Genomic DNA, 114,600 nt, shown 5'->3' with positions numbered 1-114,600 from the left:
CAAAATCAATCAAAATGGTAAGGTGGTAAAAAAGGGAAAAACCTTTCGATACATAAATTATATATGCCTCAGATTTAAAAGAATTAGAAGATACTTAGTTATCGTCGACTATGATTGCAGTGTAAAATTTGTCATATGAATTGTCGACGGTATAATTAGGGTCTGTTGTTATAGATGAGAGTAGCTGTTTCTTATACGAATCACTAAAGCTTTTAACATCGGGCAGATTTCGTCATTCGTAGATCTGTTGGAACATTATTCCAACATTTTGCCCCCAAGTATTGAAAGTTTTTATGTGATGTTGATCTATTAACATATAGGTGATAGGCAATATGAAATAACACATCTTACTTTAACTTTATCCCGTCACCCATGGACTTATTAATTAACGGCTGGTGGTGGTGTCATCGTTTGTCGTACTCAAAATTAAACGTTTCGCGGTTGCGAATGCCGGCCCATCGAGGAAAATCTTTTTACTTTGTATTTTAACCATTATAAAGTAACGTATGATTATCGGAGTTCAAACAGTCCCCGAAACGAAAAAGCAAACATTTGTTTTTTGTTTCGGCGACTGAATCGTTGATGGGCCGGCAAATATTTGTTGTCGAGTAGTGTTGAATACTCATATTAACATGATTATTGATTTAATTTAGGAATTGTATATAACTATCTTTGACCAAGTTTAGTTGTTAATGAGAATGCACCCCAGCACTGGGCGCGCGCGGCGGCTTTGATGTTAGCGGCTACAAGCTTGTATTGAAGCTAGGCAGCTGCAGAAAAAATGCCGCGCGCGTTCACAGTTCAGCGTACGGCTTTTCGTTTTTGATTTTACAAATGACAAAGCAAGCAACTTTTAATGATTATTAATGGAATTATTGGATATTTATAATTCAATATGTATTGATTCTTCTGTGGAAAATAAAAATTGTATTTTACTTAAACATTGTATTTTACTTGAAGTACTCTCTCTTCATAAACATCTTTCTTCTCTTTCTCATGCACAATGTATGATGTAGATTTTTATATCTAGTGGCTTTAAAGTATTTGAGTCGCAATTAGGATGAGTGACCCTGATGTCAAATAATGTTCTTTCGAAGGGTGTATACAGCTGCTAAATTAAGACGGGCTTCATCCTGGGGTTGGTTTTCCTGGAGTTGGACAATGAAGTTGGTTGGACAGACACATTTGGCTTGATAATTGAAGTGCTGTCCCAAAATTTCTAGTTGGTTGTTTACAATTTAACCGAGTTATGACCTTTTTAAAATCTTTCAGATACGTGATCTCTGCACTTATTGCTTATATTAATCAGTTGTCAGTGATTTCGTCACCCAATCAGTAATCTCATCGGGAGCTATTCAAGTGCAATAATGAGCCTCATTACGCGGTATAGTACCGAGCATCATGTTGGATGACAATCTGATCACTTTGAATTGAGTGAATACTGATAATGAGCTTTACTTAAAATCAAAGAAGTTCGTGTTACATAACTCTCCAGTTGCTGCCCTATAAGCAGTCTCGAACCAATCAGACGGTTGATTGAGTAAAGATATCAGTGATTAAGTGTCGGGATCAAGTATCCACCAGATCTTTAAATTATTATAACTCGGCTTAATTGCTGAGTTGAGACACAGTTAATAAACTGCGGAGTGACTAAAATGCTATACAACAAAACAGAAGGCTCCACCTACTGATCCTAACCACCCTAACAACTCTCCACCTCTCTTTCTTGCTATTGCATCCGCTCGAACACACATCTTTATTGAGATTATTAGTATAACTATATAAAAGATTAAATTCATAATTTAACAATTAAACATAGTCATAACACTTTTTTTTCAGCCGTGATGCGCGCGCCGCACACATTTTGTCACACACAGACGTAGCCGTGATTACTTTTAACTATATTTTGTTTTCGCGGCCGACGTATACAGTAAGCCTCATATAATGATTCCTCAAAATGGAAACATTTTCTAGATGTCTGATTTCCCCAAAATTACCGGGAAACTGGTTTATTATGTTCTTTGTCAGTTTATATATGTTGCAAGAGTGTTTAAACCAATCGAGAAGGGGTGGGGAGCAAATTTTGCCATAAAATCAAAATTTCATAAATTTGCCAGCAAGCTCAGTGTGCTATTAGAGTTATATCAAACTTTGTTATTCAAGTTTTTAGGATCTATTAGAAATAACTATCTCCATTTTCAAATTCCAATTTAAAGTTAATTGGAGCAACAAAAAAAAGGGTATTCGGAGACTGAAAATGGCCTTTTGTTAAATGGAAACATTTTTTGGAAACAACCTAATTTTGCCCAAAAAGGTTTCTGATGAGGTCTAGGGTCCTGATAGGTCAGGGAAGACATTTCCAGTTAATTGAGGCCATCACAAATACTCGGAGGCCAAAAATGGCCCAAATAAGCCTTTTGGGGTGTTTTCCAATTTGAGCCAATTAAAGCCAGATTTTCGGCTTTAATTACAGTCGGAAAGGTCCAAATTGTACCGGGTGAGTTCCAAAGCGATAGGACACATCTTATTTATCGTAGAAAACAGAGGTTCAAAGTTCAAATATAATTTGAAAAGATTTTCTTAAAAAATGGAAACATTTGAGAATCCATGGGAATTTTTTGGAAACACCCGAATTTTGCCCTGAACGGTCTCTGATTAGGTTTTTTGGTGTCTTGGTATGTCAGGGAGGACAATTCCAGTTAATATGGGCCATCAAGAAAATTTGGAGGCCGGACATGGCCCTAAAAAAGGCCTTTTGGGGTGATTTCAAATTTGAGCCAATTAAAGCCAGATTTTCGGCTTTAATTGGTCGGAACAGGTCCAAATTGTACCGGGTGAGTTGCATAGTAATAGGACACATCTTATTTATCGTAGAAAACCGGGGTTCCAAGTTCAAAAATAATTTAAAAAGATTTTGTAAAAAAATGGAAACATTTGAGAATCCATGGGAATTTTTTGGAAACATCCGAATTTTGCCCTAAACGGTCTCTGATTAGGTTTTTTGGTGTCTTGGTAGGTCAGGGAAGACAATTCCAGTTAATAGGGGCCATCAAGAAAATTTGGAGGCCGGACATGGCCCTAAAAAAGGCCTTTTGTAGTGTTTCTCAATTTGAGCCAATTAAAGCCAGATTTTTCGGCTTTAATTGGTCGGAACAGGTCGAATTGTACCGGGTGAGTTGCATAGTAATAGGACTCATCTTATTTATCGTAGAAAACCGGGGTTCCAAGTTCAAAAATAATTTAAAAGATTTTGTAAAAAAATGGAAACATTTGAGAATCCATGGGAATTTTTTGGAAACATCCGAATTTTGCCCTAAACGGTCTCTGATTAGGTTTTTTGGTGTCTTGGTAGGTCAGGGAAGACAATTCCAGTTAATAGGGGCCATCAAGAAAATTTGGAGGCCGGACATGGCCCTAAAAAAGGCCTTTTGGGGTGATTTCAAATTTGAGCCGATTAAAGCCAGATTTTCGGCTTTAATTGGTCGGAACAGGTCCAAATTGTACCGGGTGAGTTGCATAGTAATAGGACACATCTTATTTATCGTAGAAAACCGGGGTTCCAAGTTCAAAAATAATTTAAAAAGATTTTGTAAAAAAAATGGAAACATTTGAGAATCCATGGGAATTTTTGGAAACATCCTAATTTTGCCCTAAACGGTCTCTGATTAGGTTTTTTGGTGTCTTGGTAGGTCAGGGAAGACAATTCCAGTTAATAGGGGCCATCATGAAAATTTGGAGGCCGGACATGGCCCTAAAAAAGGCCTTTCGGGGTGATTTCAAATTTGAGCTGATTAAAGCCAGATTTTCGGCTTTAATTGGTCGGAACAGGTCCAAATTGTACCGGGTGAGTTGCATAGTAATAGGACACATCTTATTTATCGTAGAAAATCGCTCGCACAATACAATTACACATGAGCGCTGACCTTTGACCGGCAATAACTTTGGCTAGGAACAATATTTTTCCATGCGACCAAAAGCAGCAGATAGATATCACCCCCCTCTATCAAAAACAACTATAAAACCAATTTCGAGATAAATTTCAAAAAGACCCCATTGCCCCCTTAATTGGCTCAACTTCGAAGACACCCCAAAAAGGCCATTTTTAGGGCCATTTCCGGCCTCCGAGTTTTCATGGTGGCCCTTATTAACTGGAAACGTCCTCCCTCACCTACCAGGACACCAACAAACCTCATCGGAGACTGTTTAGGGCACAATTGGGATGTTTCCAAAAAATTCCCATGGATTATCAAATGTTTCCATTTTTTTACAAAATCTTTTCAAGTCATTTCGGACCTTGGAAACTCGATTTTCTGCAATCGACCAGATGTGTCCAACCTCTAAGCAACTCACCCAGTACAATTCCAACGATTTCCGAAAAAATTTTTAGAAAAATGTTTTGGCAAAAATTTGCCTCCCCCCCCCCCCCCCCCCCCCCCCTTTTTTTTGGCCCGATAGTGCTTATGAAAGGTTTAGGTACAATTTTATTACCTATAAAACATTTTGAAACCATATACAGCTAATTTAAGTGGATGAATGTCAATAATACGTAATTCCCTTCCAATTCCCCTCCAATTCCCATGAAATTCCCATGGAAACAATGTTTCCAAAATGTTTCCAAATATGAGGAATCATAATATCGTAAGCCTAGTTTACATTAAGACAGTAATGTTTTCTTCTCAGAATTGTAATCATGTCCCCCAGATTTAATCCAAATTATCGCAAAAAGTAGGTGCAAGCGGAAATTCACATCGATAGATAATACTGTTCGTAGAAGACTACCCGGAGAAGGCCTTGTATTGTTTATGGGTCCTAAAATAGATATAACAACATTTGATTTCAGCTGTTATATCAGGTTTGCAGGAAGCACGTATTAATTTATCAAAACAAAAATTTCCCGATTAATAAGTTTGTTTACCAAATACCATTTGACATGTCTCTGTGTGAACTAGGCCTTCTCCAGACAGTCTCTGTTAACAAAACAAGGCCTTCTTCAGACAGTATTCTCCGAACTAATTATGGAGGTGAATTTACGCACGCACCGAACTTTTTCGCTATTTCTTATCCGATTTGGAGGACACCATTTACAATTTTGAGAATAAACCTAGGGCGACATTTGGGGGACATTCTTAAAATTTCGCTTACAATTTTGCTACAACACCTCCTCACATTAAATATTTAATCTATGTGGTTTGTTCAAATGAATAAAGGTGTTTCCTTCGTATCAAACAAGCTTTTTTCCAAATTTGTTCCAGATATTGTTCTGCTGACAAATTGAACCGAAAGTTGAAAACTATCTTCTGAATAAAAACTGAAAGCATCAACATATTCAACAATATAATAACTTTAAATAACAAATATACGCAGAGGAAATGGCCATCATCTAAAGATCTAAGAAACAATAATAATTGGTCTAGAAAAAAGTACCGAAGTTAATCGTAATTCGTCACCAAAATATTCTAAATTGCCCACACGATGTGATAACCCTGTTAAAGCAACTTAACGAATCTCAACATAGGTGACATAGGCCGTAGCTTAGGTAACACCAATTCACTGAAAAGTTGAGAGAATATACTTCTTCACGAACAAGTGGTGACCGCACCATCATTTCACTTTACAATCTATATACATTGTACATTATAATTGTACATATATTATATAATTATACGTATATTAAAGACCTTTACCAAACTCCTAAAACCACGGTTACGGTAATCAGTTTACAAAATTCTGACCAAATGTCTGTATTTTCAAGATCCCATATGTAAAATTGGACCAAGTTTTGCAACAAGTGCGTTTACATCAGGATCGTTCAGCGCCTTCTTCTGGTGATACATTTCGAACTTAGCGTATTGTGCAGCAGCATGGGATTTGTCTCCGCTGTTGAACAACATTATTGCGTAGTTCAAATACCTGGGGAACAACATTATTGCGTAGTTCAAATACCTGGGGAACAACATTATTGCGTAGTTCAAATACCTTGGGAACAACATTATTGCGTAGTTCAACCACCTGGGGAACAATATTATTGCGTAGTTCAAATACCTGGGGAACAACATTATTGCGTAGTTCAACTACCTTGGGAACAACATTATTGCGTAGTTCAACTACCTGGGGAACAACATTATTGCGTAGTTCAACTACCTGGGGAACAACATTATTGCGTAGTTCAACTACCTGGGGAACAACATTATTGCGTAGTTCAAATACCTGGGGAACAACATTATTGCGTAGTTCAACTACCTGGGGAACAACATTATTGCGTAGTTCAACTACCTGGGGAACAACATTATTGCGTAGTTCAACTACCTGGGGAACAACATTATTGCGTAGTTCAACTACCTTGGGAACAACATTATTGCGTAGTTCAACTACCTGGGGAACAACATTATTGCGTAGTTCAACTACCTGGGGAACAACATTATTGCGTAGTTCAACTACCTGGGGAACAACATTATTGCGTAGTTCAACTACCTGGGGAACAACATTATTGCGTAGTTCAACTACCTGGGGAACAACATTATTGCGTAGTTCAACTACCTGGGGAGCAACATTATTGCGTAGTTCAACTACCTGGGGAACAACATTATTGCGTAGTTCAAATACCTGGGGAACAACATTATTGCGTAGTTCAACTACCTGGGGAACAACATTATTGCGTAGTTCAAATACCTGGGGAACAACATTATTGCGTAGTTCAAATACCTGGGGAACAACATTATTGCGTAGTTCAAATACCTGGGGAACAACATTATTGCGTAGTTCAACTACCTGGGGAACAACATTATTGCGTAGTTCAAATACCTGGGGAACAACATTATTGCGTAGTTCAACTACCTGGGGAACAACATTATTGCGTAGTTCAAATACCTGGGGAACAACATTATTGCGTAGTTCAACTACCTGGGGAACAACATTATTGCGTAGTTCAAATACCTGGGGAACAACATTATTGCGTAGTTCAAATACCTTGGGAACAACATTATTGCGTAGTTCAACTACCTGGGGAACAACATTATTGCGTAGTTCAAATACCTGGGGAACAACATTATTGTATAGTTCAAATACCTGGGGACTTTCTTAAGGGGATTTGAGGAGTTCAACAATTAAAACTCATATTTGATAAAGCATTTAATAACTATATTGATCCAAAACAGGACTACTGTATGAAAGTATGAATATGTTGAAATCTTCAATATATATAATATTATGTAACTGTAAAACACTAACGTCATAGAGTTGTCAGTCTCAATAGCTATGGCTTGTTCGTAAGCTTGCTTTGCATTGCTGGGGTCTTCTAAATGTGTTAGAGCAACTCCTGAAAATATAGACTCAGTCACTCGTACGTTCGTTTAAATAGTTTGTGTAACGTTTAACATCTCACCTGTTAATGTAGGGTTATATTCCACTGTCTAGGCCAACAACCCTTACAAACCACACCCATATTATCACATGTTCCTTCTCTAGTCTGCTGTCTATAACACACACACACACATGCGAGCTAGTGTTGACTTGGAAACACAGTACACTGTACACTGTCAACATTAACTGTCACACGATTAGTTACCTACCCACCCAGAAATCAGAAACCAAACTCATATAATGTCCCTGTGTTGTCAGAAATCGTGCACATCGAAGTGCACACTCAACTACTCCCTGTTACTAAAGTACCATCCAGAAATCAGAAACCATATGTCACTAAATGAGTTACAGTCGTACACTGTCAACATTAACCACTAACCACTGCAGTGGAGACACAAGACCACAATTAGTGTACTAGAAAGTCAGGGCTATAATAACCCTTGTGTCATTCTCACCATGGTTTGCTGGCCAACCCTACCCTTCAGTTACAAGTTACATTTCACACTTTAAAGTTATAATTTAACATAAAATAAAATTTAACATAAAATAAAATGTAACTTTTATTTAAATGTTGCTTTTTTGTTTAACGCTCACCCAGTAGCATGAAAAGTGGAGCAAACTTAGGTTTGAGGTTGATAGCAGCGCTAATGAAATGGAACGCACTGGCGTACTGGTGCATTGTCAAGTGCGCTAAACCTGGGAAATCAGTGTTGTTTAAGGGGGCCGGGGGGGGGGGGGGTTTTCATCAAAATTCTCTCGAAATTGATTTTATAGTTGCCCCCTTAAGAGTGTAACTAAAACTGCTGACTGATTCAGCTAGGTGGAGGACAGTTCTCATGAGAGGATACAGAATTATCACTTAATTTACCCGTTAATATCTGGTAATTTGTAATCATGCTGATACTTAATACTATATTATACTATATTAATTACTAATGGTAATCAAACGAATGAAGATAAGAGGAACCTAAGTTGTAGCAAGTTCTCCATTCAAAGGGGGACAAATAATGAGCTCTCTTCAAACAACTGATAGCAGCAACATACTTCTTCTTCCCGAAAAAACACATCCCTGTAATATTTAAACATGAACTGCCATTATATTGAAATGAAGAACACGACAAAAATTCTCTGTAAAAATTTTGAAATTATATTGTTATGCAAAGTGGTCCAGAATTATTAAATTTTATCATGTAACAGTGAAAATTAGGGTTTTTTAGTAACAGCCCTCCAAAATCTAGTGACAGTACCTACCTATGTTGTTCCACAGTGAATGTGACTCAGGAGTAACGGAGGTACCTAGACTACCTACCTATGTTGTTCCACAGTGCATGTGACTCAGGAGTAACGGAGGCAGCTACACGGTACTTGGTGAGCGCCACATCAAAGTCTCCGTGGTCCTGGATTATACTTCCAGCTCCCATTATTGCTTTAGTGTTCTGGGGGTCATACGTCATAGCGTTACCTGAAAACCACGTGTTAATCACGTGCTAAGTTGTTAGTCACGTGTTAAGTTGTTAGTCACGTGTTAAGCTGTTAGTCACGTGTTAAGCTGTTAGTCACTTGCTAAGTTGTTAGTCACGTGTTATTGATGTGTTTATAATATTGTCGTGATATCAAATTTTATCCTAGTAGATTATTTTATATAACTGCAAATCAGATAGTTGCACGGGTACGGCGAGAGACATGAGCTGCGTGATAAAAATCTGAAAATATCAAATAAATATACGAAAAGTACCCAGATGTTCGAAGGCCCGCTGTGTATCACCCATCTGTAGATACAATAAACCCAGTACCGACAAAAGCTCCGAGTTTTCTGGAAAGTTCTCCACTGCTTTCTTGTAGATTGCTAGAGCTCCGTCCTTGTCACCTGGGGGAGGCAGTGGGCTGGTAACTCGGGGGAGGCAGTGGGCTGGTAACCGGGGGGAAGCAGTGGGCTGGTAACTGGGGGGAGGCAGTGGGCTGGTAACTGGGGGGAGGCAGTGGGCTGGTAACCGGGGGGATGCAGTGGGCTGGTAACCGGGGGGAGGCAGAGGGCTGGTAACTGGGGGGAAGCAGTGGGCTGGTAACCGGGGGGAGGCAGTGGGCTGGTAACTGGGGGGAGGCAGTGGGCTGGTAACTTAGGGGAGGCAGTGGGCTGGTAACCGGGGGGAGGCAGTGGGCTGGTAACCGGGGGGAGGCAGAGGGCTGGTAACTGGGGGGAAGCAGTGGGCTGGTAACTGGGGGGAGGCAGTGGGCTGGTAACTGGGGCTCTGGGGGGAGGCAGTGGGCTGGTAAACTAAAATACACTTTCAAGAGCGAAAATACTAAATAGGTCACACTAAAATTATACTGAAATCACACACCAGTAATTTAGGCCTGCGTTGTAGTTGCGTCTTCAAAAGGCTTTGTAAGAGGTATAGTTTATTATTTATTATAGATTATTTCTGATAAGTTACAGTGTTACATCTTTAAATATAATATGGAAATGATTAAAAGTATGTTGTGATTCTCAAGTAGCCCGGTAAATTAGGATCGTTATTTGAGCATCCAAACACTGCATTCCAGGATCACACTGACAGGTGCAGCGTATATAGTGCATAATATATATTATTAGGACGCTGTGAAACTATCGGACTACGATAATTTCCACAAGAAACTCTCCGAATATGATTATTGGCTTGAACAATAGCTGCTGACCAAGCTACAAGCTGATTAAGGCTGAAGAATAATTATAAATGTTTGTAGATGCTACCAAACGTACAGTTCTTGAGATATCTTTCCACAAATAATTTTAGTGAGATACACAAGGTGTTGACGGAATATGAGAGTATTACTATTAGTGACCGTAGTTAACGTGTCAGTACAATTACTTAAATTATATGATAGTTGTTCTGTTGTGATACAATTAGTTTTCGTTGTTTCAGATTTATAGTACTTAATTGTAAACTTACTTGTACGAATTAAAGGTAAACAATCAAGTTATCCCGCTAAATGTAACCAAATAAACTTAGATGTAGTAACAAAATCTCAGCTTGTTTAAAGTTCTACCCAAATCATTTGGTCGCTACTTTGAGTAGATATATCTTTAAGAAGTTATTAAGTTATTTGGAAGTTATTCAGTTATTTAGAAGTTATTAAGTCATAATTTGAAGTGGCCGATATTTTACGAGAGGAACGTGACTTTGACTGCTTGATCCGAATAATGCACTTGTACTCATGTACTGAGTATTGACCGCTATTTTAAATGATTCTGAAAATATGTTCACTGAGTGTTTTTAGAATCAATTTATAATCTTGAGTGCAAATAGAGGGGGTGACGTTAGTAACTCTGAGAGAATATCTATTTTATGTATTGCTCCTTGCACTACTTCACTTGTGTCACTCAGTCATACATTTATTATTGATGCAATAATATGGCTTTCTGTTTTTGATCTTAGTATCATAATTGCTGTGTTGTAGATTTAATATTCGTGAAGTTGCAAATCAAATTAAATAAGATATACGATGCATGATTAGAACTACTCACTTTTTATCACCTAAATGAAAATGTTTTTACGTTTGACTTTGTAACCGACTCTAGAAAACAGGACGCACATTCTCTAGAAATTAAAGATCGAAAGTTGGAAACAAAGAGAATCGTGAAGCCTTTTATACGAAAAAAAAAGGTTAAACTTTACCGCCCAACATAATGATCATAATACGTAGAACAGTGTAAGAAAAATCACTCTAAAAACTAGTTTTTATAAAGGTTTCTGTTTCTGATAGACATGAGACATGTGCTCATATTTTGGTACATCATACTGTTTAATCTTATAACTATTTAAGCTTTTTATTTGGAATAATTCAGTAACTACAATGAAATTTTGATATTTAGTTATTTGTTTAAGGGACAGATTAGACTTAAGCGTTGTTTTTAACTATCTCTTGTTTAGAACTTTATTTAACAATTTAATTATAATTTGGTACACCATGATCATGTGTGTAACTATAGCTATAGATAGGAGATAAGAAGGCTGGTAAAGGAGGAAAGACGGCACTAACTTTACGTTGAGTAAAGTGAATATTAGATCATAGCAGAACAATAAAAGTGAGCGACAGAAAGATGATAAAAGTCACCTGATATTGTCTTAGCTTATGTTATGGTACCAGTTTTATCTTCCTTTTATATTACAAATTTCTTTATTTATTAGAAACCACGCCGAAGAACTAAATCACCACTGTAATATGAGTAGAAATGCTGTGACGTAGTAGATACGCGACACTGAAACCTGAACATTATCTGTAGCAGTGCAGTCGTGCAAGTTGTCTCAGTGATACAAAATTGCACGCTTAGGGAATTAAGGTTAAAGTTTTTTTGTTTGTTTTGAGAAGTTTATTTTTAGCAAAAATTGAGTAAATGATTTTTCTGATTTTCTGATGGTCACGACGTGACTTTCAGGGTACGGTGTCACGTGACTAGTTCACTACCAATGTGAACATAATCACGTGACACCGTGCCCTGAAATAATTAGGCCTGGTTGTCGGTCAGCGGTGACACTGGCTAGAGATAGATACAGGAGTTAGGTTTCCCTTAAGTACCCATTTTGCTAATAACACCGTATGCCATGTGTCCTCCAGCGAATTACAATTGTGATCGAATGACCAAAGTACCTACTTGACACTTTGATTTGCTAATTTGGCCACAGTTCAAGAGGTTGAGAAGAGTGATTCTGAGGTTCCTTCATCTAGCTTTATGGTTGCTGTCCTAGGACGTCCACTTAGGGGTGCTATTTTTAATCATTGCTTGAAGAATGGTGGTACTTTGAGGTGGTACTTAAGATAACCAACTTGGTGAATACCGCCCTAGAGGGGGGCGTGACACACACCCCTCCCTCCCCCCTCCTATAAGTATCGCTATTTTTATTAGGCTATCCTTCTTAGTATCACGATGTAAAATTCTAGTTACTTTTACTTCTAATCAAGTACACAACAGTCCATAAATACTCAATTGCAAGCAACTTTTAGCATTATTTATTATTATTAAGAAACTGTTTACACCATTAAAATATTCAAAACCCCTAAAAGAAATCAAGTCATCCTAAAATGGTGATCAGTATTCAGTACAGATCAAGACAGCTACAGTTAAAATTTGTTTCTCCAAGCAACTCTATCATCGGCTAATATCTTAAGCTTATTAAGATCATTCAAAGAGTTAAGTTTTAAACCTCTACAGGTCAAATCATTTACAATAATCTTGAACAAATTCTTACGATGCGCACCGACGCGCCCTTTACAGTTTGTTGTGACAGCAAACTTTAACGCTAATGCAGCGGGGGAGTCATCAGCACTACGCAAGATATGACCTAGGAGCTTCCACCTTGCTTTAGGGACACGATCTGATAGCTTTACTGAGTTACAGCTTAGGTATAAGTTTGCATTGGATATTGTTCCATGAGGCCAATAATTGCATTATTTAAAGGATCTTATTTCACAATTATTTGTTAATCCATGACCATTGGCTACCGGTGGGTCCGTGGTTAGCAACCTGTTTACTGTAATCAAAAAGGATGCTAATAACACACCTGTCTGACTAGTTCCTTAGCAGTGGACCTAGTCAGCTATTTTATTTCAGCCTATTTCTTCTTAAGTCTATTTTGTAATCGTCGTCCAGGATGTCGTGCCCCACAACTTAACGTCGTGCCCCACATTCCACAAGTTTGCGCACCAATCTCTCAGATACATTGTCCTCGTGACACAGAGCATCTGGCTCCTGTGCATTTTACCGCAAACTTTTGGGCTCCAGTAAAATTTAAGGTAATTGTTGAGGATTCAGATTGTAGGGCTAGGGATGTATGATTACCCTTAGAAAAGGACCCTTATGATTCGGACTCCTTCTTTCTTTCTTAATGGATTAAGTCAGTAACAGCTTGGTCTTTCTAGAAGGATCATTCGATTCAATTAAATACTTACCCATCGGCAAATAGGTCAAGGGGAATTTCTTACACAAATAAATGATGCCGCACACCATTTTTCCTTTTAATAAATTTTGATCGCATAAAACCTCGTTACCCTGAATATGCAAGGTACAGTGTACTAAGTAACTTTAGTGTACAAGATGCTGACCCCTTATAATTATATATTCAAAAGAGCTTACCACTTAAAGGATGTACGACGCCCAAAATTGCAATTCAATTTATAATGCAGTCCCTAATCAATCCCTCATTGATAAGTAAAAGTAAAATCCTATTGACTTCCTGGCTGTGCATGTGGGTGTCATGTTTTATTAAGAATCACACTTAGATAGTTAGATACACTGCCCGTCCCTCACTCCCTTAGTTACCGTTTGCTCATTCTCAATTTGTCTGTTTGTCTGCTTATCTGTCAGGAGTAATAAACGAATAATAAAGTTAAATAATAAATAATCAAACTGAAAATGTCAAATTGAGGCCCGAGGTACTTGTACACACGGTCGATAAGTGTAACGTTATTTTAAATTAACCTTTTACCTGTTGTCAATTTGAATTTCTTAACATTGGATGATTCCTGCAAGTTTTCACTAACAGCATAATATCTAATTATCTCAATAGGTTCAAGTCCCTGGTTCAAGTCCCTGGTTCAAGTCCCTGGTTCAAGTCCCTGGTTCAAGTCCCTGGTTCAAGTCCCTGGTTCAAGTCCCTGGTTCAAGTCCCTGGTTCAAGTCCCTGGTTCAAGTCCCTGGTTCAAGTCCCTGGTTCAAGTCCCTGGTTCAAGTCCCTGGTTCAAGTCCCTGGTTCAAGTCCCTGGTTCTAGTCCCTGGTTCTAGTCCCTGGTTCAAGTCCCTGGTTCAAGTCCCTGGTTCAAGTCCCTGGTTCAAGTCCCTGGTTCAAGTCCCTGGTTCAAGTCCCTGGTTCAAGTCCCTGGTTCAAGTCCCTGGTTCAAGTCCCTGGTTCAAGTCCTTGGTTCAAGTCCCTGGTTCAAGTCCCTGGTTCAAGTCCCTGGTTCAAGTCCCTGGTTCAAGTCTCTTGTACAAGTCCCTGGTTCAAGTCCCTGGTTCAAGTCTCTGGTTCAAGTCTCTGGTTCAAGTCTCTGGTTCAAGTCCCTGGTACAAGTCTCTGGTTCAAGTCCCTGGTTCAAGTCCCTGGTTCAAGTCCCTGCACAAGACTGCAAGAGCTCCTGCCACTAACCCAACTCCTTGGAATCTACACATCTATCTAACAAAGCATCATATTATCTTTAGTGTGACTCACCTGGGAACATGTCTGAGTTTGAAGAAACCGTGCCCGCTGCTGAGGACAGCTGGTTGTATATATTAGCGATATTGAGTGGGCTGATAGCCGCGATGGGTGTGATCAGCAATATTTTGTCACTTACTTACTTCATCACCAGACTGCCCACCAGAGATAATTCAACTGCTAGACTTTTTATGATGCTCAACATTTTCGATCTCCTGCTCTGCGTGTATTCCGCAATCATGATAATAATATGGGTACAGGTTTTGAACCTGGAAATGCCCGTGACATTTAAATTTTTTTGTATAATTTACCAAGTCGTACTGGCGAATCTTACCAGTTCTTTTACATGCTTAATTGCGGTAACAAGGATGGTAGATTTAATATGGCCTCTAAGTGTAGTAGAAAAACGACGGAGGGCAACAAATATCGCAATTGTTCTGTACAGTTTTTCTAATGTATGTCTCGCAATATTTCAGATGATCTATATTTCGAGCAAAGATCTGAGTAACACGTCACATGTGATTGTTCTCTGGACTATAGCAAGCATGATGACCAGCTTGTTCGTCATTGTTATTTTTTCTAACGTTTTATGCATATTGAAGCTGTACAAATCAAACCTACAAACAATGGCCAAAACGCGTCATGCCACAATCACAGTGGGTATCCTCTCAGTGATCTACTGCCTCTGTAACGTTGGGTTCATTGCTGATAGAATAAAATACGCAATCCACACACACCTGAGTGATAACCTGTTATCAGTTGTGTTTCACAGTATCCTTCTACCCCTCAACTCCGCATGCAACCCAGTGGTATATTTTGCAAGGAAATCTGAGATGAGATTGTACCTAAAAAACATGTGGAGAAAAACAAGGGGTGCACTAGGGTTTGACTTCGAGATGGCAGAACACTAGATATGGTGATATGTAGCATCAGATTGAATTTAATACGTTGTTTTCTTTACCAATGGATTAAGTGTACTTAACTTGATTTATGAATTTTGATTGTTATTGTGAATCTAGCGTTCGTGGACAATTGTCCGCGGACAGTTGTCCGCGGACAGTGGTCGGGCTATCTCGATACTGCCCTAATAACATAATTTAATTATTACCTCTTAATATATTCTCTTATTATATATGATCTCGTATAATATGTCATCTATACCTCTTCTTATTAAAGATAATAAGTAGTGAGAATTTTGAGTATAAGATTGATACTTAAAGTCTTCATAATTTTTCGTTATATGCTATAATCATGAAGAATATCCTCTTTCATCAATAATTGTTACAGTTCTATTTTGTGTGATTAAATATGTTCATTTCTTGTGATTCATTAATTTGACCCTTCTGCCATCAAATATGGTGGCTAAAAATTGCCCATAAAAGCACTTAAATAAAAACAATCTGTTTCATTACTCAAAGTAGTGTTTCAGACTAAATAGGTAAAATTTGGGAAGGTCTGTTAAAAAGTTAAAAGAGTTACCTCGTAAGATGTGCATTTTTCCTAGTTGAGAATAAGAGTGCTCTGTTTTCTGTACACCTAGAGCTTTCTTGAAACACCTAGAAAAGTAAAGAATGTGATGGAAGTTATGAAACTGAGCTAAAAACAATTATGTTATAAAACAAATTCAACTTCTCTCTAATGCATATTCATATCAAATTTGTAGATAAATCACTAGTTTAACAATCAACAGACAACAGTACATAGTTATTACATATTGACAGACTAGATGATATGCATGAAAGGTAAAGGTACATCTATCAACTAACTCTTCAGCCTTTGTGTAGTCATTGAGGTAAACCAGACAGACGCCCTGGTTATGGAGCAACTCTGGGTCCTGAGGTGAGAGTTTTGCTGCCTCAGCGTATATATCCAGGGCAGCTTTGTGTCTTCCTAGTAGGTACAGAGATCTTCCCACCTGTCATCATTAACAGTCGTTAAGATTTTTAGACCAATTTTCCGACTATTTTCTCAAAAAACGTAATATTGTTAGTTGAATCCAGAGTTTAGTTATCACTAAATTTGAGTGACTAATAATTATATTGATGAGATCAGGTATTTAACTCGCTGGACCTGTTTTAAATTTTCCAAGCTGTTAGGATTGAGCATGGCAGCTGCTTGGAAACTCTCCAAACTTTCCTGTATCATGGCTTCGTTTCTCTGTATCATACCCTGAACGTACAGTGCATACTCGCAGGTTCGCTCTGTCATCTCAATCTGTTCCTTGATAACCTGGTGTGAAATCATGCAAAGAGCCGCAATTTAATTTACAGGTGAATTAAAATGACATTTAAAACATTCCAAATTTATAATCAGTATTTCCACTGGTCTCCATTTGTAAGCTATACAATATACATTTCCCTGTCTGATACTTTACTTGACTATTTACATAAATTTGGTTGTTACCTGTTTACATTTCTCAAACTCTTTATTGATAAATAACATATGTATTAGCCAGTTGTTCTTCTCTATAATAGGTAACTGAAAATTTATGTGATTAAAGTATGAATATTTTAATTTGAAAACTTTTAGTACGACAGGTAGAATAACACTAAAATTTAGTGTTATTCTACCTGTCGTACTAAAAGTTTAATATAGATCAACAAACAGTTCAATTAAAGCAGATTTTCAAAAATCTTATGCTGAGAGCACAAACATCAGGAAGCTTGGCTTTGGGGAGAGGGGCAGGCTTGATTGGTTCCTGGGCTGCTACTTTAACATCCTCTTCATCGCTTTGCTCTCCGTACATGTCGTTGGTTGTTGGTTTTTCTGACATCTTTCCTAAATCACAAACATAGTGGCTGTAGTCCATATTGTATTGAAAAACCAATCACCTAGATTCCTAGTCTAATGTCTTTGTTAGATTTTATTTGAAACACCAACACAAATTGTGCTCCTAATAGGCCATATAGGCAGACGCTAGATTTCCATCAACTGCCTTTTAAAGATCAAGATATCCGATTATTCTACATCACAGCTTATTCCAAGTATTACTCAATCACAATGTGAATGCTTAGCAAAATTCGTTCGAAAATATGCATTGCCATTAATTCACAGTCCTTCTACTGATTATTTGCGTTATTCTTACCAGCTGATTAGATACGTTTCAATAAACAGACCTATCTGGCTGACTTGTCACAAACCGTGCGTTGACTTGGCAACTGTTAAATTCGAGATTGTTTTGCGTACTGTAACAATAATGAAATACTAAATTCATTGTTATTATGATCAAATGAATTTATATTTTGGAGTAATTATTGATGACAAATTAAGTTGGAAACCACACATACTATCTCTCAACAAAAAAACTAAGCAGTGCTTGTGGACGTATCTACCGTATTAAGAAATGCTTGCCAGAATCACTATATAAACAAATTTACCATTCTCTCTTTGAATCACATCTCGGGTTTGCTATTTCTGTCTGGGGAGGTATTCCTAACATCCAGTTAAAACCACTATTTATTACCCAAAAGAAATGTATAAGAATTCTATTCGGAGACCATAAAAGGTATGTAGACAAATGAAAAACATGTGCTAGAGTTAGACCATTTGGCTCCCAACGTTAGGATTACGATTTTTATGTTAAGGAGTCTACCAAACCTCTATTTGCAAAACATGAATTACTAGCTGTAGAGAACCTGTATAGACTACGTTGCCTAATGGAATTTTTAAAGATAATTAAGACAAGAGTACCAATTTCACTGTACTCTTTGTTCACCATATATCGCATAGGAAAGACAATATGTTAATCACACCTTCTCCAACTAAACAATTTATCTATAAATCAGTGTGGCTGTGGAATGAGTTTTGTAAAATTGACAATCAATTTTAAATCAAAATTTATTAAGGATCTGACTACAGACTAGCGATCAACGTTCCCCGTAGCTCACTAAGCATCTGGATGGATAATTAGCACACAAGGATAAACTGACCTTTAAACATGACCACCAGCTATACCACGTAACCATAGCTCCGAAATAAATAAATTGCTCTACATAGAAACATCTGGCCTGATCCTATCACATTGTGGTCCCCAGGGGTTCGGTAAAGCCCTTACAGGCAACTGGGTCCTTTTACCAGCCACAATAAAATTTGTCATGCCAGTACTGCCATAAACTGTAACCAACTATTTAAAAATTAGATATCTTTTGCTAAATTTTAAATTTTAAGTCATAGAGCAATCTTCTTAATTTTAAAATTTTTAAGAATAATATTTTACCCTAACTATGATGTGGTGGCATTTCATACTTAACTAAATTTCAACTTTGAAAGTAAATAGATTATTAGTGACAACAAAATTATAGTTTAAGACATCCATTCTGCATTGTGATTCCAATATTAGAATTTATGATATGTATTGATTGAATAATTGGTAATAAATTTAACTTTTGTATTAACCCTTCGGGGCTTGCGTGACCCTTATCATAGAACTGGTTTTCAGGACTGGCAGTCTGACCTATTGCCTTGCCAGCATAGGTGTACTTATATAGTTTTCATGGTTCAGTTGCATAGTAGTGTCCGAATTGCACTGATTCTAGCCCGAGTAGTGTTCGAAAGGGCGCCCTGTTTTGACATACCTCCTGAGCCGGTACTCATTTCCTCTCTGAGCTAGCTAGTGTATATCAGTTTCTTGTTGGTGTTTTGTCTGTGTTTGTTTGTCCGTAGTAGGAATTTACTGTAACTTTGGAGACTGGGCGCAGTAATGTCCCAGAGGGTTTGTAACATCATGGATGCTGACTAAGCTTACCTGATCCTCTCCAACTTGTATTAGTACACTACTTCATTCACACCAGTCATTTCACTACATTAAACTGATTGAGGTTATGCCCTTTGTACATGCTGAAGCGATATGCTATGATGAGTGGAATATGAGTTAGGATCAGTTTGGTCCGTTTCATGGCAAAAACATTTATTGATAAATTTAACTTTTGTTTTATTAAACTTTTGTTTTATCAACGGAGGGGGTAATCAGGGCACGTGTTAATGAAAAATGTACGTGTCCTTCCACAATCCCTTCTGTTGGGTCACACGTTTATTGGGGACTGAGATCGCTAGCGTGTTACTAGAAGCAGTATATGTAAAGTAACATAGGTGATAGGTGATATTTTACACAATGTTTGAATTTATGAAGCGAGCACATGTTTTCCTTTGTAACACATGACACCATACAAAAAACCTACCTAACTATTATACCCATCCTCAATTCTTACCACTTCTAAACCATCTTATACTTTTTTGAAAAAAAGGTTAAAATTAGCTTTTAAATTGTAAACAACCATAACCGTATCAATGATGAGGTTAGATGTGGCTGCTAGCCAGATGAAGCTGAATAACCATGAACCAGGCCATAACTAGTACAAGATAATGTTAACCATCCTGCACTAGATTGACTATATTGATTATGATTATGCCCACTACAGCCAAGCATTGCTGCCTACTTTGTTGTCTACTTGAAAAAAGTTAAACTTTGTTGCAACACATCAGCGGAAAATGTTATACCATTCTGTTTGAATTGATGAAAATCACAATTTAATCAATCCTTGTTAAAATTTTTTTTAATTGCCAGAAATTCTTTAGCTTACCACATTTTGTAGCGCGATGCGTGACTGTGCCGCGCCGCGCACTCAATGAGGCTTCTCTCTAGATCGGCGAGATGCGCCACTGTGCCGCGCCAAGCTGAGATGAATTGACATCGTCAATTAAACCACATGTTACACCAATACACCACGCAAACTATTATTTTTGCTTCGCATCGAAGCAACTGCACCTTTGCACCAACAACAATTTTGCACCTTCGCAGAATTTTCTTTGCTTTGCAGAGCAAAGATCTCGAAGGGTTGACATCGTCAATAAAATAATGGTATGGCTACTGCTGTTTATATCCTTGAACTACACAATATAAACTTAAGCATATTTTAGTGTATACTTTTTGTCACAACAAGACTGCGATTTATAATAGCTACTTTTAAAAGAACCCCTAATGTCTGCTAACAATTTTTCTTCTAGTCCTAATTTTATTTCCTTTGCCGCCTTCGGCGGTCGCGTCGCGCGCTACTGCAAGCGAGAGGTCTCTGGTTAGAGCAAACACCAAGTAATTAAATCTAAACTAAACCTAAGGAAGATTGATAAAGAGATCACTAAAATTTGTTTGCTCTAACCAGAGTTCTTTCGCTTGCAATAGCTTGCGACCGCCGAAGGCGGCAAAATTCTACTTGTGAAACTATTGGCGGATGTTACTCGTCTAAATTTTTCGAACTAGCGCGCGCCGCTTTCTTCTCACGATGGCAAGTGCTACGAAGTAGCGCGCGCCGGGCCGGATCATTAACAATGGTCAAGTGAAACAAGCGCGTCACGCAGTAAGCGTTTACACATGGATAAGTACTTTGTACTTGGTCAATATTGTAATTAATCGGGATTGTACTTGGTCGATATTTAAATTTATAAAAAATGCGCGCCGTTTTCAATATACACTAGGCACTTACTTGCTACATGTTATTTGTTAAGTGCAGTTTGAATATTGAATATTTAATTTAAAGCAGTGCAGTTGTATATTTCTCAATTTCACTTCAATGGTTTTAAATTTATTAATTGGGTCATGAAAAGATCTGACCATGAAGTATGCAAACTTGAAGCTTGAAGTGAATGATTTATATGAAAAGAAAGTACTTTGTCCCACTATATAGTTAAATTAGCTTTGACTGTTAGGAACCAAAACAGTTCATCATGAAACAAGTTTTAATACAACAAGAACACGTACCGACTATGCATAACTAATATGCACCTTTCACAAACAAGAACCACTCTGATCTATTTGCTGTGAGGTGTCTCAGCTACATGGGTTGGGTGTCCTTCCACCCATTTTTTGGCACAACTAAGAACCACCAGAGATGTCTCAAATGGCCATGTTTATTGTTATGTGTAGTTTTCTCACGTTTAGGAACGGTTCCGGGGTTCCCTCATGTGATCTATAAGTCGAGCAGAGAGATCATGTTTACTTTTTAATCTATTATCTACCTGTATGATCGATGGATTGGGCCTCATGACCTACAGAGATCAGAGAGAATGGATAACTTGAAGCTCACAACCTTGCTTGAACGTAGGGTCCGTGGGGATCTCATTGAGATTTTCAAGATCCAGGAAGGCTTTGTGGATTATTGGTCCGATTTTTAAATTAAATATTCAAACAATATACACATAATATAGCAATGACCCTATATAAAATCAACCCTTTAAGAATTCAAAAAATTCCCTTAACAATCAAAAATTTTTTACCCTTGGCCTTGTGGCTCCAAGTTAAGATCTAGACTGTTTATATCAACAATGTTTTTTCTCGCCCCTCTGTCTCCACGGAGAGAAATCACTGTTGTTCTGAGGATTTCAAAGCGAAGGCGCTTTCTTATGTATCCTACAGCGTCTGAGTACCTCTGGCCAGTGTGGTACTCCATCTTACTGGCCAGCTTCTTGACCAGTCTCTCAGCTTCACCACCCATTCCACCAGAAGTCGAGAACACTAAAGGTGTGAAGCTTCCTTTCTCCACTTCAAGAACTCTTGCATTGTAACATCGCTTTTTCTCATTTTCATGGGACAGGTACATTGCTGGTATCGGTTTGCTTGCATTGGAGGGGGCTGGGGCATGAAATACCCTTACATCAAAAAATGCCCTCTCTGAAGCATTCCAAATCGATCTTGCAGAAATGTCCAGCCTGGCTTGGTCTCCTTGGACTGTTCCCTTTGGTAACTGTAGACCATCAACTGGAAGAAGAACTGGCTCAGTCTGCACATCCTTGCATTTCACAGTTGGTCCGATTTATTTCATTTATTGGTCCGATTTATTTGGTTGTGCTGGTAGGACTGTCTCTGCTAGGTCGAAGCCACACAGATTTACCACAAATGAGACTGACTTTTTTTGCCCAAAGGGTCTTGCGCTATTGGAACAGTCTACCACCTCTTGTGAAAGCTAGTGAGTCGGTTACTGGTTTCAAGAGGGGATTAGATGCCTTTCGGCTTCATAGTTCATGGATATCAGGCAAATAAGCTTGGCCACTACTGGGAACTGTCATATGACATCTTTGATAGGATAGATGTGTCTGTGTCTAATAGGAATAATTATGTAAGTTATATGAAAGATAATCCATTGGTAGCTAAAAGGAAGAAGGTTAATATCAAAGGTATTTAGTTGAATCTTTAAAAAGTTTGTAATTATATGGTTTCAAACGTAAAGTGTTCATTTTCTGTGCATTTCTTTTTGAGATGCCCAGAGAGGCATTATTTATAATGTTATATAATCAAGAGGCTTACATATGAACATATTGACATGGGTGTAGAGTTGAGCCTGTATACATAACAACATACATGTTGTTATGTTATGTTATTATAGCTACCATGCTGTCACTCTATTAATGCACCACACCGCTACCTCCACTGCACTAAAAGTTATACAATAAATTCTACGATCCTAATTTTGTATCATGATGGAGACCGGTGTCCATACAAAACATTTACTAGGTTGCCGTTTGGTGTGAGCAATAGCGAACAGCACGCACACTCCTTTGCCCCGTCAACCTATATCTAATCTATTTAAAGAGTGACAACCATAATACACATCGAATTAGGATTCCTTTAAATATCAAATTGATTTATTGTAAACTTGTTTACTCTGTAATAAATGGCATAAAATTGAAATTTTTCTTTAACTGATTTCTAGGTCAATCAAATTCCATTGACGGATCAATATAATGAATAACCACTTAATCGTCAAGGATTGGATGACATGATCTGATTTCTTTCGGCGCTGAATCAGATTCATAACTCAAGGTCGGCCACCAATTTGTTGTCAAATAGTATATTATATATTATATACAGGGTGGGCCAAAAGTCAGTGGGCATACGTTGGCCTTAATAGCTCCACCATGTTTTATATTTGAAAGCTGTTGCTTTGCAGATGGCATACTGTACTTACTGGTTCGAGGATTCCGTCGTCAAAATTTGAAAATTCGAATATTTTAGACCACGCCCATTCAATATTGAAACACCTATACTGTTTTCTCTGAACATGCTGAATGCCTAATTTTTTCAGAGACATATTAAAGAATATTAAATGTTGCATATAATGATCTGAAAACATGAGGCAAAACAGATTAGAAATGACGAAGTTATCAAGCATTTTCTGTATCTCGTTAACAAAATTGACTGGGTGATTATGTGACACCGTGACACGACACCTTAATTGGGCACCCTTAACAATTCCCATAATGTTTAACGGGATGGTTAACGGGTTCACTTAATCACGTGATTAGGTAAACCAATCACCTGATCACACCTAATGAATAAACTCGTTATGCTTCATATCTCGGTCATCTGAGAAGCTACAGTTCTAATTTTTTAAGGAAAAACGTAATTCGAATGTCCAAACACAATTCAATAAAATTTAGTTCGATCAACTATCCAAACTATCAAATAAATGTAAAAATGAACCTTCATTTGAAAAAAAATTGACAAATTCCTCGAACCAGTGGTGGTAGTAAGTCATACCAGAAAGAATTATTTCAATCGGGCAATCAGTGACTGAGCTATTAAGGCCAACGTATGCCCACTGACTTTTGGCCCACCCTGTACTATTTGACAAAAAATCGGTGGCCAATTTTTTGATTTAACTATATACACAATAAGTTAAATCAAGTGATGCAATTGGCAGAGCACAATCGTAAATCCTGACCAATAAATATCATCTATCCCTCTTAGCCCTTCTCCTCAGGTATCAGGTTCAGAATAAAACAAATATTATTTTTCAGAATAAAACAAATATTATATTCAAATCTCTCTATTCAACAATATTAAATCATTATAGAACCTAATTTGTGGCTTGATCGTTATGTTAGGGCTATTCTGTTAGCTGATGCTGACAGGCACCGCATGGGGCAGAGACTTAGGACCATTACGCTGGAGGCTTACAATGACCCTTTTTGAACCCCATGGCAGTGCTAGTTTTATTATGGTAAAGATTGTAAATCGAAGTTATGAAAACGATCAAGTCACTCCTGTTTTACACTATCAACAGCTACTTAAAACAACCTAGATTGTACAACTCACTTTGAGGATTAAACTGTTAAGTGATGAGTGATTGGGCTCATTAAACATTTTAGTAGCGGAGACATGCGGATCAGCTTCTTGAGGTTCTAGTATTTCATTCAGACAAGAAGTTTTACTTTTTCAAATTTAGTTGTTCAAGCTGCCTGAGTTCAGAAAGTTTGCCAAAGGGCCCAGGTATTCTTGTCACCTTTACCCTGAGACGAGAGAATGACTTTTTTACCTTTGATTTGAATACACCATGAGTGATTTCAAGGTCGTTCAGTGCCAACATCTGACGGAATGAATTCCAGAGGCAACTAGATTTGTAAACGAAACTGTTTGAGGGCATGGTTGTTATAAGAAGAGTTTCTTTGCCGGGTCTTTTAGACAAACAGAAAAGTTCAAATAGTGCAATTGGTGTTCGATATTTAAAGACTTAAAAAAGTTCATTGCAGCAGTGATACGCGTATAAATTATGCAATGTCATGAGTGATTGACGGGCAAAAATTGGCTTGGTGTGCTCTCTCTCAAAGAATTTGCTCGTAAGTTTCTGTTCACTGATAGGTCTAGTCCTAGCACATGTCATAAATTTATCAAGGTATGCTTTTTTGTCACCAAACATGATACGAACACACTTTTTCTGGGCTACAAATAGTGGTTGAAGTTTATTATTACTTGCACCTCCCCAAACGGTAATGCCATAAGATAGGTGACTTTCAAACAGTGTGTGGTACAGGTCCTTATGGATAGATGATGGAATTTTATCCTTGATCATGTACAGCCTCCCAGAACAGGACGAGAGTTTTCTAACTAGTTTGTCTCTATAGGGATTGAAAGTTAGGCCTTCGTCGACAATTACTCCCAGGAATTTCGTTTCCTGCACCTTTGAGAGAGGTAGGCCGTTGAGGTAAAGTCTATTTTCAATTAATAAAGATTGCTCATCAAGTTTTCTTTTAGCTGTATTGAATTCTATATAGCAACTTTTCTTGGCGTTAACATGTAATTTATTAGCCGATGTGTACTTGTGGACTGATCGTAGGACCCTATTTGCATTATTGTAGGCCTCTGTTCTAGTTTTGGCAACTACAAATATCTGGTGGATTCGTGTAGTGTTTTTGAGTCTCATGATTTGATAGTTCTTTTATTCAAATTTCTGATTGTTTCTGAATAGACTCAGTGATGACAGATTCTATTTATTTCCATTAGAATCTGTCATCACTGAGTCTATTCAGAAACAATCAGAAATTTGAATAAAAGAACTACAAATATGTTAAATGTATCATCAGCAAATAAGACATAGCTAGTGTTATCGAGTTGAGAGTTTGTTAAGTCATTTATGTATATTAAAAACAGGAGAGGCCCAAGGCAGCTCCCCTGTGGAACGCCATAGAGAACAGGAAGTCTGTCTGATACTTCGCCCAGGACGGACACACACTGCTCTCTGTCCGACAAGTAACTTTCCAGTAACTTAAGTGGCACTCCTCTAATCCCATATATTTCAAGTTTCTCAAGCAAAATTGTGTGGTCTATTGTGTCAAAGGCCTTGCTTAGATCAATAAAAATTCCTAGAACATGAAGACCTTGCTTTAGGGCCTTATGGATGTGAAAAACTGAGTAGTTAAGTGCATGTGATGTTGAGTGACTCTTTCGGAATCCGAATTGACTTTCGTGAAGGATTCCTTGACTAACCAAGAAGCTGTAAAGACGTTTGTATATTATCTTTTCAAAAATTTTACCAAAAATTGGAAGTGTGGAAACAGGCCTGTAGTTCTCAATCAGTTCTTCGTTATCTTTTTTGTATATTGGGGTTATTTTACCAAGCTTCAGAACTGACGGAAATATCCCTTGAGATATTAGGCGATTAAATTGAACAACAAGAGTTGGGCTAAGAATACCCGATAGTTTTTTGATAACTCTTATGGGAAAGTCGCTGGCCTTCCCACTCTTCAAGTTGGCTATAATCTCAGAAATTTCATCTTCACTACAGTCATGGAAGTAAATTGAATCGAGAGTTTTTGGTGGCATGAATTCGAGGAAAGAGGGAAGAGGTTCTAAAAGAAGGCCATTATGAGTATTTTCATTCATTTTTGAGGCAATAGAGGCAAAGTACTCATTAAATTTGTTGGCTATCACCCGTCTTTCAACAACAAGACGGTTGAAGGAGACATTGTATATAGGGGCGGCCACTGATTTGAACAGACATCGAGCAGTTGCGAAACGTATCTGTGTGCTGCCCCCAAAAATTGTCCCCCCCAAATATTATTGGTCTTCGAACAACTTTTTTGCTGCTCCCCAACAACTTTTTGCCGCCCCTCTGGATGCAAACAAGACCGAACGTTAAATTGGACAAGATAATACAGTTGGGTGTTTTTCCTTTGAAAAATACCTGAAGTTCGGAAAATGTTGTCCCCTATAATAACGGGGGTAGTGGGGGCAGGTAGTCATTTCGCCACCGCAAACATGTGACTTATCTCAAAATCAAGTTTCACCAATTATACTCCCTCCTCCCCAAGAGCTGCACTACTTTGAGTAAAAACGTTTTTCAATCAGATTAACAGATCCGCCTTAGCATTTAGTAAGGGGCGATCTATTAATTTACATTCAGTATTTTTACTTCTATACAAAGCTGAAAGGTTAAGTCTTTTCTGAGATTCTTAGAGAACACTGATAAGCTCTTTACTACTGCCTCATAGCCGGTGAAATTCAATGATTGCAACACAGTTCAGATCTGGGTACACTACAGCTGTTGTAAAATTAAGGGTACAATATAATGAGCCCATAAGGTATAATTAATATATAGGCCACACGAGATTGGCTTGCTACATTAACATATTTTGGGTAGTTTCTTTCTTGTAGTTAATTTGATTAAATTCAGGATAATTCAGAGAAACAATTCTTCAAACCTTTCATCTTTCAAGTTTTCATGTTAACGATCTTGACTCAGTCCCAATACAAAGAAATTTAATTTGTAGATTCTATGTATAAGTCTAAATCTAACCCTATAACTAAGTAACCACCGATCATTCTTGCTTTGCTAGCACTGTTTTCAATCGTTGGTTAAAATTGCTAGCTAAAATCATCCTATTTCACTTCAAAAATTATGTTAGGGCTTCAAGTCGATCGTCAATTCTTCCTGCAAAGATGGCCAAAATCCAAGGTTAGACATCAATCTTTATTAAATGATTATAAAAATTCGTGATAATTTTGGAGATCGATCTTGAATGTGTCTTACGGTTGTTCCTTAAACACTAAAAAATTAACAAATTTCGTAAAGTAAAGTTCGAAATTAAGATGAATATCATTTTCAGGAGGAACTGTGGTGGAGTTACAAGGAGATGAAATGACCCGGTGAGAATTCCTAAACTGTGCTGTAGTATTATAGATTTGCAGTATTATAGTAGTAGTCACAGAGTGCCAGAGTAATCTCAATAACCTCTCATATTATTTTATTAAAACTGTTTTGCTACCGGTCCTACCGATTGGACATTTTCAAATTCCAGCTTTCCGTGACACAAATTTCACTGTTTTGACTGAATTTTTTTCTTGGATGACCATCTAGCAAGGTCACTGAGGATGGAACAAGACACGATTGAGGTACTGAAAGTTGGATTACTAAAGATCAAGAAAGCTTTGATCTTAACTCAAATAACAAATTCTTTATCAGGATTATTTGGGACGACATCAAGTCGAAGTTGATTCTGCCATTTGTTGACCTCGACATTAAGTACTTCGATCTTGGAATTGAGAAGAGGGACGAAACTGATGATCAAAGTAAGATTTGTTTTATTTCTTATTTTTGTATTTCTCGTTTATTTGACTGTGTTATTCACAGACATATTTGGTTCGTTATAAAGGTGTTTTACGTCTAGATTGTCCAAGTTAAAAACCCAATGATAGCTATCCTCGTTTGATAGCTTTCACTGTAGATAAATCTAGTTTCCCGCATTAACACCTTAACGGGAGAGATTTCAACTTGTTGGCAGTATCAAAGAAGCTCGACACAGTCAGTAGTACTCCATTAACTGAATGTGGTCTACGTGCTTCTTGGGTACTGCAAAATAGTTGAATCATTGATATATGGACAAGAAATCACTCCTATCAACCATAACTTTCTCCTTAATTCGTTCATTGAAGTTTGAAGATATTGGTAAATATCAGTGGCCCTATTAAATGGCACGATGAGGTAAAATTTGTCACACTATGAAACTATATAAATCCTCAATGGTTAGGATAATCGTCTCATCCTCTAGGCAAACTTTGTCAGATAACGATATTTTTATCAGATATAGATATCGTTTAAATTCGGCAGGCAGTGAGTTGTAAACTTTGTCACACTATAAAAACGTGACAGAGTTTACATGGGCCCTTAGCTGCCGTGTTTGACCAAATTTTCGAATTTCCAGTTCATAGGATAGTTCCATATGACTTTTATCTACATATTTAGCTACTTTTTTTGTTAAATGGTATCCATATATTTGTAGAATATCTCAACATGTGTGAAATTGAGCAAATATTAGTGTACCAACTTAAACAGTAAACACCTTATATTACGTACTACGGGTATATGGCCCCCAGAATATAGGTGGCCCCCAAAATATAGGTCATGTTAGTGGATACAGTTCTAACCAAGATAAGCGATACTAATGGGATCTGTTACTGCTAGGTTGGAGTAAAACATGTAACTTATGTTTCTGGATAAAAATTTTGGACATACATGAGGTATTTTGGTATATTTGGTCATGACAGCGAAAGATTTAAACGATGTTGTCATTTTCTAGAGGGGTAAATATGGCGAAAAATTGTCATGACAAAAATCTGTCCAACACATGCCATTAAGACTACTGGTATGAGTATAAGTATTATTTTAAGCTATCTTTTCATCGAGACATCTGCAAACTGACAATTTGGAAAAAAGTTATGGCCACCACAATTTTACGGGCCCCCAGAATATAGGTCTATACGACCCCCAGAATATAGGTTGGTCAAAAACCCTGAACATGCCCAAAACCATGCTTTGGGATGCTCTTCTTGTAGCTACTAGTCTCCTGAACCCACATATCAAGTTTTATCAAAATTGGATAAAAATTGGCCGAGTTATGGGATAAAAACAAAAACCATATGCCCATATTTGGGCATACGCACCAAATTTGATCGATTTTGGTCCATAAATTGGTCAAATATCAATATTTTTGAATGAAACCAACTTTATATGGAAGGTAAGCATATATTACACATTCTCTATGATTATCAGCTCAATATCTAATTAACTGTGGATTCTGTGTTCAAATAATCGCAAAAAATGAACAAAATTGCCCATATCTCAAACTGACTTCGCTCAAAACAATAGAACTCAATAGGGTTTCAATATTTTCACATGAAATTTTCAGAATCAACGTAGAATTGTCTCATGACCTTAAGTTTTGAGACAGAATTTTGAGTTAGGCCTTTAAAAAAATTTGGCGGCCAAAAATGTCTGATTTACAGTCATTGAGGTGCACATTGTATTGATACAGATAAAAACAGCCCCCCTCAATCATATCTAGGGACACTCCTTCAATCTTATTTAAGTATTTAGTTAAGATCCCTACTAAATGAGTGCATGAAAGCTTTTTAACAAGTAAAATTACGGGTATATGGCCCCCAGAATATAGGTTTTAAAAAAAAATAGCGACCAAGATTCTGCATTTTCTCTGTCACCCTGAGCATTAAGGAATGTGGGGTAGTGATGAGAAACAGTTAAAGAACATATGCTGAAGAGATGGCATCATCAAAATGTATGAAGGTGGAGTATTTGAGGACGATTTTTGCATACCTATATTCTGGGGGCCGTAGTTTTTGATTTTTTGCTATTAAGTATACTCTAAACCATTTCAATTTAGTATCTGGAGCCATTGGCATCATCAATACAGTCTCAGCAACATATTCTGACTGCATATAACTGTCTGTGACAATTTTAGAACAACTTAGGAACAGATGTTTGGACCTATATTCTGGGGGCCCTGTTAAAAAATGGTATTTTTACAGGTGAAAAAAAAGTACACTTAAAAACCTAATAATTATTTTCAACTACCCAAGAAACATTTAAAGGGTTATTATGTACATATTTACACCCCTAAACATGCTTAGAAGTAGTTTTAACACCTGTTTCTAAGTGCTCAAAAAGCGACCTATATTCTGGGGGCCATATACCCGTATGGATCAATTAACAATATTTTAACCACACACCGGTCATATTAATTATTATGTGGCAGCCATATGTTAACATCGGCAAAATTCTAACACCTGAACATGGTAAAAATATGTAAATTTCGTCGCAAACAAAATGTTATAACTTTATTTGCTCTTTGTTGGCAAAATAATTAGTTTATCGACATAGGTATGGTGATAAAGTAATATTGTATTCTAATCGAGGTATGATTCTTCAAAAATAGGGGCAAGAAATGTAAATTTCGTCACATCAGTCATTGCATAAGTTAGATAGATTTTCTTTCACATCAACAGTCCTTATTATAGTTGGAATTGATATATGCAGGAAATATAGAAACCCATGCCAATTTTTCATCACATTGAAATTATACTGTTGGGGCAGGAAAAGTGAATTTCGTCACATTTCGGTAACTTAGAAAAAATAAACTCAGCATTGTTAAACTTGAGTTCTAATTTGCTGAACAATAACCAACCAATAATTCCTGGAAGAATATTGAATTCTAATCGAGGTATGGTTCTTCAAAATAGGGTCAAGAAATGTAAATTTCGTCACATACGTCATTGCATAAGTTAGATACATTGCTTCTAAATTTAACATATTTACGATTTCGTATCATTTAGCGACAATGTTAACATCAACTGCTCTTAACTTGAATCAACTGTATCCGTGTATCGTCCTTATATAGAGTTTTCCCGCCTTTCAAACCAAAATCAGAAATAAGTGATTTCGGCAATTCACCCAAAATTTCAAATTCCATATATTAACAGAATTTACCTCATTTCCCAATAACCAAGTGCATGTATTGCTAACTTTTCAAAACAACATATTTTAGGGCTATGATTGGTAGAAGAACCATCAAATAATGACTTAATGAGTTGAAAGGTTTTGGGGACACCTCACAGTAGGAAAGAGGTATCGTATTCTGAGTGTGACAAAGTTTACGAAATATTGCCTTAAAACCGTTCGATCCCTGCCCTTTAACCAATGTATCGTATTCTGAGTGTGACAAAGTTTACGAAATATTGCCTTAAAACCGTTCGATCCCTGCCCTTTTACCAATGTTGTATAATGTTGTATCATAATTGTTAGATTGACCTAATCTACTATATTTTAGACCAAAGAATGCTAATTGGGTAGCTATGGTTAACACAGTCACAAAAATGTGACATTTAGTAAATTAGTGTAGGAAGTAAAAACTTGACTTTTATCAAATGCAAATCAATCAACAAAGTATCATTGACAGTGTTGCAGTAACTGATAAGAGCACATTCTGTCAATTATGAGCCCATTTTAAACATCTCATATTGTATTTAACCAACAGAATCTTTGGTAATTCAATATCACGCCACCTCGCCGGCAAAGAATCAGCTTACTGTGTCGTGGTAGTAGAACTTTCGGGGTTGTGTTCAGTCAGTTGCTTATCTTCCTTGGAAACGTGCTGCATAATCCTGCGATGTAGTGTCAAGTAACATTAACTTGAAAGTCTCAAGGGAAAGTTCTCGATTTGTACAAAGGTGCTTTGCATGAACAGCTAAAGTCGGTGGGCTGACTTAGTCAACGTCATTTCCGCGAACATTGAATTTGCCACACTTTCTTTGGAACGCGCGATCATGAGTTTTATAAGAAACTGCACAATGGTACACGCTGTAATTCCGGCGTTTTGAACGCGCGCGCGCGCACTGGCTGGTGCACGTTGATCGGTACGTTCGTTTATACCGGCCCATCGCATCGAAGATTTAATTAGAAGCAGGCATTGTCACCTTTACAGTCATCACGCCATCTGCGGACCACCTCTCTGTGTAGCAGGGTCGGGGGTTTATCCAGTAGAATGCCTACAAATTACCTTTGGTCCATCTTAAGGGTAGGTCAAACAGTTTGGATGTTCAATTATTTCGGGAGTGTGACAATCCTAACAGCAATTGTCAAATGGTGATTTTACCGCATCTGAAGCCTTCTATGCGAAAACTGTTAAAGGCTGGGGGCTTCGTCGCCATGAACGATATGATCCGAAGGATCACAAATACACAATCTAATTGGAGGAAGCAACAGCCGCGGTATTTGGTAGTCACATTCTCGATAAATCGGTATGTCCGGTAAATGAGGGGTTTACTGTCTTACTTATTTACTGGCTGTTCTTCAGAATGTATTTTGTTTGTTTGTTTGCTGTTCCCAGTAACTCAACTGTCTGTGAATCACGGAGTACTTCCTCAATGGTTAATAGATTAAAGAGAATACAATAAACACGAGTCTGACTAGAGCTTGCCTAGAGTCTGCCAGGAGTCTGCCAGGAGTCTGCCTAGAGTGTATCAAGGTACGTCCGTAACTACTCAATCGCCGTATTGATCTAGTTCTCAGAAGACAACTCACGGGTCTTAGTCACAAGTTTACTGGTGCAAGCTAGGAAACCAATTATTATTTGCTACAAGCTTTATTGATCTGGTTGCAATGTTTTTACTCAGATATTTTATTTTTGATTTGTTCGCTGTGACAGCTTTAGGAGGTAAGATATGTATATTTGTGATCCTAATAATGTTTGAAGCGGTGAAAAGGTCTAAAACAACGCCACTTCGATTTTACAGCGGTATTTTAACCGTTGCGTCACTGCCTGCAAAACATAACAGTAGTTTCAAAGAAAACAAACCGTTTTCAGAATCTAGTTTCCGACTGGTAGATGCCAGTGGAGACGATATAACTTGGGAGGAAGAGGGCTTGCTGCTCTACGAGGACGGCACAGTGTGTGATGACGAGTTTAACTCTAATGCCTCCATCGCCATCTGCAAGGAGCTTGGATTTGAATCTGCTAGCGGCTGGACGACGAGTTACGCTTGGCAATCTCTGCAGCAAAGCTTCGAGATTAAACTCGATAATGTCAAATGCCCAGGCCCAGAATGGTCTTCATGCACATCCACCACTTCACCCTGTATCCTCAGAGTCAGGTCCTGGTTCTTCAAGGTGCTTCTGCAAGGCTGGTATGTTCTGGAGTGACGGAGTCTGTCGCAAATGCTCACAAGATATGGTAAGTAGAGAAGGTGTCCTGCAGTGCACAGAGTGCCCATCTGGTTCCGTCAATGAGGGCACATCTTGTAGCTGTCCAACAGGATGGGGATGGATCTGGGAGGATCAAACTAGCGGGTCCTGTCAGCCTTGTCTTCCAGGCACCTACCAAAGTGCTCTCACTGGTAAGTGTGAAGTTTGTCCGGAAGGTACCTTATCCAGTGTCAGTTCGACTTTCTGTTTGTGTTCCGCCGGAACATTCTGGAACGAGAATGAATGTCAGGAGTGTGCCCAAGGATCCGTCAGCTTGAAGGGAGCACTAAAGTGTCTGCCATGTCCATCCGGTGCTACAACTGACCCAACAACATGCAGCTGTTCTGAGGGAATGTTATGGTACTGGGAAGAACAGAGAGATGGATTCTGCAGACCGTGCATGCCTGGTTCTTACAAGTACGGTTTGATGACCTCCTGTGAGTCCTGTCCGCCAGGTTCGTCATCCTCAGCAGGGTCTGTTCACTGTGATTGTGCGGTTGGAATGTTCTGGAATGGTTACAAGTGTGAGGAGTGTGATGAAGGTTACGCTAGCCGCCAAGGTTCTCTGGATTGCACGCCCTGTCCTTTAGAGTCTACCTCCGTAAGTGAAGGATCATCGTGTAGCTGCCCTGTTGGAAGTGAGTGGGACTGGGAACTAACCAATAGAGGCTCTTGTAGACCTTGTGTTCAGGGAAGTTACAAGTCTGACCAAATGTCAGTCTGTAGTTTCTGTCCTTCTGGTAGCACCTCCAATGTTGGCTCCAGCCAGTGCCTTTGCAAAGCAGGGAGGTTCTGGGACGGTTCGGTTTGTCGGAGATGTGGGGGAGGTTCTGTTAGTCGTAAAGGAGCTCTAAAGTGTCAAACATGTCCGCAGGGTTCACATGATTTATCACATTGCAAATGCCCAGCCGGTCGGGTGTGGTGGTGGGAGGAAGAGCACGGTGGTTCCTGCGTCTCTTGTGTGCCCGGGACTTATAAAACAGGTCTGAACATGCAGTTTTGTGGGATTTGTCCCGCTGGCACGACCTCGCTCGTTGGTTCTGAACACTGTGTGTGTTTAGCTGGACAGTTTTGGAACGGGATGAGCTGTGAAGACTGTCCTCAGGGATTTGTTAGTCAGGCGGGCGCTTTAGAGTGTCACACCTGTCCTCCTGGATCTAGTGCAACTGCTGGAAGTTCGGCGTGTATCTGCTTAGCGGGGGAGACATGGAATTGGGACGAGGACACGACAGGGTCTTGTAAGAATATCAACCAAAACCTCACTAAGGTTCCGAGCCTGAGTCTCTCTGAGTCTGAGGTCCTGGTTCCAGTCATTGTTGCAGGAGTCTTGGCAGTGACATGCTTCATTCTGTCCATACTACTGATCCTGATTATTGCTCGCCAAGTTAAAAAAGCTGATAAAGGTAAACAAAGTAAGGTTGTGTACGGACGAGTGGAAAGTTTCTCTCATGTCGACGAGTTAGCCATTGAGGGTGATGAAGTTGTGGTGCAGGATGATGATACGAGTATCTACCTTCAAGAAGAGGAGATGTACTGTGCGTTAGGCGATATTGGGGGTAGTAACCCTGCCTACTACGGTGAAGTTGGGGAGAGCAGCCGGCCTTACTATGCACATGATGTCTGTGATAGTTCTATTGGAAGTGGTGGGAGTAAGTGTGTGGGTAACCATGGAGCTTGTGAAGGAGTGTGTAGCGGGTCAGTGGCTGGTGAAGGAGCAGTGGAGAATGTATACGACTCACTCAATAAGGGATAACGAGACTTACAAGTCGGACAATATCTTGTGTTTACTATTGTGTTAATCCTGGTGTTTTAGCCACATCGGTATTTTTTAAATCCAGATAAAACAGTCGAATAAACGGTCTGAGAAATTAGGATAACTAGCAGGAACCCGCCTAACCCTAAAGTTGTGTCAAGACTCAAGAGACTAAAATAATTATTACCTATTTAATTTGCGTTTTTGACACCACTTGGGGGTCTAAATTTTGGGCTCTAAAACTCCTACTCCTTGGCCAATTTTTATTTTTTTCATGCTGATTCGAAGGCCATTAAAGCATTTGACCCAGTCAAAAAAGTTTCAGTTGTATATCTTTTACGGTTTTTGCGGAAATTCGCGTTAAAGTTGATCATACCGTGGTGTCAGTAAAATGGTACGGATCCATCCATATATTAAAGTCACTATTGTGACAGTACATTAGAACTAGACAGAAACAAAGTGTGAAGGGCCTGAATCATCTCGCTTTATATATAGTAAGATGACAATAGATTAACTTAACTTAAAAAATCAAGTTAGTTAATTTGTGTGATTACCTTATTCAGATCGTCTGTTTATATTTCTTCTGTTTTTAAAGATAATGTATCCAGGGGGGGGGTCCACGTTAAAAAAGTTAAATTCTAAGATCGAGATTTTGGAATTTAACATTAATTACTTTAACTTTTTTAACTTTTTTAACATAAATTAAAAATCAGATTTTGGCTGACTAATCGGTTCAAATTTTAACATAATTACCCAAATTAAACTCAATTTATGAGTGTTGACCTTTAGTACTAGTAGTACCTCGCTCTTGCAATTGTTTTCTGTAGTTGTAACTGATTTGATAACTCTACAAAAAAAACACCTTGTATCTATATATACACATAATTGTATAATTTACTAATATAATCATTCATATAATACGAAAAAAGAATATGGCTTGGCGGTGTAAGTGCGGAAGGGTCATGGAAAGTCTCACATACGACATATGTTTACGTTGCAATTTAGCGAAGGCATCAGGAGAGTCGCTCATTCGCTTGAAGGGTTCCTGTAGCTGTAATCCCTGTACCCGAACCATCTACTGAGGACACATCATCAGGTATTGATACTCCGGAGCTTCCTCCAGCTGTAATCCCTGTACCCGAACCATCTACTGAGGACGTATCAGTTGTTGTCAACACTTCAAAAAGGGCTGCTGATTCATCAAAACCTAGAACTCAATATGATTCTGAAGACGAATCATCTGCTGATGTTATCACTACTGCGATAATAACAAGCAACTCATTCAAGAGGAGAGCTGTCCCTACTTTTAGGATTCCAAAGATTAAGAAACCGACGGTGCAAAGCAAATTGACGATTATGGATAAATCTTCATCGACGGGTCTGAAGAAGAAGGAGCATTTGCGGGCTAACACTGATAATTTAACCACGAGAACTCCCACAGTAGACAATTCTAAATTCACAATTGAACGACCAATTGATGTTGATAAGATAAACAGCAGCAAGAAAGTGTTAAATTCAAAGAAGGAAACAGCACTTAACAAGTTGTCTACACGACTCATTGAAGGTGGAACTGCAATCAAGAATGAGAATCAGCAGGGAAATCGGGACAAATTGAACTCTAGAAATACTCCTCCAACAAGTTCTCTGAGTACAATTAGACTGCCAGTACACGATGGAAAAGGTGATAAGCCTGTGATTGCGAAGAAAGAGACTGTTTTAAACAAACTTTCTACAAGATTCGCCACAGAAGATGGCACTTCCACGCCGAAAAACAAACTTTGTAAGGAGAAATCCGGAAGAAAGGCGCTCGATGCCGAAACGATTAAAGATAGATGCACGGTCAGGACGAATTTTGAAATTGAATTGTGGAAGTGTAACGACATGGTACCTGGCCAGATTATCAAGGCCAAAGCAATTCAACTGGTTTTATTCAGACTTGGGTGTTCTTTAGAGGAAGCTTGCCTACAGAATATGTACAACATACGGATGATGTGGTGCAGAATACTGTGCATCAGCCATGCCCAATAGCTAGAGTGAAACCAATCTTGTCATCGGAAACTATTCAATCTATTCCAAAAATACAAGGAAAGCTGTCTACTAATTATGTCCATGCAAATGTGACAGGGAAGCATTCTTTTGCCTTTATTTCCCACATTGCGGTAATGCTAGAGTTAACTAGATCACTAGGTCCAAGCAATTTGAAAAGTTGTGACGATGAGGAACTTGTGCATAGATCGTTGAATGAAATAAAAAATAATCAGGATTCAAAGAAATATCTAAATGTAATTGATAGCGCGGAAGATATTGAAAATGAAGTCCCTGAAGTCTTAAAGCAGGTAAAGAACCTATTGGGGAGTGTGAAAGTGAAACAACCAGATCGAAGTTCTGTTTCAAAACATAGATGCTCTCATAATCTAAAGAGCCAGTTATATAATATAATAACATCTATAAACAAAAGAGCACCTAAAGAGGCTCAGCAAAGTGCTGGCCTATTTACGCTTACGAAGACTCATTCGTTCAATATGTCTCAAAGTAAATAAACTCCTCCATCCTACTCTATCTCTTGCTAAGTTCACTAAGTTGGTAAAATCATCTTCATTTTTTAAATAAATTTGTCTCTTAAATAGGTCCTTTTTCACAATAATATCATACAAATTAGTCCTGTGTCTACCCACTCGTCCCTTTAGTGTTTGACATCCTAGTGTAGCAAATAACAGAGACTGGTAGGCAGGTGTGTCGTTGTCACTGCGTAGAACATGACCTAGCATTGTCCACCGTGCCTTTTCCACTCTCTCGGAAAGGGGCCTGGTCTGGGTACGAGCGTAGAGGGCCTTGTTAGATATTGAGCTAGGCCAATAGATGTGTAGGATGCGCTTGAGTTGCTTCCTCTGAAGAACATCTACAGACTCTAGAACATGCTGAGGTACGGCCCAGCAGCAGCAGTTGTACAGGAGCACTGATACTACTAGTGAGTCGTAGAGTTTGATCTTTCTCTTCTCAGTTATCTGACTCCTCTCTGATCCCTGGCACCACAGCTTGTCAAATGACCAGAAGGCAGAGTTAGCTTTATTTATTCTATTAGTAACATCCTGCTCTGATCCAAGCTTAGTACCAAGAAGCGTCTCGTTTCTCCACTCCTCTTTTCCTCTTAGTTCATTATCCCACTCGTCACAGGCACCAACTTCTTCTAAATACACTCTGGTAAACTTTGTCTTTGTGTCATTGACAAAGAGACTCCATTCACTGAGAATATTCTTGGAGATCTGAAAGATATCCTGTAACTCCTCCATATCTTCACCAATCTCCTCTAAATCGTCTGAATAGCCGGACTCAAGAGGCATGTGGTTATCGGCTATCGGAGGGTTGGGTCTTGAGGGGAGGACTGCTCTTATGTGCACTACAGGTCCAGCTAGATTGAGGGTAAACAATTTACCAGCTGTGCTGTCTCCTTGGGAGGCTCCTATGTTGAAAGAGAACATCTCTGATTCAGTAGAACACACTCTGACTACTAGAGTGGTGTTAGCCATGAGGTATTGTACAAGCCTCAGGTCGTCTCTGGAGCATCCTGCAGCTTCTAGTAGTCTGATTGTTGTACCTCGGCGGATGGTATTGAAGGCAGCTGACATGTCGATACTCACTTTGTTCCATTCAAACTCCTTCTTCATTATTACAGATATGAGCATGCTTTGTGCCCAAACTAGGTCGGCACAGCTCCTGCCAGCTTTGTAGGCAGCTTGGAACGGTCCGGTGAAGTTGTCCACAGCTCTCTCTATTCTGTTTAGCACTATCAGTGACAGGATCTTTCTAGAAACATTCAGCAGGGTCAATGGTCGTATCGACTTAACTGGGCCACGAGTTTTACCAGGCTTAGCCAGTGGTGTGAGGATGCCTGCTCCTATTGCTTCAATGTGAATGTTTTTCTCGAAAGACTCGTTGAACACATTAGCCAGCTCTTCATGAAGGAGGGGGTTGTTCAGGGCTTTCATGACCTCGCCAGGAACTTTATCAATACCCACTGCTTTACCAGACTTGAGTTTACTGATGGCTCTCTCTATCTCTGCAACGGTGATGGGACTGTTAAGGCTAGATGGGGGGTCAAGGAAGGCAGGAAGGGTAGGCTCATCAGCGTCGTTGAACTCAGCTTCAAAGTACTCCTTAATAATCCTCGCTTTCTCCTCATTAGTACCTGCGATATTCCCAGCAGGGTTGTGGACGGTTAGAGCTGGTCTAACATATCCTTTGGCGAGTATCTTAGAGGCTCCAAAGTATCTCCGGGCGTCGTCTGTGTTGTTTACCTCTTCGACGAGTGTGTCAGCACTGCGGTTGTTGATATCTCTGAGTCTCTTTGTAATCTTACGTCTTAGCTGGTTGATGTTGGTCTTGACATGCTTCCTGTTGGTCGGGAATTTGTTCTGCATATTCGCAATCATCAGCTGCTTGCGTTCAAGTGACAGTTCAGCGATCTCAGGATCAGTACTGAACGATTTGTGCTTGTTGTTTGGCCATAAGAGGTAGCCTCCCTAGTCTTGGGACACCAGGAATGTCCGAGGAAGAGATTATTGAGGAACATCTATTTTCATTACTGAAAAATGATGTATGTCGTGATATAATGAAGATTCCTCAACCGTATGATGTTAATCGTATTACAAGTGAAGTTCTAAAATATATGAACGACGATAAGGACTCGGCTGCACTATAGTGAAAATTATTTTAATGATAGACTTTTATATTCAGGTTAAATGATATAAGTAACTTCAAATTAGAACCTCAAGTTCTTTTATTTACGTTATTACAGTAACACCTGTAAAATTTTTACTTCATTGACACTGTTTTTTAATTTTGTAATATAATATATTGACAAATTGTTTGAGCGATAACTTTTACATTGAAACATCATTAGACGTGACTCTTTTTAACTTTGTAATATATTATCGTGACAAATTGACTCATTGTTTCAGCGATAACTTTTATGAAATATCATTAGACACTATTTTAAATTTTGTAATATAATATCGTGACACAGTGACTCTTTGTTTAAGCGATAACTTTTATGAAACATCATTAGAATTTTATTCAGTTATTAATTCATTACGATTAGTATCACTAGATTTAATGATATAGATTATCATAGCCCTATTTTCAGTGTTGACACTGTGAATGGAATCTGTTGTTTTAAAAAAATTATTTATGAATCAGCTGTTTATATTTCTATGAATTATAATTTATTATTGTAATGATCAAATGTATCAATTATTTATCGGTTGTACCTATGTTATATGACTGTTTTACTCTTGTCATGGGCATTCCTATATTCCTACATGTAATGACTAATGAACAAAAATACCAACGCATGACCTAAAAGTAAACTAGTCTAGAATATTCACTCCATTGCAATTTCAACCCAAATTTGAATTTATGTTAAAAAAGTTAAACTTTCTAAGCCTGAATTTTGAAATTTAACATTAATTAGTTTAACTTTTTTAACTTTTTTTAACGTGGACCCCCCCTATCCAAATCTTCTTACTTTCGAGCTAATGAATCAAACAAAAATATTACCGGGTGACTTTTATTCTTTTGGCTTCATTGCTACTCGAGTTTAATTTTCGAATCAAAGCTGAATTTACGAAATGTTTTAAGTTCTTAAATTAAAAAATCAAGTTAGTTAATTTGTGTGATTACTTTATTCAGATCGCCTGTTTTTATTTCTTCTGTTTTTAAAGATATAATGTATCCAAATCTTCTTACTTTCGAGCTAGTGAATCAAACAAAAATATTACCGGGTGACTTTTATTCTTTTGGCCTCATTGCTACTCGACTTTAATTTTCGAATCAAAGCTGAATTTACGAAATGTTTTAAGTTCTTAAGAATAATGAATATTCACTTTAGACTGTAATTTGATGTTTTTTTGGTCGATAACCTTAAAACAGCGATAATAGGTCTATCTCAGGACTTAAAGTATAAGTAGAAGTACTTTAATGGATAATATAAGCAATAGTGAATAAAATGTAAATTTAACATGAATCAGTTGACAAACGCATTAATATTGGGCAAGTTTCCATAAACGATATTTTATTATCGGCGCCAATAATCGCTTATTGGGCGCTTTCTCGGCGCTTTTTTTTTTAAAAACCGTTTACAATCGCTTTTTTTACGATTATAAACGGTTCAAAAAAAATCGCTTATAATCGACTATAATTGATGTCATAATTCAAAAAAGCGCTTTTTTTAATTTAAAAGCGCTTACAAGCGCTTTTAAGCGCTTACTAGCGTCGCTGAGCGATTTGAAAGCGGTTTTCCAGTAGGATTGGGGCCAAAAACGGGTGGATAAGCGGTTGGCCGGATAAGCGATTCGTAGGCGCTTTTTTGAACCATTTATAAGCGATTATAAGCGCTTATAATTGGGGTGCAATTTAGCTGTTTGTAAAGTGCAAATAAAGCGCTTATAAGCGCTTTTAAAATTGAGTCAGGAAAACGCTATATTACATCTTATAACCGCTTATAATCGATTATAAGCGTTTTTTTAGAAATCGCTTATTACGGCTAATTCATCGCTATTTTACTGCTTTTACCGCTTTTCCTATCATCCATGGCCAGGTGAGCAGGAATTAAAAAGCGCTTATAAGCGCTTTTTCGATGCTGCCCCTAACCTGGTCGGAACGGGGTGGTGCCCGGAATTAAAAAGCGCTTATAAGCGCTTTTTCAATGCTGCCCCTTACCTGGTCGGAACGGGGGAGTGCCCGGAATTAAAAAGCGCTTATAAGCGCTTACTTAATTCCCCTCAACCTGGTCGGAACTGGAGAGTGCCCACTCGTATGTGTTTTTCTGAGCAACCTGGGGTGCACCGGCAAAGTCAGGATTTAAAAGCGCTTATAGGCGCTTATGATCGTTTATCTACCGCTTTTCCCATCACCCATGGGCTGGTTGGCAGGAATTAGAAAGCGCTTATAAGCGCTTTTTCAATGCTGCCCCTAACCTAGTCGGAACGGGGGAGTACCCGAAATTATAAAGCGCTTATAAGGGAGAGTGCCAGGAATTAGAAAGCGCTTGTAAGCTTAACGGGCGATACTCGTAAAATATTTGTTTCAAATATTACGTTGAGTCAAACTCGGCGCGCGTCCTGGTAAGTTATAAACTTACAATTATAAGCACAGATCTGAACATCCGTTCACCTGGGGTGCACGGAATTTAAATGCGCTTATAAGCGCTTTTCTCGATGCCCCTAAACCTGTCATTCACTGGCGGGAGTCAGGATTTGGAAAGCGGTTATAAGCGATTACAATCACTTTTTATTACTGGTTTTTACCGCTTTATCTATCATTTATCAACATGGATTTAAACATAGTTGTTTGACTCAGACTGGCGATCTAGAAGCCAAGCAAGAAGGCTAAGTGCACGGTGCAGCAAAGTTCTCCGACAATAATTGTCAGAAATTATAAAGCGCTTGCAAGTGTTTATTTATATGTTGTTAATGGTGGCGGTCGTCTTGGTGGCGGTCGATGCGCGCTGCGTCATCAGTCGTACACACTTCACATTCAGAACTTGCAAAAGAAAAGTATAGTATATGAAATTAAATTATTGCGCTGGGCCACGCTCAGCCTGTCAACGAGTATGACAGGCCTGTTCATGTCATTCCACGGAATCTCTAGTCGGGCTGAGCGAATCACGACGTCTGAAAAAGTGCGGTGCTCATTGAAAGTTAGTGTGTGCATGACAAGCATTCACGTACTTGTTCATAATCGATCGTGGACATAAAAAACACGTGCACGCTGAGTACCAATAGGAAAAAAAGTGATGTATACGCTAGAAAAGCCGCGCGCGTGCTGAGTGCTGAGATAGCTTGCAAAATCTGGTTATTAGATAGTAAAACTGCAACAAATAAACCGCGCCAGCTTGCGCGTTTGAGTCGCTCCTACGAAATCGCTCGCTCGCCCAAATTTTAAGAAAATTCTTGTGAAAAGGCCCTTTGGGTATGATATTGATCTGAATCGGTGTATTTTTGGACGCTGATCCCGAATCACTTGATACATGTTTCTTATCCCAATATCAGAGATAATATGATAATATATTTTTCCGCCTTGCGAAAAGTGGCATGCAACGTATGTCAAGTTCAACGAATCACCCGCCATGATGTAGGGTAAAAATACTTCCCTGGAGAGTTAAATGGGCAAAAACCGTTTTAGTCACGTGACAGGCTAGTAAAACATGATTTCGATTGTTTAGGTAGGTAGTGCGCCATCGACAGTGAGCCGCGCGTGCCGACTGTAGGATGGTTTTTTAGCGCTAATTTCGGCCAGCACAATTTTCTTCAAACAAATAGATATTAAGTATCCTTCCCGACCTCCGATTACAACAAAAATTGGTAAGCTTACTCATAGACTTACAAGGAAAGTGTCCGAAAAGTTTTGGAGGACTTCGCTGCTTCGACGCGAACTAGCATTCTTGCTTCGCATCGAACGATCGTCGACGATCGTTGCTCTGCTTCGCATCGAACGATCTCGACGGATTGACATCGTCAATCAAGAAAAGTTTAAAGCATATCCAACCATCAGACATTATGTTACAGCTAAAAGCAGCGTATTTTGCCCCATTTTGATCACTATATCAACTCTGATATCCACCAAATTTTTCGGACAGTTGTGAAAGCCCTATTGGAAGGTCGTCGCCAATTTTCAGAATGATCTCATTCAAGGAACTGAAGATAAATCCAAATAATACGACAAAAATCAACGAATTTGGTCAAATTAGGTCAAATTACGCGACTTTTACAGCTAATTTTGCTCCAAAAGCCGCGCACCATCAAATATGGCACCTCGGCGAAACTCACTGATCTTTCCAAAAATGTATGACAAATTTGGTATTGTGAAAATTCTCACAGTCTCTAGAAAACAATGGTACAAAAATTTTTAAAATCCGAGCAAGTTTATTTTTATGGTGCACCCCCTAGTTTAGGACTCATGTTAGGGTTAGGGTTGTGGTACGCGGGTTATGGATAGCTTCGGGGTAATGGTAAGGGTTAGGGTTGCGACCGCAAAACCATAAAAACCAAGGTCACGTGAAATTTTTGGGCGAGCGAATTAGCAAGAGCCAGTTTTTATATAAAAATAAGCGTACCGGTACACATGATAATGATATACAATGCAATAAAGCAAAGAGTTTCTGCATGTTCGATTATTTTGCACCTAACCATGTGCCTTCGTGCTGCCGTTGCTCTATCCCATATCCAGATAGGTAGTGCGCCATCGACAGTGAGCCGCGCGTGCCGACTGGTATAGTAGGATGGTTTTTTAGCGCTAATTTCGGCCAGCACAATTTTCTTCAAACAAATAGATATTGAGTATCCTTCCCGACCTCCGATTGCAACAAAAATTGATGAGCTTACTCATAGACTTACAAGGAAAGTGTCCGACTCTGCCGGTGACCTCAGGTTGCACAGAAAAGCACTTATAAGCGGGCACTCTGATTTCCAGTTACGACCAGGTTAAGGAGAATTGAGAAATCGCTTATAAGCGCTTTTTAATTCTGGGCACTCCCCCGTTCCGACCAGGTTAGGTGCAGCATTAAAAAAGCGCTTATATAAGCGCTTTCTAATTCCTGCCAACCAGGCCATGGGTGATAGGAAAAGCGGTAGAAAAGCGATCATAAGCGCTTTTAAATCCTGACTCTGCCGGTGCACCCCAGGTTGCACAGAAAAGCACTTATAAGCGCGAGCGGGCACTCTGATTTCCAGTTCCGACCAGGTTAAGGATAATTGAGAAATCGCTTATAAGCGCTTTTTAATTCCGGGCACTCCCCTGTTCCGACCAGGTTAGGTGCAGCATTGAAAAAGTGCTTATAAGCGCTTTCTAATTCCTGCCAACCAGGCCATGGGTGATAGGAAAAGGGGTAGAAAAACGATCACAAGCGCCTATAAGCGCTTTTAAATCCTGACTCTGCCGGTGCATCCCAGGTTGCACAGAAAAGCACTTATAAGCGGGCACTCTGATTTCCAGTTCCGACCAGGTAATGGGGAATTGAGAAATCGCTTATAAGCGCTTTTTAATTCCGGGCACCACCCCGTTCCGACCAGGTTAGGGGCAGCATCGAAAAATCGCTTATAAGCGCTTTTTAATTCCTGCTCAGTGCTCACCTGGCCATGGATGATAGGAAAAGCGGTAAAAGCGGTAAAATAGCGATGAATTAGCCGTAATAAGCGATTTCTAAAAAAACGCTTATAATCGATCATAAGCGGTTATAAGATGTAATATAGCGTTTTCCTGACTCAATTTTAAAAGCGCTTATAAGCGCTTTATTTGCGCTTTACAGACAGCTAAATTGCACCCCAATTATAAGCGCTTATAATCGCTTATAAATGGTTCAAAAAAGCGCCTACGAATCGCTTATCCGGCCAACCGCTTATCCACCCGTTTTTGGCGCCAATCCTACTGGAAAACCGCTTTAAAATCGCTCAGCGACGCTAGTAAGCGCTTAAAAGCGCTTATAAGCGCTTTTAAATTAAAAAAAGCGCTTTTTTGAATTATGACATCAATTATAGTCGATTATAAGCGATTTTTTTTGAACCGTTTATAATCGTAAAAAAAGCGATTGTAAACGGGTTTTTTTTAAAAAAGCGCCGAGAAAGCGCCCAATGAGCGATTATTGGCGCCGATAATAAAATATCGTTTATGGAAACTTGCCTAATATTGTATCATAATCAAGCGATAATCATAATTTCACAAAATTTAAAATAAGTTTCAAATCTTGGACTCAATTTAGTTTCTAAACAACATCCTTTTCTCCTCGCTTATGCTGAAGTTGACACTCGTAGGCTTGAAAAGACAAACACAAAAAGAATCTCAATCGTCCTCACATCTACTGCCATGCGGCCGATCAGTAAAATCTAGAATCTAGCCTATAATTTAGATCCTACAAATGAAACGTCTATACTACACATAACGTAAATTATTGATGGGTCTAAAGTCTATTTAACTTCTCACCTTTACAATAACATCTCTTCTACTTCTACTTCTACTAGATATAGTATATATATATATATATATATATTATATACTTCTACTTCTTGCTCGGAATATTATAGATATTGTCACTCGCCCCAGAAAACGAGCTTTCAGATACACCACAGTCTTCCTCACCAGGCCGACTAGTTATCTGATGATCTTCTTCAGGGAACGGAAAGTCCTCATCATCTCCAGCAATATATGCTACATTTGTTACTCCTGAGAATGACATACCACTTGCACTCAGCCGATGACACGTAGTTTCCACGCCATCTTCAGCAACGTACGCTTTATTTTCCTTTCCTGAGAATGGCATGCCACTCTGCTGATTACATGAAATTTTCACATCACCCTGAACAACGTACGCTACATTTGTTGTGCTCCTCACATCCTTGACCCTCCTTTGTTTCTGGGATAATAAGACCACAGCCAGGACTATGCCAAGAGTTAGTGACATCAAGCCTAGCACCCCCAACACGCAGATCAGGACAAGACCAGTTATGAGGCTAAGCGAAACCAGGTTGCAGGTACCCTCTCCACCATCATTCCAACTCCAAGACTTCCCAAAGGGGCACAAGCAGATAGTTTTATCTGTATTAGGACTGGAGTCGGGAGGACAAATCAGGCAGTTGAGAACACCGGGAGGACTTACAGAACCTTTGGCACAACCATCACATCTAGTGTTGTTCCAGAACTTACCAGCATTGCACAGACAGTGATCGGAACCAGCATATGAAGTAGAATCTAGTGGGCAGACTTGGCAAGATACCATGGGGTCATTATTGAATGCTCCAGGCTGACATGGTTTACAGGAACCATTAAAATTCGCATCCCAATCCCACATCTCACCATTTTGACAAGAACAAGCCGATCCTCCAGTCAAAGCGACTGATCCATTGGGACATGACAGGCAATCAAGAGCTCCCTCGTAGCTCACCATTCCGTCGGAGCAGTTGTGACAGCTTGTTTTGTTCCAGAACATTCCAGCAAGGCAAGAACAATAGCTGGAATCTAAAGTAGAGGTAGTGTCGAGTGGGCAGCTAGAGCAAGATGTCATGTTGTCACTCTTATAGGTTCCTATCTGACAAAGTTCACATGACCCTACACCAATCTCATTCCACGCCCAGGTCATGCCTTCAGGACAGGCACAAGATGTTGCTTCTAACGACTTTGATCCGCTAGGACATGATGAACATTGAGATGCCCCACTTTGGCTGATAGTTCCATTCGCACAATCTTGACAAATTGTTTCATTCCAGAATGTCCCTGCTGGGCATAAACAGTGGTCATAACCAGCATATGAAGTAGAATCTAGTGGGCAGACTTGGCAAGATGCCATCGGGTCGTTATTGAATGTTCCAGGCTGACATAGTTTACAAGAACCATTACGATTTTCATCCCAATCCCACATCTCACCATTTTGACAAGAACAAGCCGATCCTCCAAACAAGGCAACTGATCCATTGGGACATGACAGGCAATCAAGAGCTCCATCGTAGGTCACCATTCCGTCGGAGCAGTTGTGACAGCTTGTTTCGTTCCAGAACATTCCAGCAAGGCAAGAACAGTGGTCGGAACCTAAAGTGGAAGTAGTGTCGAGTGGGCAGCCAGAACAAGATGTCATGTTGTTACTCCTATAGGTTCCTATCTGACAGAGTTCACAAGATCCTTCACCAATCTCATTCCACGTCCAGGTCATGCCTTCAGGACAGGCACAAGATGTTGCTTCTAACGACTTTGATCCGCTAGGACATGATAAACATTGAGATGCCCCACTTTGGCTGACAGTTCCATCAGCACAATCCTGACAGGTGTTTACATTCCAGAATGTTCCTGCTGGGCATATGCAATGATCAGACCCCACTTGTGAAGATGTTCCTGAAGGACAAACAGTACAGGATGGTGTGTTGGTGTTTTTATATGTACCTTGTAAACACGATTTACACGAGCCTTGCAACTGATCAGTCCAACTCCAAGCCATACCATCTGGACAACTGCACGAGGTTCCTTGGTCAATGACACTTGAGCCCGAGGGACACGCCAAGCACTGAAGAGAACCTTCTTGACTTACAGAACCATAATATGCACAGCTCTCACACTGTAATCTTGCCTGGCTCCAAAACATGCCCGCATCACAGGAGCAATAACTTGAGCCCGGTTGCGATCTGCTTGTCCCTGGGCAGGGGGTACAGGCAGTTTGAGTACCTGTAGTGGACTTGTAACTATCTGAGGGGCAGTAGTAACACGTGCAAACACTTTGGTATTTTCCAGGAGGGCACGTGTAGGAACAGCCACATGTTAAGAACACATCCTCTGTGTGCGCGCAGTTCGGTGTAAGGATGTAAGTACAAGAAGGCCAACTTGGAGAAGGACATTGAACGTCATCTAGAGAGGTGAACAAACGGTTTTGAAGATTTGGCCAGTTCATACCAAAACTCCAGCCCTTCGCGTAATTAAATCCCAGTTCTATACAGATAGCATTAGCTGCGATGTCATTAAAGAAATCATCACAAACTGTCCCGCTGATATAGAGCAGTAGTCCCACGTCTTGTCCAATAACAGGGTTATTCATTGCGTCCACCAACTGGAACCCAGAACCTGAAAATACAATTTCATCATCCTTAGTTGATAACGATATGATCGAGTGGAGATTGATAATTGCAGATCAATATTAACAGTGTATTTAAATAAAAACGTTACCTGCGGCTTCAGCGCCAAGGATTAAAAAGGAAGCAAGCAGAACAATCCGCGTCTTCATAATTGAGCTCCTCAGTGAACAAAACCCAAAAATAATATCACCTGTTTAGTTCCAAGTCAGAAAAGTGACGTGAATATTGTCACCATAACAACACAAGATAGAAATTGTAAAGTGACGTGAATCAAGATAGAAGTTGTATCGAATTGTTCTGATAATGATATTGACTGTGGACGTGTTTCAAGCCGAAGTCAGGTGCTTATCTTTTCAAATTTTAGGCAAAAAGAAAATTTAATCATCTGATTGACTAATTCAAACCCACTCAAATTTTGGCAGCCCTTTTTTGTAGTTTGTGCAGATATGATGCAGCACTAGGCTACAAATTAGGTTTCAGCAAATATCACATGATGTTTTATTGATAAATATTTTCATATTTTGGGAATATCTGGAGGTAATTCAAATATAGGACACGTACCGTTCCAGGATATTATTTGTATTGTATTTCTTTTGCATATTTAATCTATCATACATATAACGCATTTAGTATCAATAAGGATTTCTACCGCAAAATATACTGAACAAATCAACTTGAAACACAAGGAAATATTTCTTAAAATAATTAATGTACTATTCTGACCACTAATTCTGCACAGTTATATGATGATATACCGCTCCCTCTTCTGATTGCCAGTGAGGATAGAGCTTGACCGGAATCACTATATCTGATTAACTGTCCATCAAAACGATCAATTAAAGAATGTTAGTTGCTAATGTGAACGACTAAGCACTAGAAAGATCACTAGAGTTCCATTATGTGCAAGCTAGCTCTTCTTTGTCTATAACGCACTTCGCCATAATATGGCCTGTAGTCTTATTACCTACCCTTTACTTGATACCTTTGATACCTTATTATAGCAATTTCTATGCGTCTGAACTTTTTTGGTTCTTGTTTGATTTCATGTATTACTAAATTTCATCTTTGTAGGTGCTCATAAGTTAAACTTGTTTCAGTTACGGTGGATGCAGCCAACGCCATCAAGAAGTACAATGTTGGAATAAAGTGCGCGACCATCACTCCTGATGAGAAACGAGTTGAGGGTATGTTCATCTAATATACATTATACATTATACATTATACATTATACATTATACATTATACATTATACATTATACATTATACATAGTTGAGGGTATGTTCATCTAATATCAACACGTTTCTTATCTAATTTATTGGATAATTAAAGTTAAAGAATATGGTATTCATACATTATACATTATACATTATACATTATATAGAGGGTATAGAGTTGAGGGTATGTTCATACTTCATCTAATATCAACACGTTTCTTATCTAATTTCTTGGATAATTAAAGTTAAAGAATATGGTATTCATACATTATACATTCTACATTATACATTATACATTATATATTATACATTATACATTATACATTATACAACCTATCCATTATATCTCGGTATGGCGAAGAATTGATGTTGATAAACTCAATACCTCCATTTCATCCCAAATGTTTATTTATTATTTTCCGTTAAAAGATAAAGTTTAATATTCTCTCTCAACACGATCATCAACCCAGAGTTCGGTCTAAAGAAGATGTGGAGATCTCCGAACGGAACAATCCGTAACATCCTGGGCGGAACCGTCTTCAGAGAGGCTATCATCTGTAAGAACGTACCTAGACTAGTTCCCGGCTGGATCAAACCTATTGTTATTGGTAGACATGCTTACGGAGATCAGGTACGTGTGACTTCATACTTACATTGTACATTGTACATCATATATCGTGTACAAAGTACATTGCGTAAACTTGTATAAGTGCGTGGCATGGGCAAGCTAATTAATCAGAAAAATCAAATAAGAACTGTACATTTTGAATGACTGTTACTCGAATGTAACTGCTTAATTAAGAACCCCTCCGCAGTACAAAGCGGTAGATATCAAGACACCAGGACCAGGTACACTGCAACTCATTTACACTCCCGAGGGAGGGGAACCTCAGGTATGTGCTGCTTTTTTAACCACACGTTTTCAGGTATGTACTGCTTTTTTAACCACGTGTTTTCGGATTCTTTGTTGGTTGTTTGTGTATCATGTTTTAATGCAATTGGGAATAATAGGGGATAAGTAAATAAATAGGTGATAGTTTGAAAGGGGTTAGTTCTTAAATCTTAGGATAGTTTTTGAGGAATGTAAAGAATGAAAACAGTTGTTTTATCGATGATTTTGAAACGTAACAGTATAAAATCAAAACATCCATTAAGCTTTTTCCCGAAATTTGCAATATGAAATTCGTTTTCTCCCAACTTCAAAATAAACTACAAACATCAACGATAAAAAAGGACACTCCTCAAGATTTTAAAACTTATCATCTAAAATATCATCAATTGGGAGCATTATATCACCCTTGTCAAATTCAGTCTAGCATTGTTGGTCACGGTCTCTTTCTCAACTCTCATCGCTAATTCTTAGGAAGTTTCACTCTCGAATAAAAAACATACAGAAGCAAAACGTGCCTCAGCTAAAAGTAAAACAACGTTTCTTCATTTTGATAACTCATTTCGAAACGCGACCTTTCATATTTCATCCGGGATCTCAAACTCAACATGGACATAAGACTTGGATGTCTGGGTGCTGATGTGACGTACAAAAGGAGTGAAGGATATCCTGGTGTGGTCATGTCCCGCCACCCCGTTAAACTGCACTATTGGGTCCTTGTCCTGGGGATTACGACGTATTGCCACTGCTAGAACTGGAGTTATGTGGTTGTCGTATTGATCTGATCGCGTGGTATTGTCACGTGGTGTCATGTTATATTCTCGCGATACTGATACTGGTTTGGTTTTGATGATTTCGTCGTCTGGTTGTTTGGGTTCTGCACGTGAAGCTGCGCGGTGGTTGCACGTGCAGGGAGGTCTTAAAGGGTTAGGTGGTCCACGTTGTGCGCATGATAACATCTTTGTTAGTGTTGGGTCCGCTCTTGATCGGGATCTTCGGATTCTGGTGATAATTCTAAATTATAATAGAAATAACATTATAGAAACACGTTGGCACCATATAACATTCAGCGACGATGGAAATTTGTCTATGAACGAATCGCGTAAATTCACTGTAGTTTAAATTCTCACAATGCCCGGAAAGTATTCCGTACTTAGGTTTGGTGTCTATGATGGAAAGTATTCCGTACTTAGGTTTGGTGTCTATGATGGTGGGAAGGTAGACTCGGAGGTGTTGTCTCTGTTGAGCTGTCTGCATGGTAGGCACTGTCCGCCTCACATTCTCCTTGAAGTTGTGGAACGCACGATCAAACTCGTAGGATAACTCGTTAGTTGGTGTCTGGGTATGCACTGTGTTAGATCGCTGGTCAGGGTTCCTCCCTCGTGATCTGAAGGGCGGAGGTTTACTTTTCTATTTGTAACTTTGTAAGATCGGTATAAAACTATCTGCTTGATACGTTTCATACTGACCAGGATGAAAATGGAAACGAATATTGAAAATTTAAGGGCGCTCTTCCTACTTCATTGATGACAGAAAAAAAACCTTGTGGTCGATAAGTGATTCCCTGGAACCTTACGAACATTATTAAGGCTTATTTCTTCAACAACAAAAAACGGCTCACAAGAAAATGAGATGATTATCACCCGAGTCCAACCAATGCTTGTCGACTTGATCAACTATGATAAGATCACCTAAAATTTGACCATCACCATAATCACCACCATTCTCCAGCAATGTGGTGTCTAATGGTCCTTTGTCCCACAGATCCTTGGTTCCTCCACCCCAAATGTTATCATACCCAGACAGATAGCTATCACGTGGTGTCTAGCTCTATAAGTTTCTACAAGATGTTTGCTTGATACCTTGGGTAGCGTGTTTGCTTGTTCGTGTGTAACCATGCTGGCTTGCTTGCTACCTTGGGTAGCGTGTTTGCTTGTTCGTGTGCAACTGTAACCTTGCTGGCTTGCTTGCTACCTTGGGTAGCGTGTTTGCTTGTTCGTGTGCAACTGTAACCTTGCTGGCAAGTGTGCGGTACCTGCAGCTGCCTAACTGGCTATAGCTATGATGAGTATGATGCAGTGTGACATGCTCGTGATTGTGCGACTAATTGTACCACAAGCTGATCGTCGGCATAAGCTACAAATTACTTATATGACTTGCAATCATGCGTTTCTATGCAACTGGTGATAGAGCAATGTGGGCATCGCTTTTTAGTACAGTTATATGCCATTGGACTTTACCAAAAATGGGCCTATGATGTTCACAATATGAAGTAGAAAAAGCTGATCCTTCAGGCGGGCAGTTCGCCAAAAGCACGGAATGAAACAAAACAAGGCAGTTTAAAAGATGCTTGTGATCTAGTTTGTGAGAATAGTTTGGACATTACCTGAGAGGTATTCTGTTGGTGGGTGGTTTAGTGTAGATCACGTGACGGTCCTCATGTGTTTTACTGCACACCATCTGATCTCTCCCGCCAGGGCGCTGCTGCTCCAGGGTCCTCGTGATGTTCACCATGGTTACTGTGGGACTTCGGTTACCATGGTTACTTTAGAGTGTAGACTTGGGGTTGTGAGTGCAGTTTACAAAATACTGTCTTATCATGTCCAATGAAATATTATTATTTTTTAGTTTTACCGTTGTAAAAAGAGAACAATTCAGCGATATTAAATGAATAGTGTGGGGAGAGTGGAACGTAAATACAAACATTAGACAAACTTCACTACTCTTCTAAATAACCTGATCACGTGAAATTATATTTATGTTTTATATCTTGGTGGTTTCTGGTTGTTTAAAAGCGTAGCCTACATCAAACAGCAGTCAAAACAGCCGGAAAACATCGCTATTATCTCACCAGGATATATTTCCTTGTTTCCAATTACGCAACTCACAAGAAGCCCTGAACAATAAGCTTTCCAACGCTAACAAGAAAGAAAAGAGCCTCAACGTTATAAAAGATCAAACACCAAGATCACGCTAAGCAAGCAAGTGTTAAATCTATAACGAGCTGAAAGAGAGAGAGAGAGAGAGAGCTGAAAGTATATCACCGGCTCCCGCTGACTCATCACACTCCGCGACCTCTCAGACCACTGATCAGGCGACTGTTAAAGAAATGTAGCAAGCGATGTTTTTTGCGAGGTGTGGCGAGATGGCCAACTCCGCAAGCGTTCCACCCGGACGGACACTGTCTGGATTGAGTTATCTCAAAGAAAAAATAGCTTTTGATTGTAAAGGAGATTGCAATCAAAGGGAGGTTGATAGATGTAGAGCATTTGATGTCCAGCTTGCGGCGGAGGATTGCTTGCGGAGTTGTTTTGCTTTTTTCGCTGACTACCCATGATGCTTGCTGTTAACAAAACAGTCATCATGCCGGCACTCTCTCTTGTTATTTGTGATATATACTGTAATATCATGGACGGCACACTTTAAACGACTTTCATGTTTTTATGGATCGGGAAGTTTAAAACTGCTCGCAACGCCGTGCTCTTAATGAAAGGCAGTGTTAAAAAGAGGATGACCTTCATGCTGACCTCATCTCATGTGACCATGTTGAGCCATTGTGATGGGAGTTTTATAATTAGAGCGGTCACCAAGATATATGCGAACATGTGTCTGCACTCAATGTTATCACTTTATCATGAATTGAAAGCAATTGTGCATTCTATTTCTATCGCCGAAAGTATTCAATTAGAATCGTAACAAAACGCATCAGCCAGCTTTTTGAATTGGACTGCAATCATTATTGAAACTTTAGTAAAAATGTATGATCCTGTGATGTAATTTATCTTAAAGACCACTAGTTCATGTTCTAACAATTATTTTAGTGAGCGAAAGTAATTTCAGGTCCACTAGATCATGACTCTGATAACTTAGTCCCGATGCCCTGCAACTTTTACTGTACGATCAAGTTGCAATGAAAAGCATGAGAAATCTTGTTAATCCCCCTCCGCAGTACCATATGGCACTGTAATCTTCTGAAATGATGTCCATTCTAAGGAAATAATTTGCGAGATTCTGATCTTGAAGTCAAAAAAAACCTGTAGCGAAGTCTTCAAATGGCCATTCTTAGATTCATTGACTAATGATCGTTATAGAAACTAGAGACAAGTTGATGGTGGTCACTGGTTGTCAAATATTAAGATGCAATATGGGCGGCACTAGGCATATGTGTCGAAAATGAAAATTGCCTTTTGTAATTGCGGGTATTACAATATAATTACCCTCGGTATTAGTCCAGATTTCGCAATTCGTTTCTTTACAACATCGTTTCATAACGAAGTCCGCTCCTTATTTTCGCCTATAAATTTCGTTCCAACTCTTCCAGCACCTCACTCCTCACCATCCATCCTCCAACCATGTTCAAAGCTACCAGCCTCCTGGTAACCCTGCTCACTTTCTACCTCACCTGCTCGAGTGTGGTGAGTGATAGTGTGTTTGTTAACGTCCCTTTCCCCGAGCTGAGCCCCACTCAAAGTGTGTGCAGGAGGACCTGCTTTGGTCAGACTCTACCTGGATCTCAGTGGCATGTTCTAGGATACAAGCAGGACAGAGCTCACATGATGTTTCTGGGAGTTGTGGACCTGACAGAGTGCGACTTTATTACTGCTCCAGTGGTTTCTGTATCTCTTGCTGCTAACAATCCAAATCAGAGGTGAGGTTATTAAGTTTCTTTCATCCTTCAGATGTGTAAAATCTAGTTATTTGGCTGTTCTTGACATAATTGTGAATCCCGAACAACTGAAATAGTAAAGATATGTGTTGATCCTACTCCATTTGAAGAAGCTAACAAATAAATCCTCTCCCAGCTTCGTGATCAGCTCTGTGCTAGCTCCACAAACCTCTGCACACAGCTTCACCGTGATGCTCTACAGTTTCGTTAACCCTCCGGTGGGAACACAACGTCCTACAGAGGATTTGGCGGAGAACTTCAGGGTTAGCTGGGTCGCTGCTGGATGGACTGACTGTTAGATTGATGTTAGATGGATAGCTTGACTGTGATTATTTATGAGCGATTAACTGTCTTCCAGGGCAATTTTGTTAACGTTTCAACTTAGATCAGCAGTTATGGAATTTTTGTTTCGTTCGATTTTACTATTTTTTAAATTATGGTAAAATCATTGTACGCACATGTTTCAAATTTATTTCCTCTGCCTTCGAATTTTGTTTCCTTTTGTAACAAATTTAAAAAAACTAGATATTGCTCACAGACGTCATCTGCGATCAATTTTGAATTACAAATACCCTCAAATCATTTCCAACAAGAACTTGTATAAACGCTGCAATAGCGAACCATTGTCAGCTAAAGTGGCTCGTAGTCGGTGGAGGATGCTCGGACATGTACTGCGTGGGCCTACAGATGGTCCAGCCTATTCGTCGCTTGTTTTTGCTGTTAACACCTTACAGCTTCAAGGGCGGCGTGGAAACCGCAGTCAAACCTTTTCTCACTGATTCTACAAGACCTTAGTGTTCGAAAATTATCGTTGAATAATTTATGTGATTCGAACTATTTAACGTTAATTGCTCAGAATCTTACTATATATAAAGCGAGACGATATATATATATATATATATATCTGTGCCATTTTACTGACACCACGGCATCAACTTTAACGTGACTTTCCGCAAAAACCGTAAAAGATATACAACTGGAACTTTTTTGGCTGGGTCAAATGCTTTAATGGCCTTCAAATCAGCATGAAAAAATAAAAAATTGGCCAAGGAATAATGATTTTAGAGCCTAAAATTTGGACCCCCAAGTGGTGTCAAAAACGCCAATTAAATAGGTAATAATTATTTTAGTATTTTGAGTCTTGACACCGTTTAGGGTTATATTATACGGGTTCCTGCTAGTTATTTTAGTCTCTCGAGTCTTGACACCACTTTAGGGTTAGACGGGTTCCTGCTAGTAGAGTTAAATGGAGAAGTATGCAAACTGCATGACTTTTGTTTGAGAAAGATTAGGGGACAGAAATGTTTACTTTGTTAACTATCTGTTTCTTAGAGCTTTTGTTTATATATATTTGTAACAGAAGCAAAGCCATAAATGGGAAAACAGTTTTTAAATTTAGTAAAAAAACATGTAGCAAAAAATTCTGAAAACTGAGGCCATGGATGTAACAAAAACGCAATAAAGCCATTAAAAGACACCGAATCGATGAAACATGCTCGATGAAAAAATGCATGTAATATAGTAATATACAAATATGCGATTGCAAGATGAACAACAGTAAAATTCAAATGTCTATGAAATTTCTCGTCATATCTATTTTAAGATATTCGTTAACAACACCTTAACAACACCTTAACAACAACTTAACAACACCTCATCTTGCAGGTGCACGAGGTGTTCAACTTCCCTGAGGAGGGCGGCGTTGCCATGGCGATGTACAACACCACCAAATCAATCCGTGACTTCGCTCACAGTTCCATGACATATGCACTTGACAAAGGACAGCCACTCTATCTCAGTACTAAGAATACCATTCTCAAGGCTTACGATGGCAAATTCAAGGACGTTTTCCAAGAGATCTATGAGAAGTGAGCTTCGAAATTTAATCTTTATTGCTTGCTCTGTTATATTTTTGTATTTACTAATTAACTGGCTTTAGACAATAATTTTAATTACGAAGCTGATCTCAGTTAACCCTCATATTGTGGACATATAATTTGAACACAAGGCACTGCCTATGGATATTGAAATGTATTATAGTTGCACCTCGAGTCGAAAAAATAAACCAAATAGAATTTTTAAAACACGGAATGTTAAATTTACCAACCCGTCTTATCAGACACTACGAAGATCAGTTCAAAGCAAAGAACATCTGGTACGAACACAGGCTTATAGACGACATGGTGGCCTTTGCCATGAAGACAGAGGGTGGTTACGTGTGGGCCTGTAAGAACTACGATGGAGATGTGCAGAGTGATTCCGTCGCTCAGGTTGGTAGTCAGATAGTTAGGTACCTGGTAATAACCTGGTAATAACCTGGTGATAACCTGGTGATAACCTGGTGATAATCAGGTAGTAACCCGGTAGTGGCCTGTGACCATGGTGTTTTGTTCTGGATTGAGCGGTCGGGCGCCGGTACTGAGTTATGCCATCATTTCTGAGTGGTTGTAGCCAGGTAGTGGCCATGTAGTGAGTGACCTTAATTCTACAGGCACCTAGACTTGAATATTCCATTATTTCTGAGTGGTTGTTTCACTATTAACAGTGATTGTCTCGCAGGGCTTCGGTTCCCTAGGAATGATGACCAGTGTGCTGGTTTGCCCGGACGGTAAGACTATTGAAGCGGAGGCTGCTCACGGTACTGTTACCAGACATTACAGGTTCCACCAGCAGGGAAAGGAGACTTCAACCAACTCTGTCGGTCAGTCAATTTTTCCATCCACATTTTTGTAAAAAAGTAAAGATGGTTAGAAGTGGTAAGAATTTTAGGTTTCGTTAGGTTTCAATCAGGTCTTTTTCTTGATTGCTGTTTTGTTTTTGTTAAGTTAATGTTCTGTTGTTTTCATGTCCAGTTGTTTATTTGTTTAGCGTTGTATTAAATAAATTTTGTACCATAGATAGATTTGTTATAGCTCTAAAACTTGTACAATTTTACATAGTAAACGTATTAACAAATCCTCCAAATCAAACATCCGGGTGTTGCCCAAAAAGTCTACATTTTCCACTAGCCGTTTATCTGTATATTGTAATCACATTATCTATAAGTAGTTCTTGGTTAGTTATAATTAAGCTTGACTCTGACGATTATCAACTTGCCAAGCTTATTGTTAAAGATTGTCACAATTTCGAAGTTTTGATTGTCCGAAAAGGTACTCTTTTGTTAGTTAAAGCACATTGTAAATAAATAAACCAACAATGTATGACGCTGAGGTACTTCAAAGTTCTAAAGTTATACAACTGAAATCGCGGAAGCTAATTGTATAATTGTGTGTAAAAAAAGACACATTAAAATCGTGTAATCTAAGCGGGAAACAATTAAATTCACGCAGGGTACTACTACTTATATAATTCTGTGTCGAAGTACAGTAAAATTAAAATGACGTAGCTACTAATTATATAATTGTGTGTAAAAAACAACACAATTAAAATCGTGTAAGCTAAGTACAATGCAATTAAATCGCGGAATCGCGCCTTGAACTCCTCATCGTGATGTCATAGAATAACGTAACGTAGAAAAACGTTATAAAAGTCTAACAATTTTTCAGTTGTTTTTCAGTTACTGTTTATTTTGGGCTGTTGCCAGTGATTTGGGGTGATTGTAATAATATTTATCCCTGGCATTTTGACCAGTTTTGTATTGTAAACTGGTTCAGCAGACCATGTAATATGAAGCTGAGTATCTTGGGAGCTCTACGTACCTACCTTCATAATTACATCCTTTTGACGTAATTATCCTGGGTAGCGGCCAAAAGTTAATTACAGAACGTATCATTAAACTTGATGTCATTCTGTCAGATATATTAGGAAAGGTAGACCTTGTAAATTAGTCTCTTCCTTCTTTAGGCAAGGTGTAGAATTCCCAACGTTATTCTGGACCATGGCTGGTTAAAGACCTAATTGGTTATGGGTGGTTCACAGAACGGGTTATAAATGGTAATAAGCTTGACTCATGATTAGGAGGTGATTAGAAAGTGATGTAAATTTTGTTTTGACACGTGACAGTTATTTGAGTATTTGATTGGTTGCCAGGTAACCACGTGACAGTTATTTGAGTATTTGATTGGTTGCCAGGTCACCACGCTCATGTAATGACGACGCAGGATTACCACCTACATGTATTACTCACTGTCCCTGCTAGCCAGGGGCCCGTGTCAGCCGGCACAGAATAACGTCTCTCCACACCATAAGTCACGTGTATTAATTGTAATTTTTATTTAATAATAATAATGCCGCTCCGTGCACTAACAGTTGCTATGAGGTGAAGTTTACTGTAGGCAAAATTAATATGGGAACTGGTGGACATGCGTAAGGTCGATTTAGTGAAAATAGATTTAGTAATGAGTGGAAATAGATTTGATTGGGTGGTTGAAGTTGTGGTATTTTGTTGGCAAGATCTGTTGCTATTATTTACAAACTAGTCCACAGACTAGCGACCTGATCTTGCTACTTCCGCATTCATGATATGCTTGCTGTGTTGTTCTGTTGTCTAGGATGTTCAAGCAAACCCTGACATCTCCGACATTACTAAGTTTGTTATATATCTTACGGTTGCTCTCAAGTCTCACGGTTGCATGTTGTTGTTATTCCGATCAGTAATTGCTAATCTATTTTGTTTTGTGTTTTACCGTTATTCTTCTAGTCGTTCATCTTTTGTGCTCGGTCTGAGGAGTATGTTAACTTATTATTAATAATGTACCACACAGATGTTTAGCTTGCTTAGCGAATACGATAAGAGAAAAAATGACAGAAATTTACCTCGGTTGCTAGGGGACTGATTGCGGTTGCTATGGTGGTCATGGACCATGGTAACGTAAAAACTTAAGAAGTCACCATTCAACTTTAGAACTACCAATAACTTTTTACAGAATGAAGTTCAGACAAATGGATTAAAAGTTATCCAAAAAGAACATCCTTGCAAGACTTTTGAAACACACTGTACTACAGGGCCTGTAGTATGATTGAAAGATTCAGCTAAATCACATATATTTGTTTGAATAAGTTTACCGTAGAGCTCTAAAGGGTCACACTTAATGTAAAGTGTCACACTTAATGTAAAGTGTCACACTTAATGAAAAGTGTCACACTTAATGTAAAGTGTCACACTTAATGTAAAGTGTCACACTTAATGTAAAGTGTCACACTTAATGTAAAGTGTCACACTTAATGTAAAGTGTCACACTTAATGTAAAGTGTCACACTTAATGTAAAGTGTCACACTTAATGTAAAGTTTCACACTTAATGTAAAGTGTCACACTTAATGTAAAGTGTCACACTTAATGGATCTGAAGTCAGATGGTCACGAAACAACTTTAACATTGGTGTGCCAAACTACACCGAGGTCTAGAAACATATGACAACTGACTCTTGTAGCATCCTCAATATTGACATCTTCCGACCTTGTAATGTCTTTCTACATGCTCGGGTTACCAATTAGGTGGAAATCTATCTTGAGTCCATAGAATTGTGTTGAGACTAGGATAGCTAATGAATTGTTAATCTCCGGGTTTTATTCTCATGTGTTCACTTGATAAGCGAATTAATTGTAACAGCTACGATGATTAATTAAATTGGTGAATCCCTGATCAGTTAATCGAATTTGTCAGATTGTCATATGCTAAATTTGAGGTGACCGATTTAAAATATTTAAAAGAAGTTCATCCAATTAATTAGTCTTATTAACCGGTATCTGATAAAAGTGTGTCTTTTGTCATGGTACACATCCTATGGTTCCAGTTGTTATATAAATAGATTACAAGACCTTGTAATTGTGCATCTGTGCACAATTAGTAATTACAGGCAAAGGGCTCTGAAAGGTGTGACATTAATTGCGACATAAATAGTTTCACTTCATAATCTTCACGGAGAAGGAAGGAATTAGCGATCGAGATCTGCAACTGTTCAGTTGGTTTCGTAGTATGGTATACTAACTACAATTCCCCTTGAAGTTGCAGCCACGTAGACAGGGGGGGGGGGGGGGGCAGCCCCCCGGAAAAAATTGAACCCCAGAAAAAAGATAAGCCCCCTAGTCCCCATGGTCGCCTGGTAACTTGGCTGTGTTTATGACTGCAGTCAGTCAAAGATTTGAACTGTGGATTAGTAAATATCTGTCATAACATCCAAGCAAACATTCTAGAAGACTTCTATAAATAGTCAATAGTGTCCCCTAGACCGTAGGAAATGTCAAAATCTTAAGACGATGAGGCCTGAGTAAGTCGTAAATTCTGATTGGAGAATGCAGATTGCTGTTGTGAAGTTACCAAATTTACGTGAGTACTTGATTCTTTTCAATCCCAGTTTATTGCTGTCCTACAAATTTCTTTAATGTTAAATGTCGTCTAAAACACCCTATTTCGCAAAAATTTTCCGGGGGGCTGCGCTCCCTAGCCCCCGACAAGGGGCTCCGCCCCTGACCCCGCTGGGGGCTGCGCCCCCAGACCCCTGCAACAGCTTGCTCGCTTCGCTCGCTGCGCAGCTGGATTGGACAGCCCCCCCCAAGAAAAATCTTGGCTACGTCCCTGTGAAGTTGATGGTTATTCTACGTATGTAGTAAATAATGTTGTAACAGGCCCATGGCCCATACTCATAAACAATGTCCACAGTATAATGGTTCCTGTAACATGTATTTGGTAAAACAAGCGGATCGTAGTAATCATCTATAATGCTCAATACTCATAATATAACGTCATACGTTCTAACGTTTCGACGACGACATTGGGTTGAGCCTTTTCTATTAGTTCATATCGTTTAAATCTACACATTACCCGCATGATGAACTGTTGTTGAGTACTAGTAGTTTTTAAGCTGCTGACGATTGTTACCACGTACCCACGGCAAGCACTTTAACCACATATTGCAGCTTAGTCCGGATGTAATCTGCCAATTGAAATCGTTTTAAGGTTTTTGACCGCAATTGAGCCAATATTTGTTTCATTTCCTTCTTAACTAGGCAATTTTGTTGTGCGATCATATCATTTGTGTTGCATTTTGTTTGCTGTTAAATACATTAATCTGCTAACTAGTCACAACGCTGGTTCAGATAATGGCAGGAGGACAGTATAATGATCATGTACAATTCGATATGGGGAAGCTGGTGTACGACCCCACTGTGCGAGGATTAGATGTGTTTTTGGGAGTGGTGCTAGCTCTCTGTACTCTGGTGGGAGTTCCGGGAAATCTGGTAGCTCTCAGATACTTCTCTCTTGGTATTTTGAAAAAGAAAAAGAAAGCTCACGTTACCATGTTCGTGTATATAGCCATAGCTTCTGCTGATATATGTACAGGTGAGAAGTTAATAAGGATCTACGATTTGATAAATTCTAGTATCTATATTGTTTTTGTAAGCAATAAATACCCCTCCCCCCTCCGTAATCAGTTTTACACATAGCTATTGTGTTAAAATTGCACAAGCGTAATTATCTAAAAACCCCCCTCAGTGATTACGTAATATGTGAACGACCCTAACTCTAAGTATGATAGGTTCATTAACAGTTTCTAGTTGCTTTCAAAGGTTTTAAAATTAAAAATGAATCTGAAATGTTCAGGAATCCTTCATCTACCAATAATGATACTAATGTTCACTGCAAGAAACCCAGGACTTTTCAATAACTTCGTCTTCTGTGCACTTTGGGCAAATGTGTTCGAAATCTTGCAAAGAGTAAGTACACCCTAGTTGCTAGCCTGCTATCTTGCAAAGAGTAAGTACACCCTAGCCTGCTATCTTGCAAAGAGTTAGTACACCCTAGCGTGCTATGCTTTCTAGTAAGATATGGAACTTAATCCTGTAAGCTCGCTTACTAAGATCACACAGCTTTGTAAATCCATTATCATACAAAGCAATGTTTTAAAACTTTACATTTTAAGCCTGAATGTTCCGAAGTACTTAATTAAACATCTCTCAACTCAGGTGAGCATATTCCTGGCTATGTTACTCAGTGTTACTAGAACGATCCCGATAGCTTTCCCACTTTACCGGATACGGAAAAGATGGGTCCTATTTGCTTCCCTCCTCTACTGCTTTTTGATAGTCATAGAACCATTTGTGGGACTACTGGATGTGATCGACTACAAATACCTCTATAACGGGAATAATCCTAACTGCTTTCAGTTGGCAGCGAAAGGTCTCCCCTTCTACGTTCAGTACTCTTGGGAAGCTACCAACATTCTCGTTGTTTCAGTTGTGACTTTTTTCAGCTTCATCGTTACTATGGTTAAACTTTGCTCTATCCCAAATTCTGGTTCAAAATCGAAGCAAAGGTTCCGGCAAGCGTCCATAACTGTAGCTATCTTCACTGCCATATTCTTGATATGTAACCTCCCCATGTTTGGAATGGTTATAGTATACCTTATTAACCAGATATTGTATGGTTATCCGGGAATTTTCTCTCAGTTTTTCATGAACTATTACTCTTGGTTGGTTGCTAAAATTGTCTGTGTGGTACTTAATGCGAGTTTTAACCCAGTTCTTTACTTTCTTCGAATGAAGGACTTTAATAGTTGGGTAAAAAATGGAGGAAAGAACCTTTCCCCCTCTATGATTCACTCTTCTGGTGGGACAAGCCACGACTGAGAAATAGCCCTACACAAAGCTAACTTGACTCTCGTATCTCAGTAACCCCAGGTCAATATCATTAAAAATATGTCGTATATTATTATATCTGGGTGAAATATGTCATGGTTTTTATCACCCGATGGGGCATTTTTGGGCCCCACAATGATCCAAATTGGCAGAGCCCGATCCAGGGGGACAAAGCCTGCTACAGGCGAGTCCTACAAAAATTTATTAAAAAATTCTTTAACTTTTTTGATATAATTTTTCAAACACAAGGATATTTTTTATATGATATCCCCCGTCAGATATTTAGATCCATGTCAAATATGCGCTCATCTTATCAAATATGCGGGGACGTTTTTCATGTCAAGTTTTGCCTGTAAAATACAGGTAAAAATATGCGTGAACTTTCTCAGATATTTGTAAATCATGACATGATGTCAAGATTTCGGATGTCATGAAAATATCAAAATTTTTTCAAGAAATCTTTTCGAAAAAATTTTTTCGAAAAAATTTTTTTTAAAGGATTTCTGTAATCAACTATTTCTGAAATTAAATTAATTTGTAACAAAATTTAACAATAATTTTGTTATGTCGTGGTTTTCCTTCGAAATATGTCGTATATTAATATGCGAAATATGTAATGATATTGACCTGGGTCAGTAACCATGGTGATACCCGTCTATTTATATTTGGGAGTGAATTGCGCGGCGAAGCAGCTCGGGCGCCCTCCAAAAAGCTGTAAACCTACAAATATCCTATTATTTTATATGAACTTATGTGTCATGCAAATTGTACGGTTGAGAGCTGAAATTTTTATTTTTTGTATCTTCAGGATCATTGCGGTTGTTTTTAGTTTGATTTTATTTTCAGCAATAATAACTTAATAATATTCTAGAATTTAATTCCTAGAGTTGATACTTTAACTTAGAATTTCTAACCAACTTATGCTCAATGATATCCTGTCAATCGCTTCCAAAACGAACTCGTTTTATTTTTGTATACAACTTAGTTATAACGATAACATCTGACTCATCCGTTCCACTTCCACTTCGTTTTAATTTAAATTTCAAATTCTTTGACCTCGTATTATTAATACTAATACTATTGCAGGAGAGCGCAATTTTTAAATTTTTGAAGGAAAAATGTCATTTTGATGGCAAAATCTTTAACATTTCGTCACTGATCACCACATTAGTCCACTTGTATCCCACACTGACATGTAATTGTGTTGATGCATTGAAACTGTTCATTCGTCAAATTTCTGATCGGGCGCGCCGCGCCCTCCGTATGTTAGTGTTACTGTTACCATATCCGATCAGAAAACAATCCACGGGCCTGGCGGGCAATTTACAATTACATCACCAATACTTTACATTTGATAATTTGAAATATGTTAATGTACTATAATATAGATCGTAGATGTACGCCCTGAAAATAAATTGTATTGAACAAACACATAATATAGCTAACTTCACTATGACTAAGTCTAACTCCTGTTTAAGTTTTTAAAACTGTAATACTAATTGTAAAAGAGTAAAACAATCGTCATTGATATTAACAAACTATTGTACCACTTTTATGTTACCAGAACCCCCCTCCAGCCCTGTAAATTTTAAGTGTTTAAACTTCTTGTGTTAGTTCACCTCAGCTCGGCACATTGTATTTATACTTTAACTTATATATTAGAGTATGTAGACACACTCACAGCAGTAAAACTGAAATGTACTGGGAGTGGGCGGCGCTCAGCCTGTCATAATTCCGCTGAATCTCTATGTTTATGAACATTATAGCATGGGGTCCCCAGGTAACGCTCAGCCTGTTATTCCGCCGAATCTTTAATTGACGATGTCAATTCTTCGCAGCTCGGCGAGGCCCAGTAGCGAATCTCGCCGATCTAGCGAGAAGCATAATAATAATTGAGTGCGCGTCGCGGCACAGTAACGCATCGCGCTACAAGCCGAATCTCTATGTTTATGAACATTGTATCCTGTTGTCCCCAGGTAAAACTAAAATTACTTTGTTTGGTCGGCAGAATAGTGCAACTTTGCCGTTTTAACTATTATCTTTTCAGCATCCATATTCGCCTGGACCAGGGGACTGCTGCACCGCGGGAAACTGGACGGTAAGTGATATGTTCCCATGTGCTGTGATTTCTTGAGAATAATGTACAAGTATGGCAATTAAAAAGAAAAAATCGAAATAAATCATTAGAATAGGTTCAAAACGAGTTTTTGAAGATCGTCGAATTCGATGAAAATTGAAAATTGCGAAACAACTCGACGCGCGCCTTAGTTATAGCTATAGTACTAGTTGTGGTATTAGTAGGTTATAAACCTACAAACCATATACAGTCTTACCATAGTATTAGTATTACTATTATTATTACCATAGTATTACTATTAGTAGTATATTTATTAGTATTATTATTACTATTAGTAATACTATTAGTCAATATTATTATTACACTGATAATCCCCTCTTGTAGAGAACAAAGACCTAGTCCTGTACGCTGAGACTCTAGAGAGAGTGTGTGTTGAGACTATCGAGTCTGGTAACATGACCAAGGATCTAGCTATCTGCATCAAGGGGCTTAAAAAGTGAGTTGCTCTCCTATCTTTAATTATCAATAAATTACGTTTTATTAGGCTTTAGTTTCCCAGTGAAATTTGTCCCAGCTTGGCTTCTTGTTTTCTTATGCGACGTCAAATTTCAACAACTACTAAATTAAACTTTTAAAAGTTTTTGAAAAGTTGTTAAACATCAAAACAAACTTCTGAATTGAATACTTCCTCAGTATTACGAGATCTGACTACCTGAACACCTTCGAGTTTTTGGAGAAAGTCGCTGAAAACCTCAAAGCTGCTCTCAAGGAGGCTAACCTAGCCTAATTAAATAATTAGTTGGATAATTGGCCGGAAAGAGGGAAATTTTATAAGTCATTTGTATAATTTATGACATTTTCTCCCTTCTTTTTTATGTTTTAGTAGAGAAACTTTTGAATCAGAATGAGAAATCAATATTTATGCTGGACATAAAATGTTTTGGCGTTAATTTCATGCTATCTTCAGTCATAGTCTAGTCGTCTTACAAATCTTGCTGTTTTGATCGTAATTTTTGTTATATTCCATATAAGTTATTACGATTGACCATGATTTGGCTCTCGGAATATGATCGTTTTTATTCGATTCACTCACTAGTGCGGAGAAAAGCTATTTGTTTACTGTAAATTAGTTGATCATTGTAACAAACAAAATATTTTCGCTCAATGATTATTAAAATTGAAGCTTTTGATTCATCTTCATCGCAGTATATCCCTTATGAATATTATGTATTATTACCGATAGACCGTTCTTGAAGCTCACTTAATTCATTCAGTTCTGCAGTTTTGTTCTCGGTACTCAATTAAGGGAATTAATAACAGAACTGTGTCGACCCACCAAATTCTATTTTACCTCAACACTACCAGGAAATTCTCACAGAATTAGCTTTAATTCACAAAAATATTAGTTTGGTACAAGCCTTTCAAAACACCATGCACAAGGACTGATTTCAATGTCATGCGACATTGCTATTTTCCCTGTATTTGCTCCACTCCTCTAGGATGCTTGGCATCACTAGAATACTGACAGTTGAGGAAGACCACCTTGACCCCATTACCATGGTAATCTTTACAACCACCACACCGTCTCTTGTTTCAGATCACACCTTGAGAGAGAGAGAGAGAGAGAGAGAGAGAGAGAGAGGGGCGAGTACTGGGACTGGGTGGGGGCAGAGAGTACCGGGCAACTCTCATCTACAATTTAGTTACTAACTCTCTACTCTAGCCTAGCTTGATACCAGTCACCAGGTCACCCAATCAGAGGTTACCTGGCAACCCATTTCTCTAAAGACGTGTCTCTCAGCAACCAATCACAATCACTTCGTCAAAAACCTGAGCTTGTTGCTGGTCCTGAATACAGTTATTAACTGAGTTATTAATATCGCCACTGCGTGGTTGCAGAGAGAAAGGACAGTATTTAAATATCTCGCTGCACTGGCTCCCCACTAATGGGGTAACGGTAAAGTGACAGCTTTACAGCTCCTTTATAATATTTACAGTTCCTCTATAGCCCTGGGGACTCTTTTACCAAGCTGCTCAATGGAGTGAGTTAGATTTGGTATAATCGATCCAAGCTCTCTTTTGAGCAAGCAGCTAGTTAATGAGAAGGTGTTAACTATCCCCACTCATGGGATAGTAGAGTCCATTATGTACGGACTGCGCTTTTAAAATACTTGGATTCAAGGTTTTTGGGAGTTTATTTGACGGTGGTGGTAAACTTAAAGCTTTCAATGATTTATTCTATTTCAGACTGTTACACATTGCTTTACTTTATGCCGTTCCGATATATTCGGACCAGCACGGGGTTTAAAGTTTTCGATTTTAAAAAGTCGAATTGAGTCGAGAAAAGGAAACGTGTGAAACACCAGAGTTGACCGAAGTTGTGTCTGGAAATGGGAAATGTCTGCACTCGGCTATCTTTGGCCTTTACCCCGCAAACTGTCATCAACAGTAGTTGTACTGGTAAAATCATGCAAACTAGCGGCTGTGATTGCCTTGCTAACGAGAATTTCGTTACCAGGTGTGAGAGATTGTTTGTTTAGGACCTGATCAGATGCTGGAAGCTTGCACTTGAACAGCTGCCTTTGTAACACTCTGTTGACTTTTACAAGTAAGCATCTGTTCAGTATGTGACATTGTTAACTGATAAAACCACTGTTTTATCAGTACTTGGCATGCCATCAACAGCTCTCCCCGGACCACGTGACCCCACCAGAGCTCCCTCATTGGTCAATCAGCAGCATCCTGCTCTCTGATTGGCTGGAACTTAACGCTACTTGAGCGGATGTTTTTGCGTTATGATTCTCACGGTTAGAGAGCCTCCTTGACCTACTCACTCAGTTCTAAGTGAGAACTTTCAACAGAACTTTTAACATTTCCCCTCATCTGTTATCTGATTATCTCATCATATTTTAACAGGTCCCGTGGCCGTTTTCCCGCTCTCCCATTGGCCAGCTCTGCATTTCCCCCCTCCTCATTGGCTGTTCTCCATCATGACGAAGTCAGCAGCTTTGGAGGGGGTCTGTTGACCGGGGAGTTTGTACTTGCCGGGGTGTCTGACAAATTGCTTTTCGGAGTGTTCTGCTGTCGCGGGGGAGGCCAGGTCATCTTGTTAAACCTCTTCCCTGTCAGGGCATAGACGCTAGTCGTATCCAGGGTAACTTGTTTCGGCTAGGGTCTGATAGTTTAACACCTATCCCGTATCTCGATTAACTCGAGCCTGTCAAGATATGTCTGACAAAAGCTGATCGGGGTGACACTGATGACTGACATACGTCCTTTTGACTTAGGGATTTGGGGTCGTTAAGTGGAGATGAAAGGCCAGCCCCACTTTCTTTATGCATTGACTCAAATGCTCTTACATTTAGATCTTTATTTTCTGTTTATTTATCCGAATATTTTCTCATGAATGTGAGATAAGGACCCTTTATCTTCATTTCCTTTCCGTTTATTGATGTTTGAAGTGTAGCAGCCTATTTTAAGAATCATCCAGTCACACGTTATATCAAGGAAAGTGTGTACTGATAAGAGCTAATATTATTTCCGATTACGGACGTGTGTGAACTTGCCCCATTTTGTTCATTTAGGTTACTCAAACTGATAAGGTTTACAACGATGTTTTAGTTTTATCTATTTATTTGGCGTTTATATTTATTATTTTTTCATGGGAAGCTAATTTTACTTTGGACGTAATTCAATTGACCAGTTATTATGGCCAGCAACCTTTCTGAATTCAAAGTAAGCTGCAATATTGATGTGTATGCTGCTGCCGTTTTCTTTTCTCTTACGTCAGTTCATCGCTCCGATTAGTCGGTTAGGGCCTGACTTTTGATACTTGATATTATGATTATGTTAATATGGTCATAGAATTCCATTTCTTTTGTACAAGAAGAAAAAATGTTTGCTGATAAATCTTTCCAAGAATCCGATCTATAAACATTACCAGAAATAAAAAGGATTTGAATAACAATAAAATGCTTTCAAGTTTCTACGTATGCTAAGAATAAGATTTGACAAAGAACTCCAATCTACGTCCTTTGCCTGATCCCCAGATATACCCCTAATTATAATCCAGCTATTGTCATGAGAATGCTTTTCCGGAGTTCTAGTTATAGACTTATTTGTTATTACTGCTGATTAATTATGCAATTTTAATGATTATCGGCATTCGGAGTTGACCTAAACCACCGGTTACTCAATTAGTTCCGCATTTACTTTCTATGTCCTGTTAATACAACGACCAGTATTTACCCCAGCTCCTTTCCCAACCATCCCAATTATACCTCTCCTCCTCCCCCCATTGTCGTGGTAATACTCCACCGCCGGGCAAACTGGTCTAGCTCCACTTTCAAGATCGTTCCACAACGGTTACTCTCAAATGGAAACACTGATCAATGATTATTCGAGACCATTCACCATTGTTTTTACCGTCCCGCGGAGCGTGCCAGACAGTCTAACTAATCATCATAACAAATCACCTCATTAATTATTCAAATTGCTCATTAACTATGCAAGCTGGAAATACCCAATTAACGACCTCCTCTCCACCAATTATGACTGGCTCTAACTAGTAGACCCACACTATTGTTCAATATTCATAATACCCAACTCATATAAAAGGGTCCTTACTAGATACTCGCCCTACTATAGAAAACCTTGGGGCTTGTCCCAATTAATAGGAGCTAAATACCTTTGCTTGTCCCTCTCCCGACTCTAATAGCTCAGCACTGCCCCTATTTAGCTCTGTAAATGTTGATTAACTGCAGGTTTTCCCTCCAAAATATCGCTCCCCTGCAGTTGCCGGTAGCTGGCCGTACTTAAATGCACCCCTAGGGGGAGGTCACGTGACCAAGGTGCACTCATTACTCAGCAGCAGCTGCAGCAGATGTGTCCCTGCACTACATCATAACATGCACCCAGCTCTCCCCACTAACCCGCTCATTTCATACTTTAGCGCGGCTAACTTCGTGGTGAGGTTTCGTGTTGCTCGAGTGGGCAGATCGGGTTATGATTCCCAAATTGATTGGGTTTCACCTTAATTGACAGCCAATATTCGATTTCAATCATGCCCTTAAATTGCACCTAGATCTGTGTTAACCGTCAATGGGGCTTATTAGACCTGATTTTCCGTTTAGAATTAGGCCGTATAATTGGTGGTGAGGTATTTACAGGGGTCGTGTCCGAGAGTTCATTTAGTGAAGCTGTTGGGAAGAAGGGTGACCAGCTGGCACCTCACGTAGGAGTGTCAACATGCTCAGGTGTATCTACAGCTGTCTACTAAATCCAGCTGTAGAGACCAGTCTACTAAAACCACCCCAAACAGTGGGCATTAGTGCAGGACCCACTCTAATATAGTGGCCCCAAAACACAAATTAGGGTCCAATTTGGGGGATCTTCAGGGGTGCAGTTTTCAATAGTGTTGTGTTTCAGTGGTTAGTTAGTTAGAATGGAATTAGAGAGGGCAGGTCTTAGTTTGATCTGTTTCTGATCAACAGGAACTATAGGAATGTGGTTCACTGAGAGTGAGAGTGAGACCTAGGGTAGGGATAGGTTGGGTCTGTTTCTGCCGAATAGTTTGTTTCGCACTTGTAGCCGTGTCCCAGGAGATCCACAGTAGTCTGTACCCAGTCTCAACAAAGTACTGAGTCTCGTCTCTCTTAGATCGTTTCCAGTTATTGGCTGTGTTTTCAGCTTCTCTCATGCGGATTTCAAACCTTTAAGTTAGTCTTTTTTGAAGTGATTCAATTTTCTTTTTAGTGCGCTTTTACAGTTTCCATGAAATTTAATTTGTGTCTACTTCTCAAAAACATAAGGTCTAAAATGACTGTCAAGACGTTTTTGATGTTGTCATCTAAATAAAACCCATAAGTATCGACCCTGACATCCTCTGATTAAATTAGCACTTTATGGCTCGATATCGGCCATAAAAGTCATCCCCAATATTCTAAGACGTTCACCTAAAACTTCTGATACCTGATCGTTAGTGAACCCGCCTTGGAAGAGGAGCTCCACCTTCATAATATCATTACTCCTTCATAAAATCATTACTCTTCAGACAGAGCTCTCTCAAATAGTCGGGAACAATACACCACACAATAAGAAAAACCCCGCAAGTGTAAAGAGTTACAACAAGACACGCTACATTTGAGCGATGTCGCGTGTTATTTAGTAGGTCTGTTGTTTTGAGTGAGAAAACTAAGCGGGCATAGTAAATTACCAAAAGTCAAGTAGCCACGTTCACTGTCTCTCTCACAACGCTGTACAGAACGAGTTGTCAGTCTCTTCGTATACCGACACGACATGTCAACACAACCCATCAAATCAACACCACTCACTCGATCATTCGCTACTAAATCTCTCTCCCAGCCCTATCATCGGCAGTGAGAGATAAATAATAGCTCCAGCTAGTTTTCGGGCTCACTTTCAATTATTAGTGCCGTTAGTTCACCCGGGAGTCGTAGGTGAGTCGCGAGCTGAGAGCTCTGCTGCTGACTCATGAGCAGTCCGCGTCATTGCTCAATGATCTGGCAACTGCTGATTTTAATTTCTACTCATACTCAGACACGTCTGATCTGGATATTGACATCCGGAGTGTAGTAAAGTAGGAGTCCTCTAGCCCCATCAGGCTTACTCTAATTAAGTATTCACCCTCTTTTTGCTTGACATGTCTTGAATGAAACGCTTCATTGCATTAACCCACCTCTCCGCGAAATGTGTTACAAACAGTACAGTAACAATGTAGTAACGTAGTGTGACGTGAAACAGAAGCTAGTGTACGAGGTTGAAACTCCAGCTGAGGATTGAGACGTGTCCTAACAATCACAGCCTGAACAAGCACTAGTCGTAGTCATGAAGAAGTATATCACGTGACTAGCTGAGTCCTGATCACGTCACAGTCACAAAGCCGTACAGTTCACCTCCACCTCCCTCACCCTCCTCCCTGGCCGTCAATGTACCGGAGATCCTCCAACTTTTTCAGACCACACACACTAGTTTTATTAGCCCAGACGGTCCAGGTTTGTTGTGAGAACAGTTTGTTCTCTCCCTCTACTGCGTGTTGTTGTGAGCTGCTCTTTTTAAAACGAACTGTTTTATCAGAGAGAGAGTGTGATCGAGGTGTGGAGTTTTAGCGCTGAATCTTGTTCTTTGTAGTACACCTCACTCCTCAAACTTTGTAGTTTGCAAGTTTGGGTTTTATCAGAGTTTAGGAGCTTCTAATTTCCGTGGCCTCTGCAGCTACTGCTAGCTGATACTGATAGCTGAGCTCATACTTTAAACCGGGTCCGACTGTAGTCTGGGGGTCTTTGTACACGTTTCCCACTTGTATAAACGGCTTTTATAAGACTTTTCCGATCTATTGGCGGCCGCGGGACGAAACCATGTCGGTTGAAACAACAAGCTTTTTATATCTGAAAACTAAAAACATGGCTGGTACTGCAATTCTTCGAGCTACCAAACAGGGAGAAGCTGTGAGATCACTCTCTGTCTCCCTGCCTGTCCACCTCTCCAGGATCCAGTCTTTCAGTAAGTGTGTCTGTGTAGTACCCAGCTGCAAAAACACGAGCTGTATACTGTAGTTGTTACGTCAGAATACCGGTAGAGCTTCACTGCCCAGAGCTGGAGTTGCTTTAACATGTTGCGACTTGTTTAACTCTGTAGGCTTTCCTTTCATCCCTTACTGCTAGCTCATCACCACTAACCAGGCCCCCGACCTCGTCATAATATCCATTGTCATCTCTTCTTTTCAAGTGGCCCGCTTCTCTCCCCGGGACCCCGGACCTGGAGTGATCCTATCCTGATCTTACAGTCTGAGTAGTGGTAAAGTCAGCTGCAACTGGTTTAGCTAGGGGCAGCACGTTTGTTGTTTGCGGGTCACGTGCTCCCTGTAAAGTGATTATAGTTCGTATCTCGTGTGTTCAACGTCTGCAGGGGTGTTTAACTACTTTCACGGGTTTCCCGCGGACTTGTCAATGATTTTGTCACTGTGCAGCTAGTTCTTACGACAGGGCTTCACCTTGAGTTGGGTGAGCTGTCACAATATGCCCTACTCTGCAACCTTTTAGCTCCTTTTTGGTACTTGACCTCTAATTTTTACCAAAAAAGTGTGAGCTGACTTGATACAGCTCGAGTACTTCTAGACGATTTTGACTTCTTAATCGTGGTCGCGGCCCAGTTTATGTAATGTGACGTTTGGTGGACTTGTTGTTTGTGTGACTTATTTCGTTTAATATTAAGCTTTGCAGTTTTTGTAGACCGTAGTTTCAGTTTCTTATACCCGAGCTGATCAGTAATTCAATCCACACTGCAGAGTTGCCGATCTTTCTTGGGTTAATTATTTGTTGGCTGGTGACAGCCTTATTTCCAGCCAATCTGTCAGATCAGGCCGCAAACATCCTTCCTTGAGTGGCTGAGAAACAGCTGTAAAGCCATGAGTTAACCAGCGGCTGTACCATCTGACAATTAAGGGGTCGCCGCATAATCAAAAATTAATTATTTGTCAGATTGTTTGTATCCGCATTCTTGGCTGATTAAGATGCCTGTCATTCTTTCAACTTTTCAACCGCAGTACCGCAATAAACCACCGTCTAGAATCTGGATCTTTACCAGGTACAAAGTATTCTGTGCAATGGTTGAGTTGTTGTCAGTTTTCCATCCGCCACTTTACGAACTTCTTGTAGTTCTTGGCATTAGTCTGGCACGTTCAGTTACTTCTGGCATCCATCGTCAACTTTCTGGCATCTCTCTCGGCCACTTTTGGCATTTTGTGTCAACAATTTGCCGGCCTCGCACTTAGATACCAAGCACGATGCTATTCTGACTGATCGAGCCACCTGGTATCATCCCACTTGCGGAATGTCTGTCGTCCTACTCTCGGAAATAATGTGGTGCTATTTGCTGGTAAAGACTTTAACGAGTTGCTGATAGGCCGGTAGAGTCCGGACCCCGCCGTTGTGCCACTCTACACCTTACAGACATACAGCTCCCTCCACCAGTTAGCTACTGATACTACATTACTACAAGCTACCAGTTTGTTTATTAACTTATTAAGTTATCTATCAGTTAATTAAGGTCTTATGATTAGAGGAGGCTGTTTTCCCTAACGTGTAAATTGGTAAATATTCACAGCTCCTCGTCGCCCCTCTAATTTATATGGGGGTGAGTAGTTAACCAAGCGAATTCAGCTGAGACATTTAACCAGGAAGAGTTATCCAGTTAAGGTCAGTTAACACCCCAATCTTACTTTTCACCCTCTCTTCTCTCTCTCTCTCTCTCCCTGGCCTCTTCTCTAGCGGATGAAACACAATTGTTGTCAGCTCGAAACAGTGATATCCGGGATCTGTTGAGTAATTCAATCAGACAACTGGTAGTTAAAACGACCACACACACTATAATTGATCTCTCCAAACCAATCACACTGTAGGGTTTCCCACCACGTGGCCGTTGTTATCCAATCATGGCACGGGCCCGAGAGTCCCGGGTATTGCACGCAGGGGCCACGTGGGCCAATTAATGACAAGCTATTAATTTCTAACGTAGGATGATGAGAGGAGGGAATGACAGACTTTTCTTTCTTTCACCCCTGAGGGAGCCCGCTGGTTGGCTCACTGACTGAGCACGTGGGCGGAGTACTGCCCTGTGATTGGACAGTCCCCTGAGGGGGTATGCTCGGTATATTGGGAGTACCCAAGGTGATCCCCCATTTTCACACGTAACTAATTTCAGTTGGTGTCCTCTTGTGAACCTGATCAGGTAGACTAGTTGCCCATTGTTATGATCCGGCCACTGTTACTCATTCGTTTACCACGCTTATTATAAGGTTCATCTAAAACCACTCTCTCCCTTCTCAAAGACCACGAACCACGACCTGTGAAGTTTGTAAAGTCAACGTAACAAATACTATAATGCTGTTTACTGAGGCCCCATTGTCCAGCAGCTTTGTTAACTCTGAGGTGTGTGTCCTGTTTTTCACCTCCCAATTAAGATCAATGAAAGTTAACCTCGTTCACGTGCCCCCTATAACTTAGTCTCCGTTTAGTTTGTACAATGGTAATATTGAGGTCTCCTACTCCTTCTTCTCTACTACTCTCTCTCTATTATAAATGTGAGACTATTGTTTTGTTTCCTCTGCTTCCCAGACACGTTCGTCTGAGCTGACATAATGAAATGTCTGGGGATAATGTCTCGTTTTCTGAGCAGATTGTCTGGTATCACTCCCTAAATTCGTGCTACTTATGATTATGTATGTGCCGGCGTTGTTTTAGGCTATTGAGTGAAGCTTGGAATGCATAATGCAGCTGCCAGTTCATGTCGGTCTTTGTAAATCAGTCCCGTTAGGTTGCTTGCTGATCAGAGCCATTGTTCATCAGTTCTGCTATTTTCACCCCACTTACGGGTGATTATAGAAGGTAGCCCTGAGTCTTAGTACCTGATTTCCTCTCCCTCCTGTCCCTTTCCCATGACACCGTGTAGTATGTCGCTATATAGATCTAGATGATCAGACACAGTTAAACCGTCTCGGCTTGTTCTCATCTTCTGCTTGATATCGAGACTTTTATCTGTCCACTGCAGGTTCCAAGGTGTCACGTGCACCTTGTTCAGGCCCACGTGCAGGAGCTATCCTTCAGACGGACCAGCCAATCAGATCACTGGGATTGGTCACGTGGGCTAAATATCAGCCAATCAGCAATCAAGGACAGACCACGTGGGTTGATAGCAAACTTGTGATTTGTGGAGAAGGTGATTGGTTTAACAGGATAGGATCCTTGCTATCTCAGACTGTGTTCTCAGAGGGAGTAAGAGGTAGTGTGAACCGTGACTGGAGCATCTTCTTCTTGTTTAGTACGTGATTAGTTGTTCTGATGACGAAGTGTCTTATTTACCTGTGCTTGAGAGTATTCTGTTTATGTCTCATCTTTTTCCCTTTGAAGCTAGTTTTAAATACGTTGCTTATGTCATGATACCGATTAATGGTGGGTATCACGGCTTCAAACGTCAGAACAATCAGTCAACCTTCTAAATGAGTGAGCATTATGATTGTTTACCTTCCTAATCAGCTGCTTGTCAAACTCACGTCAATTTGTCACCATTCTCCCTTGACTGGGTAAGAATGACATCAAATACCTGCCATTAACTCTCTTCATCATTAGTGAGTTATTAATACCAGTAGTTCCCATACTCCTGATTAATTGCCCTGAGGTAGAGCAATCTCTCTCTATCTCTCTCTCCTTCTCTCAGGCCTGTCACTACTTCTTCAGATTGGTGGATATCAGTGTCACTACCTCCTCAGATTGGAGGGGATATCAGTGTCACTCGATACCATGACAAGGTAACAAAAGATGCCTCATGCTAATTGGGCAGCCCTTCCCAGTTCCCAGGTATCTCCCAGTTACCAGGCAACGCACCGTGTTACCAGGCAACGCACAGTCAACTGGTGTGTGTTAGATACCACGCAGTGATGAGCCGACCTAGTACCAGTACCAGTAACGCGCAATATCACGTCTACCCAAAGTACCACAGTTAGTCTCCTTTAACACGGTTAGATAACGAGTCAGTACAGTCGGTTAGAGTCAGTACAAGTTCCTCCAGCTCACCTCTCCTTTTGTTTCGGATCCTTCCCCGCCCTTTTGTTAAACTCGTGTTGCAGTATCTGACATCATCATGTCATGCTGGGGTATTCCGAGTGTTTTGGTATGCTCACGAGATAATATCTCCGTAGTATGATGTCAAATACTGATGATCTGGGAGCAACCCGTGGGATTTTCCCAGCGCTATCCCACAGTTCTGTAGCTGATCAGAGTTTTTAGGGGTTGCCGTGTCTTGTTGATACTACATAGAGGTGCCCCGCTTCCCACGCTCGATTAATAAGTTATGCATGATAAGCGCTGACCAGAACAGAGAGAGAGAGAGAGAAGCGCTGGGATTGCACTCAAATCACCGTGTCGTGCTTATTCTCGTCGTGCAATTAATTTGTTTTTCTAAACAACCAGCACAGCTGCTGCTATTACTTGATCGCCATTGTTAATTAGCTTATTTGGCAAGGTGTACTTTTAAGTTTGCGGTTAGCGCTACTGTTAAACCTCTCGACGTGCGTTCCGTCAACGTCAACCTCCGTTAATACGTCGCGTTCTAATTATCTTTCCACTTGAGTAATATGTTTCTCCCGGCTTGTTGTAATTTTTTCCAGTACTTTGTAAGTTTTTCGGTCAATTTAGAGTACTTTTTCATGTCAGTAAGACAAGTGCGAACTAAATAAGTGTGAACTACTTTCTACTAAATTTTTACTCAATACCAATTTTCTAACCTTGTTTTCGTTAGCTTTGACACAAGACAGCTTTGAATATGGCCGCTCCAGATATCAAACAGGAACCTATGCTGAACTTGCCAAAGGTAAGCTTTATCACAGTAAACGCTGAAGTCATCGACAGTTTAATTCTTGCACTTCATCACTTTTAACCAATATTTAAGAAGATTGAAGACCAGTATTTTTAACGGTCGGAGACCAATAATTTAAACGGTCTTATCAAATATTTAAATAATCTAACCGCCTCCCCTCCCCAGGTTGGCAAACTCCCCAAACCACTGGTAGAACGTCGCAGAAGAGCCCGTATTAATGCGAGTGTAGATGCACTACGAGAGATCCTGCCCACCACCCACGCTGATGCCAGGACCGACAAGGCTGACGTGCTGGAGATGGCTGTTAACCATCTGAAGCAGTTGCGCAAGAGGAGAAGGGATGCCAGGGATAAGAGAGCCAGAACCGCTCAACGTGAGTTTGGCTTTTTATTTTATTATTGCAATCATGTAATCATTATGTGATCAAGAAAGAAACTTACCTGCTTTCCTCATATTGGGATTCTCTATTTTTTTAACCAGACTTACGTTTTCAGTTCAAGGGCTAGGACCAGTACACACAGAAGAAAAGAGTTTCCGAAAGGGATACTCCGAGTGTCTCTCAGAGGTCGCCAAGATGATGATGTTTTCACCTGCTATTGACGATGGAACCAGACAGAAACTGGTAAGTTATTATAAACCGAAGTGTTTCATATCTGTTTTAAACAAGATCTCATAGCACCAGAAATTCATGAAATTTGTTTGTCTGGGCGGACCTTTCACTTTCACTTTCACTTTCACTTTCACTTTCACTTTACAATTTGACCTTCAGATCGCAAGACTCACAACAGTGAGCTGCCCTCCGAACCCACCACCCCGAGCAGGGGCCCAGTCTCCAGTCTCCTGTGGTGCAACACCACCCCACTCCCCCGGATACCCCTCTCCACCCAGCTCTCCTGGTGCTAGAACTCCCAGTCATCTCAAGGTGAGCTTAGTTTTCTTTAACATTTTCTGTGCTCATAACTTATGATTTCATCTTACGTAATCTTACGTCTGGTAGGAGTTTCCGCCACCTTTCTAAGCTTTTAGCTGTTAGTGGCAGCTTTTCCCATGACTTTAAAAGCCGTTTTGAAAATTTTCTAGGAAACTTCCCTCACTATGCACTGTAGTGAAACCTCACAAACGTTTTTATAGGCCTCATTTTAAAGCTCCTCACGAGGGCGCATGAATTTTAAACGGTATTTAAAATATTGTTGATGATAGGGCTGATGAAAGCCAGGTCATATCGTCACTTTGAACACTTCTCGAACCCTTCTTATATTTCTGAACTCCTCTTATCAGTCCATGTTTTAAACACAGTGGTAGCAGTCTAGGCGAGCATATCCAATCACATCACCCCATATTCCAATGGGGGACAGTTGAGCGGTATCTCACTATCTCTCATATCCCGGACAGGTCCCTACTTCTAACAGCTCCATTTTAAACAGTCTCACAGTCCCCCGCTACTAACATTACTGCAACTTTGTTAACATTTCCCGGGAATATAATGACGTTAGTTTGCAAACGGTTCCAATTCAACACACGTGAAACTATTGTTCTACTCGTGTGTCAACACTAAAAGAGTCTATACCACCCCCTCTGCAATTCTCACGGCCACTTCACCACGCTACTTTTTAGTCTCTTCTCCTCGCCCCTCTTTGACAGGAACGGTGACCCCGACATTAACACCCTCTCAACCCTTTCAACTCTCGTTCTAAGGTAGAGCTGTGAGAGTACTATTTCCCGGCCGGTACGGGGTTTAAAATACAGTCTGGTAACTGGTTATCAGAGTGGGACACGTCTAGCTGCTGTCCTACTGCACTACTATGTTACGGTTTAAAGGGAACCGTCCAAAATACTAGCCAACATTTTCAAAGAAATTGGCTCCCTCGACTGAAAGTGTGGCCTTTGATTAGGAATATAACATGTGGTGGTTTCGTCAGAGTGTTATCAATGTGTCTAGACTGCAGGACCCTACAATGTTAGCAGCCATGGTGTGGCAGGGATTTAGACACTGAGTGGCTGTGGAGATTTGTTATCAGAGAGGGTATGGTCTCATCATACCCTGTACTTTCACACAACATGTATAATTGTACATGGGTTTGGTGAGAGAATAGAGCCCCCTCATAATTATTAGTTATACCACCTCGGCCAAACATACTTCAAGTCTAATCATAATTCATCATTATTCAGATCCTCATTAAACCCACTTGAAAAGAGGCCCCCCAGGGTAATACCCTCTCTGACACGACCCCGCCGGGTGCACTTAGGTCTCGACCTCTGCATGTTTTCTAGCCTGATTAGGCGATGTTCGCATATTTAACGAACATTTGGCCTTTGTATGCTCAAATTAATAAGTCCCATAATCAGTGGTTATTGGTTAATCGAGGGAGCTCTGGCGAGGAGGGAGCGAGTTGAGCTTATTAAAATCTCACATAACATCTGATGATATTTTAATTGTATTGATCGGGCTTAACCAGCCGTACAGATTAATATTCAACAGCAGTGCGGGTCAGATCTGGTCGAGATTGTTGCTGGATATTGTGGCTGGTGGTATACGTGGGGGGGGGGGGGGGGGGGGGGGGGAGCGTGGGGCCTTTGTTGAGAGGTTTGGGAGTAGTCATTGTCGCCAGCAAGTTTTAGCCCTTGAAAATGGTATTAAATAGGCTGGGAGTAAGAATACCACGAGACTGGGGTAAATAACGGGGCTAGACTATTATTAAGGAGCCTCACCTCAGGTCTTCTCACGCTAATAAGCGATTAAAGATCAGGGTGACGGTTCCTCACAGTGGTTTAATTTCAATAAACCTGCCGCCATGTCATGGCGGGGTCATTAAAAGTCACTCGCTCGCGTAGACAGCTAACTACTCTTTTGCCCTCGTACGTTGGCTGTTCACAAAGTTAGCTCGGATTTCCTTCAGCAGTCTTTAAGAGAAAGGAAACACGAAAATTCTAAAAGAAATAAATGTTATGAAAGCAGCTAAGTTATCAAAAATACCGTTATTAATTTATCTAACAGTCTTTTCTTCAGGTGTGTGGATCACCCCCAATTAGTGGAAGTGTTTCCTCAGATCCCGGCCGTGTTCCCGGACTCATCAAACCTAAACCTCAAGTCATGATCAAGTAAGTTTCATTGGTGATTTCTTATTTCATTTCATTTTTGCAATAAAAATATACTTCTAACGGAGATTACTGATTGATGCTGATTAAACTATAAAAAAATTATAAAGTTATGAGTCTACGTCTTTGAGAATCTGATAGCTTATGTTCCTTTGTGAATACCTAACACACTCCTCCTCAGCCCGCTGTCCGGCTTCCCTAGAGTGCTGTCTCCAGCTATCCAAGCAGCCCTTCAAGCCAGACTTGCCATGCTGACTAACCCCAACAAACCACCACAACTCTCCACATTCATCCCAAAACCAGGCACTCTCACTGCACGACAAGAACTGGTGAGTTACCTTCTTCAATTTATCTTTGTCGTTATTCGAATCCTATTTAATATTGTGTCGAGCGTTCTGTACGTTCATCTTAACTGGTTGAAAAAAAATGTTATTTTGAAAAGTACTAGCTTTGTTTTGTTACCAACTTCTCCCTCTCACGACCTGCTTCCTTCAGATGAACCTGATGACACAGCCGCTATCCGAGAGGACCAGACTCCCACAATCTACCTTCAACTCTCTGCCTCTGTGGAGACCTTGGTGAAAGGAGACACAGGAGACACAGCCATCATGGGGGTCTTATTGTGGAAATTACTATGAAAAAGACTGCTGAGATTACACATTTGCTTGCTGGAGATATAGAGATATTTTGCGACACTTTGGGGTGATTGTGGACTTGACTAAAGGGACTTGGCAGTTTGGGTATCTTCTGGTTTATTATGTGGACTTTATTCAAGCACGAGGAGAGACAGAGTGGGCGTGAATTACAAGATATTAGGGAGAAATTTGTAAAGATGTTTACAACTTGGTGATTAAACTATGGAGCTTTGAACTTTAAGCTGAACTTCAAGGTTTATATATTTCTATTATCTATGTTTTATGTTTGTTTAAAACGTTTAATAGATATTTGTTAAAACAGTTTTTCCGGTGAAGCTTGCATCAGAAGTTATCAGATCTTACCATATTTTATCAAGAAAGGCACTGTATGAGTACTTGTACGTCAAAATATTTCGAAATCTTGGTCTTAAATTCGGACTGATTGCAAGTTTTAACCCATTAAAATTACCCCGTGGTTTATGACAATTGTCACAAATTCAATTTAAGAAACTGCTCTGAGATCACATTGCTCTTTTGAGACCCAATAAATTGTGAAGATCTAATAACCCATGTCTTTATGAACCCGCAAACCACTGACAAGGTTAAAACTAATCGAATTTCCTGGGTTAGATGGTTTAACTTTCTCTCATCCGGACAAAGTTCCCTCCCTGGACAACTTTTAAACGAGCAGCTGAAGTTTGGTTTATATAGTTCTGGGATTATTTGATCAAATATTTTAGTTTGATTCAAAAGCTAGAGTATTTGATATTTGTCTGTTCAATTTGAACAAGGGTACTGATGCTATCAACTTTTTTCTTTTTTTACAGAACATGATAATTCAAATTGGACGAATGATTTATATATTTAACCAATTTTATTTATAATGTAACGTAAATTATTTGTGGTTTGTATATTTATTTACATCCTGTTTACATATTGTTACCACCAGCTCTATACATTAGAGAACCGTCACCACATTTTTACAGAGAGCTTACCACCCACCAGAGCCAGGAAATATGCCTCAATTTTATCTCCAAACCTTCGATTACATCAGAGATTAACATAGATCAGTGTTTTCAACAGATGGCCTGCTAAAACCCCGCCACAAACAGCACCTTGTCAGAGACCGCATTACTCCTGACACTTAGACCAGCAGCCCTTAGTAACCGTCACCTTTACACCAGCACCCTGTCAACATTACCCACCAGTCAGCCACTACATCGCACTTTCTTATCGTCAAAAAGTTCGGCAAAAACCGTCATCAAGCACGGTGCCATCCCCGCCTTTTTACACAGAGATATCAGTCCTATCAATCATCACTTTACCCGCTTATCAGTAGTCATGTCCCCGCTATCTCTTAAAATAAACCCTCCTTTTATAGAAAGAGTATTTTAGTGCTATATACTCGGGGGATTATTATAGTGTAAAGTACAGTGGGTATAGTGCGTGTTATTTCGTGTATTTAATTTAGAGGGTGCAGTTCGGGCCCTCAACAGACAGGCTGGTAAACATCCACTGATGTAAGATTAAACCCCGAATTAAGTAAGTTTGAATGTTGAGGTTATTCTCACGGTACAGTCATCTTCTAATTGTCTAAACCCACCAGGGTAGTAGCACGTGAACGGTACCACCGTGGTCATGGTTACCACTGTGGTCCACATGCCACATTGGTGGTGTGTAAACCCACATGCCTCATTGACTCCACACTCCGCATACATTTATAGTGAGGGACATGAACCGTAACAAAAACTAAGGAACTAATGTTCCACCGTTATTGATAACTAGTGTTCTACTCTGGTTGCACGTGAATACAATAGATATAAGGCTCGACTACATGTTAACTAGGTGAACAGAGGTTTGATCCACATGGGCCCAGTTCAAATTAATAAGGCGCAATATAAGGGGATGTGGGGCCCTGAGGGGGAGTACTGCGCATGTGCTCTACAGTGCACCATGGTGTTGAGTAATAAGTGGAAAAGAGGAGGAAGTCCCCTGGTACTGGGAGGAAGGAGCCTGGCACTGAGGGTGGAAACTGGGTCACGTGGTGGTTCTGCTTTGTTTGGGGTTGTCTGGTAGGATGAAATGGGGACAGCTTATCTATTCTTCTTCATGGTTTAAATCCACGTGCCATGAAAACAACAGTTTTCGTGTCTTGTCGTTGAATGGTTTGACAGTGATTGTTTTAAAATATTAGTGTGGCCTCCTAACATTTCACTGCAAACAAAAGAGTTTGAGCGAAATATTTCCGCCCAAAATGTCATTCGTACACGGTGATTTCGTAAATACAACCGAATGCCCCATGCTTTAAAAAAAGAAGACAAAAAGGTTTCTCGATTGTTCCTTATTAAAATCCATGATACCAACGATTTTATTGAACAAGAATCAAAGTTTAAATTAATAGATTAAAAGTTTGGTCTGATATTCAGAAATTGTTAATAAATAGCACATTCATTCACTTCAGCAGTTTTTGGATATTCCATCTGATAGCTGCTGATATCTCAATTCCACTGATGGTTCTTCATGTGCTATCATCACCATCATAGTCCCACAAGAAGTATGTCCAGACTGTTATGTAGGACAGCCAAATTTGTTCAGGTATCAGCATCATCCCACTCATCTGGAACATTCCTGAGGAGAGGAGGGAGGGGTGAGGACTGAGGAGAGGGATATCAGGCACATGCCAGTTGGGGAGAGGGAGGGGAGGGGGATATCAGGCAAATGCCAGTTGGGGAGGGGGAGGAGAGGAGGGAGGGGTGAGGAAAGGGATATCAGGCACATGACAGTTGGGGAGAGGGAGGGGAGGCCGGGGAGGAGAGGACGGAGGGGAGGGGGATATCAGGCAAATGCCAGTTGGGGAGAGGGAGGGGAGAGGGAGGAGAGGAGTGAGCGGAGGGGGATATCAGGCAAATGCCAGTTGGGGAGGGGGAGGAGAGGAGGGAGAGGTGAGGAGGATGTCAGGCACATGACAGTTGGGGAGAGGGAGGGGAGGGGGAGGAGAGGAGGGGAGGAGGATATCAGGCACATGCCAGTTGGGGAGGGGGAGGAGAGGAGGGAGAGGGGAGGAGGATATCAGGCACATGCCAGTTGGGGAGGGGGAGAAGAGGAGGGAGGGGTGAGGAGGGGGATATCAGGCACATGCCAGTTGGGGAGGGGGAGGAGAGGGGGAGGAGAGGAGGGGAGGAGGATATCAGGCACATGCCAGTTGGGGAGAGGGAGGAGAGGAGTGAGGGGTGAGGAGAGGGATATCAGGCACATGCCAGTTGGGGAGGAGGGGTTTGAAATGGTGGATAGTGAACCTCCTCTGACTGATAAACAACTCTCTTTAATATCATTGTACTAGTTTATTACGTTTGCTATGAGTTAATGTACTGTTAATAAGAGGGTTGGGTCGAAGTTTAAAACTAAACAGGTAGTTCTGCAACTCTTTACTCTGGTTAAACTAGCTACCATTCTGTACTTGGTTATACCAATACGTTCCTACTTCCTATAGGAGTGATAAACTAACGATTTGAAGTAGTATTCATAACGTGGCTGACTGTACCACATAATACTTTACCCTACTATAATTATAGTATATAGTATATACTATTACTACTTATACTAGTACTTTCTACTTATTCTTAACGATGATGACGTGATCTTGGCCGTTCGCCAAATCACGAACCACCGTTCTCAAACCTGCATAAAACACCATGGTTATCCCATTCACCACCCACAGCACAGCAGACAGGGTAAAAGTAGCCTCTATATCCTCCCAGTAGAAGAACACTGGGAACCACATGAGCGCCACCAGCAGCTTGACAGAGCTCACCATCAGAGGGCCTATGCTGTGGACTAGCCCGTTTGTGTACCTGTGGAGTGTAGGGTTTCAAGTCTTGTATGTTTCAGCATATTGGTACACGATGCTACGTTGGTAATGCAGATCTCACCTTTGATGTTGATAATGAATACCGTCTACTGGATTCTGGAAAGGAAATTGGCACTGTGCCAATTGTGCCATTTGACCAAATTGTAGTAAAGAAAATGTAGTTAAATTTAAAATGTATCTCACACTGGAAGTGTTTGATACATTTTCTCAGTTTGCAGTTTTCTCATCACCTAGTTTCGATTACCTTCTAAAACCTTAGAGTCAACAAAATTTTAATTCCACAAGAAATACACATTCACTTACCATAAAACATATGTTGCCATGCCATAGATGGCCAACACTGCATACCAAATGGGAACATGATACTGTCGATCAAGAGCAAAAGATGGATCACCAAGAGTGTCCAGATACCGCCAGCCTTTGTATCCTGTACCTAAGAAATGTAGAAGTAAATTATACGACTATCTCCCTCCCTCTCGCTCCCCCTCCATCTCGCTCCCTCCCTCTCGCTCCCCCTCCCTCTGTATCCTGTACCTAAGAAATGTAACACTAACAGTAAATTAAAGTGGAATACGCTGTGAATTGTCTATTAATTGTATGGTTGCGTAACGTTGTAAGTATTTATTTTAACATTTTTATTATCCTGATGAGTGAAATGATGTGCCGTGGTTAAAAGTGACGACTATCACTATCCCTCTTCTCAAACTTTTCCGCCCTTCTGGCTTCCAGAATCCAGCCCCTCTACATTTACAACTCCTTTCTAACTTTCTTATTCACTTTCTCCCTCTCTCCCTCTCTCCCTCTCTGACTCTCCCTCCCTCTCCTTCTCTCCCTGACCCTCCCTCTCGCTTCCTCTCCCTCTCCCCCTCCCTCTCCCTCTCTCCCTCCTCCTTCTCCCTCTCTCCCTCCCTCCCTCTCGCTCTCCTTCCCCCTCCCTCTCTCCCTCCCTCTCACTCTCCTCCCTCTCCCTCTCTCGCTCCCCTTTCGCTCCCCCTCCCTCTCCCTCCCTCCCATTTCAATTTATAATCTACCTCACCTCCAGCCTTTAAACACCGTACCTACCTCTGTACTGATTGACGAAGAAGAAGGAGACCACAGGAATGCCAACCATCACCACAAACACGATTAGTTTAACCCAAATGCTTCTGAAGCCCTGACTGCGAACGTACGTCATATTTATTGACGGACCAAACTTTACTTGAGGGAGCTGATCGGGTTCAGAATATGCCTTCTATTATTTTGTGTCCCAGTTCAGACTTCAGATTGAAATGCGTTCGAAATGCCAGGAGTATCGCAGTATGTTCTCAAACGTATGAGGGAGCCTTTATTTGTTTGCTATTTTTCCTTCCAGTTCTTCGCAATAAAGGTAGCTGAACCGGAACAAATCTTAACAGAACAAAATAATACAGTTGATGCGTTGAGAGTTCCGTCTCGATCAGAAAACTGAATTCGAAATATGATTTACGGTAGAGCTGTTGAAACCTTTTCAAAGCAAACAAGAGACAAGGAGTGTACACAAAATAAAAGAGTACAAGATGTAGTGTTGTTACTAAGCTCATAGTGAGCTGACACAGGAGTATTGAGACTTTAAAACACTCAGGAGTTGTTAGGAGTGGGACAGAAGTAGACAATCTCAAAAGCGCTAGATCCCAGTATATAATTATAGGACATATTACAAATTTTCATTGCATCAGAGTTTTCTCCGGATAAACTGCTTCCAGTACCTAAATGGCGACTCGTGTCACTTTCACCGACCTCACTCATTAGATTGGTCACTGGTCAAAATTTCGGTAAAAACTGCGAAATGTCGGTCAAGGGGACGGCAGAAAAGCTTCTCTTCAAAAATCTTCAAAAATCTCTTTTTATATTCTGATGATTTTCTGTTTATCAAAGCTTCCTTTGAGAATAGAACTTTGAGTACCTCAATCGTGTCTTGTGCCATCCTCAGTGATCCTGTAGGATGGTCATTCAAGAAAAATTCAGTCAAAACAGTGAAATTTGGGTCGCGAAGAGCTGAAATTCGAATATGTCCTACCGTAGAGTCGTTGGGAGTGGGACAGCAGTAGACAATCTAAATAATGCTAGACTCTAGAGTTGTTGGGAGTGGGACAGCAGTAGACAATCTCAAGAGTGCTAGACTCTAGAGTTGTTGGGAGTGGGACAGCAGTAGACAATCTCAAGAGTGCTAGACTCTAGAGTTGTTGAGAGTGGGACAGCAGTAGACAATCTCAAGAGTGCTAGACTCTAGAGTTGTTGAGAGTGGGACAGCAGTAGACAATCTAAATAGTGCTCGACTCTAGAGTTGTTGGGAGTGGGACAGCAGTAGACAATCTCAAGAGTGCTAGACTCTAGAGTTGTTGGGAGTGGGACAATAGTAGACAATCTCAAGAGTGCTAGACTCTAGAGTTGTTGGGAGTGGGACAACAGTAGACAATCTCAAGAGTGCTAGACTCAAGAGTTGTTGGGAGTGGGACAGCAGTAGACAATCTCAAGAGTGCTAGACTCTAGAGTTGTTGGGAGTGGGACAGCAGTAGACAATCTAAATAGTGCTAGACTCTAGAGTTGTTGTTGGGAGTGGGACAGCAGTAGACAATCTAAATAGTGCTCGACTCTAGAGTTGTTGAGAGTGGGACAGCAGTAGACAATCTCAAGAGTGCTAGACTCTAGAGTTGTTGGGAGTGAGACAGCAGTAGACAATTTCAAGAGTGCTAGACTCTAGAGTTGTTGAGAGTGGGACAGCAGTAGACAATCTCAAGAGTGCTAGACTCTAGAGTTGTTGGGAGTGGGACAGCAGTAGACAATCTCAAGAGTGCTAGACTCTAGAGTTGTTGGGAGTGGGACAGCAGTAGACAATCTCAAGAGTGCTAGACTCTAGAGTTGTTTGGAGTGAGACAGCAGTAGACAATCTCAAGAGTGCTAGACTCTAGAGTTGTTGGGAGTGAGACACCAGTAGACAATCTAAATAGTGCTAGACTCTAGAGTTGTTGGGAGTGGGACAACAGTAGACAATCTCAAGAGTGCTAGACTCTAGAGTTGTTGGGAGTGAGACAACAGTAGATAATCTAAATAGTGCTAGACTCTAGAGTTGTTTGGAGTGGGACAACAGTAGACAATCTAAATAGTGCTAGACTCTAGAGTTGTTGGGAGTGGGACAACAGTAGACAATCTAAATAGTGCTAGACTCTAGAGTTGTTGGGAGTGGGACAACAGTAAACAATCTCAAGAGTGCTAGACTCTAGAGTTGTTGGGACAGCAGTGTTATTTAGTTACCGATATCGTTGCCAAACTTAGTCGGAATCAGTAATTTTACAAAATAATGACTTGCTTACTGCTTGTGCACTCTGAACCCCAAACTTCTCAGAGTCACACAAATACCAGTACCACCAGGCACGTGACTCACCTGTACCACCAGGCACGTGACTTACCTGTACCACCAGGCACGTGACTTACCTGTACCACCAGGCACGTGACTTACCTGTACCACCAGGCACGTGACTTACCTGTACCACCAGGCACGTGACTAACCTGTACCACCAGGCACGTGACTCACCTGTACCACGCAGGCACGTGACTTGTGACTTACCTATATGTGACCTACTTGTGACCCACTTGTGACCTACCTATCTGACCTATGTCGAGTTTCGTCAAGACTTGACGAGGCCATCTTCTGACCACCCCAAAGTAAAGTCTCGCTCGTTGCACCAGCACAGCAGAGAGTTCGTATTTGGAGGACGAGCACCGGGTTTGTTCAGCTTTCCGATCCATATAGTATTCTCTGATATTGGGCCATCCCTTGGTTTGTGGAGCTCAATTTTGCTTCCTAAAAGTCTAAATTGTGTCATAGGCTAGTTTTAAAGTTGAAAATCAAAAAGTTGCACACGTGAGGACACGCCCAAAATTGCTAAAATCACTGAAAATTGGTGTTTTAACAATTTTTATCAACTTTGGAGTTCCGTTGTGATCTAAGGTTTTTTGATATCTTTTGAAACTTTGCACGCTTATCAAACTATATATAAAAGACCATTATGGAAAAATTTACGGTTTTTCAAAGTTGGAGGCGCACGCAACGTACGCTTAAAGTTTGCACGTGCGAAAGGCCAAGGTGATAATTTTGCTCATTCGTTATTTTGAATAAATTTTGCTTTCCCATGACATTTAAATGGCAGTATATATGAATCTAATGCCAACTTGAATGAGTAAAAAGTGCTTTATTCAGTCAGTTATCGACAGATATGCCTACCTAGACACAAGGAAATGTTTTCAAAGGTTAAATTTCGAAATTGTTGTAATTACCTCCTTATTAATATTAATGAAGTTATGAGTTTACATTTCGACTTTGTAAAGTAACCTGACATTAATCAAAAAAGATGATATTTGACCAAAACCCATAATCATGGGTAGAGTGGACCGCTGCCAGTACAGTGTCTCTCTTTCCCAAACAAAAGTAACTGATATTAATTTGAATCACCGTCTGCAAGTGCAAATGCAAAATGATATCGAGAATGAAATCGGTCGCTCGCTTTTCCCATTCATTTACAATTAAAATTACAATTGTAATAAATTAACAAGAACTACCTGAAAGTAGCTGTACTCGGCAATAAAAATTCAATAATGAAAGATCAGCTAATTGGACACTAACTATACCGCCCTTATCCCGAAATACTATAAAAAGAAATAATAATATAGGTATCGACCCGAAATTAAAGCAACCCAAAAAGATTTTTACAGCATGTGATTGATGCAATTATTCGAAACTTATTACAATTCATAAGCCGTGATTCGGTCATAGACTAGAATCCCGACATCACAACCAGGACATAACCATACCTCCGTTTTTGCTTAAAAAGTTGAATGTTTAGTCTCGACGTTAGTTAAATAGTTGTGTAATGTGCCCATCAGATTTACTTTCGCAACTCTTTGTGCCTGTGCTGGTTCCTGGGAATATAATGGACCACATATAATTCCTGCATAAAAATGCTTGGAACAAATTTATAGTTCCCAAATAGTTTTATATTTAACGGGTGATACTCGTAAATACCGTCGACGACTATACGGGTGACAGATTTCTGCACAGAATTTGCTCATGGGAAATTAATTCCCAGAAACTATAATTCAGAACGCCCCAACTATTCGGTTTAAAGCGGTTATTAAGTTAACTATTATATCATGAACAGTTCAGTGCTTAGTGTTGAACTTGAAAATCACAATGCTGGCATGCCATGACTTTGCCTCTTATATTCACAATACTATTTACCCCCTTTACTATTTACCCCCTTTATTATTTACCCCCTTTACTTTAATACCTCTTTATTGTTTTTTAGGCATTAAGAATCAGCGAAATTAGTTCAACAGGTATATTTAAATTCAAATAATTCTAATTCAATATTAAAGATGACAGGAATAAGAAATAGTTATGTGGAGGTTTTTAAGAAATTTGCGCAAAATACGCGCCAGCATGTTATCACAATGCTGGCAAGCATTACCGTCGCCCTTATATTCACAATACTATTTACCCCCTATACTATTATATCCCCTTTATTGTTTTCCAGGCATTAAGACTTTTTCGAAAGTAGTTCAGCAGGTACATTTAAGTTCAAAACATTCTAATTCAATGTTAAAGATGACAGGAATAAGAAATAGTTATATGGAGGTTTTTAAGAAATTTGCGCAAAATACGCGCCAGCATGTTATACGAAATTAGGTAAAAAACCCAAAATCGCCATATTCAGGTGCCTTAAAAACCATGTTAAAATTGAGTTAGAGATCTGAAACTTTGCAGGGCGTCTAGACCTTGCCCAAGTCGACAGTAAAAAAAATTTCATGTTTCAGGAGTATCGGGAAGTGGGTTTTCTGGAACCCCTGTTTTACAACAGATTGTCGTGAAGATATATAATAATAATATGTATAGACGCTTTTTGCAGTCAATTGTAGCCTACATTTAAGTGTCCGTAGATTCAAAAGTATAAAAGATACAGTCATTTCGAACCACAGGTTTTAAAGATAATCGTTTATACTTTACTTTACTTTATATTGAAAAATAATTTATCATCATCATCATCACTTGATGACGTCATCAATTTAAGTGTTTTTAAAACTTGATTTTTGACAAAACAACAACTTTTCAAATCGATTTTACACCATTAAAGAGTAATTTTATTCAAAATCTGAGGACATTTTCATCTTAGATAATTGTTCAAGCATTCTAAAAATCTACCGGAAAAGTTTCCTACCTTACTCCTTCATAAAGATATTTGCTATTGAAGTTAGTGCTTTTTTGAAGAATAATTTTATAAAAACACAAAAGTTGTGAATTAGTATTCTCTGGTGTTGGGCTATCCCTTGGGTTGTGGAGCTCAATTTTGCTTCTTAAAGGTGTAAATTGTGTTATAGGCTAGTTTTAAAGTTAAAAATCGAAAAGTTGCACACGTGGGGACACGCCCAAATTGATTTAAAATAGCTAAAATCACTAAAAATTTTGATTTTCACGATTTTTATCAACTTTGGAGTCCCGTTGTGATCCAAGTTCTTTTTGAAATCTTCTGAAACTTTGCATGCTTATCAAACTATATATTAAATATCACTATGCAAAAATTTACGGTGATTCAATATTGTATGCGCACGCAACGTCCGCTCAAAGTTTGCACGTGCGAAAGGTGAGAATTTTGCTCATTCGTGATTTCGAATATATTCTGCTTTCCACGATATTTAAATGGCATTATATATGAATTTAATGCCAACTTGAATGAGTAAAAAGTGCCATATTGAGTCGGTTATCGACAGATATACCTAACTAAACACAAGGAAACGTTTTCAAAGGCAGAATTTCGAAATCGTCGAAATTACCTCCTTGTTAATGAAGTTTCGACTAGCTGTGTAAATTATCCTGACATTATAATCAAAAAGAGATGATATTTGACCAAAACCCATAATCATGGGTAGAGTGTACCGCTGCCAGTGTCTCTCTTTTCCAAACAAAAGGAAATGATATTAATTTGAGGAACAGTCCGCTAATGCAAATTGATACCGAGAATGAAATCGGTCGCTCGCTTTTTCCATTCGATCACGGCTCACGAATTGTAATAAAGCTTATCGATTTGAAAAAGCGAGCGACCGATTTCATTCTCGGTATCAATTTGCATTAGCGGACTGTTCCTCAAATTAATATCATTTCCTTTTGTTTGGAAAAGAGAGACACTGGCAGCGGTACACTCTACCCATGATTATGGGTTTTGGTCAAATAGTTTAAATACGAAATTTGGTAAAAAACCCAAAATCGCCATATTCAGGTGCCTTAAAAAGCATGTTAAAATTGAGTCAGAAATCCGAAACTTTGCAGGGCGTCTAAACTAGAACTAGAAGTAGACGCCCTAATTTCGTGTTTCAGGATTATCGGGAAGTGGGTTTTCTGGAACCCCTGTTTTACGATAGATTGTCGTGATACATATTGATAATATTAATTTACCAATTTTGTCAGCATGAATAAGAAGTTGTTACTTTGAAACGTCGTTTATCCTAACAGTGCAATATCATTTGTCGCAAATCAGAATAATCAGAAACTATTTGCAAAACCCAAAAACTGTCTATTGTTATAATGCGACTAATAAATAATGTTCCAGTCCGTAATCTTTGTAACCTTACTCTTTCTCGGGAGAACTTTGGAACTGCCAAAACTTTCATTGCTACAGCAGAAAAACTCAAAATTTCAGAACAGAAGTTGAATTTTTTCAAACGCTGTAAACGACAGCAAGTTTTTCCTGTATTTATGTTGAACAGTACTACGTTTAATCAGTCATCATTGTTTCCGATGAGGCAGAATTCTGGCAGTGTAACACGTTATCAGCACAGAATAAGAACATTATCATTGCAACAGCACATATCATATCAGTATCAGTTTATTGCAGACAGAAAACGTGATTTATTACAGTTGAAGGACAGTTTATTTCATAAAGTGGACCACTCTACTTTCATCAGTATTGCTACTATTTGCGAGGAACACCAGCGTTATGTTAAGCAGCATTATAAGGACCGTTTACAGAAGAAGTTTTCTTGGTTGTTGGAGAAATACTACCCTCCTACTCCTCCTCCTCCTCCATCCACTACTCAACCTGCTGACGATAGAGTCACTACTCTCAACATCGACAGTGTCTCCGAGCAGCAGAAGTCAGTTTTAGCTCTCGGACCTAACTTCGCCGTGTCTCCGCGAATTGACCAGTCATTCAAGGATAAAGTTGCCGTTGATATCGCTCAGTGTGTGTTTAAGATCAGACACAAACACGCTATCACTCAACGTGCCAACTCAGACACTAGTGCGGAAGTTAGTGCCCCGATTGAGCCCACCGAGGAGTCGAGTTCCAGCAAAGTGAGGAGATTGTGTCCCTTTCCCTCACCATTCACCAGTACACCTGACCCCACTCACCCGGTTTTAGAGGACAAGCTGGCACAGTTTAACCGCTTTGTACAGGACCTCGTGACTAACACCAACCCACAGGATAACCTCACTCGTTTTCAGAAAGATGGTTTACGCTCCCTTCTGACAGACAGGACGTTACACGTGTCGGTATCAGACAAGTGCGGTGAGTTTGTGGTGACAACTAAGGACACACATCGGCATCTAACAGAGAATCACCTCCAGGAGACAGCTGTGTACCAGCGTGTGCTTCCCACGAGAAAAATCAACGGTAAAACTGTCTCAGTAGCGGAACCCACCTCTCAACAGCTCACACAGCTCATCAAGAAGAAGACGGAGAACCTGGTGAAGGAGTCGAATAACCTGTGGAAGAAGATCTCATCACAGCGGAACCTTGACGACGACTACAAGCGACGGATCAGAGTTCCTGACCATGTCAGCCTCCCAGTCATGTACGTCCAAATCAAGACCCACAAGAACCCTCCGGAGAGCTTCCGCTCGACGATCCCTCTTGAGCAGGTTAAGGTTAGACCCATCATCAGCTGCGTGGACTCACCTACAGAGAGACTCAGTTGGCTAGTGACGACCATTCTTAAACCTCTCCTTAATGAGGTGCCTAGTCACCTGAGTAATTTAATCCAGCACATAGAGATGCTCCGCCAGATCTCTCAGGAACAGCTTGCCAGGAGAAAGTTCTTTGCCGCGGATATTTCAGCTTTATACACTAACATAAACGTACAGGGCTGTATAGACGATGTCATTGAGCTAGCTACAGAGCACCGAGACAGTTTGGACCTGATGGGACTCAGCCTGACAGACATTCATGAGATCCTACTACACATCCTTACCAACTCTTTCTTTGTGTATAACAGGACTCTCTGGCTACAGCAGGATGGTCTGTTCATGGGTTTGAGGCCAGGGCCCTTCTGTGCCATCATTAGAGTGTACAAGTTCGAGAAGAACTCTATCTACACCGATCGACACTACCTATCGGTATACTTATCGAACTTCTACAAACGCTACATAGATGATGCTGCCAGTACTGCAGAGACGAAAGAAGAAGCCCTTGCTCTGGTTCAACAGATTGCAGACCAAGATCCGGACAAAAAGTTGAAGTGGGAGGTCGACTTTCCAGAACAACAGGACGATTTTATCCCCTTCCTGAACACTGAGGTCCGGATCGAGCCAAACGGTGAATTAACCAGCAGATTGTACCGCAAGCCGCAACAAAAGGATATTACCCTGCACAACAACTCTTGCCATCCTGAGTCTGTTAAGATTAATACAGTGAAGAACCTATATAGCGAGGCTTGCCGTATCTCATCTGGCCCAGCGGAAAAGGAGCACTCTCTCAGACTCCTTGATGATCTATTACAGAAAAACGGTTACCAGAACCCAAGACGTTATTGTAACAGTAGTAATTCTAACAGGCGTCAGAGTGTTGAGGATGATTCCAGGACAGTTCTTAATTTAGATTTTATTTCGGACAGTACTAGCAATAAGATTAGAAATTATGTAAAGCAGAACAATTTACCTATTAAAGTAAACTTTAAACCTACTTCGAAATTGAGAAATATTTTATGTAGTAACAGACCGTATGATAAACGTGTGTGCAGTATTAATTCATGTAAAATTTGTCCTTTGATAGTTTGTAATAAAGATTGTGAAGTGAAGAATGTTGTATATAAGATTAAGTGTAAATTATGTGACCAGCTGTACGTTGGAGAAACCAGTAGGAAAGTACATGCTCGTGTAGGAGAACACTTACGTTACGCTACCTACCCTGCTACCCCTTCTAATGTTAGTCAAGCTTTTGCCATACATTATTCGAGCTGTCATGAGGGGTTAAATCCCAGTTTAGAAGTAGATATTTTAAGAATTGAGCCCAATACTGTCAGAAGAAAGATTTTCGAAGCGATGTTTATTATTAATTTGAACCCTACAATTAACAAGAGAGAAGAACTGGATACTATTAAACGTTTTATCATAGCTAGTACTGAAGAATTTTAGATATTTTAGTTTCATTCCCTTTTTATTGCATACAGTTTCAGTTTTCTAGCAGTAGTAAGTTTTAATGTTTTTTCACATCTCGCTCACAATCAGTAACCACTCACTATATTTTCACTCACATTGTGTATACACCATCTCACATGTATTGTATCTTTTACCTTATCATCTGTTATCACTTACATCTTATCATCTGGTATCACTGTACATGTCATTCCATCACACGATCACAATCACGTACTTGCTGTTCAGTGGATGTTTTAAGTTTATTGAATAGCAGATCGAGGTGTGGTGTATATATATAGATTTTGATTCTAATTTTAGTCGAGTATTTGAACAATTTGTTGTCGTTTAGCCATTTTTGATTAATAAATTTTATGAGACAGTTTTCTCACATATTTACCAATTTTGTCAGCATGAATAAGAAGTTGTTACTTTGAAACGTCGTTTATCCTAACAGTGCAATATCATTTGTCGCAAATCAGAATAATCAGAAACTATTTGGAAAACCCAAAAAACTGTCTATTGATAATATTAATAATATATACATAATATTCACTATTCAGGGATAGACGCTTTGCCAGTCAATTATATAGGCTACATTCAGGTGTTTGTAGATTCGTACCTATAAAAGATGTTAACGGGTGATACTCGTAAAATATCTGTTCCATATATTGGACAGGACCGTCGACGAGTCCAACTTGGCGCGCGTCCTGGTAGGTTGTAAACCTACAATAAAAGATGCAGCAATTTCCGACCCACGATCTTAAAGATAATTGTTTACACTTCAGTTTCCATTATATCATAAAAAAATATTTTAACGTCATATCATCACCACTTGATGACGTCATCAAATTAAGTGTTTTTAAAACTTGATTTTTGACAAAATAACAAATTTTCAAACTGATTTTACACCATTAAGGAGTAATTTTATTCAAAATCTGAGGAAATTTTCAGGTTGAATAATTGTTTAAGCATTCCGAAAATCTACCGGAAAGTTTCCCTACCTTGCTCCTTCATAAAGATATTTGCTATTGTCATTGAATTTAGTGCTTTTTTGAAGAATTATTTTATAAAAACGTCAATTTTGCGATTTAGTATTCTCTGCAGTGTTGGGCTATGTTGGGTTGTGGAGCTCAGTTCTGCTTCCTATAGGTATAACTTGTGCATAAGGCTAGTTTTAAATTTGAAAATCGAACAGTTGCACACGTGGGGACACGCCCAATTGCTGTTTTTACCATTTTCTGTAAACTTTAGTTTGCCGTTGTGATTGCAGTTCTCCTTGAAATCTTTTGAATCTTTGCATGCTTAATAACAAATATATAAAACACCAGCATGCAAACATTTACGGTGATTCAATTTTGTATGCGCACGCAACGTCCGCTCAAAGTTTGCACGTGCGAAAGGTGAGAAATTCGCTCATTCGTGATTTCGAATAAATTCTGCTTTCCCACTTCATTTAGATGGCATTATATATAAATTTAATGCCAACTTGATTCAGTAAAAAGTGCAATATTCAGTCAGTTATCGACAGATATGCCTACCTAAACACAAGGAAATGTTTTCAAAGGTTAAGTTTTGAAATCGTTGAAAAAACCTCCTAAATTAATGAAGTTATGAGTTTACATTTCGACTTAGTAAATTATCCTGACATTATAATCAAAAAGAGAAGATATTTGACAAAACCCATAATCATGCCATCATGGGTAGAGTGGACCGCTGCCAGTGTCTCTCTTTCCCAAACAAAAGGAAATGATATTAATTTGATTGACTGTTCTAGAATGCACAATGATACCGAGAATGAAATCGGTCGCTCGCTTTTCCCATTCATTTACAATTATTGTAATAGATTAAGAAGAACTACCCAAAGACAGCTGTACTCGGCAATAAACTAATAAATATTCAATAAACTTCGGCTAATTCACTAACTACCACCCTTATCCCGAAATACTGGGTATCGACCGAACGCAAACCAAAAAGATTTTTACAGCATGTGATCGATGTAATTAATCGAAACCTATTATAATTCGTAAGCCGTGAATGAATGGGAAAAGCGAGCGACCGATTTTATTCTCGGTATCATTTTGCATTTGAAAACGGTCAATCAAATTAATATCATTTCCTATTGTTTGGAAAAGAGAGACACTGGCAGCGGTTCATTCTACCCATGATTATGGGTTTTGGTCAAATTTTAGTTATAAGGATAAAATCAAAGTAGGTAGATCCATACCTTTGATGCAGTTTTTGGTTAAAATTCGATTCGTGACATATATATTATGTGGATTGTGGAAGTGGTATGATCATGTTGGTTTGACGTATGTAATTCATATGAATTAATTTCAAGCTGTTTTATACGTGAGTATTTATAGTGTTTTGCTCTGCAGAACTCAGGGGTGGGCCGTGTAAAAGAAGTAACTAGCTTACTGGTAACGCAGCTTCTCTCGCAACAATTTATCTTCAGTAGGTTTAATAACGAAGCCTCAAGTCATCGGGTAATTAAATAGTCGCTAAAGTAATTATTATCAGATCTCATTGACGTGGGAAAACAAGCTCGCATGCTGAAATATTAATAAAAGCCGAATGCCCATGAACTTGAAGCTGTACAATAGTTTTAGTATCAAACAATAACATCATGTCCTCTACTATTACCTTCATTCCTAGTCCAACTTATGTCTCATAGAGTGTGATCCACGTGAGGGATACCTTATTACCGGTTTTTTCCCCAACCTTATTACCGGTACTTTCCCCAATCTTATTACCGTTACTGCCAACTTTCCCAACCTTATTACCGGTACTTTCCCCAACCTTATTACCGGTACTGCCCACTTTCCCCAACCTTATTACCGGTACTGCCCACTTCCCCAACCTTATTACCGGTTTTTTCCCCAACCTTATTACCGGTACTTTCCCCAACCTTATTACCGGTACTGCCGACTTTCCCCAACCTTATTATCGGTACTGCCCACTTTCCCCAACCTTATTACCGGTACTTTCCCCCAACCTTATAACCGGTACTGCCGACTTTCCCCAACCTTATTACCGGTACTGCCGACTTTCCCCAACCTTATTACCGGTACTGCCGACTTTCCCCAACCTTATTACCGGTACTGGCGACTTTCTCCAACCTTATAGACGACTCAAGCTTGAGCACTAAATCCATTTTACCGCACTATAACTCTTGCTGATAACTCCGCCTACGCGGCTACACTGTTATATAAGCAGAGCTTATAAGCTTTTAACGGGTGATACTCGTAAAATATTTGGTCCAACTCGGCGCGCGTCCTGGTAGGTTGTAAACCTACAAATAAGCTAACGACACTTTCGTGCCAAAGAAACACTGAGGGCCTTCTAGAACATAGCTTTGGACTTTTAATTTCATTAATCACGGGAAAATGAGTTTAAAATCATTGTATAACAACAAAATTTTAGTTCTGAAAAGCAAAGTTTAAATTAAAAAACCTCGTCCCAATGCAATACCGTTTAATGCGCATTGTGCATCACCTACTGCAGACAGTGAGACCGGTTTAAAAAATAATTTAATTATGCAAATTTAAAGTTAAACCGTGTAATTAAAATTAATTAAAATTAATTAAATTGTATAAGAGAACAGGAGGAGTTACAGAAACATATTAGTAAGTGTAATTGTGCGTTATTCAGTTCACGGAGAGACGTTGTTCTGACCAAAACGGGTTCTATAACACATAACACATGGGTATATTGTGTTTAGTGAGAGTGTAACTTTAGACTTCTAATTTGTTACAGCTAACAAAATGCAAAGAGTAATTAACCTAACTGTAGTGTCCCAGTTTGTTTATATTTACGATGTTATTTCTGATTTTATCTCCGGCAGGAAAAACAGCAGCTTGATTTTCTATTTCTGTAACTTTTGAAACTTTTTGCTGCTAATTAAAGTACATATTATTATTATATTATTTTGGAATTAAATTTAAACGTAGAAATCCAGATTCTAATAATAGTAATAATATGTGATGAATTTTGATTATCTTTTACTCCTTGTCAGTTGTCCTGTCTTGAAAGTTTAGTACTTTCACTTACAGCTTTATATTACAGTATCTCTATCTTTTTACAAAACTTCGATTGATACTATGATACCTTTTTCTCTTGGCAAGTTGGCTATGCCTATTTTTGTTTGAACCAAAAATATATGGGTGGTTGCCAAGTTGTCTTTGTACGAATTCCCATGACAGTTAATTATAATTATTCTCATTCCGTTACTATAATTTCTACAACGGTGAGGACATTTAATAAGTTAAAACATGTGCTCTGTAATACTCCAATCGTAATCTCTCGAACTGAGCTTATTCGTCCAATCGAACGGCTTTCATTGGTTCATTTTATTTTAATGAACTGTATAATCGGACCTCGGTATAATTTTGCATTTGCGGACGGTAATTCAAATTAATATCATTTACTTTTGTTTGGGAAAGAGACACACTGGCAGCGGTCCACTCTACCCAATCATGGGTTTTGGTCATAATGAATAACCCTAAAAACTACCCAAAATTATAAAAGTCATTATTATATCGAGTAGAGGTTTTCTTTTTATAGATTCTTCCAGAAATCTTCCGACTTCAGGGATAAGAAGTTATGAACTAGCAGTCACAATGAATGAAACTACTGCATGACCATGACTACGTTTTTATTAAGGCTGTCTAGTGTAATTGTACACGACAAGACCAGAACAGTTCAATTCAATGTGTCCAGCAGCTCTACAGCTATCTCTCATGCACGGCTCGGTCAGACACTTATTAATAACCTGACGTGTGATCAGTGGCAATTGACATGAAACTGCACCAGTTTTATCACGCCGCTAGCTGCTGGCTTTATAATATACAGCCGCACACGTGCATGTTTCTCGTGCCGTTACGTTTTACTTGAGTTAGGTGCAGGAATAGTTTAACAGTTTGTCAGCCTGGATCCTCTCCAATTACGTTGGGTTAAAATCTACAAGAGGTGTTCTGGTTCAAGGGACGCTAACAGCCGCATTCAATCAAAACAGACATCTAAACTAATCGAGTAGTTTACAGCTTTATTAAAATCGATCAAGCGATTGGCAGGAAAACATTTTTATATTATCTGATTACACCTGATAAGATCAACTCGGAGTAAGTGTTGAGACTTTATCTATAACGGGTAAACCTGACCTGGTCACACTCACTTCCCAATTGCTTCGTCCTTTTTGCTCACGTGTTCTCGGTATTTTGCGGCCATGTTCAACAACCACTGGAGATCACGGAATAAACGCACTCTCTCCATGCAAGAACTTGCTGGTGGGTTTAACTCAGGTATATGAGATGTTTTAATCAGTCATCACATCCATTTAACAACATTCAGCAACTTTTTAAAAATCCATAATTTCCATTCAGATTACACGTAATTGAGAACTTTGCCACTAGTTTTAGTTTTCTTTCCTCCCTTCCTTTCAAATTCAATTGCACTTCCATGCAGGGACCAGGGTCCTACAAATTCACCAAGGTGAGGGAGGATATCATCATAATCCTAATCTTTTAGCTGTTTAATCGCGATATCAATAATTATCGGAGACAATCATGTTCAAAAGATCTGTTATGAATTCAATAGACATAAAATAGCGGAATCACCCAATTTATATAACACAATAACGTCTCACTAATTTCATGGAAAATAGCATTTGTTGTATGGTTTAATGTTTGACACTGGGTACAGGATGCTCTTACATTACCGGATTACCTAATACCACAAGAAAACATTCCAGGACGGCTGAGAACAGTTCTGTTGAGAAACAGTCTAGAGAGAAAGAAGTATCAGCTGTTGTCATCTCAGATAGAGAGAGACAAGGAGATGGTTAGAAAGGTCAGTACTCATTTCTCAGTACTCATTTCTGTTGTCCTCTCAGATTGAGAGAGACAAGGAGATGGTTAGAAAGGTCAGTACTCATTTCTCAGTACTCATTTCTGTTGTCATCTCAGATTGAGAGAGACAAAGATATGGTTAGAAAGGTCAGTACTCATTTCTGTTGTCCTCTCAGATTGAGAGAGACAAGGAGATGGTTAGAAAGGTCAGTACTCATTTCTCAGTACTCATTTCTGTTGTCCTCTCAGATTGAGAGAGACAAGGAGATGGTTAGAAAGGTCACTACTCACTTCTCACTACTGACTTACTTGACTTGACTTAAGGCGGCTTCAGCGTCCGAGTATTGATGCGCTGTCTCCATAAAACTCTATCCGCCATAAGTCCGCCCATTTCTCCAGTGTCGTTGAGACCCGTGTCAGCTCGTAGGCTGTCAACATAAGTCATGGCTGGTCTCCCCCTACTCCGCACCCCATGAGTTGGTTCCCAGAGTAGCAAGCGGTTTGCGACTAGTTCTGGGTGCCGGTGGATATGGCCTGCTAGTCGCATCCTGCGCTCTTGGATCTTCATCAAAAATCTCTGTTATACCATCAGCTGTAACTACTTTAGCCTTTGTGCTCGTATATATACCCTCAATGAGCCGCACTATGGCTTCTGGTATGCCATATGCTTTCAATATCTTCATGAGCAAGCCTCTATGCACACTATCGAACGCCTTCTTGAAATCAATGAAAACCATGGTGGCCTTTAGGTTTTTGGCTCTAGCACCCTCCATAATTCTTCGTAGAGCAAGAATGTGCGATGTTGTAGAGCGCCCAGGTCTAAAGCCATTCTGGTTGTCCCTTAAAACTTCCTCAAGACTTGGCTTCATCCTGTTCAGCAACATTTTGTTCAGAGTTTTACTGACTATCGATGTCAGAGATATTCCTCTGTAGTTGTCGGTCTTAGTGAGGTCCCCTTTCTTTGGCACAGGAACAATATTACTGAGCTTCCATTGATCGGGCATGAGACCATCACATAGTGCATCGTTGCAGAACTTCAGGATGACGTCATCAATGTCCACCCTCTTCATCACTTCAGGTGAGATACCATCATCACCATAAGCTTTACCTTCTACTATCTGCTTTTTGGCAAGACGTAGTTCCTCAATGGTGAACGGGCCATCCTCTATATTCAGTGGAGGGTGTATATTCCTGATCGGAATACTATTGTCAGGGACTGTGGGTGGCTGTCCAAGTAATCCAGAGAAGTGCTTCCTCCAGTTCTCGAGACGTTCTGTTGAGCTGCCCCCTTCAACGAGTCCACAGCTGGGATTTGTCCTCCCTGAAATATCGTTGACAAGCTTCCAGCTTTCCTTGTTCTTACAACGATCAGCAGTATCCTCAACTTTCCTGATCTTTCCTTTCAGGATCTCCTCCTCTACCTCTTTGTAGCAGGCCTTTAACAAATCCTTTTTAGTGGCGACTTCCTCTCTCTTCTCCTCGCAAGGCTCCTGATGGTATTGGTCCTTGGCCAAGAAAAGTCCCCTCCTTGCACTGTCCACTCTTGGGTCACTTGAGGGGTCAATCTGCTTTTGTCGAGTCTTCTTTGGCAGAAGGCTCTTGTTTGCCGCCTCAATAGCAACCACAAGCTTCCCGTAGCTTTCAGTGGCCCCATCATCCTCCTCTACCAGGCCAGAGAACCTATTCCGAACGTCAATTGCATACTTTTTTTGAAGCTCACCATCCGACTTCAGGGCACTATAATCATAGTTAACTTTTTTCGGAGGCCTGTATCCTTTCCTAAAGCTAACTTTGATCTTACACATTACAACTCTGTGATCAGATCCCAACGACTGAAAAGTGTTGTAAACTTCAGTGTTCTTTAAAGAGTTTTTCCACTTCCGCCGTATGAAGATATAGTCAATCTGACCTTTGTTAAGTGTCCCATCGGATAAGAAGGTCCACCTCTTGTTGACCTTCTTTCTGAAGCGGATATTGGTAATTTCCATATCTCACTACTCAGTATAGCATAAGTTATACTATTAATAACTATAATAATTGCCAATGATAGTTTTGTGATTCCATGTCTTTTACTTTAACTACTTTAACGGTTTTAACTTTTGGAAGTCCTTTATTTCGAAAATTGGAACAAATTTTCATGTTCTTAACAGTTAACTAAAATAACGAGCACTGTTCTTTAAAAACTTACAGTCTTACCTTAGCCATTAGCCATTAACCGCAACAAAAAATATTGAATATACACAATTTACACATTGACATAATATGTCTTGAGTATATCGTTCATAATATTATACACGGTTATGTAGCGCTGTTGTTTCGACCATGTTCCAGCATCCACAGCACAAAGGAAGGGTGGGGACACTACACAATGCACTCTTTCTGTCACAATATGGGGACTACTTTTAGTAATTGTATATTCTAGATACAGACGTTTGCAATGAGCAACGGCTAATTACTTTGACTTTTTCTTTGTTTTTGTTTACAACTATTGGAAAGCTTACTATATCATGTAAATATACAGTCGGGAGTCATAAGGTTATCTTCAAAACTCATTAAAATAGAAATATGTCCTTGTTCGCCTATTTCAATTGTTCAACAAAGAAGTTCATTGTTCAAAAGTTTTCAAATTGCTGTAAACGAGCCAATGCAATTAAAAGGATAACAAAAGTTAACTACCTGCGACTAGTTAACTATCTAAAAGTTAACTATCGACTGGTTCATAAAAACATTCCAACAATTTAACCAACAAGTCACGCCCAAGCCACACATCACGAGCTTTAGTAATTAGTAGTAGTAGAGGGTTATTATTTTATTACATAGAAAATATAGCAAACAATAACAAGCTGCCAGTAATAATATTGCCAACCAGTTCAATGGTGTAGTGTGGATTAAACTTTGTAATTGTTTTCTTATTGTTGTGCGTCAATAATAGCAATTATCGCAATAACAAGGCTTACTGTTCCGACAGAGAAAGGATCGCTGGAACCGTCCAGTCTCTGCCAATGACCGTCCAGTCTCTGCCAATGAAACAACAGATTATGAAACAATACCCTTGAGGGAGGGAGGGAGGGAGGGAGGGAGGGACCTTGAGTCTGTGCAGCTCAATGTTCCGCTTTTAAGTTACCGAGTTTGGTATCGTCACTTAGTTTGCTTACGTTATTGTGAGGGAGGGTTCGTGATGAAGAGTTCGTACTAGTGTAAGTTTGTGGTTTTTACATCGCCGAATAACACTTTTTAGTTTTCTGCAGTTTCCCCTCTACCTCCAAATTATTAAAACAAAGGTTTGTTCGTTATACTGTGCAATCTATCAAACGGAAAAGGTTTTTGCAACAGCTCCAACATTGGGCAATCTATCAAACGGACAATTCCTTTTGAAAGATAAACAATAGTAACTACGTCAATCCCGAAACTAGGCTAAACAAAGCCAGCCTCGTCATGGTGAATAGCTGAACGGTTCATTTATACACCACTATTGACGTGCCGTGGCTTCAAATGAAAAGTCCTGACCTAAGGAGACACTGACAGTGCACTGTAAGGAAATCCCTTTTATTGTTCCGACCGTTCTAAAAATAAATATATAATATATATATATATTTGCGTATATTTCCTTTTAGCCGTTAAAAACGTCCGTTCCTTGCTTTTTTTAACCATTCGAATATCGTTGCTTCCAGGGTAGTACGTTTTGTAACTCACTACTAGTGACTAGTGACACAGGTGACACTGGTCATTCCAAATATTTTGTATTATGTACTGAGAATTACCATGTCAATTGCTAAGATCGCATTATATAATTCTGTATTATATTTTTCAGTTACACGGTGCAAAAGCTGTAAATCTTCATTTCATTTCTTTTTTGTTTCACAATTTTCACTAATGAAAAAAGTTCATTATTCACTAAATTAATTATAGAAAATATAAGTCATCGTGTAGCCAAGGAATTAAGTTTAAATGTTCCGGGTGGTACAATTTCACCTCCCCGGCACCATGATCGTCTGCAGCAATGTGTGGCACGCATTATAAGTGCTATCATGAGCCGTATTGTACCATTTATTGCAGCAAACTGCGGAGGTAGCAATTTCAGTACCATCTCAAGTGAACTTTGGACCTACCCCACCATCATTATAAACTCCGTTTGAATCCGCAGTCAACCTTTTTTTTACCTGCCACCACAGCCCTTATTCCAAAAAAGAACATTCCATCGTCATAGTCATACAGAATCAATCATGGGTACCTCCAACTATATCCTTTGGGCTCATGGTAGTTCCCGGCGTGCACGAGCGATAGCCGTTATCGCTTAAGGATAATCTTTAAGCTTCACAGATTTCTGTTCGTGAGTTCTACTTATATATTACATAGAAACTATTATTTTTAAGTTAGATTCTTCTTTATATCAATATGATGACAATTGTACCACAGAAGCTACAGAACGAGGTGCAGGCTTACCGGAAAATATACTCTGATTTGATCAAACAGAAGCAGCAAAACTTCGCTACCTCCCTAGCGCAAGTACGTAAAGCACCTACTATAATCTGTCTGCTTGTTCTACGTGTTCCATTCAATACAGATTATGTTCCACCTTCGTTTCAATTTCCATCTTGCACGTCTAAATCACCATATTAAGTACAAATTTCTTCTTTTTCAAATCATCTGGAATTGAGCATGGGTTCAATTCTGAAAGCAATTTTAAATTCATTATGAAGTTCCGTTCATCTCATCGAGCTTTGTCAGCTTATGAATAAAAAATAGTTAACTTCTACGTGTTCCATTTCCAGATTAGATTATGTTACACCTTCGTTTCATTTTCAATGTCCATCTTGCACGTCGGACTCACCATATTAGGTTTTAAAAATGACTTTTAAAAAAAGAAGCTGAGATTAAATGAACTTCATTATGGCATGCGCAATTCCAAATGGGGTTTAAACCATTGGGAATTGTGCAAGAGTTCAGCTCTAAACTTCTAAAGTAATTTTAAATTCATTATGAAATTCATCTTATCGAACTGTCTGCACGTTTTTAGCGATTGATTTCACCAAGGAGAATGAAGGTGTATTACGCAACATGGTGCGTGAAACAGGTGCCCGTCTATTCCAATTTAATGAACTCTCCAGTTCCACGGTCTAAATGTGTTAAACGTTTGTACAAGTTCGTTTCTACTTTCTTCGTGGTTAAATTCACTTCTGAGGAACAATTTATTTTTGAATAAATAAATTTTAGATTTATTTAAATACTGGACACTGGTGGGAAGGTAAACTACGAGTACTATTGTTTAAATATTGGACACTGTCCAGAGCTGTCTATAGTAATAGAGCTGTCTCCTGAGTGTCTCGTTCATGAGACAGCTCTATAATATGCAAAAAATAGCCGTCCATTTCTTGCAAGCTCGTTCAATAATTTTACTACTTAGAGTTAGACTTAGAGTTAGACGCAGTTTCTTTAAAATAATCAAATGTCACATACTATTTTTTGGTTGTAGAACATTCGAAATGATTAAGAAAAACCTTGGCACAGCATCCTGAGTATGGTATTGGTAATATTCTTATAATTTAAAAAAATTCTACGACCCAAATCCTCATGAATTCTCGTTCTTAAATTGGTTTTAAATCTCTGCAGTAGCTCATTTAACAGACGCCAATTTAATAAAGGAAATGATTAACCACACACGTTACACACGTATATTAAATTAAAATATCAGAGACAGGGAAGTGGGAACTGAGAAAATGCCAAATAAGTCATCCACAAAATTGGTCTCAGCTGTTCAAATTAGATAAACGGGGCAGAAAGCAACGTTACCGGTACCAACAACTTGGATCTGACCAAAATTGCTCATGATGGGATTTGTTCCGCCGGCAGTATTATTTGATTTTAAAATCTATACGAATCATTTTACGTTAAAATCATGCATGATGTCCCATTATTTTATTGGAGCTCATTAATATCAGGGACATATGCTTCAAAACTTTCTTCGTATTCACGTTCACGAAATTTAAAAAAGCTAGACTTTATTTGTTTTGTCTTCTCTGTTAAGTGTCTTCAAATAAAATTGTAAAGACTTTATTAAAGTCCTAAAATAAGCTTCAATTGATCCAGTGGTGTATTTTGGTTTTATTATATCTTTAGCCTAAGCCATGGCCCCAAGGCCGATATTTCTATTACTATTAGACTCATCAAAAAAACATTTTCCAATTTATTGTTTCACGCTTGAGCATTTTTCGTAGCTGAATAAAATGATTGTTCAATGTTTAACTTTATCATCAAAATATCAATGTTTCACATTTCATGTATCTTCCGAGAACTTCGCGTGGTTATCAAAATATAACGCGTGAATTAGGTAGAATATCACGCGTGAACTAGAATATCACGCGTGAACTAGAATATCCTCGTGAACTAGAATATCACGCGTGAACTAGAATATCACGCGTGAACTAGAATATCACGCTTTAACAAAAAAAATATATAAAGCGTGAACTAGAATATCACGCGTGAACTAAAATATCACGCGTGAGCTAGAATATCACGCATGAACTAAAATATCACGCGTGAGCTAGAATATCACGCGTGAACTAGAATATCACGCGTGAGCCGTGAACTAGAAGTTATAACGTTGCAGGAAGACCCGGCACCGCTTAACAAGAGGACAGTGCTCTATCAGGAGCAAGTTGTCCGTACCCGCAGCAGTATCCTGAACGTGTTCCTGGGACGACGAGGGGGAGGAGGAGAGAATCCTTACAAGAAGACTATTCGACCTCGACACAACAAACCTACAAGCACTAACGTGGAACTTTCCAACAGCAGTACTATAGATCTGTAATGTTTAATATTATAAAGGAGCTTCACAACCTTGAGTCATGAGTGTTGGTGGACATCGTACTCCCGGAGTTGAACTTTAGTAATTGAATTAGACTTGGATAATCTGGAATTTATTCACCTGGTGGAGATTGCCCGGATATAACCACAAATGAGACGAGTAGAAGTTAGGAGTGACTCACGGTTCAAGGTAAATCTCAGTGAACAGGTTGTCGGTATGAATGGTCCGTGCTGGAATCTTCCCTTAGCTTCCAGTCAAAGGGGTGACTTCCAGTTCTAGCGGATTGGGATTGACGTTTTGAAAAAACCCAATTGATGACGTTACACGATTACCAAAATGGTGATAGCGTGAAAAGTACCTTATAAATCTGATTAGTGATCCAGTAAAGAGGAGTGGTTTATAATTATAAAAGGATCACATTACCCGAAATTACCGTTTAACCAGACGTCCGGTTACTTGGCTTTGTCTTTGAATAGTGTACGTTTTGATAATTGAACTTAATTTCTCAAATTCTTGTCAATGGTTTATTTTCCAGTCAGTTATTTATTCCTTACTTTATTATTATTTTCTCATTTCTCATAAACAATGGTCGTGTGCTTATAACTGGTAGATTCCAGAATCAACTGTACCTACTGTAGAGATATACTACTAGATTCTAGAATCAACTGTACCTACTGTAGAGATCTGACTGAAATCGACCACACTGCAATATTCCTTATACTCTTAAGTCTTATTATACTCGCTATGAAGTCCATTAACAGTCAGCTTGCAGTCCAATATCCTGAACAACATATTATACTCAACCCAGCTTTGTGGCATGATGTAATTATTAAGTATGTTTATAAGATTATAACTGAACTCGTATATTCTAGAATCAACTGTTCTTACTGTAGAGATCTGACTGAAAGATCACACTGCAATATTACTTATATACTACTTATATAAAACTCTTAACATTAACAGTCAGCTTGAAGTCCAATATCCTGTACAACAAATACTCAACCCAGCTTTGTGGCATGATGTAAGTATTAAAGTATAAAGTATAACTATAAGATCGGCGAGCTGGGACCTATTTGCACAGGTACAGTGTACACCCTCTGCTACTAGAACTACTAATATAGTGCTAACATGTAGTCGTCAATTTGCTACTAATGTTCACAAATTTTCATTACCATCGCTGGTCATTTGTCCCTCTAGCAAATGTGGAGGCAGATGCACGGCGCATGCGGCGCAGTGGTTAAATCAACGTTATAGCATAACAAATTAATATAACTTATACGATCTATCTTCCTGCATAAAGTTTGAATATTCGCACTAACCACAACCATTTAATTTTAAAGTAGTTAATAAATTCAACGTTGCAATTTTGTTTAACCTCATTCATTATCATTCATGCAAAGTTTCAGTCATGCAGTTTTACCCATGCCATGATCACCTGTTAACTCATGACTGTTTCTGCAAATATAAGCACGTGCCACAAGTCAGATTTGCACCATTTAATGATCAGGATCTTCGGCAGCACTGATCGTAATTGAGCTATCACTCCTGCAGGTTGACATATTTATTAATCTTTTAATTTGTGGAGATAAAACCGCATACCAGATTTTTTTCGGCCCTACCTGATATGACTCCCAATTCAAAATGTTTTGATGTTTTATTTGTTTCCATCCTGTATCTATTGTTTGCTTGTTTATTCGCTGTTTTCCTGTATCTTAAAGTTAAATAGTGACACTGACAGCGATAAGACAAGCGTACAGGAGTAAAATACAAAAGCCTTTTGTATGTAGCACCTTTTGAAAAGGTGCTACACCAATTAGTATTTATCAGATAAATTTGTTAATGAAGGAGCAATCAGCTTCTTTTTTTTCTTTTTTTTGTTTTGTTCAGGGAGCAGGCTTGCCACATAGGTCCAGGAGTACCGGACGTTTAGGCAGGGTGCTAGGTTATGGAACACACTCAACTAGGTAGTCTGAGAGTCCGAAAATCTCCAAAAGAAGATGTCATCAGAGTGTTATCCACTGCCTGACTGACCTGTGGGTAGAATTCGCTAGACTCTATAATGATGACAGGCAGTATCTTCTGTATGTTGCTGAGATCCAGTGTCCATGGTACCTATTTTTAAGTAGTTGGAAGAAGGATAATCGATAATATTGACACCACTTTCTGCAAATTAAACTGATAAATAAAATAAAAATTTAAAAACCAATAATAAATATAAGGATAAATACCTTGACTGAAATAGTGAATGTCTCTGAAGAAGTAGAGACGATGAAACATGATACGACACGGTATGCTGAAAGAAAGCCTGTCTCTGAAGAAGGAGAGACGATAAAACATGATACGACACGGTATGCTGAAAGAAAGCCTGTCTCTGAAGAAGGAGAGACGATAAAACATGATACGACACGGTATGCTGAAAGGAAGCCTGTCTCTGAAGAAGGAGAGACGACACGGTATGCTGCAAGAAAGCCTGTCTCTGAAGAAGGAGAGACGATAAAAACAAGATACGACACGGTATGCTGAAATAAAGTCGGTCTCTGAAGAAGGAGAGACGATAAAACGTGATACGACATGGTATGCCGAAAGAAAGCCTGTCTCTGAAGAAGGAGAGACGATAAAACGTGATACGACATGGTATGCTGAAAGAAAGCCTGTCTCTGAAGAAGGAGAGACGACACGGTATGCTGCAAGAAAGCCTGTCTCTGAAGAAGGAGAGACGATAAAACGTGATACGACATGGTATGCTGAAAGAAAGCCTGTCTCTGAAGAAGCTAAGAAGGAGGGACGATAAAACGTGATACGACAAGGTATGCTGAAAGAAAGCCTGTCTCTGAAGAAGGAGAGACGATAAAACGTGATATGACATGGTATGATGAAATAAAGCATGTCTCTGAAGAAGGAGAGATGATAAAAAACTTGATACGACACGGTATGCAATCAGCTACATTCAGCGTTTATTTGCTTTGTACATCGGTTACAATTTTGTTACCACCAGTCTAGATATACAAACTTTTATGTATTTCACAAAATATTGTGCTATAAGTTTCTTTAAATATGTTACTGTCAAAGAGAATGGCTGCAGTTCGATTCTCATCAAGAGATTCCTTTAACATGTCCAAAACATATCAATACCGTGTCATAATTATTTTCGGAGGCTAGTACAGTTGTGGAACTACCCCGGGGATACTTGTTGGTCAGGGCACATGACGTTGTGAATCGTACTGTGACGTTTACGACAACTGTATTTGTGATATATTGGAGTATCGGTAAGCAGATGGGCCACATGACGTTTACTACTACTATTAGTGGTGCAGAGCTGATATAGCATAGTTGTCATGATCACACTGCATTAAAATCAAATTAAAGTTTAAGCAGCTCTACGCTTATCAGACGACTTCCAATTGATAATGTCGATTGCTTTTAATATCTCGGTGGTGCATGAGTGTCATTATCATGGTGCAGTTAAAAGTTCAATATTTATTCTAGCAGCTGCTAGAAGAAATATTTATTTGTTTCTTCACATATAAAGTAAGCACAATGTCTGCAGCATGCACTGTATCTGATATCCGACCAACTACTCAGCCTCTACTTTACAGTGCTCAATCTTGCAGCTGTATTGTGCAATAATAGATTATATCGATTGTTGAACTTATTTAGCCAAGGCATTTATCAACGGGGCTGGAGTTTATTGTTATTTTCATTGTTTCAGATCTCTATAATTGATCTATTGCACACTCCTTTTTAAATTGCTGGGCGACATTTTGAAAAACAGTTCTGAAGTGATCCACTTCAGAACTGTTAACTTTTTGACACGGACTCTCCAAACTAAGAACTTCACAGTTTGGGTGGTCACTGGTCAACAGGTCCCAGACCAGTGGTCAGGGACCTGTTTTTATTGTTTTTACTGCTTCCTTTAAACAACACGTGTCACAATGTTCCTTAGAATTCATACGTCACTAAGCAGGTAATACGTAGATAGCATGCTAACTTGTTAATAAGATGATAAACTTGTCAATATAATATACTTCATTAATTATCAGCTGTTTACTGGCTACGTTACAACGTTATATATTAACTCCACGTGCAGTGCCAAAGCGATAATGACCCGTTTATTGCACTTTATTAATTTCCGTTATCCGACTTATTCGTCAACTTATGACAAGTTTTATTTCGCTCACAAAGGCACGAATTATAATTAATCATCATTAAAATCTATTGGGGCGGGCCCCCAGAGATTATTACATGTTTTGACAAACGTATAACTTATGTGTTGTCGACTGTTTACTGTTTGGTTTAAGAACAACACCATTTTAGATGAAATCGTCGTGCTCCTGTTTTGATGGAGCGATATGTTAAGATGTTGTGAGATTTGTCGTTGGTCTAACCTACGTGGTACTGGTAGTGATAGCTGGTAAAGTAATATGTTAATAAGATGTTGTGAGATTTGTCGTTGGTCTAGCCTACGTGGTAGATGGTATGTAAGTCTATCATAAAACCTTATCACAAACCTGCTTGCTAGATTCTCACTTTATTTTGCACTGTTCAACAATCGAAATTTTCTCTGTGACGCATGTTTACTATTACTATTAGTTAGGGTACAAAGAAGAAGCCCAGTATACCTCATAAGTTTCGTTAATATTGTTGTTGCTACAGTATCACGTGAACTAAAGTCGCTAACTTATATCTTTATATACAGTTATACCTTGGACGTACAGGATATATAATGAGTATATGACCACAACAAGAAAACAGTCGCAGGTCAGTTAGGCATTGTTCCACACTCTGTTGAAATTTATTTTTGTTGCATTTCGGGATATCTAGCTTACTTTGGGATATACACCCTAGATGTCCTGAACCTGTGCACCCTGCCTAGATGTCCTGAACCTGTGCAAAAGGTTTGTTCATCAACACGACACTAAAGTCAACAAGGT

The 114,600-nt window shown here is 39.4% G+C and overlaps 6 protein-coding genes across 6 annotated transcripts; 3 read left to right on the top strand and 3 right to left on the bottom strand.

Annotated features, from left to right (window-relative positions):
- Positions 1–5,184: 5,184 nt before the first annotated feature.
- Positions 5,185–17,368, bottom strand: LOC134823053 (Bardet-Biedl syndrome 4 protein-like). The gene is made up of 11 exons (XM_063834402.1): positions 17,182–17,368; positions 16,932–17,006; positions 16,599–16,757; positions 16,295–16,443; positions 16,008–16,084; positions 9,095–9,226; positions 8,669–8,821; positions 8,327–8,428; positions 7,954–8,055; positions 7,228–7,315; positions 5,185–5,910 (listed from the first exon to the last, which is right to left on the bottom strand). Exons 1-11 carry the CDS (start codon positions 17,335–17,337, stop codon positions 5,748–5,750), a joined length of 1,356 nt encoding a protein of 451 aa, XP_063690472.1. The 5' UTR covers positions 17,338–17,368; the 3' UTR covers positions 5,185–5,747.
- Positions 17,369–27,695: 10,327 nt separating this feature from the next.
- On the top strand, positions 27,696–67,674 carry LOC134822620 (isocitrate dehydrogenase [NADP] cytoplasmic-like). Its single transcript, XM_063833751.1, has 12 exons — positions 27,696–27,751; positions 27,903–27,942; positions 28,259–28,365; positions 50,284–50,370; positions 50,872–51,032; positions 51,217–51,294; positions 57,622–57,824; positions 58,076–58,226; positions 58,516–58,657; positions 66,580–66,630; positions 66,994–67,105; positions 67,303–67,674. Exons 1-12 carry the CDS (start codon positions 27,736–27,738, stop codon positions 67,394–67,396), a joined length of 1,242 nt encoding a protein of 413 aa, XP_063689821.1. The 5' UTR covers positions 27,696–27,735; the 3' UTR covers positions 67,397–67,674.
- Positions 51,782–53,885, bottom strand: LOC134822622 (uncharacterized). The gene is made up of 3 exons (XM_063833753.1): positions 53,677–53,885; positions 52,480–52,677; positions 51,782–52,292 (listed from the first exon to the last, which is right to left on the bottom strand). Exons 1-3 carry the CDS (start codon positions 53,802–53,804, stop codon positions 51,869–51,871), a joined length of 750 nt encoding a protein of 249 aa, XP_063689823.1. The 5' UTR covers positions 53,805–53,885; the 3' UTR covers positions 51,782–51,868.
- Positions 55,285–83,651, top strand: LOC134822621 (transcription factor HES-5-like). Its single transcript, XM_063833752.1, has 8 exons — positions 55,285–55,294; positions 78,920–78,993; positions 79,165–79,372; positions 79,494–79,621; positions 79,769–79,921; positions 82,007–82,098; positions 82,277–82,424; positions 82,591–83,651. Exons 2-8 carry the CDS (start codon positions 78,946–78,948, stop codon positions 82,675–82,677), a joined length of 864 nt encoding a protein of 287 aa, XP_063689822.1. The 5' UTR covers positions 55,285–55,294; positions 78,920–78,945; the 3' UTR covers positions 82,678–83,651.
- A 1,498-nt stretch (positions 83,652–85,149) lies between these two features.
- On the bottom strand, positions 85,150–88,137 carry LOC134823572 (translocator protein-like). The gene is made up of 4 exons (XM_063835106.1): positions 87,661–88,137; positions 86,902–87,031; positions 86,409–86,581; positions 85,150–85,358 (listed from the first exon to the last, which is right to left on the bottom strand). Exons 1-4 carry the CDS (start codon positions 87,770–87,772, stop codon positions 85,249–85,251), a joined length of 525 nt encoding a protein of 174 aa, XP_063691176.1. The 5' UTR covers positions 87,773–88,137; the 3' UTR covers positions 85,150–85,248.
- A 6,068-nt stretch (positions 88,138–94,205) lies between these two features.
- On the top strand, positions 94,206–103,182 carry LOC134823299 (uncharacterized). The gene is made up of 4 exons (XM_063834713.1): positions 94,206–94,217; positions 94,523–96,407; positions 102,768–102,865; positions 103,114–103,182. Exons 1-4 carry the CDS (start codon positions 94,206–94,208, stop codon positions 103,180–103,182), a joined length of 2,064 nt encoding a protein of 687 aa, XP_063690783.1.
- The last annotated feature ends 11,418 nt before the right edge of the window (positions 103,183–114,600 follow it).

Source organism: Bolinopsis microptera, chromosome 11 (genome assembly GCF_026151205.1).
Source record: "Bolinopsis microptera isolate Bmic1 chromosome 11, MBARI_Bmic_1.0, whole genome shotgun sequence".
Classification (NCBI taxonomy): domain Eukaryota; kingdom Metazoa; phylum Ctenophora; class Tentaculata; order Lobata; family Bolinopsidae; genus Bolinopsis; species Bolinopsis microptera.
The sequence above is the reverse complement of the archived record's forward strand: the minus strand, read 5'-3'. Positions and strand labels throughout refer to the sequence as shown.

Excerpts from the sequence above, each read along its gene's own strand:
- LOC134823572 (XM_063835106.1), bottom strand. The coding sequence starts at position 87,772 with ATGACGTACGTTCGCAGTCAGGGCTTCAGAAGCATTTGGGTTAAACTA. Across the intron at positions 86,582-86,901 it reads ATGGCAACATATGTTTTATG|GTACACAAACGGGCTAGTCC; the intron begins GTAAGTGAATGT and ends TACACTCCACAG. Across the intron at positions 85,359-86,408 it reads AACCATGGTGTTTTATGCAG|GAATGTTCCAGATGAGTGGG; the intron begins GTTTGAGAACGG and ends TCCTCTCCTCAG.
- LOC134822621 (XM_063833752.1), top strand. The coding sequence starts at position 78,946 with ATGGCCGCTCCAGATATCAAACAGGAACCTATGCTGAACTTGCCAAAG. Across the intron at positions 79,373-79,493 it reads GAGAGCCAGAACCGCTCAAC|TTCAAGGGCTAGGACCAGTA; the intron begins GTGAGTTTGGCT and ends TTACGTTTTCAG. Across the intron at positions 82,099-82,276 it reads AAACCTCAAGTCATGATCAA|CCCGCTGTCCGGCTTCCCTA; the intron begins GTAAGTTTCATT and ends ACTCCTCCTCAG.
- LOC134823053 (XM_063834402.1), bottom strand. The coding sequence starts at position 17,337 with ATGGACTACAGCCACTATGTTTGTGATTTAGGAAAGATGTCAGAAAAA. Across the intron at positions 17,007-17,181 it reads CCAAAGCCAAGCTTCCTGAT|TTACCTATTATAGAGAAGAA; the intron begins GTTTGTGCTCTC and ends ATAAATTTTCAG. Across the intron at positions 8,429-8,668 it reads TGCACTGTGGAACAACATAG|GGATGTGTTTTTTCGGGAAG; the intron begins GTAGGTAGTCTA and ends TAAATATTACAG.
- LOC134822620 (XM_063833751.1), top strand. Across the intron at positions 50,371-50,871 it reads TGATGAGAAACGAGTTGAGG|AGTTCGGTCTAAAGAAGATG; the intron begins GTATGTTCATCT and ends TCATCAACCCAG. Across the intron at positions 51,033-51,216 it reads GACATGCTTACGGAGATCAG|TACAAAGCGGTAGATATCAA; the intron begins GTACGTGTGACT and ends ACCCCTCCGCAG.
- LOC134822622 (XM_063833753.1), bottom strand. The coding sequence starts at position 53,804 with ATGGTGAACATCACGAGGACCCTGGAGCAGCAGCGCCCTGGCGGGAGA. Across the intron at positions 52,678-53,676 it reads ACCAACAGAATACCTCTCAG|ATCACGAGGGAGGAACCCTG; the intron begins GTAATGTCCAAA and ends TCCGCCCTTCAG. Across the intron at positions 52,293-52,479 it reads ATCATAGACACCAAACCTAA|AATCCGAAGATCCCGATCAA; the intron begins GTACGGAATACT and ends AATTATCACCAG.
- LOC134823299 (XM_063834713.1), top strand. Across the intron at positions 96,408-102,767 it reads CGGTTACCAGAACCCAAGAC|GACGGCTGAGAACAGTTCTG; the intron begins GTTATTGTAACA and ends AAAACATTCCAG. Across the intron at positions 102,866-103,113 it reads ACAAGGAGATGGTTAGAAAG|ATTGAGAGAGACAAGGAGAT; the intron begins GTCAGTACTCAT and ends TTGTCCTCTCAG.